The following is a 141324-nucleotide window of genomic DNA, read 5'->3' on the forward strand; positions in this document are numbered from 1 at the left end:
TGTTTGGCTTATTTCACTTAGCATAGTGTCTTCAAGGTTTATCCATGCTGTAGCGTGTGTCAGCATTTCCTTCCTTCGTAAGGCTGAATAAATACTCTATTGTATGTAAATACCACATTTTGTTTATTCATTCATCCACTGATGAACGTTTGGATTGTTTCTACCTTTTTGCTCTTGTGAATAATGCTGCTATGAACATGGGTGTGTAAATATCTCTTTAATATCCTGTTTCAGTTCTTTTGGATAAATACTCAGAAGTAGAATTGCTGGATCATACAGTAGTACTATTTTCAGTTTTTGGAGGAACTTCCATACTGTTTTCCACAGCGGCTGCGCCATTTTGCATTCCCACCAGCAATGCACAAAGGCCCCATTTCCTCTACATTCTTGCCAACATTGGTTAATTCTGTTTTTGTTTTTATATAATAGCCATCCTAATGGGTGTGAAGTGGGATCTCATTGTGCTTTTAATTTGCCTTTCCTCCTATAGCTTTTAATTTTTGAATTTTAATCCTACTTTATTTGACATATTAATATTATCTTCATTTAGTTTCTTTGTGGATTGTAACATTTAGCACTATGAAGTTCCCTTTTTAAAAATCTGATTTAGGGACTTCCATGGTATCGCAGTGGTTAAGAATCCGCCTGCCAATGCAGGGGACACGGGTTCGATCCCTGGTCTGGGAAGATCCCACATGCCGCGGAGCAACTAAGCCTGTGCGCCACGACTACTGAGCCTGCGCTCTAGAGCCTGCGAGCCACCAACTACTGAGCCCGTGCACCACAACTACTGAGCCCACGTGCTGCAACTACTGAAGCCCGTGCACCTAGAGCCCGTGCTCCACAACAAGAGAAGCCTGCGCACTGCAAAGAAGAGTAGCCCTGGCTTGCAGCAACTAGAGAAAGCCCATGCGCAGCAATGAAGACCCAACTATTAAAAAAAAAAAAAAAAATTAAAATATATGTGACTTAATGCCTTTTCTGTTAAGTTCAACCTTGTCCATTACTAATATTAAAAGTGTGCCTCTTCCATTTTGGTTTGCATATTTCTACTCGGTCTTTGCCAAGTCCTTTTGCATTTATCTTTCTGGCTCACTTTGTTTCAGAGAATTTTTGTATGTGATTGTATTAGCTTGGGTTCCTCAAAAGGCAGAGCCCGAGACAAAAATCTTCCTTGCCATTACTTAATGATGGAGTGCAATCCCAGGGAAGCCAGAGGAAAGAGCTGAGGAGCAGGGAAGGAGGAAGAGCAAATCTAAGGGTGCATTACTCACCTGGTCACCACTTGGAATTAAGAGGGAGTGCTTGTCTGGTCTTATGGGCCCATCTTCCAAGAAGCCCTTTCTTTCTTTCCTTTTTTTTTTTTGGGCCAAGCAGCATGTGGGATCTTAGTTCCCCAAGCAGGGGTCGAACCTGCGCCCCCTGCATTGGAAGGGCAGAGTCTTAACCACTGGACCACCAGGGAAGTCCTCCAAGAAGCCCTTTTAACTATATTTCATCACAGTCTGAACAGGGAGAGAAAGGAGGAAGAATTTATCTGCCAGCTTCTGTCCCCCATTGGTCAAAGGTTCTCTCCACAGGTGTTCACTCCTCTGCACTTAGGGTTGTACAAGCCCTGGTGCCCAGAGGGCCGTGGTGTCTCGTGCTTCAGCCTCAATAAGGACGCCCCAGGGCAAGAGGGGGAGACAAGTGACACAGGGACATCTGAGGCACTGTTGGGTTGTACCTACATGGAGTGAGTTGAAGCACACACGGTTTGTCATCACAGCAACAGCTAGAATGGAACAAGCGGCCAAAGGCCCCAGAGACAGGTGGGGCGAAAGGTCCAGCGCAAGCACCACCACTCAGATCTGCTTCAGCTGCCCCCACCCAACCTGACTGCTGTACTACAACATGTGACCTCCATTTTTGTGAGAAAAAGATTCCTTAGTCTCAGGATTCCCTTCAAGGTGGTGGCCAGCCACACATCTCTGAAAAGACTTTTATTTGAGAGTCTAGTTCCAAGGTAGTACCTACTTATCCTCTCCCATCAACCCCACGGGGCATCTCAAAGATACCGGTGGCCCTGTCCTTCCTCAGTGCCTCTGAGACTTCCTGCCCCTAGTCAGATGGTGGGTTCTCAGGTCTTACATAGTAAATCCCTCTTACATTCCACTCTCCCTGAGCCTTGTGATCACTTTCTCAACATTGTGTCAAGGAAGTTCTGGCATCTCCACCTCACTGTCATGTACAAGTTTCATGTACATGCACACACAGTTGAGACCAGCTCCAGGCATCCTTGCTAGAATATTGAAGGCCACGTCGCAGGTGAATGCCCCATGTCAATACATTCTCTCCAACTGAGGCTTATGTTCCACTCCCCCACCCCCGTCCCCGGTCGATCATCTCAGATCCACTGCCATGTGGCTTCCCTTTGTTCCAGGTGGCACGTATTGACCAGGTCCTGCAATTCCTTGGGTGTGTAAGCTGAGCCTCTGGGAGGAGGGACTGTACCCTCCTGCTCAGGTTGTGGTGAGTCCTGATTCTGATTATGGGCCTGGAGGCAATGAGTGGCAAAGGACGCAGATCTTAAGAAAAGCAAATGACATTTTGCAAGGCATCTGCTTCCGGTGAGGTCTTTGCACTGTCTCCACATTAGGGGAGGGGCTGCTTCTGCTGGCCAGGAGAGTTTAGGGGAATTTGGGGTTTAAGGGATCAAGGTTTTCATGTTCATCCGCCCAATGTCCCCATCCCAGGGTCCCATGCTATTTGGAGCAGGGTCCTGAGTTTGACAGGAGATTATCAAACCTGCACATTCAGCCTCCTTTGGCAGCTCTGTCACCCTTACAATCAGCTGCTGAGCCTGACTTTTAGCAGTTTGCCCTGAAGCTGCAGAAGATGAGAATCTCCTTAAAAACTGCCATAAAACTCCCCGTGGCTTTCATGTATCTTAAGTTGGCTGTTAGCTACTCTAAGCCTATCATTTTCTTTTCTGCAAGGTTTCTTATGCTGTTACTAAAAGCTAGCCTACTCTACATTTCTTATAATTATCATTGCCCTTATACAATCAAATGCTACATTCCATTTACCAGCTCAATTTCACCTTCTGCCTGCACCTCCCCCCAATTAGCCACAGATGAAAACCTTAGTCATTCTGATGCCACTCATGCCAAGAGTTATCACCACCCACTTACCACTAGCAATAGTGTCCCTACTGCTGTCAGAACAATATAGGTAATCCAATTTCACAATCCTATCCTGAAAGTTTTCTTTTAAGGACCACCCTTGGGACCAATTATCTTTGGGGGCAAGTGGTGCAGTGTGCTCTTGAGATGAGGTGTGGGGGATTGTTTCTGTGTGAAGTCAGTTGGAGCCCAAGAGGAGGTGGGTCACTACGGAGAGGCTAGGACAGGATAGGTCAAAGGCACTGGAGGCCAAGAGACTCAGATATGGCATTAAGAGATGTTTGCTACAAAGGCACATCACAGATTTTCTTTCCAAACTAGGTTTACCCCATTTGCATGTATTGATGTAATGTGACGGATAGGTTTAGTTCTCATTCTGGCATCATGTTTTATGTTATGCTTTCTCTCTTGAGTGCTTCCTTTGTTTTGCATCTTTTGCTCTGTGGTTTGTATGTGTGTTTTCTTCAGGCTATTTCACTGCATTGGTGGCAATTTAGCACACTATTTCTTCTGAAACCACCAAACTGTATCAGGACAAGATGTGTCAGATATGCTATACCATGATCTGATGCATAAAAGCTAAGAGTCCACATGCATGCTTGCTCCTGGTTTTTTACTGTTACGTATTCGTGCCCAACAGAAATCCTGATAATTCTATTTTGCTTTCCATCAAAAGAGAAAAAAAAGTTGGTGTGTTTATAATTACGTGCAGAGCTTTAGTGAGAACACTCCTGAAACTGCTTCCATTTTGACTAAGCATTTTTTTTTTTTTTTTTTGGTCGTGCGGCATGCAGGATCTTAGTTCCCCAACCAGAGATTGAACCCAGGCCCCTGGCAATGAAAGCATGGAGTCCTCACCACTGGACCGCCAGGGAATTCCCTTGACTAGAGTTAACGAGAACCAAATCCTCTGCTTACAGTTTTACCTGTCTGGTAAGCGGAAGAATTTTCTCCATAACAGCTTCCGGCTCCTTAGTTTCACACCTTGTTTCTCCTACACTCCCCACACAGTCCGGGCACTGGGCACTGCGCACTGCAGGGCACGTTTCTCCTGTGATGTGACCCCTTGCCATGCTCTTCTGTGTCACCCACTTTGTGCCCTACAACAGATAAGCCATCACAGAGGGTGGTAGGGCACTCCAACACCAGGACGGCTGGCGAAAACTGAATTATAGGTGGGAAGGACTACAGACCACATAAATCTATTCTGCGAGACCCAAACTAAATGTATCTCTTGTCAGCTTTCCTTTGCTCAGGTTCACTCCAACATCATCTAACATGAGGCAAAGGAGAATTTGGGCAAAGTAAGATAGTGGTCTTAACTGACTGCACCAAAACTGCCTTACCTATGAAAATTTTACAAAACCAAATGCCCACGTGAACACATTGTTAGGGACCTTCAACCCCATCCTTAAAAGGGACCATGGAACTGAGGAAGCTTTAACTGTCTCCATATTGTACCTCATGGTTTATAATTTAATGTAGAGACATCAATAATCTGCAAATAGGTGTAAGAAAGTCCAACAAGTTCTGTTTTTTTCCCCATGATGATTTATGCTTTTTTAGGAAACAAATATCAAAACCTTGAAAAAAAAAGTTTTCTTGTTCTTTTTAGTTGGCTGTCTTGCTGGTGCCTGGTCGGCCAATTGTGCTGATGGGGTGAAGTCACAGAGCCCAATAAGCAGATTACTCTTTTTAAGAAAGGATTTACAGCAGTGCAGTCTGATAGAACTTTCTGCAATGATGGAAAGGTTCGTCTCAGCACTGTCTAAACTGGTAGCCACTGGCCACATGTTGCTAGCTTTCGAGCTCTTGAAATGTGGCTAGTGAGACTTTAGAACTGAATTTAAAATTTTATTTAGGTTTAATTAATTAAAATTTAAATTTCAATAGCCACATATGGCTAGTGACTGCAATTAAAGGATGTGACGATTTGGAGCCATTTGAGGGGGAAGATGACACAGAATGGGGAAGGAGGAGGGGGGCATGCTGGCCATGAGGCTGTGACCAGCCTGGGGAGTATTTTGGCTTTTTTTGTTGTTGCTGTTGTTGTTTTTTAATAAATTTATTTATTTATTTACTTATTTATTTTTGGCTGCGTTGGGTCTTCATTGCTGTGCGCGGGCTTTTTCTAGTTGCAGCGAGTGGGGGTTACTCTTCGTTGTGGTGCACGGGCTTCTCATTGCGGTGGCTTCTCTTGTTGTGGAGCACGGGCTCTAGGCACGCGGGCTTCAATAGTTGTGGCACGTGGGCTCAGTAGTTGTGGCACACGGGCTTAGTTGCTCCTCGGCATGTGGGATCTTCCTGGACCAGGGCTCGAACCCATGTCCCCTGCATTGGCAGGAGGATTCTTAACCACTGCGCCACCAGGGAAGTCCCTGGCTTGTTTGTTTTTTAAACCATTTTATTCAGGTATGATTGACATACAAAAAGCTGTACATATTTTAAATTTATTTATTTATTTATTTATTTATTTAAGGCTGCGTTGGGTCTTCGTTGCTGCCCGTGTGCTTCCTCTAGTTGCAGTGAGCGGGGGCTACTCTTCATTGCGGTGTGCAGGCTTCTCATTGCAGTGGCTTCTCTTGTTGCAGAGCACGGGCTCTAGGCACGTGGCCTTCAGTAGCTGCAGCACGTGGGCTCTAGAGCGCAGCCTCAGTAGTTGTGACGCATGGGCTTAGCTGCTCCGTGGCATGTGGGAATCTTTCCGGACCAGGGCTCGAACCCATGTCCCCTGCATTGGCAGGTAGATTCTTAACCACTGCACCACCAGGAAAGTCCCAAAAAGCTGTACGTTTTTAGTGTATACAACTTGATGAGTTTGGAGATAAGTACACACCCATGAAACCATCACTACAATCTATGCTGTAAACAAATTTATCATTTCCAAAAGTTTCTTCAAGCCTTCTTTTTTTTTTTTTAGTACTTTATTTATTTCTTTGGTTGCTCTGGATCTTAGTTGTGGCAGGTGGGCTCCTTAGCTGCAGCACGTGAACTCTTAGTTGTGGCATGTGGGATCTAGTTCCCTGACCAGGGATCGAACCCGGTCCCCCTGCACTGGAAGTGCAGAGTCTTAAATGCTGTGCCACCAGGGAAGTCCCAAGCCTTCTTTCTTTCTTTATTATTATTGTGTGTGTGTGTGTGTGTGTGTGTGTGTTTGTGTAAGAACACAAGATCTATCCTCTTAGTAAATGTTTAAGTATATAATACAATATTGTTAGCTACAGGCACTCTGCTATACAGATGTCTAGGTCTTATTCATCTTGTACACCTGAAACTCTGTGCCCTTTGACTACTACCTGTGTATTTCTCCCTCCCCCCAGCCCCTGGCAGCCATTCTACTCTCTGCTTCTATGAGTTTGGCTATTTTAGATTCCTCATGTAAATGAGATCATGCAGAATTTGTCTTTTTGTGTCTGGCTTCTTTCACTTCCAGGTTCATCCATGTTGTTGCAGATTGGCAGGGTTTCCTTCTTTTTTTAAGCCTGAATAATATTCCATTCTATGCATATACCACATTTTCTTTTTCCATTCATCCATTGATGGACATTTAGTTTGCTTCTACATCTTGACTATTGTGAAAGGACCATGGGAGTGCAGATATCCCTTTGACATCCTGATTTCAATTCCCTTGGACATATACCCAGAAGTGAAATCGCTGGATCATTTGGTGGTTCTATTTTTAATTTCTTGAGAAACTTCCATAGTGTTTTTCATAGTGGCTGTACTAATTTACACTCCCATCAATGCTGTACAAGGGTTCCCTTTTCTCCATATCCCTGCTAACACTTATCTTTTGTTTTTTTGGTAATAGTCATTCTAACAGGTGTGAGGTTTTCCCTGATGATTAGTGATGCTGAGCAGCTTTTCATATACCTGTTGGCCATCTGTATGTCTTCTGTACTCTATTCAGTTCCTTTGCCCATTTTTTTTATCGTGTGTGGTTTTTTTTTTTTTTTTTTTTTTCTATTGAGTTATGAGAGTTCCTTATATCAGCCTGGGGAATTTTGAAGAGACAGAGCCAAAGGACAGTTCTGCCCAGAGGGTCTTCTACATCCTTCCTTCTTAGAATTTAGGGAGCAGCCAGGTAGGCCAGATAGGGGCGGGGCTGACTAATCCATTAGGCACGATGCCTAAGGCACAGGAAAATATATTAATTTCTTTTAAAATCAGAAGAAAAAAAAGAATTTTTAGGCCAAAGAAAATGTCTTAATATATATTAATATATTCATCTTTATGTCAACCCAGTCATAAAATACAATTTAAACACATTTTTTATGGAGGAGAGAGCCCTTGAAAACAAAAATGTCGAAACTCCACAAAAGTCATAATGTGAGGGGGGAGGGGGTGCTTCTTCTACCACTGGCAGCTCATCTTGGGCCCTCAGGTTTCTAACCTGGCCACCTCCCCTTTGAAGTCTCCCCCAGAGGCTACACTTCGATTCCATGAATGGGCCCACCTGCCCCAGGGCTTGCCACAAAGGAGTCAAACAAGAGAACCAAGGCTCTCAACAATCCTGGGGTCAAAACAGACCCCTGCACCCGGCTTGGGAAATGCATCCCTAGACTGTTACACACTTGGGCAAAGGGCAGTAGGGAGCTGGGAAGGGGTCCAAGAACTGTGCGGGAAGACGGCGAGGGGCAATGCTCCTTTCTAGAGTGAGTTTATTAAATCCTTACAACCCCTGTGATACTGACCCCGTTTTACAGAGGAGGAAGCACGGGCTCAGAGAGGTTGAGGAACTTGCCCAAGCTCACACAGCTGGGATTCCAACCTTGTTAGGTCGTAGATCTTGACACCCAAGACTAGGCTCCTTCGTTACAGATCCCTGGAACCCCTCCCTCAGCCACTGTGCGACCTAGCGCGCGGGCATGAAGAGCAGCTCTGTACTTAGCACCCCGCCGTCCTTGAGGGCTGTTCCCTTTTTCCCATTCCTGCTCTCTGGAAACTCATCCTTTCAGAGCTGATCCTATAGGCTCTCTGGGCCTCAATTTCCCCTTTGTGCGTGTGTCGGGCAGGGGTCTCCCTCTAGTAACAAGGAAGAGGGAGAGAAAGAGAAGGGAGTGGCTCCCTTCCCCACCCCCACCCCCGGGGCTAAGGTCCCAGCCGGGTCTTCAGGGAAGCCCACCTCCCGCCAAGCAAGTCCCGCGGGCAGGAAGGGGGCTCGGCCCCTTTAAATCCCGCGCGGAAACGCCCGGGGTTGGGCTGCGCCTGTCCCGGATCTGCAGCTGGGAATTGCTGGTCTCCGCGCGTCCTCCCGGCGCTTCCCCTCGCTATACCCCACCTCGCGGTGCCCCCAGCCCCGCGTGCAGGCTCCTTGCGCCAGGCCTCGAGGGCGCCGCGGCCGTGGGGAGAATGAGCCGCATCTATCACGACAGCGCCCTCCGGAACAAGGCGGTTCAGAGCGCGCGGCTGCCCGGGGCCTGGGACCCCGCCGCCCACCAGGGGTAGGCTCCGCCCGCGTCTCCCCACCGCCTCCCGGGCCCGGCCTCCGTTGGCTCCCGAGGCTCAGCTTTGAATCCGGGCTCCCTGGTTGGCAGGGGGAGGGGGTGCGCCAGCGGGCTCGGGTGCGGGTGGGAGGAAAGGCGGGGCTCGCCAAAGACCTCCCTGGCCTCCGGACCGCTCCTCTCTGCGCTCCCCTCGGAGCGCACCGCCCCCCCACCCCGAGACACTGATCGGCGTAAAGCTCACCGAGGGTCGGTCCCGACTCCCAAGCAGGGCTCAAAAGGCGGTGCTTACTTCACGTCAGCCTTTGTCTCAACCCCACCTCGGTGACTCTAAGATTCATCCCGCTGCCTTGCCTTCAGGCCTTTGCACAGGCTGCACCCCGCTCCGGAAGGGACAGTGTCCTGCTGGACGGCAACAGCGGGTGGGAGCTGGCCTGGCAGGGCTGGGGGAGGGGCAAGGCCTTTCTGGAGGGCGTGTTGGATCCGGAGGGCCAGGCCCTGCCATCACGGACGCCGAGGTCATGAGAACGAATGGACCATTCCATTTGCAATTACAAGCACTAAAGAATGAAGGGCGTAAGGGGCGGGGGGCGGTAGGGGCAAGTGAGGTCCAGGGAGTTTTCACTTTTTATCCCCATCCCTTCAGCTGCCCCCACCCCTCTCCCATTTCCGTGGTTCCAGAAAAGGAAGTCCCCAGGTTCTGCTTTTATGAAAACTAGAATTGGGAAGCGGGGGTCCAGTTCCTCTCAGTGAGGGACCCTGCGATCTTGGGCTCGTCATGAAACTTCTGAGTCTGGGTTTCTCCACTTCTAAAGTGGATACGAATGAGAACAGGAATATGAAAGTGCTTTAAAACAGGTGCAAAGGGAAGATACTTTATAGCAGCTTAGACCCCGCCCCCCCAACAAAAATTTGGTGAAATAAAAAACTAAAGTCCTCTGGTCAGAGTGGCCATCAACAAAAAATCTAAAAACAATAAATGCTGGAGAGGGTGTGGAGAAAAGCGAACCCTCTTGCACTGTTGGTGGGAATGTAAATTGATACAGCCACTATGGAGAACAGTAAGGAGGTTCCTTGAAAAACTAAAAAAAAAAAAAAAAAAAAAGAATTGCCATATGACCCAGCAATCCCACTACTGGGCATATACCCTGAGAAAACCATAATTCAAAAAGAGTCATGGGGCTTCCCTGGTGGCGCAGTGGTTAAGAATCCGCCTACCAATGCAGGGGACACAGGTTCGAGCCCTGGTCCAGGAAGATCCCACATGCTGCGGAGCAACTAAGCCCGTTTCTCCACAGCTACTGAGCCTGCGCTCTAGAGCCTCCGAGCCACAACTACTGAGCCCCGTGCCACGACTACTGAAGCCCGTGCTCTGCAACAAGAGAAGCCACCACAATCAGAAGACGGCGCACCACAACAAAGAGTAGCCCCTGCCCCCTGCAACTAGAGAAAGCCTGCGCGCAGCAACGAAGACCCAACACAGCCAAAAATAAATAAATAAATAAATGAAATAATTTAAAAAAAGAGTCATGTACCACAATGTTCATTGCAGCTACAATAGCCAGGTCATGGAAGCAACCTAAGTGTCCATCGACAGATGAATGGATAAAGAAGATGTGGCACATATATACAATGGAATATTACTCAGCCATAAAAAGAGACGAAAATGAGTTATTTGTAGTGAGGTGGATGGACCCAGAGTCTGTCATACAGAGTGAAGTAAGTCAGAGAGAGAAAAACATACCGTATGCTAACACATATATATGGAATCTAAAAAAAAAAAAAAATGGTTCTGATGAACCTAAGGGCAGGACAGGAATAAAGACACAGACATAAGGAATGGACTTGAGGACACGGGGAGGGGGAAGGGTAAGCTGGGACAAAGTGAGAGAGTAGCATTGACATATATACACTACCAAATGTATAACAGCTAGTGGGAAGCAGCTGGATAGCACAGGGAGATCAGCTTCGTGCTTTATGACCACCTAGAGGGGTGAGATAAGGAGGGTGGGAGGGAGGGGATATGGGGATATACGTATGCATATAGCTGATTCACTTTTTTATACAGCAGAAACTAACACAACAGTGTAAAGCAATTATACTCCAATAAAGGTTAAAAAAAAGTAAAGTCCTTTAGTAAACACTTAATAGTTTACAAAGCGCCTTCATATACATGATCGTATGTCATCGTCATAGAAGCAGAGTGAGGTGGATATTACTCTTCCATTTGGTGGATAAGAAGACTGAGGCTCTGGTTACAGTAACCCCCTGCAGGAGGGGCCATAGCTCGGTCTTGCAGCCTGTCAATGTTCCTTCCTACCCTCTGGATGGTGCCCCAGCCTTTGGGACCCTCAGAGGAGTGGAGGCCCAGTGTGGGAGCCCAGAGAAAGGGGCTGCATCATACTGGGCCTGCCCAGGGACCAGGTAAATGGGAGACACACCTGGGACTTGCTTCTGTCCTAGTGCAGACCCTGACCTGGGCCATCGCAATTGTGGTTCTTGCCTGAGGACTGACAGAACCAATTGAGCCCTCATTCTCTCTCATCCTTAGGGGGAATGGCGTCCTGCTGGAAGGAGAACTGGTCGATGTATCTCGGCACTGCATCTTGGATGCCCATGGCAGGAAGGTGAGGATGTTTCCCTGGGGGCACCCGCAGGGCACTGGCTTCAGGGTCCTCACCCACCAAAGCATCTCTCTGCTTGGCTCTGCCAGTGCCAAGACTTGGGGTCCAGTTCTTTCCTTGAGGGGCTCACAGGGCAGGTGGTGGGGGGGGTTGGTTGGGAGATTAGCAGCCAAAAGGAGTGACAGATGGAAGAGGTCAGTTAGGGCTGTGCTGGGTGCGATGGGAGGGCCTGGGTTCTTGCTGAGAAGACAGACCAGGCCCTAAACCCAAGGGGTGTGTTTGGGGCCAGGAATGGGAGGGCTGAGAGCAGGAAAGGGTGAGGTGAGTGGTTCAGGACTCAGGCTGTGGGTTCTGAGTGGGCTGGAAGGCCTGCCTTCTGAAGAGGTCCTCTCACCTTCTGATGGAACAAATTTAGAGTGCTGAGAAGCTTGCTGGGTAGGCAGGATGAGTGGCTCTTTATTCTGGGGCTGAAGGCCCAGCTCCTGTCCTCTGGCCTGGTGGTTCCCACTGCCTCTGGACCTGATGGACAAGGTCAGAGTGAAGTTATCTGCCTATGTGGGTGCAAGGTCAACAGTGACCTTCCCCTTTAGGGGTACCAGCTGGGAAGTCGTGTGTACTTTGAATTGTTTAAAATTGAATTACTTTAAATGCGCTGTTGGAGTTTGCTGTCAGAAGGCGCCTTGAAGTGACCGCATTTGCAGAGTGGTGAATGTCTTAGCATGGGTTTACGCATCTTGTTTTTTTTTTTTCTTTTCTTTTTGGCTGCACTGTGAGGCTTGAAGGATCTTAATTCCCTGACCAGGGATCGAACCCTGGCCCCCTGCAGTGGAAGCACGGAGTCCTAACCACGGGACTGCCAGGGAATTCCCTTGCACATCTTTTAATATCACTGTGTGGCTGGGTGTTTTGGAATGTTGGATTTTTATAAAGCAGGTCACTGGTGTGGACCTGGACCTCCACATGTGTAGGGGTGTGAGAGCGTTGAGGTGGGAGGAGGGTTGCTGAGTTCTGGGCCTTTGTTTCCAGCCTGAGTGTGAAGTCCACGTTGCTGATACCACCCGGGGCTTCGGTTCCCATGTCCATGACCTTCTCCTCTTGTCCTCTCAGCCTCCTGGGGTTATGCCCTTTATCACCCGCCCATCTCAGATGTCCATGGACACACCTGGCATTCTCCATCCTGTACTAGCCATTGTTTCTTTCCTGAGCACTAATTCTAAGTCTCCACCCCTCCCCCACCCCCAATAACCCCACCCAGATGTGCTGACCACCTTATCTCCTTGATCTGTAGAACGGGAGCTCATTAAATCCCTTCTTGAGGCAGGCCAGAGGCCTGGGGCTACACAGAGCTGGTTTCTCACCCACACCCCATATGAACAGCCTCGGCTCCTGCTCAGCGCTAGTTTCAGGTCAAGAGATGCTTTGCTGCACCCTCCCCTCCTTAGCACGCAGGTCAGCAGGCTGAGCACAGCAGTCTGGAACCCTAGCCAGCCTGCCCAGGAGAGCCCAGCAGTAGCTGATGTGGAGCTGGCCTGCCTCGGCCGTCCTCCACAGGCAGGGTGTTCTCCAGCCCCTCTCCAAACTTGCCTCCTCCAACTCCTTCTTTCCTAATGATAGTGCACTAGACGCCCCTGACCACCAGCCTGCAAACCTCCACTGTCTCCCCTCCCCCCTCCCCCAGGTGAGTAATGCCTAGTCCCGTAGGCCTCCTACCTTGACCATTTTCCCCTCCCCTCCCTTCCTCTTTCCATGTCTGCTCACCTCACATGGGCCCTCAGGAACTCAGCCTGTCCTGACTAAACCTTGCTCCCCCGCTCCTGCCTTCTGGCTGCACCCAGCACCCATTCCTGCCCTGCTGCCAGCTTGTCTCCTGAAAGACATCTCTCAGGGTCTCACTGCTGTTCAAAAACCTTTCAGGATTCCTTCTAGTCTACCACATAAAATGCAAACTCCAAATGCCAACTCAAGGCTGATCCCCCACTTGCTTCCCTAGCCTGGACTCCCATGAGACCTCTAAGGGTCCTGCATTGCTCAGACATCCACACAGGACCTTGACTTTTATTTTATGTACTTGTCCAGGCTCTTAATATTCTTCCTACACCCTTATCCCACAGTTGCAGGTTTCTCCCCACTCTGAGACCTTGCCTTCTCTGTTTCTCCCAGGAAGTGGTTTCCTTTTCTTTAATCTCCTGTTTTGTGTGTGTGTGTTTTATTATAATATTTATTTATTTAAAATTTTATTGATGTATAGTTGATCTACAATGTCGTCAGTCTCCTGTTTTGATTAGGATAGCTGGCAAAGAGCATTTACAGCACATTTCATGCTTTATACTGTGCTTGCTCCTTGAATCCTTACAACGTGCCTGAAAGTAGACATCACGTTGTCTCCAGGCAACAGGGGAAACTGAGGCTAGGGGTGATTTGCTCCAGGACTCACATCTGTTGGAAGAGGCACAGTGACTGTCCTCACTCAGAACTCCATTTCAGTGCCCTTTCCATGGCATCTTGGCTGCTTCCGCTCCTGCTTCATGGTATTTGGGCTCCTTGGTGCTCGGGTTATGGTTTTCTGTATACTCTTTCTGTCTCTGACATGTGGAGGCCTTGGGGTCAGGCTCTGAGCCTGCCCTCTCATGCACGTCTAGCCATGGTTCATTATGTGTGGCAAGTGCTCTACTAAACACATGAATGAATGAATGAATGAATGAATATTGGGAGTGGGAGCCTGTGGCCAGCTTGAATATCTTTTGGAGCTGGGGTGGGATTCTGGGGTAGAGAGTGAGGTTGGGGGGCTGCAACCGGAGCACGTGGGGAGTGTGTGTTGTGTTGGAGGCTGAAGGGAATGAAGCAGCCCCTCACTCTCTCTCTGCTTGGCCCCAGGAGCGCTACTACGTGCTGTATATCCGGCCTAGTCACATCCATTGCCGTAAGTTCGACCCCAAGGGAAATGAAATTGAGCCCAACTTCAGCGTCACCGGGAAGGTGAACACAGGCTTCCTCATGTCATCCTACAGTAGGTACCCTTCGCCCTTTCTCCCTCAGAGCCTTCGTACACTGTGGTCTTCCTTTGTCTCCAGAGGTCTCTTGGTCCCTAGAAAGTGTCTTCTCAGCATGGTTGGCCTTGAAGCCCACGTTTGGCCTGAGGGCCCCCTGGCTGGACTCTTCCTGCTCCCCATTCACTCAGAGGGTCCCCAGTGCCCCACCTCAGTGCTGAGGACCTGGTTGCCTTCCCAGCTCCTGCCATCTCCTGCAGTCTGGCAGAAGCGTCCATGAACCTGCCTTAGTGCAGAGCCCAGGCCAGGTGGCCTCCATTTTCCTGCCAAAATTCTCACTTGGTTCTTGGGCCCTTTGTGATCTTATTCCTCTTCCCAGTTTTGGCTGGAGAAGGACCTCCTTGCTGTCTGCCCTGTGTGAGAAGGTTTTGAGGTTGAGTGGGTACTCATCATCCCTCTATCATTTTATCCATTCATGCTTTCAGTTTCTCATTAAGTATCTGAACATTTAATGAGAATCCACCATGTGCCAGACCCTGAGCTGCATGCTGAGGGTTCAGGGACGAGCGAGACTCGGACTTGCCCGCAAGCCGTTCTCAGTCTGGTAGAGGAGATGGACAGGCCATGACTGGAGCCCTAGCGGGGGCTCTGAGCCCAGGCAGACGCGGTTGGGGGAGGTGCCCTGGAGGAGGGAATGCCAGTACTGGATCCTGAAAGACAAGCAGGTATCAGCAGGGTGCCAGGGCTTGGAAGGGTGTTTCAGAGAGGGAGCAGGGTGCCAAGGGCATTCTGGGAACTGAGGGCTCCCGCAGGGGAAGAGCAGCCCTGCAGAGAGGGCAGTCAGTCGAGGGTGCAGGGGAGCTCTGCATGAGTGGTTTTAAGTTAGGTGAGTGATGTGATTAGATTTGCTCTTTTTTTTAATAAATTTATTTATTTTTGGCTGCGTTGGGTCTTCGTTGCTGCATGCGGGCTTTCTCTAGGTGCAGTGAGCGGGGACTATTCTTTGTTGTGGTGCGTGGGCTTCTCATTGCAGTGGCTCCTCTTGTTGCGGAGCACAGGCTGTAGGCGCTCAGGCTTCAGTAGTTGTGGCACGCGGGCTCAGTTGCTCCTCGGCATGTGGGATCTTCCCGGACCAGGGCTCGAACCCGTGTCCCCTGCATTGGCAGGCGGATTCTTAACCACTGCGCCACCAGGGAAGTCCAGATTTGCTTTTTAAAATCCCTGGGGAGGGACTTCCCTGGTGGCGCAGTGGTTAAGAAGCCGCCTGCCAAGGCAGGGGACACGGGTTCGAGCCCTGATCCGGAAAGATCCCACATGCCGCAGAGCAACTGAGCCCGTGCGCCGCAACTACTGAGCCTGCGCTCTAGAGCCCTTGAGCCACAACTACTGAGCCTGCATGCCTAGAGCCCGTGCTCTGCAACAAGAGAAGCCGCCGCAATGAGAAGCCCGTGCACTGAAACGAAGAGTAGCCCCCGCTCACCGCAACTAGAGAAAGCCTGCACGCAGCAATGAAGACCCAACGCAGCCATAAATAAATAAATAATAAATTAATTTAAAAATCCCTGGGGAAGTGAAGAGACTGGAGACCAGGAGGCTGTTAGGAGGCCGTGATGGCATCTAGGAGGGGGATAAGAGGGCCAGGATTAAGGACTGGTTAGTGAGGATGGAGAGACTGGGCAGAGTCAAGATAGAGGAGGGACCATGGCCTCAGTGTCGTGGTGAGAACCCTGCCTGGTCACTGGGGTCTCAGTGGGAAGGCAGAATTGTGTGAACGGCTTGAATCCTGCCTCCTCCACTGACTAGCTGTGTAACCTTGGGCAAATTACTTAACCTGTCTAAGCCTTAGTTTTCTCATCTGTGAATAGGGATAGTAAAAACATTGACACTTGCTGAGTGCCAGGCCCCATACTAAGTGCTTTACGTGCATTCGATATTTCTTTCACACGTCACGTCAGTCCCATCAGGTAGGTACCTCTTTTATCGCTATTTGTCAGGCACAGAGAGAGGTTAAGTAACTTGCCTGTGGTCATACAGCATGTAAGCAGATTTGCACCAGCCAGCCTGGCTCCAGAGCCCGTAGCCATAACTCCTCTGTGATGCGTTCCTTGAGTACTGGCAGGATGGGAACTCAGAGCCCTACCCTCAGGTGGTTGTGAGCGTGTACAACACTGAGGCCTCACCTGGCTCCTAAAAAGCCCTCCTAGAGTGCTTGCTGTTACAGTGGTAATGACTGTCTCGTGCTGTGTGCCTGCAGAGGTGGAAGCCAAGGGGAACACCGACAGACTCACGCCTGAGGCGCTGAAGGGGCTGGTGAACAAGCCAGAGCTGCTTGCGCTGACGGAGAGCCTCACCCCCGATCAGACAGTGGCATTCTGGATGCCTGAGTCAGAGATGGAGGCTGTGGAGCTTGAGCTGGGGGCTGGGGTACGGCTGAAAACTCGAGGCGACGGCCCCTTCCTGGGTGAGCAGTGCAGCCCTCACTGTGGCCTGATGCTCCTGTATGGCCTGTGGGGGCTCCTGGCCTCCTGTCCGAGGCTTACCCACCCCTCCAGCTCCGAGCTCATGGAGCAGGCCACATCTGGCCTCCCCGTGGACAAGACCCCTTGAGATTTATTCCTAAGTCCCTGGGCAAGTGCCTTGGGGCCAATAGCCTGGACACTTTGGATCCTGGGGTGCTGCCCAATCCCATGGTTCCTGTGGGTGACCTCTCCTATCTATTGCCTTGGGGGTCCCATCCAGGGCCTCCCTGAGCACACTCAGGCCTAGGGGACCCCAGCAGAATGGGCCAGCCCCCACTGTGTTTCTGCCACACGGAGAGAGGCCTTCAACTTCTCCTTTCAGATTCATTAGCCAAATTCGAGGCTGGAACAGTGACCAAGTGTAATTTCGCTGGTGATGGGAAGATGGGGGCATCCTGGACAGACAACATCATGGCCCAAAAGTCTTCAGAGGGGGCTGCAGTGGAGACCCGAGAGCAGGGGGACGGCGCAGAGGACGAGGAGTGGGTAGGTCCAGGGAGATAACCGTGGACCTGGCGTTGGTGTGGTTCATCTCCTGGCAGGAGTTTTGTATGCACTGGTTGTGGTTGGGTGTAGGACAAAGAGACAGCAGCATAAACTTTACTCCCCAGCTTTGGTGGAATTCCTGAGAGTGTGTTAGCATCAGGAAAATTCCCTCAAGCTGTGAAGGGACCTTTCTTTTTGGTGGGTCTGGACTGTGCCAATCAACAAGAGAGCCCCAAAGATTTATGAAAGCAAGGGATGGAAAGAAGGGAGCGCAGAGGGGAACCAAGGAGACTTAATTCCATTAAGGCTCCAAACATTTCTACTTCAAGTGAATACATTAGCCATGTTGAGCAGCTGAATGAGCATTTTTCCCCCCTTTGTTCTGGGCTCCCTGCCCAGAGTGGCTGGAAAATGGCTGACCTGGTCCTTAATAGTTATTTTGGCCCAAAGTTCAGCCTCCTAGATGATCCTCAGCCTACTCACAGTTGATTTGGTATTTTGAGGTATATTTCACCTGAAGATTTGAATTGGTGTCAAAAGGCCCCAGATTGAACGTTTAAAACAAAGCCTCAGAAAAATGGGCTCTTTATCTAGGTGATGAAGATGATGATATTTGCCAGAGAAAGCAGGGGCAGATAGAGGGAGTGGATTCCCTTTTGTCTTAATAGAGTGAGTCTTGGACTAAAAAACAATTGGAGTTGCCAGTCTGGCTCCCTGGGCCAACAACAATGAGATGAGGCCAAGTCAGGTAGCCGCGGGCCCCACTGGTACCACTCCATCGAACCCTTGTTTGTCTGATGACGGTAGAAGACTTTTACGAAATGTGCTCTGTTCATATCTCTTTACTTTACCTCTAGGACGACTGAGGTCAGTGAGAGATGGGGTGCCTCCGGGGCCCGCTGTTGAGCATTTCTTCCATCAACTTTCACTCTGGAGCTCGAGAGAGCAGGTCCACCAAGCCTTACCTGGTTCTTCCCTACAGCCACTGTGGAATACCCTTTGAACAAGCTCTGCTAAAATCAAATGCAAGACCCTGATGTTAAGACGTGGGGCCCCAGCCTGTGGCTCATGGAGGGTTCCTCCCTGGATGTGAGTCTAGCCTTCCTAGACATTTTCATGGTGGCCCTCCCCCTGAGTGGCAGCCTTGTTTCTGGAGGCAGGCAGGGGGCAAGTCCCCCAGGGCAGTCAGAAGAACTGGACTTGGTTTTGGTGCAGAACTGGTGGGGAATCCCTCATCTGCATGCAGAGTGGCTCAGAGGAGAAGTTAGCGGGGCCTCCTTCTTCTGCCCTTGTTGTATTTCCTGCTTTTCTTCTGCAATTGCCCTCCTCCGCAGCACTCTGTGCTGTAGCCTCTGCCCTCCTGCTCAAGCCTCCTTGTCCCCTGTGCCCTTTTCAGTCCCCAGAGCTGCCAGTTCTTTATTCCTCCTCTGGTTCTCTGCCACCCTGGGGGTTCCTGTCTCCTGACCTCCTTTGGCTGCTTTCCTGGGGATGCTCTTTTCAGGGAGGCTGAGAGCGTTCACAGGTGTGGCCGGCTGGTCTCCATCTCTCTGACTCACTCTGCCAGGCCACATTTTGGACAACACCTTTTTTCTTGTTGTTTTGTACCTTGAGAACTTTTTACGAATGAGTAAATCTTCAGGAAGGATTCCTCTACACTGACTGTGTTATTATTAGGTATAAACTGAGCAACCTCCCTATAAGAAGAAAGCCGTATCTTTTTGGTCATGAACATTGCCTTGCTGGGTAGTATGCCCACACCCACATCTATGAAGGGATCTGGAGTTGAAATCTACACATCCTAAGAATGGGTAGGGACTTGGTGGAATGTGGATCCTGCTTCTCTCAGGGAAAAGAGGGGTGGTGGTAAACTAACAATTATGGAGTCCCCTAATGTGTCAAACACAGCACTAGATGCTTTCCATGATGATAATTATAGTCCCTGACTATTGAGTGCCTCTTGGTTCTATTACTTGTGCCAAGCTCTTCCAGTATCTTACTGAATTGTCACAACAATCCCAAGAGGCACATGTGATTATTATCTCCATTTTTTTTCATATGGTTTTCATGGTTGAGGTCCCAGCGTTTATTATCATGGTTCAAACTTTCATTTGCCTTCCTGCATATTTGAGCCTGGGCTCAACAATATGGCTGTGAGGCTTGGGGTTAACACTTCATGTAGGCCACCTGAAGTCACAGGTCACTGGACTGCCCTCGGGTCTCTTCTGTTCTTGTTGCCCTTTTCTTAGTTCACATCCTTGTTCTCTTACCTCGGCTACTATAGAAGCCGCCTCACTAGTGTCCTGTGTCTGAATGGGGCTGGCTCACTGTTGAGCATGCTGGGACCTCAACCATGTGGTGGCCAGGAGAGGGGTTAAACAGGAGGAGGACTGGGGACACTGACGTGGGCAGAGGCACCCAGTGAGGGCATCCTGTTGCCCAAAGCACTGTGGCCAAAGGGTATGGCAAGCTCATGTGGGCAGGCCACCATTCTAAACAAGGAGGCACAGCGTGTCAATGGGGGAGCCCCTGGGCAACAACTAGGCTTGGTGTCTCCAGGGGGTGGGGATGGGCTCCTCGAAGGAAAAGGCCATTGTGGCTGGAGCTTAGAGAGTGGTGGGAGGTCGGGCATGGCATCTTCAGCATGTTAAGTATTTTGGGACTTTATCCTTAATACCTTGGAAGCCAGTGATCCCAGGGAGAGTAATAAGATCTGATTTGTATATTTGTATATTATATAAGATCTGATTTGTGTCAAAGATCACTTGACTGCAGAGAAACTGAAGGCAATGAGCCCAACTAGGAGACTGCTGCAGTGGTGGGGGTGAGAGCCTAGAGTGATTTAGTCTATAGCAGTGGCAGAGGAGATGGAAAGAAATTCAGGTAGACAGGTGGAAAGGGACTTTCCAGCAAGAGAAGAGGACCTGCAAGGCCATGGAGGTGGGGGAGTGGCCTGATCTTGGAATATGCAATTTCTGTACATGGTCATTGCAACTTTATACCAACACATAAAATTTGATAATCCTTTTTCAATTGATGTTATATAACTACTTCCTATCAATATATCGCTAGTCTTCATGTCATTGTTTTTAAGATTGACTACCTTAATAGCTCTGTTATTTTCCAGAATTTGGGTAATTAATTGATCCCTATTTGGAGCTATCTGTGTTAAAAACTATTGTAAATTACATAGTTCCCTCAATCTCACCTGCCTCCCCCCGCCACTATATTTTGGTTTTGTTTTTTTTTTTTAAGATTTTTTGATGTGGACCATTTTTAAAGTCTTTATTGAATTTGTTACAATATTGCTTCTGTTTTATCTTTTGGTGTTTTTGGCGCGAGGCATGTGGGATCTTAGCTCCTGGACCAGGGATCAAACCCGTACCCCCTGTGTTGGAAGGTGAAGTCTTAACCGCTGGACCGCCAGGGAAGTCCCAGGGGTTATTTCTTTAGGGATGGATTCCTAGGAGTCAGACTACTGGGAATCTAGGAATTCTTTGTAAAGGTCTTGGGGTTTTTTGTTTGTTTGTTTGTTTTGTTTTGGTTTTTTTTGGCCATGCCATGTGGCATGTAGGATCTTCCCTGACCAGGGATTAAACCCATGCCCCCTGCATTGGGAGCTGTAAAGGTCTTGTTATATTGCCAAATTGCTTTCCAAAAGGGTTGTTCTAAATTATAATCTCACCAGCAAGGTAGGAGAGGACTATTTTCACGCTACCCTTGCTAGACTTGGGTATGATAATATTTTAAAAATTGATATTTGATAAGGTAAAAATAACACTTTAATTTTAAGTTAATACTTTAATTTTAATTAGCCTTTTCCCCCATTAATAGTGAGCTTAAGCATTTTTTTTCATGTTCATTTCCTAGATGTATTTCCTCATTTGTTACTCAGTTCCTTTGCCCATTTATTACTGAGGGGGGGAGGGTTTTTTTTGTTCATCAGTTATTTATATTTTAAATATAACCATTTGCCATATTTTAAAAACTTTTCCATTTAAAAAATTGACTTACAAACATAAAATTTTATATAGCTATATCTTGACTTTTTATGATTTTTATTGCTTCTAAGCTTATATACTCTTTTCAGATGTTAGATTCTCTATCATTTTCTTCCATTCTAGTTATTACTTGGTTTTGTATTTAACTCTGTAATCCACTCTGCCTTTAATTTGAGAGAGTATGAAGGGAGATAACTGAATTGCTTATTTTCAAATCGCTAACCAGTTATCCCAACACACTTACTGAATTCCTTCCCACTGTCAAGGTATGATGTCTTCCACATCACATATTAAAATCACTTATACTTAAATTATCCATTATATTTCAATAAGTCTCCCTTTAATGACAGTGTGAACTATCATAGTAGGTTTTAATAGTTGGTAGAGCTAGGTCTCACTTATTATTCTTCTGTTTCAGAATTTTTTTTGGTATTCCTCCTCAACATTTGAAATATTTTGTCAAGTTTCCGTGCATATTTATTGCCTTTGGATTCTTTTAAATGAAAAAAAACTCTGGCTACAAGAGTAATACATTTTATTTTAGACAATTTAAAATAAGAAAAAAATATAATTCCACCACCATTTTTAAAATCACTTATGTAGGGCTTCCCTGGTGGCGCAGTGGTTGAGAATCTGCCTGCTGATGCAGGGGACACGGGTTCGAGCCCTGGTCTGGGAAGATCCCACATGCCGCGGAGCAGCTGGGCCCGTGAGCCACAACTACTGAGCCTGCGCGTCTGGAGCCTGTGCTCCCAACAAGAGAGGCCGCGATAGTGAGAGGCCCGCGCACCGCGATGAAGAGTGGCCCCCGCTTGCCACAACTAGAGAAAGCCCTCGCACAGAAACGAAGACCCAACACAGCCAAAAAAAAAAAAAAAAAAAAAAATCACTTATGTAGTACTCAATTATATACCATGCATTGCTCTCAGTACTTACAAATATTAACTCTTTTTGTGCTAATAACAACTGTCTTAGGTAAGTAGAATTTTTTTTTCAAGTAGAAATAAACTAGTTTTACAGTAAAGGAAACTGATATTATGCCTGTTTTACAAATGATGACACTTGCCCAAGGTGCACAGGCCGTGGACAGAGCCAGGGTTTTGATCAGAGCAGTGTGGTTCCACCGGCCTGTGGTGAACACTATGATGCTGCCATTCCATCAGACACAATTATTACTCATATTTTGGTGTATATACTTCCAATCTTTTACAAAGTGGAGTGTCCCTCTACATACTTCGTGTAATCTTTTCACTTACAGATATGCCATGAACATTTCCCTATACCATAAATCTTTCACAACACGATTTTTTATAACTTTAATATTTCTCATATGCATGTGGATCAATGCATTTTACCAGTTTCTCATTTTGGAATAATTAGTTTGCTTCCCACTTTCCCCTGTAATAAGACTGCTGAGATGTACGTTCTTGAGGCTAAATCTTTTCACACACCCACATCGTTTTATTATAAATTCTAAAACTGGAAATGCTGGGTCTAATGTTCAATATATTTTAAAGGCTTTTGATAAATATTGTCAACTGTCCTTTGGGTAGGTGATTCCAATTTGCAGCTCTATCTGTGATATAAGGACGTGCTCCACCTCACCCGCACTAAGTCATTAAAAGAAAATACAGGCTTCCCTGGTGGCACAGTGGTTAAGAATCTGCCTGCCAATGCAGGGGACACAGGTTCGAGCCCTGGTCCAGGAAGATCCCACATGCTGCGGAGCAACTAAGCCCGTGCACCACAACTACTGAGCCTGCGCTCTAGAGCCCGCGTGCCACAACTACTGAAGCCCACGTGCCTAGAGCCTGTGCTCCACAACAAGAGAAGCCACCGCAATGAGAAACCAGCGCACTGTAATGAAGAGTAACCCCCGCTCTCTGCAACTAGAGGAAGCCCGTGCGTAGCAACGAAGACCCAACGCAGTCAAAAATAAATAAATAAATAAATTTATTTAAAAAAAAAAAAAAAAAAAAAAAAAAAAAAAAAGAAAATACAGGGGCTTCCCTGGTGGCGCAGTGGTTGAGAGTCTGCCTGCTAATGCAGGGGGCGCGGGTTCGAGCCCTGGTCTGGGAGGATCCCACGTGCCGCGGAGCGGCTGGGCCCGTGAGCCGCGACTGCTGAGCCTGCGCGTCTGGAGCCTGTGCCCCGCGACGGGAGGGGCCGCGATAGTGAAAGGCCCGCGCACCGCGATGAAGAGCGGTCCCCGCACCGCGATGAAGAGTGGCCCCCACTTGCTGTAACCGGAGAAAGCCCTCGCACGAACCGAAGACCCAACACAGCCAAAAATAAATAAATAAATAAATAAAAGTAGCTATAAAATTAAAAAAAAAAAAAAAAACAAACCAAAAAACAGCTTTAAAAAAAAAAAAAAAAAGAAAATACAAAAACTACTAATTTGGGGTCGCCGGTACCTTTTAAAAGGAATTGCATTAAAGATCCCTTAATTCCACCATTCGCTATCTACCGCAGAGAGAGAGCCCTTTTGCACGAGAAGGCACATATATAATTCACTACAGCATTGTATGTAATACTAAAAAATAAAAATGAACCTAACTTTCCCCAACCGGGGAATGGCTAAATTAACCTGCATCTCCACACCGCGCAACGTTCTGTAGTGTTAAGGCAAACGATGATAAAGGGAGACTCCCGCTGCGCTTCACCTGGGAGCGCAGCTGCTGTTAGGGTTTCTGCTTCTTGATCCGCTTTTCCGGTGTGCTCGGCTTTGCGCCAGGCCCGGGATTCTGCGGCCCCAGCCTCGGTGTCCGCATCAGCCTATCCCCGGAACCCGCCGCCCGTCCTGCAGCCTTCTCCAAGGCGTGCCGGGAAACCGGACTCTTGGTGGTCGGGCCCTTGGGCGCCGGGACATGCTTCCGGGAGCCACTCTCAGCAGCGCACCAACCGGAAGCGCCCGTGTTGTGGCGGAAGGAGATGCTCTCTGGAAGCAGCTGGTGTTGAAAGGAGCGTGGCGGGCAAAGATGATTCAGGCGATTCTGGTTTTCAATAACCACGGGAAGCCGCGGCTAGTCCGCTTCTACCAGCGTTTCGTGAGTGCGGCCGAGCTTCGTCACATCCTTACAGGGCACCTGCGCCCCCTTCTCTCTCTTTGTCCCGTACGGCGCACGCGGGCATCGCCTGCTGACCTCCTAGGGCTCCTGCCCCGTATATGTGACCTTCCCTGGACTGGGGCCAGTGTCAGGCCTTGTGTCCCACGCCCCGCTACCCCCACTCTTTCCCACCCCTTCCTGGACCCCGGCATTTTTGTGCCATTTTTGTGACGCTTCTTGTAGAGTCTCAGGGCACTATAACTGGTGTGTGTGTGGAGGGGGTGTGCCTCATTGACAACTTGAATGATTGAAATCAAATTAATCTTGTTGGTTGTTAAACGCAGTTTCACGAGGAGGAAGAAATATGCAGCTTTTTAATGATTTTGCTTTAGCTAACGGATTTGGAAAAGTGCTTTCTTGGAATTATTTTGCTTCAGTGTAGGCTGGGAGTGCCCAGGAACTAGATACCTTTCACGACGTAGAGTTGAAGAAAGTCCGTTTGAAAGTGGGAAATGTTGAGAAATTATACGTGATAATGTGAATTTGAATTTTCCAAAGACGTTACTCTGGAAAAAATAAACATCATTATTTGCCTTCTCCCCCCCGACGTTTTATTTCTTCGTGGCTAGGTTTCAAAATGTTAAATACGTAATTGTGAAACCGTAGAGGGGAAAGTGTCAGAAAACTTATGTTCAGGCCTCAGCAACACCTTATTTTACCCTTGTGTCAAGTTAACAAAAACCTCTTTCAGACTTCATTTCCTCTTTTGTCAAGTAGAAATGAAAAAAATTTTTTTTTACCTTTTTCATAGAAATTTTTAGGTAGGTTACATTTTATTATATCGATTTTATATTAACATTCAATAACACTATTCAATTTGTATTTGCATTTGTGTGTGAATTTTTCTCTCAGGTTTTTTAGTGTTATTGAGGTATGTTACATACCGTACAGTTCACCTTTTAAAAATACACAGTAGAATGGTTTTTAGTACTTAACAAAGTTATGCAACCATCACAACAATTTTAGAACATTTTCATTATCCCAAAGAGGAACCCCCTACCCATTAGCAATCATTCTGTGTTTCCCCCTCAACTCCCCCAGCCCTAGGCAACCACTAATCTACTTTCTGTCTCTCAATTTGCCTATTCTGGACATTTCATATAAAATGGAATCATACAATATGTGGTCTTTTATGACTGGCTTCTATTACTTAGTATAATGTTTTCAAGGTTCATCTATGTTGTAGTGTGTATCTGTTCTTTATTCCTTTTTATTGCCAAATTATATTCCATTTTGTGGATGCACACCACATTTTGATTGTCCATTCATCAGTTGATATTTCCACCTGTGGCTCTTGTGAAAAATGCTGCTGTGAACACTGATGTACAAGCTTTTGTGTGAGCATGTATTTTCATTTCTCTTGGGTATATATCTAGGAGTAGAATTGCTGAGTCACGTAGTAACTTTATGGTGATCATTCGGAGGAACTGCCAAACTGCTTTCCAAAGTGGCTGCACCATTTTACATTCCTATCAACAATATATAAGAATTCCAATTTTTCCACCTCCCTATCTACATTTTATATTATCTTTTTGATTAAAGACATTTTAGTAGGTGTAAAGTGGATTCTTGCGGTTTCAAAAATTTTTCTAATGACTAATAATGTTGAGCATCTTTTCATGTCTTTATCGACCATTTGTTTATCTTTGGAGAGCATAGAATTTTTATAAGACCTAAATTAGCTCCTAAGTGAAAGTTACCTTGAAAACTGCAGAGTACTAAAAGATATGAGGGATTATTAAAATGATTGAGAGATGCAAGCAATTGGTAGTCTGCTATTTTGTTTAATTAGAAATTAGGTAACCTCACCATTTCATAGTGCTTGCCTACTGACTATCACCACTTCCCTGTAGAGTCAGGCTTTGCAAGATGTTTTTGTCAGTTTAAAAAAGTGCTGATGCTTAGCATGTTTTGTATTTCTGGGTACACAGAGTTAATCCTTTACAGCATCCTGGCGTCTGTGAGCTTTCTGAACTCTTTAAATGGAAACCAGAAAATAGTGATTGATTTACTCAAGCTTACAGTGACCAGTTATTAGCAAGTTTTCATTTATCCATTTGGTAAATACAGAGAGCCACTGTATACCAGTGTAAGTCAAAGTTATGAAAAGTAATTTCTCCACAATGACATTTTCCCTGTTTTTTCCTGTTTCGTTTAAATAACTAACCATTTCAAGTCTAAATTCAATGCTGTAGAAAGAAAGGGGTTAATGTTACTTGAATCTATGTTCCGACTCTTAAGGGAAGTCCAATCTGAAGGTTTTCTTAAGCTTTGCTACTCAAAATGCTGTTCTCAGACCAGCAGCGTTGTTATCACCTGGAAACTTGTTAGAAATGCAGTCTCAGGACTTAGCCCAGACCTACTAAATTAAAATCTGCATTTTAACAACATTCCTGGGTGATTGATTATACATTGAGATTTTTTTTGGCCCTGCCACTTGGCTTGCAGGATCTTAGTTCCCCAACCAGGGATTGAAACTGTGCCCTTGGCAGTGAAAGCACAGAGTCCTAACCACTGGACCGCCAGGGAAATCCCATTATACATTGGGCACTGGTCTAGAGCTTTTAATTACTTTTGTCTTTTTTTTTTTGGCCATGCAGCATGTAGGATCTTAGTTCCCCGATTAGCGATGGAATCTGAATCCCCTGCATTGAAAGCGCCAAGTCTTAGCCACTAGACCTCCAGGGAATCCCTACTTTTGTCTTAATGACTGATTTCTCCCTCCCACTATCCTTTTTTAAAAACCATACTTATTATGAACTTCATATGTATAAATAGAAATCAAATGTGAGTTATCAAGAGATTCCATCACAGTTGAGCTTTCTGGAGTGTAGTAAGTGAAAAAAGGTGTTTATAGCTCTGCAATTGTTCAAGATTCTAATCTGTAAATAGAACATTTTCTGTCTTTCTCTGTAGTACTTTGTTGGTAACACAGCATCTTATATGTAATGTCTGTATTACCAGTACAAAAGATGGCAAATGCAGGTCTTTAAAGCACGTACACAATTACATCTTGACTTCCTTAAAGTGTTAGACCTATTAACGTTTGTTATTTGCCCTGGCATAGATGTTTTCTAGAGTAAGGCAAAATATTTCAGAACCAGGCCTTCTAGTTATTCTTTGATCTTGTATGAGAGTTTGTCAGTTCTCCTTTCCTTGGTTATTCACAGTAAAGAAATATCAGCTTACCTATCAGGATGATAATGGTTAGGGACTAGATATCTAGGTAGATATACCCTATTTTAATTCCTGTAACAGAGCCTTGTCCATTTTTCCATAGATTCCCCTTTTACTTTTTCTCTACTCAGCATTTTTATCTTTTCTGTAAACTGGTACCAAATGTTCAGATCATTCCTAGTTTGGAAGCCCTTGCCTTCCTGTCCATCCTCACTGATGGGTTGTAGTTTTTCAGACTTTCCCACTGATTCACTTTATTTCTTTTATTCCATAGCCAGAAGAAATTCAGCAGCAGATTATTCGAGAGACCTTCCATCTAGTTCTCAAGCGGGATGACAACATCTGTAACTTCTTGGAGGGTGGAAGGTAAATGATCAGTTTTCTCCCCATACATCCACTTTTGGGTGGCCTTCATCGTTACTGCTTCTTCAGGCAGTACTCAAGTGTCAGGTGAGTACCTGATGCAACTTGAGCTGAGCTGAGCTATATCTGCTCAGGGAGAGACCCAGTTCTGTTTTGGAAGCTGCTAAATGGTTGTGCTTCAGATATTTACAAGTTTGGTGTCTGGGAGGACAGGCAGAAGAAAAGGGGAGGTAAAATGGCTTTAGGCACCTCTGCCAAATTTGGTTGCCGTTCACCTGGTAGAAATGGCCTATTGTTTGGCCTGTCCTCCCCCTTTCTGTTGGGCCCCTTCTCCTCCCTTGGCACAGAGTTTCTCTTTGATATGTTCAGTTAAGATACAGGCATTTAAATGTTTCCCATCTTCCACAGTTTGATTGGTGGCTCTGACTACAAACTGATTTATCGGCATTATGCTACCCTCTATTTTGTATTTTGTGTGGATTCATCAGAGAGTGAACTTGGGATCTTGGACCTCATCCAGGTATGTGTAGCAGGTAATGATGGCAGCCACTTCAGAGAGTTTGCATGGGATTTTTGAGTAACCATCTGTAGATCCTTTTGTCAGTCTCTTTTTTGATACTTGGGGAAAGTTGCTAGATGTCCACCAGATGGTGCTATGAGAAAGCTCCTTAGCAACCCTTAAAAACTCTTAGAGCTTTTGGATTCTTCTTCTCCAGCTCTCTCACTCCCTTGGTTTTCTTATACGAGGCTGACACCAGTTCCAATGTGTGTACTCACCCCCACCCCAAGCTATTAACTCAGTTCTCCATGGACAGTAACCAGGTGTCCCACAAATTTGCTCAATTCTCACACTGTCTACCTGGAGATAGATACCAATCTCAAGTCCAGGTTGTCTGTCACCTGTGCTTCTGACTGACAGCCTATAGCTTGAAGATTCCCTTGATTTCCTCCTCAGGTTCAGTTTATTTGCTAGAGTGGCTCGCAGAGCTTTCTAGAGAAACATTTTACTTACTAGTTTACCAGCTTAATTTAAAAGGGTATAACTTAGGAACAGCCAGATGGAAGATGGGGAAAGGGCGTGGAGCTTCTATGCCCTCTTCAGGCACGCCACTCTCCTCGAATATCCACATGTTTGCTAACTTGGAAACTCTCCGAACCCTGTCCCTTTTGGGTTTTAAGGAGGCCTCTTTACATAGGCATGATTGATTAAATCATTGGCCATTGGTGACTGAGTTTGCAGCCCCTCTCCCCTCCCCAGAGGTCAGGAAGTAGGACTGAAAGTTCCCACAATCACATGGTTGGTTCCTCTGGCAACCAGTCCCCATTCCTGGGTGCTTTCCAAAAGTCACCTTATTAACAGAACAAAAGGCACCCTTACACTTAGGAAGTTCCAAGGTTTTTAGGAGCTCTGTGCCAGATACAAGGATGAATACCAAATATTTCTCATTATAAATTACAGTGTCACATCATGTTTTAAGATTTTTTTCAAGTATCAAACTAAATGACATTTAAAAATGCATACTTTGTATTTTCACATGTAATTCTAGCCTAAAGCAAAGAAACTTGATGTTTTATTTAGTCTGTGCAATCTTGACATAGGTAAACATGTTTTTTTAGGCTTTTTGAAAATTAGAAATGGCTTACAGATTTCTTTTCATTACCTTCATGGAAACTGCGATATGTAGGGACCCTATACTGGGAACTAGTAATTTAGTACAATTCCATCATTTTGTACATGATATTCTAGATAGGCTTTAAGTGACTTGAACAAGTCACTTAAGTTGAAAGCACTCAAAAGGAGCATGCATTAAAAGCTAACAACATCAATTATAGAAGACTCTAGCTATAAATTATAAACTTTACATGCTTACAACTATATTTGTTAAGATAAAATTAAAGAAGCTAAATTTAATATACCTTGGGACAAATAAATGGAAATTTTAAATGTGTATTTTTATTTCAGATATACTACACTCTTCCAAAAAGTTATATTCTTGGACATAGCAACTTTTAAATTTTATTATTTTCTTTTAAATTTTATTTATTTATTTTTATACAGCAGGTTCTTATTAGTTATCTATTTTGTACACATTAGTGTATGTATGTCAATCCCAATCTCCCAATTCATCCCACCCTCTTTCCCTCCTTAGTGTCCATACGTTTGTTCTCTACATCTGTGTCTCTATTTCTACTTTGCAAACCGGTTCATCTGTACCATTTTTCTAGATTCCACATATATGCGTTAATATACGATATTTGTTTTTCTCTTTCTGACTTACTTCACTCTGTATGACAGCCTCTAGGTCCATCCACATCTCTACAAGTGACCAAACTTTGTTCCTTTTTATGGCTGAGTAACATTCCATTGTGTATATGTACCACTTCTTCTTTATCCATTCGTCTGTCGATGGGCATTTAGGTTGCTCCCATGACCTGGCTATTGTAAATAGTGCTGCAATGAACATTCGGGTGCATGTGTCTTTTTGAATTATGGTTTTCTCTGGGTACATGCCCAGCAGTGGGATTGCTGGCTCATATGGTAATTCTGTTTTTAGTTTTTTAAGGATCCTCCATTCTGTTCTCCATAGTGGCTGTATCAGTTTACATTCCCACCAACAGTGCGAGAGGGTTCCCTTTTCTCCACACCCTCTCCAGCATTTGTTTGTAGATTTTCTTTCTTTCTTTTTTTTTATTAATTTATTTATTTTTGGCTGTGTTGGGTCTTCGTTGCTGTGCATGGGCTTTCTCTAGTTGCGACGAGCGGGGGCTACTCTGATGAGTGGGCTTCTCATTTCAGTGGCTTCTCTTGTTGCAGAGCACAGGCTCTAGGCACGCAGGCTTCAGTAGTTGCAGTGCACAGGCTTTAGTATTTGCAGCACACAGGCTCAGTAGTTGTGGCACGCAGGCCCTAGAGTGTGTGGGCTTCAGTAATTGTGGCACATGGGCTCAGTAGTTGTGGCGTATGGGCTCTAGTGCGCAGGCTCAGGAGTTGTGGCAGACGGGCTTAGCTGCTCCACGGCATGTGGGATCTTCCCGGACCAGGGATCGAACCCATGTCCCCTGCCTTGGCAGGCAGATTCTTAACCACTGCACCACCAGGGAAGTCCCTTTAAATGCTTTCTTAACACCTGAGTTCAATTGGACGTTGAGAGTCAATGTGGCATAACAGAAAGAGCTCAAGATCTAGAATCAGAAAACCTGGGTTTGAGTCATGGATCCACCATCTGATATAGAAATACTAGGTTGTAAATATGGAACAGACTTACAGGTACAGAGAACAAATGAGTGGTTGCCAGAGGGAAGGGGGATGGAGGTGGAGGGCAAAATAGGTGAAGGGGATTAAGAGGTACAAACCTCCAGTTATAAAATAAATAAGCCACAAAGATATAATATTATGGCTTAAGGAATATGGTCAATAATATTTTAATAGCTTTGTTTGGAAAGAGATGGTTGCTAGACTTGCCATGATGACTGTATCATAACGTATGCAAATGTCAAATCACTATGTAGTATATCTGAAACTAACATAATATTGTATGTCAACTGTATTTCAACTAAAAAAACCCGAAATACTAGGTTGTAGAATTCAATTGTGACAATGTACTTTATATTATTGTACACTGTAGAATGCTATAGGAATGTGCATGTAATAAGTGTATTAGAAAATAAAGGTAAAATATATAGTGATAATATATTTTTAAAATTGAGATGCAGTTATTAGAGGAGATGCACTTCAAGACAAAAGAGAAATGCATATTAACAAGGCAAAAACAAAAGTGTAACTTTATAATGTAGTGGACATTTATTGAATACTTAGCATGCATTGGATTTGGGAAGACAGATAAAGAAAAGGTAAAAATAATAGGAACTAAGAGTTTTCATCATTGAAAAGACAATAAAATCAGTAAATAGGTATCCTAATATAAAGAGGATAAAAGTCAGAAATAGAAACCATTAAAATGTTTTAGAGGATGATATACATAGTTATAATGCCAATATATTTGAAATAGCTGACCTCAAAAAATAAATATCCAAAGACACTGAATCCAATATCAGGATGAAATAAGAAAGGTAAAATGAAAAACTGACTCCCTAATAGACTCAGTAGGTTTTAGTACAGTAAGACCTCTATTATGTAAGTTATTTTTTAAACTCAGACTAAAAAATCATACTGCTTAAGTGTATTTTATGGAGTAAATTGGTTATGATCCAAAAGCTTCTCATAGAGAAAATGTTAGATACTGCATTTTTAAAAAAAAAATTATTTATTTTATTTATTTTATTTTTGGCTGCATTGGGTCTTCGCTGCTGCGTGCAGGCTTTCTCTAGTTGCGGAGAGTGGGGGCCACTCTTTGTTGCCGTGCTCAGGCTTCTCATTGCGGTGGCTTCTCTTGATGCGGGGCACAGGCTCTAGGTGCGCGGGCTTCGGTAGTTGCAGCACGTGGGCTCAGTAGTGGTGGCTCACGGGCTCTGGAGCGCAGGCTCAGTGGTTGTGGTGCATGGGCTTAGTTACTCTGCAGCATGTGGGATCTTCCTGGACCAGGGATTGAACCTGTGTACCCTGCATTGGCAGGCGGATTCTTAACCACTGCGCCACCAGGGAAGTCCCAGGTATTGCATATTTTTATTGGACAGAATTATTAAATAAAATCTTAGCCAATAATTGGTTGAACCAAGGAGTCATGAGACCTGGCTCTTGTTTTGGACTCTCCCGTTAGCAAGCAGCATGGTCTTAAATCATTTAAGTTTTGTTGGCGTTAGGGTTTTTGTTTTATGTTTTGGCTCTGTGTGTGTGTGTGTTTATTTGGATTTATAAATATACTAGGTGTTCTTTCTAGCTCTAAAATTCTTTCTCAGGAATACTGCATACTAGAAGAATTATTTATTATGTCCAAGTAGTCTTTATTCCAAGGATACAAGTCAGTTTAACAATAACATATGCTTAGAGTCTCTATTACAACAGTAAGAAAAATATAACTAATATAATTTCATCAGTAGATGCCGAGAGAAATGATTACCCAAGTTATATTTCTGAAATACTCTTAAATTGGAATTGGAAGCATTTTTACTTGATTATTTAGTGCATGTTTTCTTTATTCAGTATAAACTATTTATTGTTGAAGAAATAATGCACTTATGTGGTTCAAAATTCAAAAGGCATACCAAGAGTATACAGTGAAAAACATCTTTCTTCTCTTCTCCCCCAGTCACCCAGAAACAGCCAATTTTAGTTTTAAAACCAAGAGCCAGAGCCAGTGTTTTCTCAGGGGAGAAATCTACAGGCATTTATGAAAACAAGGTGTCTCTTACTGTTTACTCTAATTTGAGCAAACATTTGTAATGAGTGATTAAAAAAGAAATGAAGAAGTAACATAGTAAAGGAGGAGAGAGGTAAGTTATTACTGTAAGAGAGCCTGATTATGTACCTAGTAAACCTTAAAAAAAAATGGGGGGAGATTGTAGCAAATAATGAATGATACGAGCAAAATGGCAGAATATGAGATCAATTCGTCAAAATTGAATTTCCTATTTTTTGTGAAAACAGCTAGGAAATTCATAGTTAAAGAAATTTCACTTATGGTAGTGACAAAGGATATTTAGTGTTTGGAAATTAACTTAGTATGGAATACTTGATATTGATTCCAATAAAATTGTAAAATCTTTGTTTATTTATTTATTTATCTGGCTGCGCCGGGTCTTAGTCGGAGCATGCGGGATCTTTAGTTGCTGCATGTGGGATCTAGTTTCCTGACCAGGGATCGAACCCAGGCCCCCTGCATTGGGAGCATGGAGTCTTAGCCACTGGACCACCAGTGAAGTCCCTAAAATTGTAAAATTTTAAAGGAAAAACATAAAGGAATACTTGAAATCAGTGGAGCTACAAGCCCTCCCCTTACTGGGAAGAGTTGAGCAAAGATGACAGTAGTAATCAATAGATTAAATGGGGAACCAAGTATAAATCCAGAAGATCTTTTTTCTTTTTAATTTTTTTTTGGCCATGCCGCACGGCATGCAGGGTCTTAGTTCCCCAACCAGGGATCTAACCTGTGCCCCCTCCAGTGGAAGCGCGGAGTCTCAACCAGTGGACTGCCAGGGAAGTCCCAATCCAGGAGATCGTATAGAACTTGGTAAAGAGAAAGTTTATGAGGAAAAATGAATGGCCAAGAAATGCAGAAGTATGTTCTGAGGGAAGAAGGGCAGTAATGAGTGACTGGCTTCACTAGGCTTCAGAATATATAATGGTTGCAGATGAAATTATTATCTACCTAGAAAATCCAAAGCAATCAACTGGAAAACAATTAGAATTAGCAATATAGTTCAGTAAGGGACTGGATACAAGTTTAATGTATAAAAACTAATAGCTTTCCCTTAGCAATAATAAGTTAGAAAATATAATATTTAAAAGGGGCCCATTCACAGTAGGAAGACGTTCCTTAAGATACCCAAGAATAAATGTAAAAAATGTTAAGTTCTATATGAAGAAAACTTAAAATTCTACTGAAAATATGATAAAAGAGCGAAATAAATGAATAAAACATACCCTTTGCCTGTGGAAAAAACTTTTTAAACTGTCAGTACAGTTGACCCTTGAACAACACAGGGGTTAGAGGTGCTGACCCACCATGCTGTCGAAAATCCCTATATAATTTATGGTAGGCCCTCCTGTATACCCAGTTCCTCCGTATACACGGTTCCTCCATATCCGTGGTTCTGCATCTTCAGATTCAACCAACTGGGGATTGTATAGTACTATAGTGTTTACTATTGAAAAAAATCTGAGTGTAAGTGGACCCGCACTGTTCAAACCTGTGTTGTTCAAGTGTCAACTGTACTTCCAGCGTATAAATTACTGAAAACCCAATCAGAATCCCAATAAGATTATTGCTGTTTTTAAAATAATTTTTATTGTGAAACGTATATACAAAAACTACGGAAAACAAGCCTATACAGTTTGAGGAATGCCAATAAAATGAAACTCTCACCCAGATTAGGAAATAGTACATTGCTAGTACCTCAAAGCTCCCGTATGTCCCTCCTCAATTCTGTCCCCCTTGTTCATTGCATCCTTCTTCAGACTTTTTAAAAAATATTTATTTATTTGTTTTCCTTTTTTTCTTTTTCTTTTTTTTGGGCTGTGTTGGGTCTCCATTGCGGCTCATGGACTTCTCTCTAGTTGTGGTGTGTGGGTTTTCTCTCTCTAGTTGTGGCACGTGGGCTCCAGAGTGCGTGGGCTCTGTAGTTTTTGCAGCACATGGGTTCTCTCGTTGAGGCACTCGAGCTCAGTAGTTGTGACGCGTGGGTTTGGTTGCCCCATGGCATGTGGGATCTTAGTTCCCCAACCAAGGATCGAACCTGCGTGCCCTGCATTGCAAGGTGGATTCTTTACCACTGGACCACCAGGGAAGTCCCTTTCTTCAGACTTTCAAGTTGATCATTGCTTTGCTTCTCTTTATAGTTTTATCATGTGATGTATATTCCCTAAATGATACGTTGTTAGTTTGGAAAAACTGAGTGTAAGTAGTTGTGTAACGAAAGGATAATTTGCCACTACTAGATGAAAGCTCCCGCAAGAAGATAAGCTGAACAGTGTCACCGTCTGGCTTCAGTATCCCTGAGGGTTTACAAGAGGCCTTTCTGAGGAAGTCTGAGGGCAAGGTCATGTGAGTGATTCCAGGGAAACTTAGAGCTCACCGTAGTTGGGGCATTAGCCTCTGGCTGTCTTGGAGGAACATGACAGGAGGAATGGACCACTGCATTTTCTGCTTCTCACCTTTCATAACCTCTGTATTTCAAGAGTAAATCAAAGCAGAACATTTCAATGGGGGATGGGTAAAATGAGTGTTCTCAGCTGATCCAGGCAGCAGAGCAGTAGAACAGATACTAGATGGTTTGATTGTTTCCATTTTCCTTTTTTTTTTATTAGTTTGATTGTTTTCATTTTCCTTTTTTTTAATTAACCCAAATAGAACTACTGTAAGTCTTTATGCAAACTGTTGTGCCTGTTCACACCCCAATGAAATTCCTGGATCAAGGGATTAATATTTCTAATTATAATGCATGTTGCTAGATAGATATTTGGGAAGGTTATATTAATTTATAATGCTTCCAGAACTATATGAGTTTATGTTTCTTCCTAACTCCAGCATTGAAATACGTCATTTTAAATTTCTACTCGGAGGTGAGTGGTACCTCACAAATGTCTGAATTTTTATTTTTATTAATCATGCCAACTTTTCCCATGTGTGAATTTACAATGTTCTTTTTCATGTAAACCTTTTGTAATAGAAACATTTGTCCAGTTAAGTCTAGTTCCTGGTTTATAATATTATATTTCATCTATTGTAAGATACACATTTTTTCACACTTTAATAACTAACATGAGGATGTATATTACAGTAGATGACATCTTACAGTTACAATTGACAGCATTTTTTTCTTTGTTAGTACAAAAATAATGGTTTGTCTTACAGTCAATGAAAAAGTAATTCTTTGTATATTTTTGTTTATTTTAAAACTAACTTTTTTGTAAACGATTCTATTAAATGTAAATAATCCATTTATACCTCCCCTTGTTGAAGAAACCTTAATGTATAATATGTTAAGTTTAGAGTAAAATCCAAACTCCCTATCACAACCTGCAAGGCCTGACATGGTCTGGCTCCTTTGTCTCTCTCTGTCCGATCTCACCATATACACTGTCACCTTCACTCTAGCCATTCCAGCCTCCTTTCTGCTCCTCAGGTCCAAGTACATTTTTGCTTCAGGGCCTTTGCACCTGTTCTGTCCACTGGAGTGCTTTTTCCCAGGTTTTTCACTCTTCAGCTCTTCAAAAGACTGGCTTCTTCATTCGTGACTCAGCTCAAATGTTAATCCTCAGAGAGACTTTCTTGACACTGTTTGAAGTAACCCCCATCGCATCATCCTATTTACTTCCTTCAGAGCACTTGTGACAATGGAAAAGATCTTGTTTATCTGCCTCATTCTTCCCACACCCAGAACATAACCCAGACAAGAATGTGACTTGCTGACTGAGGTATCCCCAGAGTACACCCGTGTGTGCCTAGTACACAGTAATCACTCGCTATTTAGTGTTTACTCTTCACTTTGTTCCACTGAGTTATGTTTCTCTTTCTGTGTTAGTTTTGCACTGTTTTACTTGTTGTTAATGTAGGTTCAGGGCTTCCCTGGTGGCACAGTGGTTAAGAATCCGCCTGCCAATGCAGGGGACACGGGTTCGAGCCCTGGTCCGGGAAGATCCCACGTGCTGCGGAGCAACTAAGCCTGTGCGCCACAACTACTGAGCCTGCGCTCTAGAGCCCGTGAGCCACACCTACTGAAGCCCGTGTGCCGCAACTACTGAAGCCTGCGTGCCTAGAGCCCATGCTCTGCAACAAGAGAAGCCACCGCAATGAAAAGCCCGCGCACCACAACAAAGAGTAGGCCCCGCTCCCCGCAACTAGAGAAAGCCTGTGCGCAGCAACAAAGACCCAACGCAGCCAAAAATAAATAAAAATAAAAATAAATTTATTTAAAAAAAAAAAAAAAAAATATATATATATATATATATATATATATAGGTTCATATCCCTAGTAAGAGCAGTTATTCCCCTTGGGTGCGGTTCTTTTTCAGAATATTCTCCGATATTTATAACCATTTATTCATCCTTATACATTTTTGAATAATTTGTAAAGGTCCCAAAAGTCCCTGTTGGATTTTAATTAGAAGTGAATTTAAAGTAGCATTTCCTTGCATTTATTCATTCCTTCTTTCAAATCTTTCATTACAGTTTTGTTTTTCAAAAAAGGTCCTAATATCTCATGGTTTATTCTGGAGTTTTAGGATAGTAAGCTTTTATTCATCATTATATTCACAAATATTTCTTTACCATTATACAACCGTCCCTCTAATTCTTAGATTACGCTGTTCATTATTTGCACTTCAGCATAGTTGAAACTATCCACTTTTATGTTTATCTCCTCTACTTCTTCACTAGTCATAAGTTCATCTTCCAATTGGGACAAAATTCCAAATCATTTGTTTTCAGTTAAAAAATGTTTTAATAAGTTTTTAGCACAAAGATTATTTAAATCTTTTTAACACACACAAGATTTATTTCAGTATATTCTGAGATATGGAACTGAGTTTCTTTTTCTCTGTATCATGTTCCAGTTTCTTCAAATTATTCAGTCTCCCATTGTTTTGCTACTTCTAGTTTAACTTAAATTTCTGTATAAATGTAGGCCCCTTTGTGGAATTTCAAGTACATTGTTTGGGGTTTTTTAAATTATACAAGTAGTACCTGAATATATTCTTTTTTTTTTTTTTTTTTGAATATATTCTTTTTATTAAAAAAAAGTAAGGTTTTTTTTTAAACAGTTTTATTGGGATATAATTCACATACCATACAATTTATCCATTTGAAGTGTGTAATTTAGTGGATTTTAGTATATTCACAAAGTTGTATAGCCATCATCACAACCAATTTTAGAACATTTTCGTCACCCCAAAAAGAAACCTCTTACTCATTATAGTCACTTCCCATTTCCCTCCAACTGCCTCCTCACTCCAGCCCTAGGCAACCATTAATTTACTTCCTGTATCTATAGTTTTGCCTATTATGGACATTTCATAAAAATAGATTTGTATAATATGTGGTCCTTCTGGACCACAGAAGGACCACAGAAGACTGGCTTCTTTAGCATAATAGTTTCAATATCCATCCATTGTTGTAGCATGTATCAGTATTCCATTCCTTTTTTTTATTATTAATTTTTATTGGAGTATAGTTGATTTACAATGTTGTATTAGTTTCTGCTGTACAGCAAAGTGAATCAGTTATACATATACATATTATCTACTCTTTTTTAGATTCTTTTCCCATATAGGTCATTACAGAGTATAACAGTAAATTTATTAAGTATAATGGAGAAGTCCTCCCCTTTAGCATTCATTCCCCTCTCATATACCACTCCCCTTTCTAGAGGTAGTCGCTATTAAGTCTTTTAATGCATGTACACACACACACATGTGTCACATACATTATTTAATTTTTAAGTAAAAAGTAATCTCACTACATACATAGTTCTGCAACTTGCTTTTTTAATCACTTATAAGTCTTGGAGCTTTTTCCACTTCATATATGCTTTTTAGTGATGCATGATTTTCTACAATATTAATATATCATAGTCTTTTATTTATAATCTTTTATTCAATACCCTACCTGTGGGCATTCAGGTTTCTCCCAGTTTCTTCCTATTGCAAATTATTGTGCAATGATATCCTTGCACATGCATCTGTATGCACGTGTGTTAGTTTCTTTAGGATAGATTCCTAAAATTGGAATTGCTGCTTTAATTAAAGATGTGTGCTTTTTAAATTGTTAGATAGTGCCTGATTGCCTCTCCCTAAAGTCCTATTTCCCCATAACCTTACCAGTTTTAAATATTAAGGATATTTTCAAATGTTTGCCATCTTATGGGTGAAAAAATAGAAATTTGTTGTTTTCCCTAGCTTTCTTGAATACTAGTGAGGCCGCATATCTTTTTTTTTTTAATTAATTAATTTATTTTTGCTGTGTTGGGTCTTCGTTTCTGTGCGAGGTCTTTCTCTAGTTGTGGCAAGCGAGGGCCACTCTTCATCGTGATGCGCGGGCCTCTCATTATCGCGGCCTCTCTTGTTGTGGAGCACAGGCTCCAGACGCGCAGGCTCAGTAGTTGTGGCTCATGGGCCTAGTTGCTCCGCAGCATGTGGGATCTTCCCAGACCAGGGCTCGAACCCGTGTCCCCTGCATTAGCAGGCAGATTCTCAACCACTGCGCCACCAGGGAAGCCCGCCACATATCTTTTACTGTTTACCAGTCATTTTGTATTCGAAAATGTCTGACCATAGCATTTGTCCACTTTTCTAATGGCTCATTTGTTTTTTAAAATCTATTTATTTATTCATTTATTTTTAAATTTTTTGGCTGCGTTGGGTCTTTGTTGCTGCACGCGGCCTTTCTCTAGTTGGGGCGAGCAGGGGCTCCTCTTCGTTGTGGTGTGCGGGCTTCTCATTGAGGTGGCTTCTCTTGTTGTGGAGCATGGGCTCTAGGCACGTGGGCTTCAGTAGTTGTGGCATGTGGGCTCTAATTGTGACTCACAGGCTCTAGAGTGCAGGCTAAGTAGTTGTGGTGCACGGGCTTAGTTGCTCCACGGCATGTGGGATCTTCAGTTGTAGTGCATGGGCTTAGTTCCATGGCATGTGGGATCTTCCTGGACCAGGGCTCGAACCAGTATCCCCTGCATTGACAGGCGGATTCTTAACCACTGTGCCACCAGGGAAGTCCAGCTCATTTGTTTTATTCATTTGTAAGCGTTTGTTTTTTTCCTAGCTTTATGGATACTAATCCTTTTCTGTTATATTTATTGCAGATATTTTCTCCTAGTCCATTTGTCTTTTAACTTTATGTAGGTAGGTTTGCTTGTCTTTTTTCTTGTAGCTTGAAGGTATATAAAAATATTCTCCAGTATTGCCATTGCTTTTTTTTTCTTTTGAGATAACCATTTTTATTATCACCACCCAGCTTATTTGTGCTTGATTATGTAGCACATTGGCCAGATTGTCTAAAGAAATCTACATAACATTTCTTTCATTTTTCAAGAGATGAAAATAACTGTAAAAAGTTAACAAAAGTACACAAGACAGTGGACGCAAAAAAATCTGTGTGTGAGATTTTATCCCATCTGCAGCTTTTATATATTTGAAAAGTAGAATTCATGAGCTAAAAAATATTGTCCTATCAAAGTTTTTTTTTTTTTTTAACTTTATTTATTTTTGGCTGCGCTTTGTCTTCGTTGCTGCGCGTGGGCTTTCTCTAGTTGTGGTGAGCAGGGGCTACTCTTTGTTGTGGTGCGCGTGCTTCTCGTCGCGGAGCACGGGCTCTAGGTGTGCAGGATTCAGTAGTTGAAGCACGTGGGCTTGGTAGTTGTGGCATGTGGGCTCAGTAGTTGCGACATGTGGGCTCTAGGGCACGTGGGCTTCAGTAGTTGTGGTGCGCTGGCTCAGTAGTTGTGGCTTGCGGGCGCTAGAGCGCAGGCTCAGTAGCTGTGGTGCAAGGGCTTAGTTGCTCCGTGGCATGTGGGATCTTCCCGGACCAGAGATTGAACCCATGTCCCCTGCATTGGCAGGTGGATTCTTAACCGCTGCACCACCAGGGAAGTCCCCTCCTATCAAGTTTGATAGAAGTAGATTTAACCTGATTACAATATTAACACCAGTATCATTGATTTAATAGTTATAAAAAATGATGTTTTTCTTTTTTCCCCCAGGTTTATCAAGGTATAATTGATGTATAACACATAACATTGTGTAAAGTTAAGATGTATAGTGTATTGACTTGATAGACTTATATATTGCAAAATGATTACCAGCATATCAAACTAACATCTCTTATCATGTCACAAAATTATCATTTCTTTTTTGTGGTAAAAATCATATTTTTCAATATACTAAAGTCAGCATGACATCCATGCAAATTAGAATGCTGGCTGTTTGGTGCGCGAAGACCTGACTTCAGAACAAGAACTCTGTAAGTCCCATACTTTTTTTTTTTGTTTTTTTTGGCCATGCCTTGTAGTATGCGGGATCTTAGTTCCCCAACCAGGGATCAAACCCATGCCCCCTACAGTGGAAGCACGGAGTCTTAACCACTGGATCACCAGGGAAGTCCCTCCCATACTTTAAATGTGTGATCTTTTTCAACCTGTATCCATTCCTTGCATTGAAGATGTGAGACCCAATCCTACTCCTCTTTGTGTATGAGTTTATGATCTTTTCATACTGAGCATCTAGATTTCCACATACTACTTCCTGTTGCTTCAGAGTCTTGTAACTTTCTTCATCAGCTGAACTATATCCAGTGTTTTCCTTTTTATTTCTGTTCAGCCAATTTCATTGGAGTCACAGCTGCCGTGTTATAATAGCTAAATGTGGCTATTCTGATCTCTGCCAAAGGTTTAGCTTGTGGGGCTGCCCTTTGAGCCTCTGTAGCTACCTGGCTACCTGAGGAGTTACTTGTGTTCTTGATGGCAACAGGGCAGCAACATTGAGAACAGAATCTCCAGTAGCTGCAGCTATTTCTTCTTGTTTTTGTTTTTCCACCATTTCCTTTTCTTGTAATTTGTCTGCCCTTTCCAGCCTTGTAGGATCAAGACCTTTTCCATTCCTTGCTTCTACTAAGGTGATGCCTTTTTTTTTTTTTTTTTTAAAGATTTATTTATTTATTGATTGATTGATTGCTACGTTGGGTCTTCGTTTCTGTGCGAGGGCTTTCTCCAGTTGCGGCGAGCGGGGGCCACTCTTCATCGCGGTGCGCGGGCCTCTTCACTATCGCGGCCTCTCTTGTTGCGGAGCACAGGCTCCAGATGCGCAGGCTCAGTAGTTGTGGCTCACGGGCCCAGCCGCTCCGCGGCATGTGGGATCTTCCCAGACCAGGGCTCGAACCCGTGTCCCCCGCATCAGCAGGCAGACTCTCAACCACTGCGCCACCAGGGAAGCCCTAAGGTGATGCCTTTTATGAGACTTAGATCTTGAATGACTTTTGCCTCTTGATGACTTTCATTCTTTGCATTTGTGTCTGTTCTCACCATTTTCAGATGAATTTAGTTGCTCTTTTCCTTTGTGAAGAGAATGTTCTTTGTCATTTTATTCCTCAGATTTGTTTCTTAATTTAGTTTTAGATTCATGTCATATTATTTTGCCATCTGAGTCTGTAGCACCTTCATTTCAGTCCCTTCATGCATTAGCATGCTGTTTGCTTATTATGTTCTGGCTCCTGTGGTTTCTTCCTACATTATCTGACTTTTGTTTCCTTTCTCTTGACCTTGATTATGATCTTGAATAATGATGTTTTGAGAAAGCTTTAGGAGAAACAGATACATCTGACTGTTCATTTTGATCTCTATCTGGGGATGTCTTTTCTGGAGCTATTCCATCTTATTCTGGATCACTAGCCTACTGAGAACCCAATTGTTACGGACTAAATTGTGTCCCCCCAAAATTTGTATGTTGAAGCCTTTAACCCCCAATGTGACTGTATTTGGAGACGGGGCCTTTAAGGAAGTAAGTTAAACTAGGCCTAAGGGTGGGGTTCTGATCTCATGCAGCTGGTGTTCTTATAATTATGAAGAGGAAGAGACACCAGAGATCTCTTTCTTTCCACATGCACAAACCAAGGAGAGGCCATTCAAGGACACAGGGAGAAGGCAGCTGTCTGCAAGCCAGGAGGAGAAATTGCTCCTGCCAAACCTTGATCTAGGACTTCTAACCTCCAACACTGTGAGAAAATGTCTGTTGTTTAAGCCACACAGACTTAGTTACTACCATGTGGTATTTTGTTGTGGCAGCTGAAGCAGACTAATACACCAATCTTAATTTCATTAACCCTCTTTAGTGAAAACAGCCCCTTGGCACAGTGCTGCTGAGAATATGGGCTGCTTCTCCTCACGTGTCCTGGCGCTAGGCAGTGTCTCCACTTGCTGCTTTTAACAGTGTCAGCTAACCAGAAGCATCCCACAGAATGACTAAATCATTTCCAAGAGAGACCCAGATGGCATAAAATGTATCTGCCATTGCTTTGTTAGTTTTTTTTTTTTACATGTAGCTCAATATCTTTAAGGTATTTATATGTCTGTATTGAGATAGATACAATATTTTTTACCCCAAAGGATAGCCATTTGTCCCGACACTATTTATTGTCTAGGTCATCTTTTCCCATCAATTTAAAATACCACCTTTATCAAAAATTGTATTTTCTTGGCATGGGAGGCTCCATGCAAAATGAAGTGCCTCTACCCCCAGACCTACCAGGGCAGGACAAAGGAGGGGACATCTGCAATAGAGGGAGAGGAAGAGGATTTGGTGGTGCCAACCATTGGAGGCTACATGAATGCTGGCACCCGGTAGGGGAGCTACAGATATGGAGGCAACTTGGTGACAGCAGGCTATGGTGACTTTTTCACAGACTGCTACAGCTGTCATGATTCTGGGTCTTCTAGAGCATGTAAAAGTATTCCGCACAAAATCAACTTTCTACTTCAATTTTCTCAAACTTCAAAACCCAAAGTGTCTGTGCTGTGTCCCTGTGCTTCACTGCGTTTGTCAACTGTGACTTTTCACTGAAACGTATCTGAAATTCATAGCCTATAGAATTTAAGACAATGGCAGTTTTTAATCATGCCGTGTCTTTGAACTTGATCTATTGACATTCACAATAAGTGGAAAACAATTTTCAGAGAATGCATTTTTGTTCAGACTTGCACAGGATTCTAGAACCAGCATTATTCAACATTAAGGCAAAAGCCCACCTTTGCTTTTTATGGGAAATATTACTTTATTTAAGAGACAGATGATGCATTTTAATCTACATCATTTTAATCTACATACCTTAATTTACAGTAGGTTTTTTTAATGAACTTTGACCTTTTAATAAATTTCCAACACATGTTTATGCCTTTGATAGTAATGAAAATGATTTATCCCATCCAGAAAAAAAAATTGTTTTCTTACAAACATGTATATGTTTCAGTATTTTATATTCTGTCCCACTGATCCATAGTTTTATTTCTATCTTAGTATTACACTCCTTTAATTACCAAAGCTTTACAATGAATTTTGATACCTAGTAAGACCAGTCATTCCTTATTATCATTGTTTGTCCAAATGTTCTTGGTATTCTTTCACATTTTATTTTCTGTAAGAATTTTAGACTTTGTCAGTTTCATGTTTTAAAAAGTCCTCTTGGGAGCTCCCACACTTCTAAGTTCATTTTCTTCCTTTAAAACTATAGAACATGAATTTTAAAAGAACATGTATACCCACAAGGGCAGAGAGAACAGGAGAGAAGGCAATAGCAAGGAATATTTTGAAAGAAGGGAAGAATATGAATGCCTGGTATTGACTTGGCTGGTCCAAGGAAGTCACACCCCAGGCCAGCAGTAGAGAAAGCTGACAGCCAACCTGCTACACACCATGGAACCCTCAAAAGGCACAAAGCTAGCTGTACAGAGTCTCACTGTGCTGTGGGTGCGGAGTGGTCAAGGAAAGCTGAGAACCAGTTAGATCTCTAAGTCCTTTCTCCAATTCTAGACATAGTTGATGGTGCAAGTCAGGGGGATTAAGTGAACATATGCCTTGTGAATGTTGTATACTAACTTTCCAACCCTTTTCCTGCCACTTAGGTCCCCAATTTCTGGCAGCTAGTCTTTTACTCTTTAGGCAGGAGATTGTAAAATTCCTCTGGGAAATCTGATCAATGTAAGGAAAATGAAATTAAAAAGCCCAAGTAGGTCGAGGAGGGTAGGATTCCCAGCAAATAGCCATTATTACAGAGCTTCCAATCAGCCTTTAATTCTTATGAATAAAAAACAAGGATAATCAGACATCTGGGGGAAGGCTCTGACATGGAAAATGGAGACTAAAACAAACAGTAAAATTCAACTCATTTTAACAATAAAGCAAACAGCCCCCTATCTGTAAGCCACAGAGAAATAAATAAAGACAAACAAAAATGGGCTCATAAACAGGAAACACAGAGCAGAATGATCTCTTAAAAATTAAAAACATGAGAGGAAAATGAGACAGAAAAGATAAGAAAATGGGAGGTCTAATACCGCAATATAAACAGCTCCAAAAAAGAAAGGTGAGGAATATGGAAGGGAGGAAATTATTTGATGAAATTTCCTCAAACTGAAGGACTTGAGGAGTTGGCGGATTGTAAGGGCTCACTGCCCAGCACAGTGACTGAAAACCCATATTTATGTATGTTATCCTTACAGTGGATATTCAGTCATTGTTAAAAATGTATAGAGTTATAAATAATGCTATTATGAAATTATATGTGTTTTTTGGCATATGTTTGTATGCATTTCTTTTGAGTATGTACCTAGGAGTAGAATTGCTGGGTCATAGAGTATTAGTAAATAATGTCAAATAGTTTTCCAGAGTGGTTGGAAGTATAGTTTCCATTTATATCAATTTGTACCCAGTCAAAAACAAAAAATTCAAATGTCTATAGGAAATGGATAAATAAATTTAAGAATGAAATACTATACAGCAGTGAATATGTACAAGATTTTATGACATGCAACAACATGGAAGAATTCACAAACATTGTTGAGTGAAAGAAGCCAAACGAAAAGAATACATGATGTATGACGCCTTCTATGTAAATTCAAGGACAGGCAAAACTAAACTGTGATGGTAGGAGTCAGGGTGGTGGTTACCTTTGGAGAGGATACGGTCTGAGGGGGCATGAAGGGGGCTTCTAGGGAACTGGTAGTGCTCCATTTCAATATTTGGGTGGTGGTTATATGATATGCTCATTCTGAAAATTCATTAAGCTATACCCTTATAGCTTAATTATAAAGTGTTTATTTATAATATATAAATTATAAAGTGTTTACCCTTTAAACACCTTTCTGTTTAAATGTTATATTTAAAGTAAATTAAAATCGTAAGCATGTTAATTAAGTTGATTCATGGAAAAGTGTTTTGAAGATAATGTTCATTGAAATTAGCAGGACAGAGCTATGTTAACACCATGATAATGAAAAAATTTTTTTACATGTATATGTGGAGGCTTGGGGAAGGGACATAGTATTATAAGTAGCTGTTACTTCGTTATTCTTTTATATCAGCTGGCATGTTATAAAGGGGGAAAGAAAGCCACATGTGTCTGCTGGTTGTGTTGCTATACTGAAAACAAGATTGTCCTGTCCTCAATTGTCCCCTTCAAATTGGGATAAGTAGGGTGATCAACTAGTGCTGGGAGGTTTGCGGTGGGGTTTTTTTTTGGGGGGGGGGCGGGGGTTTGAGATTTATCATAAGGTAAATAGTATCTTGACTGCCCCCTTTACTTTCAGATGTGACATTTATGAAGATGTGACTTGTGTATCTATTTCTCCTTGTTTCCTAGGTTTTTGTGGAGACTCTGGATAAGTGTTTCGAAAATGTTTGTGAATTGGATTTGATCTTCCATATGGATAAGGTAACCTTCTCTTCCAAACCAGGGTTACTAGGAAACTAAGAACTTTGGACATCTCTAGCCATCTGTACACCTTCATGTTCTTTCTTTTGGTTTTTTTACTCTAGGGATAGTCCTAGAACCTAAGTTATTAAACTTAATAACTTAAGTTTAATAGTTTGGGGAGTATTTTGCTGAGATTTGTTACCAGTTTTAACACACACAGGATAATTACTGGGCCTATATTATGGTTCGTGTTTTCACAGACGGACTTCTTGGTTTAGGGCAATGATGGCTACCAGGCCAATGGTGAGATAAATAGTTTTATATTGATTTTTTTTTTTAATTATTCAAACCCTGATTTCTTTGTAGCTAAGACTCTCTTTCTTTCTTTTTTTTTTTTAAATTTATTTATTTATTTTTAACTGTGTTGGGTCTTCGTTTCTATGTGAGGGCTTTCTCTAGTTGCGGCGAGTGGGGGCCACTCTTTTTTTTTTTTTTTTTTTTTTTAATTTACAAAGACTCTACTGAGTCAGTTTTTTTTTATTTTTTTTAAATTTTTATTATTATTATTATTTTTTATGGCTGTGTTGGGTCTTCGTTTCTGTGCGAGGGCTTTCTCTAGTTGCGGCAAGTGGGGGCCACTCTTCATTGCGGTGCGCGGGCCTCTCATTATTGCGGCCTCCCTTGTTGCGGAGCACAGGCTCCAGACGCGCAGGTTCAGTAGTTATGGCTCACGGGCCCAGTCGCTCCGCGGCATGTGGGATCTTCCCAGACCAGGGCTCGGACCCGTGTCCCCTGCATTGGCAGGGAGATTCTCAACCACTGCGCCACCAGGGAAGCCCCTATATTGATTTTAAAATGAGTTTCCCAGGCATAGTCCAGTGACAGTGAAGCTTTGAAATAAACACAACATGGTTTTGAACTTAGCTAGTAAAATGTACCATTTTCCTAAAGAGTGATGTAGTGACTAAGACATCAGTAACATAGTTTGAGGTCAGGTGATACTCTGTAGGGAAGCCTGCCAGGCAGAACTGAAGTGGTCCGAAGTACACGTTCTCAGTTTTGTGTTGCTACCATAACTGTGACATGGCTTATGTCCTCATGTGCCAAATTAAATATGGGAGATAGCCAGCAAGGGGATAGGAGCTGCCACATTTATTTTATCCAACTGGGCACATGCTGTACCCAGTGCTGTTCATTGGTGGAGGTTGGTGCATCTTAGGTTTGCTTGGTCCTGGTTTTTCTTCCACTGATTATTGTCACTATGATCCATGGCCCTTAGAGGGAGATAATGATGTTTAGGAGACTATGACACATTGCTACGCCACGATCCTTTATTAATCTGTTTTCATCATGACGAGGTAGGTTATTTTTAGATCCATCATTGCCATTTAGAGCACTTTCATTTTCCAATAGGATCTTCAGTCTCAGTTAACTCTCCCAGGGTTCTCAGATAGCATTTTCTGGGCTAATGCAGTGGGTGTTGGAATGGAGTACAGTTTTCTCTCTCAACATGTGGGTTGGCTGTGTGGCTCCCTGAGCAGCTTGGTGCAAGAGAATCACAGAACCCCATTCCTTTTATAGATACTTGACTTGGGGCTCCCTGATAGCCTTACAAGGCTTCCGGGACTGACTGATACTTTTGAGGTGGTCACTCTCCCTTTTCATATGAAAGGACTTTAGAAACTTCAGAGACCTCTCAACCTCCTCTTTGCAGGCAATTAGAGTTGTTTTAGGCTTGTCAGTTGTTAAAGGTGCTGCTATCTGGTAATTTCTGTCAAGGAGAGCCATAGCTCTAGTTTCCTTCTGTACTAGTGGGGAAAAAAAGTTAAGACTTAAAGAAACTTGAGACTATGGAGGGAACAGAGGAATGCTTTCTATAGGCCTTATTATTATTTTAAAACAATTTTTTTTTAAATTGTGAAATACAAGGTGTTAACCTTGGGGTTACCACCTGGTTTCAAAGTAGATTCCTTTGGGGATGCCACCTGTTGCTTACCACGCCGGTCTCAGCTCATGGATTAAGGGATAGGCTTTGCTTGGGAATTCCCAAGCAAGAGAAGAGGAGGCACAGGTCTCCCATCCTCCCATTGTCCCCATGGCAAGGTGTGTCAGGGCCTGTCTCTGATAGAGTGGCTTCCCGCCCCCTTCTCCCAATGCCCTTTCTTTTTTTTTTTTTTTAAAGAAACTCTATATTCTTTTTTATTTAAAATTTTTTTTTTAATTTTTGGCTGCATCGGGTGTTCATTGCTGCACGTGGTCTTTCTCCAGTTAAGGCGAGCAGGGGCTACTCTTCGTTACGGTGTGGGGGCCTCTCATCACCGTGGCCTGTCCTGTTGAGGAGCACGGGCTCCATGCACATGGGCTTCAGTAGTTGTGGCGCACGGGCTTAGTTGCTCCGCGGCATGTGGGATCCTCCCAGACCAGGGCTTGAACCCGTGTCCCCTGCATTGGCAGGCAGACTCCCAACCACTGCGCCACCAGGGAGGCCTTGCCCTCTCTATTTATCAGACAACTGCAGGAGCAGACTTACCAGTGAGGGGATACACAAACTGCCTGATACTAGGCAGTCTGTATTTGGGTGCCAGCTGTCTCTAGAAGTTGTCTCAGAATGCCAGATGCCTAACACCTGAAAACTTGGGGGCCTATGGGATGATACAGCTGGAGGAGGCAGTTGTGGGTCTTATGGGAAGTTGAGCTTGGTCCTTTGCATTTTAGTGTGCAATTTAGGGTCAATTTGTAAGTTACACATGCGCGCGCATGCACACACACACACACACACACACACACACACACACAACTGTTGGGATTTTTATTGGAATTGCATTGAATCTATAAAACATTTGAGGAGAATTTACACTTTTACAATATCAGGTTTTATCCATGTTATGGTATAGCCATTTCTTCAGGTCTTCTTTGAGGTTTCTCAGTGAACTTTTGCAATTTTTCCCATAGAGGTTTTTCATATCTTTTATTAAATTTATTCCTAGATACCTGTTTTTTTATGTAATGATGTTTTAAATATTCATTTTTTGTTTATTGCTGCTATATAATATATACATCACTTTATTTCTGCAAGTTGATGTTGAATTCAGAGATTGTGTTAAACACTTACTAATTCTGATATTTTATCTGTAAACATCTTGCCCATTTCTTTTCAATCCTATAGCTTTCTGTCTGTTTCTTGCTTTACTCTACTGACTAGGAACTCCAGTGTAATGCTGAATAGAAGTGGTGATAGTGGGCATCTCATTTTGTTCATAATTTCAAAGTGAAGTCTTCATCTTGTCAGTATTTGCTGTATATATAGTATTTGAAGTATAGCAAGCTTTTGGGTAAATATTCTTTATCAAGTTAAAGGAAGTTTCTTCTCTTTCTAGTGGCTAAGAGTTTTTAGTCATGAAAGGGTGTTAAAATGTGTCAAAAGCTTTTTCTCCATCTCCTGAGGTAATCATGTTTTTGCCTTATCATTCTAATATTGTTCTTTAAATATTTGTGAGGATACCTGCTAAAGCAGTAAAGTAATTCCAGTCCCAACTGTTTTATTGCATGTGGCTTTTAAAGGAAATAAAAGGCCATAAAAATATTGTTCTTTCTCATATGTCGTATCTTCAGATGAGTTCTATGAAGTGTTTTGCTGCTGCTGCACATTTCTTTTACAGTTTATAAAACTTTATTTTTAGTTGCTCTATGACATCAGGAAATTGCTGTCCATATCTCCTAAGGTTTTTGAAAAGTGATGATGCAAGGACCGAATCTCACTGTACTCGTCTGTAGAATGTCTAAAGGTGTCTTCCAACAGGTGACTTTCAGTGGGATTTCAAGCTTACCTTTGCCCTCATGTAGAGCAGTTGGTAATTCAGGCATATCTTCTACTGATAGTAGAAAATGGTCTTTTACTCAGATAGGCAAAGGACCTGTCATAAGACAGGAGGAATGTCACTCTGAACGCAGTCCTTCTTAATTAGTCTCCACCTTAAGTCAGGAATTCTCATCAGGCGGTTACACTCTGCGTTGGGTTGTCATGGATAGCTGCCCCATTCCCCTAAGCAGTTGTGGCTGGAGTAGCAGGCCTGTGTAAGGACCAGAAATGACTGAATTCCTGCTGCCCTGGCAATTTGTTTTTTTCTAATCTTGAGATTTCTTTCTCAGCTTCTAAATTATTTTTGTCAGTGTCCTCTTTTTATTACTGCTGCTCTCTTCACCTCTTCACTCACCCTTTCTTCCTGTCTTAAAGGAAGGTTTATTCCATTCCATTTCTAGAACTAAGTCCTCTTCCTATCTCTCCCTAATATGCAGCATAATCTCGGTTCTTCAACTCGTCTCCAAGGTGTCTTTATTTGCTCCTTCTCCTATAACTACAAATTTCCCCAGGTTGTCCCAATCTCTTACAGAATACAGCTCTCCCCATGCTTCTAGTGCTCCTTTTAACTGTCGTTTCATTTCCATCATTTCATTTAAGGTAAACCTCTTCATGTGTGAGTGATTTATACCCAGTCTTGCATCTACTTCGTCTGTTCCTTTTCTGGAGCCTATAGCCTGGTTTTCACTTCTACCCCAAATTCACTGATTATTTCCTAATTCTGTTTGCCAATCTTCACCTTCTTTAATGTTTCTGCAGTATTTGATGCCGTTGATCATTCCATGAAGCACTGCCTTAATCCTTTTCCTACCTTTGTTTCTGTCACATAGAACCCTCCTGGTTCTCTTATTCTCTTCCCACCTTCTACCAGTAAATTATGATGTCAGTCATCTCTCACTTCACTGTTTTCCGTCTCCTACTTCTATCTTAGATCTTATCTGTTTCTCATACTTAAACTATTATCCACTTAGGTAGTTCGTAAATTGGTATTTCTAGTCCTGATGTGTGGCCTGAGTCTTATTTTTCCCAACTGCTCGAAGACATTTCTTTCTCATTTCATTCTAGTATCTTGTTTCTTCTTGCCACTTCTTATCCATAGCCAGATTCAGCACGTGTCTCCTGAAAACTGTTTCTTCCCTTAGCTTCCCTTTTCTGGTGGTGCTACCACTATTCTTTGTCATGTACAAGCAAAAACTTTCCTCCTTCTTCCTTGCCCCCAACAGCCAGTCAGTCACTAAAACCTGTGCTTCTTTCCTGTGCTTTCTTTCTTAGAGTCCTTCTTATATCTTGTTCTTAGATTCACTATTTATTGACATTGGTCACACTTGCTTTTATATCTTTCTAGATACATACTTTTTTCCTGAACCATTTGAGAGTTAGTTGCAGACATCATAACTTTTCAACCCTAAATACTTCAGCAGACCTCTCCTAAGAACAAGGACATTGTCTTATATAATATGTTGTGCATAATTCTCTAATATACTTTTTTACAGCATAATTAATTATTAACCACAACATAATTAACATTCAGGAAATTTAACATTAATATATACTGTTATCCAATATATAGTTCATATTTAATTTTCCCCGTTTGACCCAGTAATGTCCTTTATATATATATAAATTTTATAATCCTAGTTTCAATTTTGAGTCAGGGAGAGCCACTGTCTTTAGTTATGGTGTCTCTTGATTTCAGTTGTGTCTGTCGGGTTTTCTAACCTTGTTTTCTCTTCATTCTTGTTGATCCTGCACACTGGAATTAGATTCATTTTCCAAAGCACCTTTAGACTAGCTCCCTTGATCACAGACCTGTTTTGGTCCCCCATTATCAAGCTTTGACCCCCCTGGCCAGGCATTCAAGGCTATTCACAGTTTGTCCCTATTCTGTCTTGTCCTTACTTACCATTACTTCTAGCCAGATACCTTCTGCTCTAGCCAGAGTGGACCAGTCTTCATCGCTTTGTAATTCCTGCTTCAGAGCCTCTGCCTGAATTGCCATTCAACATCTCTTTGTAATCCAGCCTGTCATATAAGCTTAGCTCCAATCCTACCACCCTAAAGCTTGTCCTGGTTACCCTGGCCTGTCATCATCTCTGTGGACAATATGTAGTGCTATTTCTGACCTTATGTACCTTAGTTTATGTAAGTTTGTATGTTTTCCCTACTTGACTAGACTGTTCTTTTCTTTGTGTTTGCCCTTGTCTCCCTCACTGGATCTAGCATGGCCCCTTTTACTGAGTGAGGTGTCTACAGGTGAGTGTCACTAGAGAGTTCTCATGTCTCTAGCCTCATAAGCTTCTTCGTGATTCAAAATGCTGCAGGTGGAGTAAAGTTTGATTTCATAGTCTCTGGCATAGTCCTCAGCTCTCCAGACTGTGCCATTTAGAGCTCATCTTGCCTGGGGCAGTTGGTTCCCTTCTGCTTTCAGAAATCCCCCAAACACAGCTCAGTTTCATGGCTGAGGTGGGTATTGGTGTTGATTTTGGTGAATTGAGTTTTGTTCAAAGAAAGTCATGTGAGTAGCCTAACATTCTGTTCTACCAGTGCCTCAACAGCAAAGCTGGATTTGGAACTCAGTTGGGCTTTCAAGATTTGGTCATCAGAGTCATGGTTTAGTGCCTATGTCAAGGGAATTCATCCAGCCTTTTTATAGATTTCAGTCTGCAGTGGGCTGTCTCAGGAGATTTGGAACACATGCTTTGGGGCAGGTCTGAGCCCAAGAAACCTTGTAGTATGGAATTTAAATCTCTGCTAAGTATAAGCTGCTGAAATGGGAGAATGCTGAGGGCTCAAAATTGAAATGAACTGTTGAGACCTAAGATGAAAGGATCATAAATAAATGATGATGCTTGTTAAATGTCCCTTCTGGGAAGAGAGGTTGTGATAAGAAAGCTCATTAATGCCCTCCACACCCCAGTGATGTTTGAAGCAGATACCCTGATTTCTGTTTCAAAGAATGGAGGAAGAGTAAAGGACACACATTTTGTGTGTTTTTAGTGAGGAAAGAGGAGCTGTTTGGGCCTAAAAGAACAAGACGTTCTGTTTGAGTTTTAGTTCTTGTGAAAGGTGATAGTTGGCATGTCTAACCGTCTCTGGCTACCTGTGTTTCTCTCTCTGAATGTTCCCGAGAAAGTGGAGGGGAGCCGAGGCCTGCCTTTTGTCCCATCACATCCCAAGCCGTTCTCTGCTGAGGCTTGAGAGAGAAGAATTTTGTGGCAGAATATTTTTCAGAGGCCAGTATCTTATTCCCTCAGGACAGCTCAGAGATTAGCAATAATGATTTCTTAAATTTCTAACATTGCTATACTTTGTTTTAAAAAAAAGGAAAGAAAAGCTCAGACTGCTCCAAACTGCACTTAATATCTGCTACAGTACACACTCTCACTTTCCTTTGCGCTTGAACTCTGCACTGCCTCAGTGTACAGTCTCATTGATTGCCACTTGAAATTACAGAGAACCTTTTTGGTTTGTTTAATCGTTCCTTATTACTGGTTTAGAGTATTAGGATGATACTGTACACAAAACAGCAAAATTTGACCTTTAGAGCTGTTTGTTATCCGGCCTTTTCAATAAAACCTAGTGTTTGTCAAGACTGTAGGTACAGCAAAGCTTATTACCAATGATGTTACTTGGTTGTGTTGCAGATAAAACAAATTGTGTAATCACTTTGATTGCTGATGTGTAGGTGCCCTAAAAGGCTGGAATTGAGATTCAGTTCTACTGTTCTTGCTATTATTATCTATGATGCAAAAGAGGATTGGCCTGCTCTGAGATAAAAAACAGAATTTCTTGATCCCTAATCGAGAACCCTTTGCCAGACTTGGTGTTTGTATCAATCCGGGTAGACTAGGGAATAACATAACTTCAAACTTTCAGTAGCAGAAGGGTCAATTTCTCACTCAGGCTGTGTGGCCGTTGTGTGTCTCTGCTCACTATAGTCACTCGGGGGTCCAGGCTGATGGAAATCTTCATCAACGTGTACTTTTCCACCTGGGGCGCTTAAAGTGGGTTGGCTCTTAAAGTGACACATCCATTGCACTCACATTTCATTGGCCAAAAGCAAGTCACATACTCTCACTTAAAGGCCTAGGAAAGTGCAGTCCTACCATGTGCCCAAGATGGGGGAGAACCTGAAATAGTTTTGAATATTCCTAATGACTACCACAGTTTTGTTTTTTTTGTTTCATTTATTTTCTTAGAGGCAAAACAAAGCCGACGTTTGCTTCAGTATCAATTAATAGGTGGAAACTTAGAAATTTTAGTATCAGAAAAATAGAGGAACACTCTTGTAAAAAGGAAACATGATTGAATCTTAGGAAAAGGCATCTCATGTAGCAGCTTTTCAGTTTCTCTAATGAAATACTTGGCATTTATGTCTTATATACTTCGCATATGAATTTAACGTGACTTACAAAATTAAAATTCCCTGATAGAATAAATTGCTTCCATATCTGAGAGGCAGGTTCCTCTCTCCTTACAGAGGCTTTTTTCCAGTTATCTATCCTTACCTTGGTGGCTTTCTGACCTTGGTAAAGTACTGATGTTTGTTGAGAATGTTTTTGTCTTTTTTTCTCTGATTATCAAATAGCAAACATTTATTAATGAGGAGGCCACTGTGTTAGATATGGAGATACAAAGATGGAAAAGACAAATATTCTGTCCTCAAGAGGTTCATGGTGCAACTATAAAGATGGGTCACATAGAGACATTCCTGGGTCTTGGACTAAAGCAACATTTTTGGAGAAGGAGCCTTAAGTTGAATGTAATTTTTTAGGAGGCATGTTGTTATATGAGGGAGCTCTCATTTTGTACTACTTTTTATAGAAGTGATCACAAGCACTGCATTTAGTCAAATATATATAGTATATCTGCATATTGTACTTCATAAAACTAAAATGTATATACATTATTTATACAGAATAACATAGTACCTAATCATGAGCTCTTTTATTTAATGATATTTAATCAGAGGTAGAGAAAGAAGAATGGAACTTTAAAGAAATAGCTGTTTCTGGGGCTAGCCTCTGAAATGGAGGAGGGGCAGGATAGATGGTGGCCCATCTACAGCTTTTGCCTGAGAGCCTGAGGTCCTAGATATAGAGCATGTTGGGCAGCCTACTGACTGAGTGCAGTGGCCCGTGCTGGGTGTGGCAAGGCTGGACCAGCACCACAGACAGGTGTGATGGCCCCAAGTCAGGTAGCTGGAGAAAACCATTAGCAACTTGAGGTAGAAGATCACTGCCAAGTGAGAAGAGCAATGAGGTCTGTATGAATTCCTGAGTAGAATACAGTTAGCCCTCCGGATCTGAAGGTTCCACATCCGCAGATTCAGCAACCCTCAGACTGAAAATATTTGGGGGATAAAAACATTCCAGAAAGTTCTAAAAAGCAAAACTTGAATTTGCCATGCTGCCAACTATTTATATAGCATTTACATTGTATTTGTAACTATTTATGTAGCATTTACATTGTATTAAATATTATAAGTAATCTAGAGATGATTGAAAGTATGTGGGAAGATGTACGTAGGTTATATGCAAATACTGTGCCGTTTTATATAAGGGACTTGAGCATTCACGGGTTTTGGTATTTGGTGGCAGGGTCCTGGAATCAGCCCCCAACAGATACCATGGGTGGACTGTAATCATTCAAGGGGAGGGTAATCATAGAAAGGGAAATTAATGTTGATTGGGCAGCTGCCAAGTGCCGGGCATTGTGCTAGGTACTTTAAGCCCAATAATCTTTAATACTGTAGATAGTAACATCCCTGTGTAACAGATCAGCAAGCTGAGGCTTAAAGTGCCTAAAACTTAAACAAACAAACAAACCAAAAAAAAAACCATGTTCTTTCCACTATACTACAGAATTTGAGAATTTAAAAGCACGAATATTATAATAAATATGATTTGTAAAAATTTACAGAATTTGTTGATTTCTGATTCCAAAACCAGAATTCCAGGAGACCAAACAGTAGGAACAAAGGCTAAAGGTATGGCAGGGGGTGGGGAGGAGTGGGAACATTAGGGGTGAAGGCCACTGGAGATTGGGAACTTTGCATAAACTCCCGCTAGACAAAGGGTCTGCCAGCTGAGGCATTAGTGGCATTTTGGGCAGTGCAGTTGTTCATTGAACTGTGGATATCCCTGACCCCCTCTACTAAATGCCAGTAGGGCCTCTGCCTGATACATTTCCAAATGCCCTCTGGGGTGGGAGCAGTGCTATCCTAGATGAAGAGCACTGAGTCAGAGCAGGGTGTGTGTATGGGATTAGGCCGAGAGAAGTTTGAAGAAGTAGATGATGATCAGACTGTGGAGAGCCTTGTCCTATGTGTTTCTGAGTCCAATGTACACTCCCCAGTGCCCTTCTCACCAAGCAGTTTTGATACTTCCTCATTCTTAAAGCATTCTTTGTTTCTAGTTTCAGGTTTTATCTACCTTTCTGGCCATTTCATCTGGCATTTTGAGCTTCTTACCTCTTAAATGATCCCTCTTCTCTTTTCTTTTAGACACTCTCTTCTTAGGAAATCTCACACAATCCCATGACTTCAGTTATCTTTCTGCTGGTGATTCCTAAAGTACCATCCGAACTCACTTCACTTCAAACTCAGTTATGTCCAAAACTGAATCTCTATCCCCCTGTATTTCCAGACTGACAGTTCTGGAAAGGTTTTAGGAAAACTTTTCTTGGCATTCCCCTCGCTGCCCAGAGACTGAAATAGATACCTTGTTTCCCCCAAGCACCTTCAATTACTTTTGCCGTGACATTTAACACAGTGTGTTGTTTTTGCTTATTTGCCTGTTTAAGAGCACACACTCCAGAGCCTGCATGTCTGGGCTTGATTCCTGGCTCTGCCGCTTAAGAACCATATGGCCTGTGCCTTAGGAACTTATATGTGGTCAGGAAATCATGATAGCACCTAGCTTATATGGTGGATGTGAGCATTAAATATATGGAAAGTGCTTAGAATATAGTAAGTATTTATTTCATTCTTTTGTTTGTTTACCCCCACCACCTCCAGATACTGTTAAGGTAAGGATCAGACTGTCTCGCTCACTACTGTATTTCCAGATATTAGCACAATACTTGGCACATACTGGTTATTCATTGTTGAATTCATTTGTCCATCTACTACTAGGGAAATAGTTAATCAAAAATTCCTTTCTTCATGAATCTTATATCTACTAGAGGGAGACAAAATAAAATAAATGTTAGGTGGTAGTAAGTGCAGGAGAGAAAATAAAGCAGGCTGAGGGGTGGGTAGGTATGGCTTGATATTTTATATAGGGTGCTTAGGAAAGGCATCCCTGATAAGATGGCATTTGAGCAAAAACCAGAAGAAAGTAAGAGAAGAGAGAGATAGGTTCTTCCCTGGAGAAGAACATTCCAGGTAAATGGAACAAGTCCAAAGACCTTGGGGCCGGTATAGCTGAATGGAAGTGAGAAAGGGGGGGGGGGGGAAATAATAGGAGATGAGGTAGGGATGGGGAAAGAGGAGCGGATAAGTCATCACTGCCTCTGGAGAGGGGAGCTAGGTAAGTGTGGGGACTAACTTTTCAAAAATGTTGTACCATGTGCATATATAGCCTATTTATCACCCTGGGTCTTTTAGGCCCAGTGCACTGAAGAAAGAGTACAGTCCTCTCAATATAAGCTTTATACAGTAAACAGTTTAAATTGCTGTCTGCTGCTCTGAGGCAAAGTCTGAGCTTGAAGCTAGGTAAATTGTAGATTGTCTACACATTATCCCTTCACCTTAGCCTAGGAACTGTGATTAACTCCGGAGTACAAGTGGGAGGGCCAAGGGAGTGTGTGCACAGCAGTGGTAATGGCCCAGAGTACACCTCAGGACACATTTATGAGTCTGAAAGCACATCGATCTAGATTGGGGAAAACAATTTGCTACATTGACATCTTGGTCATTGATAAATCTTTGTGGCCTTATCTGCTTATGACCTCAAGAATTAAGGTCCACATTCTGTAGAGAACAAGTTGCTCGATCTGTTTCTGAAGTTAGCCAGGTCTGTACCATGAGACGTTTTTAGCAGGTTAGGGCAGAGGGATGCCCAGGCCCATCCCCCTGTGGTTGAACTCCCGATAGCACTGAAGGGAAGTCATCCTGTCAAAGCCTGGAGTTGAACACTTCCTGTTTTTTTACCCAGTCACTATACAAGTGCATCCCTTTAGATTTTCAGAATCCATATATCTGAATTTACTCTAGAAGAATCATGTTAATGTTGTTTAGAAACCTCAGGGAAGGAATGGAAGGTTCCTTGCTGACTGGGCCTGACCCCTTGGGCTTTAAGACTGCTCCTCCTTTTCCTACCTACAGAGTGAGAGAAATGGGCACATTCCACACAGGTCTGTCCCTGGCACCCTGCTGGCTTTCTCTTTATACATTCATCCTTGGGCACTCGTCTGCTTTGATACAGATGGGCGACAGATCTACATCTCATTCTGACCCAAGCTAAAGGCTTGTGTTTATGGGAGTGTACAGCACCTTTCCATCTGGATGACCTGCCATCACTTCCAACTTAGTGTACACCAATCCACTCATTTTCTCCTCCTTTCCTCACCTCCTCTCCTGCCTACCCCTCACCCACTTACCCACTCAGCCGTGGTCTTCTCTTCTTCACTTTCCTTATTCTGTCAGCGATATCATCTTTCTTCAAGGCATGAAATCTCAGGGATGTGTACTTTGCCTTCTGTTTCCAAGTGGTCACAAAATGGTATTGGTTCTTCTTTAAGGGTCCGCTTCAGGCCCACCTCTGCCTTTCCTTGTCTTTTCCTCTCCCCTTTCCTTTCCTTTTCCTTCCTGGGTAACTAATATGTCAGCTCTAGGTAACTACAGCAGCTACATCCAGTCTTTCTCCCAACCTTTTTCACTCAGTCTAATCTTCCATAGAAAACATTTCTCCCATTTTCCCTTCAGTCTACAGTCTTCCTTCTGGCTCAGAGGATCTCTGGATTGTGGATCCTCTTGTCCCTCAGGCTGTCTCTGCTTTGGAACAGAGACCCCTCAGGCCAATCAGACACGTCTTCCTCTGTTTTTCATACATACCTTGTCAATTCCCACCTCTTTGCTTTTGCCTATGCCTTGTCTCCACCCTGAAATACCCTCATCTTCTCCCTAACAAGCTTTCAAGGTTTCAGCACCCAGCTCAAGTTTTACATTTGATGAAGTCTTCTCTGAACTCCAGTATTGTAGGTCTCCAAGCTATTTGTCTTCTTACTCTTGCTTTAAAGTTTTTATTACTAATTGTTTCCAGTAGGTTTTAAACTCTTGGAATAGTGTTAATATGTGATAGTTTGTTGGTTATCTGAACAGTACAGGGCACTCAAATATAGTTGATAAGTTGATTGTTGCAGTTGATTGATTGTCCAAATTTTGTGTGGTTTTTAAATTTTTTTAATTTTCAAAGCACTTTTCAGAGATAATGTCTGATTAACACAGCTAGAGGCCTATTTTTAAAAACTAGATTCTAATTAGACCTCAACTTTCAAGGTTATGACCTGTGTACACCCACTAGTTTCAGGGCATACATCAGTCTATCACTTAGCTTTGCCTTTGCTCCCTTGGGAGATAACATCTGGGTGGACTCAGGAGGAGCCCTGTGTTCCTTGAGTGGGATTCTGCCTGAAGTGGCTTCATGGGTTCTGGCTCTACTAGATTCTAACTTTGTGACTTAGGCAAACCTCCTAAAGACCTCCTTGTGCCTCAGTTTCTTCAGTTGTAAAACAGGGATGATAACCATATTTAATCGATTCTTAGACTCCCTTTTTTGGTAGTATTTATAACTTTACATATCAAATCCAGATTTGTCTTACAATCAATGGCATTTCACAGTTTAATTAGCATTTCAACATTTTCCTTTTTAGTGATACATAAAATAATGGTGTGATTTATAATCAAAGAGTCTTGGCATCTACCATTCACGGTTATTTTGAGGATTGGAGTTAGTGGGTAACTGCTTAGCTCAATAAATGATGATTTTTGTCTTTATTTTTACTTTTTTCCTACAGTTCTCTCTGCCTTCAATATTACCCCCTTAACTTCATCCTTTACACACCTGCTTAATGACATATTAAAAGTGTATTTTTGACTAACTCCCTTGTTTGAATTTTTCAGTGGCTCTGTATCCCCCCATAGCAGTGATTCTTAAGGAGAAGGAGGACATGCCTCATTCCTTCCCCTGCCTTCCTCAAAACCCTTATGAATGCTAAATGACACTGGGTGATTGAGAGAAGTGTGTAATACAAGTGAATTTTTGTGAATGTAGAAAAAGAGGTGGGGACCACTGACAAAAGGATGGAGCTAAGGCCCTTTAACATAGACCTCCAAGATCTTTCCCAGCCTGCCTCTCTAGCCTTACCTCCTGCCATTTCCTCCTTTGAACTTTGTGTTCCAGCAACACCGGCTATTTATGTAACTTGTCTTTAAGGATGTTATAGCTTTGTAAATTTTTGCGCCAGCATGTAAAGGGCTAGAGAGGATGGGCAAGGTCCAGGGCCTTTTCCAGGAGCAGTGCTTTAGAAGGAACAGGAACTGTAGGGATGGAGATCATCTCCTTAGAAACAGGTTTGTGGATCTAAGCATGGCATTTGGAACTTTTTCTTGATAGTCAAATAAATTGCGCTTCACTTACCTGACTGCCTGCCATTTGTTCAGATTAAAGAGAATGGTAGAATCCCAGGGTAGAGGGCAGGGACTTATTCTTTGCTGCTCCAGAGGGCACAGGTATGGTCAGGAGATGGAAATGGTTCCATGCACATTGTAGCTCAGTACAGTTAAGAACTTTCTAACAGCTATTACTGTTCCACAGTAGATGGAGGAGTTTAGGAACAGTTGTGAGCTCTTTTCACCTCAGTGAAGGCTCTGTTGTGTCTCAAGAGCCAAAGAATAAATTCCTGCATTGGGAAGGAGGTAGGACAATTATAACCACTACTAGTATTCATCAAGTACTTAAGTGTGAGGCACAAGTGATTTAAATACAGTGCCTCATTTATTTCCTGCATCATTTTATTTTATCTTTAAATAGGTATGTCAGGTAAGAACTCTAGTTCTCCCCATTTTACAGATAGAGAAACTGAGCTTTAGAGCTAGGACGCCTCAGTTTCTCCAAAGTCACACAACTAGTAAGTGGCAGAGACAGAATTCAGACCCTGGACTCTGATTTCAGAGCCTGCACTCTCCACACAGCTATGCTCCCCTTAGTGTCCTCTCCTGCTTTAGCATCCTCAACGTGGTAAGAATGTATTAAGCTCATATTTTGTTAGCAGATAACCAGCCAGAGAGAGGATAAAATTCAAGAGAACAAAGCCTGGACCATTTTCTATACATAGTGTTGTGCTTAGCATTTGGGACCAATATTGCAAACAGGCAGGAAATGAGGGAGGATGAAACAGTAGACAAAAAAGAAAGTCCTGCTAGAACATTTTTAAAAAATTACTTCACAGAGAACTCTGACTCATTATAGGAATTTTTTTTTTTTTTTTAAGGAAGGAGTAAAATGCAATGAGTATACTCTGCTACAGTCAACAATACATACTCAAGAGCACAAAACAGGACTTCCCTGGTGGCGCAGTGGTTAAGAATCCACCTGCCAATGCAGAGGACACGGGTTCGAGCCCTGGTCTGGGAAGATCCCACATGCCGTGGAGCAACTAAGCCCGTGCGCCACAACTACTGAGCCTGTGCTCTAGAGCCCGTGAGCCACAACTACTGAGCCTGTGTGCCACAACTACTGAATCCTGCGCGCCTAGAGCCCGTGCTCCACAACAAGAGAAGCCACCACAATGAGAAGCCCGCACACCACAACGAAGAGTAGCCCCCGCTCGCCGCAACTAGAGAAAGCCCGCATGCAGCAACAAAGACCCAATGCAGCCAAAAATAAATAAATAAATTTATTTTAAAAAAGAGCACAAAACATAAACCAGCAAGTGAGTAATCCTTTTTAAAGAAGAATTATTAGGAGAGCATAAAGGATAGTTTTTTGTTTTGTTTTGTTTGGAGACTTTACCATGATTTTTTTCTTTTTTCTTTTTAAATTTTATTTATTTTTTGGCTGCGTTGGGTCTTCGTTGCTGCACACGGGCTTTCTCTAGTTGCAGCAAGTGGGGGCTACTCTTCATTGCAGTGCGTGGGCTTCTCATTACGGTGGCTTCTCTTGTTGCAGAGCATGGGCCCTAGGCACGTGGGCTTAAGTAGTTGCAGCGTGTGGGCTCAGTAGTTGCAGTGTGCGAGCTCTAGGGCACACAGGCTTCAGTAGTTGTGGCGAGCGGGCTCAGTAGTTGAGGCGTGTGGGCTCTAGAGCTCAGGCTTAGTAGTTGTGGCGCATGGCCTTAGTTGCTCCACAGCACGTGGGATCTGCTTGGACCAGGGATCAAACCCATGTCCCCTGCGTTGTCAGGCAGATTCTTAACCACTGCACCCCCAGGGAATTCCCTAAAGAATAGTTAACGAGTTACTGGGTGATTTGCCATTCCCCCTGCCTGGATAGCTTCTCTTCCATTTACTGGTTAGTTTAAGGCCCAGCCTCATCTAAACTTCCACAGCATTTTGTACTTGGGTCACAGTCTTCCTTTTATTATAGTTAATTCTATACATGTTTTATCTTCCCTCCTTGACTAAGCCCTTTGAGGCCAGGGTCCAAATCTTATCTTCATTTCTTCCTTCTGGCTTTTAACATTCTGTGATGTTAAGCATATTTAAAAACAGATATTGATGGGACTTTTCCTGGTAGTCCAGTGGTTATGACTCAGCACTTCCAGTGCAGGGGTCACAGGTTCTATCCCTGGTCGGGGAGCTAAAATCCCACATGCCGTGTGGTGCGGCTAAGAAAATATTTAAAAAATTAAAAATAAAATAAAAATAAAAATAGACATTGTTACAGATCACATTCTTTTAGTGAAAATGAGTGAATACTTGAACCTAATACATTATCTTGTGTGTGTGGGTACAGTGGGCTCACATATACATACTTAGTATATACAGATTCATCTGTAACCATTTGGCAAGAAGAAAGAGAAGTAAATTCTAAATACAGAATGATTCTGTCCACAATTCTACTCCCTTAGTCTGTGCCTGGAATGAGTGTGAGATGGAAGATTTGAATCCGCTCTTCTTTGCCTCTCCTCTCATGTGCCTGTCATGTGCCTCCCATGAGCATCTTACTGTGTTTAGAGTGATTTTAATGCTTAAAGATACAATACAGATTTTCAATCTGTGTCCCTAAACAAGCCAGCCACTTTATCTAGTACTTAACTGAGGACAAAAAAAAGTAATCAAGAGGAAAGACTAGCCAGGTTGGACTGCATTGGTGATTTAAGGGATTTTGGCTATGCATAGTCTCCATCTTACTTGGTGACTTTAGAACTTAAACCTTATATAAGATGAGATTCCACTATTTGCTCGTTTTTCTCATTTTTTCATTTTGTGATCATGTGGGTGAAAGAGAAGGACAGAAAATCAAGGGCTAGGGATTGGGTCTTATGGAATTTCATGACAAGACATCTGGAGAAAACTGTGGAAAATGTCTAGTCTAAAAACCAAGGAAGGTCATGAAAGTGGTTCAGGAGACACTAATAGCAAGGAAAAGAGAAAAACAGAACTTTACAAAGCAGGTTGCTTTCTTTGCCTGCTCTCTTTACTTTAGCAGAGCATACCAGGTTTCTGGAAGGCATTTTTATGTCCTCTTCCCCTTTTCATTTCTTTCTAAAATGGATAATATGGGAACTAGAGACTTAACTCTGGGCAAAATGACTCTCAGATGATTTTCTCTTCCCCTATCAGTACTGAGTCCACTTGGAGCATCCTCCTACCCTTTGGCCTATTAATAGCCACCACACCCCTAGCATAGACAAAGAGATGATGCATACCCCATCCTACCAAGAATCTCTTCCCTCCTTACTCTTTGGAGGCCTTTCCTAGGAACTGATGAAACCAACCAAGCTTTTTGACTTGGGGTAGAAAAAGTTATTAGCACTTAGATTTTATATAGTAGACTAGATATTTTATTAGTGATTAACAGTTCTTTTTTAAAACTTGAATGTTGCAATATTGGCATCCTCCTGTTCCAGTACAAGCACTGTGACCATGCTCTTTTGTATTTGATGAGCGTTTTATTGTCTTCTCTGTGGTAATAGTTGTTTTAAGAAAGATATGAGGGACTTCCCTGGTGGCGCAGTGGTTAAGAATCCACCTGCCAATGCAGGGGACACGGGTTCGAGCCCTGGTCCGGGAAGATCCCACATGCCATGGAGCAGTGAAGCCCACGTGCCACAAATTCTGAGCTTGCACTCTAGAGCCCACTAGCCGCAACTACTGAGCCCGTGTGCCACAACTGCTGAAGCCCACGTGCCTAGAGCCTGTGCTCCGCAACAAGAGAAGCCACCACAATGAGAAGCCCGCGCACTGCAACCAAAAGTAGCCCCCTCTCGCCACAACTAGAAAAAAAAAAAGCCCGTGCGCAGCAACGAAGACCCAACACAGCCAAATAAAAACAAAAAATAAAAATAAAAAAAGATATGAGAGTATGGATACTTAGTGGGGATGTGAGCCCTTGTCTTGTGTGATACAGCAGGCTTTCATCCTCCAATGTAGAATACCTGGAGAGGGATTGATCTAGTTTAGAGATTTCTGTGGATATGATTGAGCTTGGAGTGTGGTGAGTGTTGACATGTCACTACCCTTTCTGCCCGTGGAGTTCTGCTAGATGGGTTCCTGCCATCCCAATATAGAACTGCATTTTACTATAGAAACAGTACTATTCATGGTACTTAGTTGTAGATGCAGGGGTGCTTTATGGTATCACATTCTAGGTAACATTATGGATTTGAGTCAGCTTTTGTGTCCTGCTTGCATGAGAACCTTATTTATTATAACTATAGAAAAATACATTGTAAGTTTAATACTTAAACTTCTGGAACATGGCCAGCAATGTCTGGAGACTGTATTTTTACTGGAGGAAAAAGAGTGATGTTTGTTATCTTCAAGTTCCAGGTCAGTTTGCTTTTAGTGATTGCTGGAGGACAGAGGGAATGAAAAGTGCCCACTGCACTGAGAAGGTATCTTGAGACTGAAAGACAAGACAGGCAGCTCTATATAATCAATGGATCAGTTTATTATAGGGTAATTCACTCACAGGGTGGGATCGGGCAGTGATCTGGAAGCATTTGCAGCTACACTCCACGCTGCTGAGGGGCCCTTGGGACAGTTTCATAGTTAACCTAGTGTAGGGGGATATGTGCTTGGAAATGGGACATGCATTCCTAAGTCACGATTTATGAATGGGTTACTAGTCTTATGGGTAACCAGGTATATGTCAGCAAAGGTCTTCATCATTGCTTGGGAATTAACAGAGCATAGAGGCCACCTTGTCAGAATGATTATTAAACAATATCTATTACATACCAATCCCCTGACAACAGAGAAGTGATTACCTCACATTACAGTCCCGGGTAGGATCAGCAGAAGGACAGGAGGAACTGTATGTGCCCAAGATGGCATCAGTTATGCTAACAGCCATAGACAGTGATGGCTTCTGTTGACCTGGGATTGGATTCAGAGCTTTTTTGTCTTCAGTGAGAAACATAACCAAGGATGAACTTTTGAAGATCCTGGAATCCTCTATTCTTGGATAGGTTTGTTGAAACTGACTCATCTCCACCCCCTGTAGTTCCAGAGCTGTGTCCCTAAGGAGCACCTCTGTCCTTGAAGTGACACTTTTATTTTCCCTTTTAGACTGTATCAATCCTGACATGAAACGAGCAAGCTCATTTTAACCCACTTTTGTCTGTGGAGGTTAACTCTTGTGTCCCAGGAAGTAGAGTGTGCTTCTCAGTGCCAGAATGGGAAGCCAGGCCAACTCAAAAGGCCTGTGTCTCCTCAAAATCAGGGCTTGTGAACCAGATGAGCCTCTTTCATCCATTCAGCCAGATTTATGAAGTACCGCTGTTACGAAGCACAGTGCTTGGCACTGGAGACCCAGAGAAGAATATGACATAGATTCTGCCTTCAAGGAAAATCATGGTGGAGGAGAAGAACAGACAAGTGAAAAATATGACAGTGCACTGAATTGAGTGCCTCAGGAGAGATGCATACTGGGCACAGCAGTATCACTGAGAAGAGGGTGATTATCTCAGCCTAGAGAGGTCCTTAGTCTTTCTTGAATTTACTCGGCCCAAGTCTTAAGTATTCATCACCTCAAATCTTGGAAGAATGGTTTTGCAGTCTCTGATTTTTACAGAACTGCTTAACAGGATCAGCATGAAGAATGGTAGAAGGTAGTGAGGGTTAGTATTAGCAATTCTCAGCAGAGTCAGCAGCATTACAAGCCCTTGTTCAATTAGAGAAGTGCTTTCTTTCCATCAGGAAGTCCCAGCAGGTTAAACAGTCATTTAACTCTCCCTCGATGCTTCCCAGTGTTATTTTCCCCTTTCTGTGCATTTTCACAGTGGAACTGCTTACCAAGCCTTTGTTGGCACAGAACCTCTAATTCAAGCTCTTCAGAACAGGAGAGTCACACCTTCCAGGAGTCCCAAAGCTGTACCTAAGCACTGTTGAATGCTCAACATGCACCAGATTTATTCTTCTTATTTCATCTGTTAGTAAACTGGGTCACAGGAACACTTCCTGAGGGAGCCCAGGGTACAAACTCATAGGTCTCCATCCTGATCAGGACATTTCATATTGCCTCAAGGGAATGAGATGGGGAAGGTCTCAAACAGTTAGCTTATACTGACAGAAAAGAATAGAGGGGCCACATTGGATGCCCAGTGGATCCAGTTATAGAAGCAAGTACCCTCAACAGAGGGAGGATGATGTGACAGCTTCCTGGAAAAGAAAAATGAAGGAGACGGATGTCCAGATGTGTGGGGAGGAGAGAATAGAGTCTTGATAGCAGGTTAGATTGCATTCAGAGGAATAGAGATCTTGACTGGTAATCATTCCTACTTTTTGACTGTTTTGAGGGTTGTTGTGTTTCTCTTTAATTAATTTACTTTTTTTATTTTGGCTGCGCCAGGTCTTAGTTGCGGCATGTGGGATCTTTGTTGCGGCATTCGGACTTCTTAGTTGTGACATGCATGTGGGATCTAGTTCCCCGACCAGGGATCGAATCCAGGCCCCCTGCATTGGGAGCGCAGAGTTTTACCCACTGGACCACCAGGGAAGTCCCTTTGAGGGGTTTTAAGAGACAGAATTATAAACACCAACTTTCACTCATTAAAGTGTGGCCATAAATTTATGTTTCTTGATCTTGTAAAACACAGTTTCCAACCAGCATTTTACCTGTTAACATTTCAGATTCATCACCCAAAGTATTTCCTCTGTTGCCTTCCCCTCACATCAAGATAACCTATTTGTTTATTAGGGTTATCTTAATCTTTTTTATTCAGATTAAACTCTTCCCTGTTGTGATTACTCTTGGGTCAAATTACCAGGGGATTTGCCAGGAACTAAGAAATCAGTAGCACTTTTGTTTAAACACTTCTGAATGAATTTTGCTAGAGAGCTATGAATTACTATTACTTGATAATTGATATTTGTTCAGTGCACACTGCGTTAAGCTGGGTTTAGGGCTCTTGAGGACCTTTACCTCTTTGCTATCTTTTATTGTTGTGGTTTTTTTTGCCACCTACATGACTCTAGTTTCAGATTTCTTTTTCCCCCACCATAGTTGGTTTGTTGGTTTGTTGGTTTGATCCTTTAACCCTCAGTGTTCTCTGAGGTACTTACCTACATTTCTGCTAGCATCCTTAAGATCAGTCCGTCAGTCAGCTCCTGTCATTTAACAGAACCATTCTTTGTGATCTCTTTTTTCTAGTTTTTTAAGTACATGAGTTTGGTATTGATTCTTGGCTGCCTTCTTCCCACACTCATGCTTGGCAACCTCCAGCTTTCTCAAGGCCCCTCTATCTCCACTCAAAGAAATGTCACCCATCTTTCATGGTCCACTTCATAGTCAGTGGAAGGAAGTCTTCACTGACTTGTCAGGTTAACATGGGCAGCTGGTGAGCTAATCCCTAGTTGCTCATCCTTTGCTCATTTACACTGCACGAATCCCTGTGCTTACCAAAGGTTAGTTGTGATTGTTTCAGACCTGTTGATGCCAGTTATACTGGTATTGTAAATAAGTAATTTAATTAATAATATACAGATAAACCATGAGTGAGGAAAGAGACTTGTTCTATGAAAACTTAACTTGCTTTGGAAAGGCAAGTTACTTAAAAAAGGAAATGAAGTTGAATTAGGTTTGGACAGGATAACTATAGGAGACTAGAGGTGGAGGACTCCTAAAATCTAGAAAAATTCTGTGCTTCCTGTTTCACAGGAGTCTGAGTTCTCCCTCTCCTTTAGAGAAACTGGAAATTGTGGATGATACATTATGAGTGAATTTTATACAAGAAAAAAGGCATAGATCTCTAGCTAGCAGAAAAGATCTTTTGGGCTCTACATCAAAAATTTGATGGCTCTCAAAGTAGTGTTTATAGCAGATGATTGTGGGCTTGGACATTGGGGGGAAAGTCACAATAAAAGTCAAAATATCTTTATTACATGAGTTGTCAGTTTTAAATGCTATCCATTGAGGGTAAGGAAATCAGTGTCATTATTCTGCCTCCCTCTTTTTTTCCCCCGTCTTCCTAATTTTTTGCTAGCTGTAGCTTTCTACATTGTCAAAGCATATAGCATGGGCATTCTGTTGTCACTCTAATCCCATTTGTCTTAGTCCTACCATTAAGGGGATTCAGTGCTCACCGCCAGTCTTTCTGCCACAGTTTTTCCAGTCACCTCTTGGTTAGCAGAAGTGTTTTCTTCTGTAGATTCCTCAAAAAAAACTCCTGGGAACAATATTTCCTATTCTGTTACTCTTGATTGACAGTAAAATTCTTGGGTTACCCTTTGTCTCCTTGGGAATTTTTATAAGTATTGCTCCTTTTTCTGCTAGCATTGAATTTTACCGTTGAAATTTTCAAGATTTTTCCCTCTTTTAAGTGATCTGATCTTTTTGTCTGGTTGCAGAAGTTGAGAAATCTTACCTTCAAAGTCTATCTTGAACACTGACTGTTCTGGGTCAGTTTTTCCCTGGGATACAGTGTGCCCTTTCAAGAACATCTTGAATTATATTTTTACATCATCTTTCTGAACTGAGTCTTTACATATTTGTTCTGTTTCTATGTTACAGTTTTCTTTTATGCATATGTTGTATCTCCTTTACTGTCTTCTGTAACTCATTTTCTCCCTATTCCTTTTAATTCTTTTTTTCATTTCATTTTAGTTGCTTTTTAAAAATTTCTCCCCTTTTTGTTCCTCCCTATATTTTCAGCAGTCTCTCCTCCCTTTTGTTCCTTCCAGTTTCATCTTCATTTCTGTATGTTTTTTCCCTTCCACTTATGTCTTCTTGTCTCCCTGCCTCTCCCATAAACTCTTGCACTTCTGCTTTGAGCTCTTGCTTCATAGTTTTCTTTTTTCAATTTTGTAAAGTATTTTATTACATTTTATCCTCTCTATCACAGCGTTTTTCTGGTATGTAGTCTTAGTCTGCCCTTTGGGTTTCCTGTTTCTTTCCTAATTTTTTTCTTGTTGCATCTTTATATAGATACTGCGCAGATTTCATTTTTATAACTCCTCTTTAAATAGGTGAGTTTTTCAGGGACCAGCTATTTGCAGGATGCTTGTTTAGGGGAGGTCCCAAGTCTGTGTTCCAGGCTGGCTGCAGTTGTCCTCATGATTTCAGGTTCCGGGTGAGTTCCTTTACCCTTTATTTCTACCTAGCCAAGAGAGATGGGCGTCTGCAATTTTTCCACCTTGCAAAGGCTATCTTCTCCGCTGCCACAGAGACCGGCTCTGTGAGGCAAATAGACCTTGTTTGGGTGGTTTCTCATTTAGCCCCAACTCCAGGTCCAAGGAAGTTCCTGTCTTCCAAAAACAAGGAATCTGTTTGGTCCCAGAGGGTGTGTTCTTTACCTACAAAAAGTATATTTTTGCAGGTCTTCCTGAGCTCTCCAGCTCCTGTGTCCTCTCTCGGTAGCATCCTTTCTTCTTCTTCTCAAAAGGAAAAGAGCCCTTGCTTGAACTCCCTGCTTTTGACAGCTTTTACACCTGTTTTGGCGCCTGGGATTGTGGTTATCTTCTTTTTTTTTAAAATGTATTTATTTGTTTTTTTTAAATTTTTGGCTGTGTTAGGTCTTCGTTGCTGTGCGCAAGCTTTCTCTAGTTGCGGCAAGCGGGGGCTACTCTTCGTTGCAGTGTGCGGACTTCTCATTGTCGTGGCTTCTCTTATTGCAGAGCATGGGCTCTAGGCGCATGGGCTTCAGTAGTTGTGGCATGCGGGCTCAGTAGTTGTGGCTTGCGGGCTCTAGAGTGCAGGCTCAGTAGTTGTGGCGTATGGGCTTAGTTGCTCTGCGGCATGTGGGATCTTCCCGGACCAGAGCTCGAACCCGTTCCCCTGCATTGGCAAGCAGATTCTTAACCACTGCGCCACCAGGGAAGCCCTGTGGTTATCTTCTAATTTTGTTGAAAATGGAGTTTGCATTTTTATTTATTTCTCCTTTTTTGCACTTGAAACACATTTTGAATAGCATTTAAAAATTATGACTTCATGATGCAGTGTTCAAATCAGAAGTCTTAACTGACGTTATCTATTAACCAACCGCTGGTCCCCATGATATCCTCTGTTAGGCCTTTTACTACACCTTCTCCATAAAGCCTCCACCACCACACTGTCATCCATCTTTTAAGCACCTGAAGCCCAAGGAAGATGCTATTCAGACTTATGAAAAGCCTTTTATTCATTCAACATGCCTACTCCACACTGGGCATTGTTCTAGGTCTTGGGGATAAAGCATGGAAGACTTTCTACTAGACCTTTGACATACCCTGTTCAGATGAAGAGGGTGGAGGACTCAGTTTGGGATTTTGAGGGAGTATGGTGGAAAGGGTAGAACATGACCTCTGGAGTCAGACAGACCTAGATTCAGTGATCAGTTCTGCTACTAAATATTTGACATTGGGATAGTTTATTGACTTTTCCATGTATTGGTTTACCTCAGATGGATGTTATAAAATTAAAATAAGTTACATATAAAGTGCTCAGCACATAGTAGATGCTCAACAAATACTACTTCCCCCCATGAAGAAGGGGTTCATTAAACAAAAGGAATAAATACTAGGAGTACTGGTATAGAGACCTATTTTTTTTAATTGTGGTAACATTTACATAACAAAGTTTACTGTCTTCATTTTTAAATGTACTGTTCAGTAGTGTTAAATGTGTTCACATTTTTGTGCAGCCCATCTCCAGAGCTCTTCGTCTTGCAAAACTGAAACTCTATACCCATTAAACAACACTCCCTGTTCCCTCCTCCCCTCAGTCCCTGGCAACCACCATTCTACTTTCTACCTCTATGATTTTGACTACTAGGTACCTTATATAAATGGAGTTATACTATATTTGTCCTTTCATGTCTGGCTTATTTCACTTAGCATAATATCCTCAAGGTTCATCCATGTTGTAGCATGTTTCAGAATTTTCTTCCGTTGTAATGCTGAATAATATTCCATTGCATGTATATGCCACATTTTGTTTATCTCTTCATCCATTGATGGACACTTGGGTTGCTTCCTACTTTTGGCTATTGTGAATAATGCTGCTATGAAGATAGGTATACAAATATCTCTTTGAATCCTCCTTTTCACTTCTTTTGGGTATAAACCCAGAAGTAACATGGTAATTCTATTTTTAATTTTTTAGGGAAACACCATACTATTTTTGGAAGGCTGTTTCTTGATGTGGAAGTATAAACAGTGTAGTCCCCCAGGGCATAATTTTAAGACCAGTCTTGTTTAACATTTTGTAAATTACCTGTATATGAGAATTTCACTATTAAATCGCCATTACGTATAGATAATGAAATAGTTCATATTGTGTAAAATTTTAAAACACCTCATGTGAGTGTATATGTAGACATAAAAGTGGTTAATAAGGCTTAATTAATGTAGGCAAACATATTTTATTTGTATTTGAATGTATGCTTTATTACACTCCCTCCTCGAGGTCAGAAGAAATACCCTAGTTACATCTGTTAGTGTATTCCCCTCACTTATTATGGGCAAAATATGGAGACCTGATGTGTCAGAAAACTTCATGTGTCAAAAATACATATGCACAAACTTGCTGACATGTCTTTTTTCTTGACTGTCCATAGCCTGTGGAGTATATTGGCCCTCAAATCCTCCATAGTTTAGTCTGGACTCTACGCCAGTGGGGTCTCAACTGAAGATAGTTTTTTCCCCCGGAGACATTTGATCATGTGTGGAGACATTTTTGTTGTCACAGCTGAAGGAGTGCTACTGGAATCTAGTGAGCAGAGCCAGGGATACTGCTAAACATGCTGCGATGCATGGGACAGCTCCCCACAACAGAAAACCCTCCAGCCCCAGATGGCAGTAGTGCCCAAGTTGAGAGACCTTGCCTTAGACCCAAACTACCTTCTCATCATTGTCCTCGGCCTCTCTTTTGCATAAACCTGACCTTTTGGCCAGACCCGGGTGCTCCTCAGACCATACACCAGCTGAATTGCTTCCTCCAGTGCCTTTCACCTGAAATCCTCCTCCCTGCTTCTCTGATGGCAGACCCAGCTTCAGTTCTCTCACTGTCTCGGTAAAACTGGCTCTGGTCTCTCTAGCCACTGCTCTCTTCCTTCTCTGACCTCCTGTAAGACTATCCCACTAATCTGGCACTTGGTTAACAATACAAAGTGGTACTTGCTCTCTTTCCAACTTAATTGAAAGTGCTTTGAAGGCCATGTCGATAGGACTTGATTTGAAATATGAAGTACCACCCCTTACATACCCCAGTGGGCACCTTGACCCACCTGGGGCTTCCCATGGCAGCTTTCCTGCCACTGTGGGATTGAGTGGTTTAGTCAGCACAATACTTGGCTGTCACAGCAGTCTGAGACTCAGCTTTGTTGGGAGAAGTACTAGCTAGATGGAAGGCCCACGTGTGAGCCTCATGACCAGAAAAATACTCACCCTGAACATGGTTTCTTATCTAAAGCTGGAAGATATGGGATGAGGACGGGTGCCAAGAAATGGGCCTATTTTGCCTCCAGCGGAGCACAGACTGGAGGATCTTATGAAGCCTGGGGGATAACGTTTCACATGGAAATGTGTGTGGACAGGAATTGTTCTGTCATAGCTGGACTGACTTAATGCCAGTCGGTGTTTATGATGATAACACTAGTAATGAAAGGCATCATTATTTATTTAGAACCCAATGTGTGCCAGGCACAGGGTAGGTGCTTCACACAGGTCATCTCCTTCAGCCTTCACCACAATCCTGGAAGGAAGCTGAAGCACTGAAAGGATGATTTGCCCAAGGTCACCCAGCTAATAACAAAGAGCGGAGCTGAAATTTAAACACAGTCTGACTTCAAATGAAGCCTCTGCTCTCAGCCACCACCTTGAGCGTAGCCAGGCCCTTCTGCACTGCTTTTGGAAGAGATTTGTGTCTTGATATGCCGAGATATGGGGGAAATCCCCTGTGGTCTCTGAGGCATTTGTTGTGAATCAGGTGCCAGTGTCAAGTATGACCACCCTGCTGCTGCAGGAAAGCCCACGAGGTTTCCTTCGGGTCCACACCGTCACTCCCACAAAGGCCTCTAACCCTTCTTATTTTTGTTTCCCCTTCAGGTGCACTACATTCTTCAGGAGGTGGTGATGGGTGGGATGGTGTTGGAAACAAACATGAATGAAATCGTGGCTCAGATTGAAGCTCAGAACAGGCTGGAGAAATCCGAGGTGAGATGCAGCTGTAATTTTGCCCTGGCTGGTTAGAGAAGACGTGGGCAGAAGGAGGAATGGCTGATGTGTGGGTTTGGGTTGCTGTGGAACCTTAGCAGTGTTTTCTACTCATCCTCTTTCTTCCTTGAGTCCATCGAAACTCATTGGTTTGAAGGCCAGCCCTGAAGATTAAAAAGGTAAGAAAAAGGCTAAAAGTGTGAATGGAAAAGCCAGGTGGCACAGGAAGGCAAACAGCTTCTGGCTTGGGAGGTTATGGCCCATGTTTGTGGTTTCTAATTCCTCCTTCAAAGCCACGTGTTCCCTGGAGGGACCCAGAATCCCCTTCTCTGATTCCAGTGTGGTTTCCTAGTTTGTGTGCCTATGAGTCTGGTCTCCCAGCAGGCACTTCTTGTGGTTTCAGACCTCAGAGTTGCCAATTTCCTTATTTCCAGTTAGCCTTTTAAAAAGCTACAGTAGAGTTTGGGCTGGGTTTGAAAATAGCGTACCCCAGGTCCACCCCCACATAGTGCTGAGTTTGATACAAATGCTCACAGTAAATTCCCATCCTTTTCCCCTGAGGTCTCTCCATCGCCTTCGTCAGCCTTGCCAGGGAGTAGAGGTTACAGGCATACACCTTCACACGTGGCAGAACAAGCAGAACAAATTACCTCTTCAATTATCTAAGTGTCTTAAAGAGCTTCATTGCTTTGTGTAACGGAACTTGATCTTGCGAAACCAGGAATGCTTCCTGTGAGGACTGGCAGTCCTGCTGAAGAAGCTTTTCCAGACCGCAACTATTGTGGCAACTATAGTTCTCTTAGAAATGTAGGCTGGGAAGCTTCCAGAAATAGTAAGTGAGTCAGAGGCAAGGGGTTTCGAAACTAGAAGCAATGGAGACTTGCTGGGCGAGGGTGGGATTGGAGTCAGGATCCTGAAAGTAGTCAAGAAGGACGAAATGGTTTTGAGAACATCCTCATCGACTTCTCCCCTTCTCCGCACACCGGGGCCGAGCCTGGAGAGTGAGGGCTGACCGCAGGCACCTTTCCTCTCTGTTGTTCGCAGACCTTCTGTGTCTGTGGGTACACTCCACCTCCTACGTGTCCTTCCGTCTTGTGGCCACATGACATTTCCAAAGCCAGCTCTTGTCCATTTCATGGTATTAGTTGGCAAGCGGTTGTCCTAAGCTGTGACATTCCTTTTCCCTTTAAGAATTTCCCTGTGACTGCCCTCCTCTGTAAGAGTCTTCAGTCTCTTGAGGAAAGGGTTTTGTTTTATTTTGTTTCATAACCCTGTTGCTGAATATGACTTGGTTAAACTTCCTTGGTTATTTCAACAGGCATCTATTGAACACCTACTGTGTGCCAGGCACTGTTGGCACTGGGGCTATAAAACTGCATAAGACACAGCCCACCTTTAGGAGTGCAGTTTGGGTCCCTGTACTATGGAACCCACTAACCTAAAGATTGTTGTGTTGGCCACCTTTGAGGCATAAGGAGGGAAAAATCAAAATGTGCATTGCATGTGCTCGGTTTGGACATTTTCTAGCCCTCTTTCACTTGTTTTTATTTAAGCCTTAAGCAGATGACACTGAGGGTTTCTCTCATACCCACCTTCACGTCTCCTCAGGGTGGCCTTTCAGCAGCACCCGCCCGGGCCGTGTCCGCTGTGAAAAACATCAACCTGCCAGAGATGCCTCGGAATATCAACATCGGCGATCTCAACATCAAAGTCCCCAACCTGTCCCAGTTTGTCTGAGAGTGGAAGATGGCTGAACTGAGTCCTTGGAACCAGCAAAGCCGAGCCAGTCCTGCAGCAAAACCCGCTCTGCGCCCTAGAGGAGTCCAGCCTCAGGCCGTGGCCCCTGCTGTCCCGAAGCAGGAAGGAGTCCTGTGTCCACTGGCAGCCTGTGCTTGCTTCTCACATGTGCGGCCTTGCCCATCTCTTGTACACACAGCCACTGCAGATGTGAGGGGCCCTGGCTTCCTCAGTGGGGGTCAGGTGCCCAAGCCACTCGCCCCCTTTACCTGCCACGTGCAGCCACTCCCAGGGATTGCAGACTGTAGTGAGAGGCCCCCCTGCTCCCAGAACCCCACCACGAGGATGTTCTGTGGCGCGAGTCTTCAACCTTAGCACCACGAGGCTCCCTGAGGTCCTGTAGCTTTGACTTTCCTGGTGAGGTGCCATAGCGAGAAAAGGGCTGACCCTCTAGATTTGGGGGTGTGGTGAGTGGCAAACAAGGGCAGGATGCTATGAGAGCCAGAGTTGCCTACTGACTCTACTAGAGTTGGCACACCCAGAATCCTTTTGTATAGCCATGCTGTCTCATCACCACCTCCTGCGGCATACACTCCCCATTGCCACAGTCCTGGCCCTGCTCTCCCAGGTGTTTATGTGCAGGACACAATCCAAATCATAAGCCTGTTGTTTGCCTGCCCCCCACATTTCTGCCAATAGGGAGGGCACCCCCACACAGCCAGAGGGGTCCCCCTCAAAGGGGAGGGGCCCTGTGTCTGTAGAAAGCAAAGCTGACAACATGTGGAACATCTAAGAATTATGACTCTTCTAGGTTTAAAATACATTCTCCTTCCGAGGAGCAGACGGGTCAGTTGCTGTGTTATGAATGATGAGTCTTCTTTGTACAGGAAACCCAGTGCTGTCTACACCAGCTTCTGAAGCATGAGAGCCTGAGCTGGGGTCATGTGTTCTGGACCTGGCACAGGGGAAGGCTGGGGATACGGGCAGCCTGCTGGCTGAGACCAGTGGCAGTGCAGCATCTTCTCCCCAGTGTGCGAGGGGTCCCTGCGTGGGCTCACTCTGGGCACGCCCTGTTCCCCTCAGATGACAGTCCTCTAGAGCTAGCTGTGGAAACCTGTAAGTGTTTACGTTCGGTAAGAGCCTTTCTTCCTGTGGTTAACTTAGAGCTGAAGCTGCTCCCCGAAGTAGTGCCTCTTACTCCTGCGCTGCCTCGGGGCCAGGTCTCAGATATGATGTTGAGCTGCCTTGAGATTAGGGAGCTCGCTGCACCATCATGGTAAAGCCTCCCGGCCTGGGGACTTCTCGTGCCTGCCGGCCGGTGGCCCAAACTATTTCCTCAGGCCTCCTGATGCTGTCGCAGAGTCCGTCTGAGATGGTGCCCAACAGGACCATGGTCAGGACCATGTCTTTTCCCGCTTTGAACAGTGCTTCCTGTGGTTGGTGCCCTTTGCTCCCTGTAGCCTCTTAGCCTCAGTCTTCTGGAACATCTCTGATAACCTCAGAGATGGGTAGTGTTGATCAGAATGTAGGCCCTCTTATGTTGGAAGAGGGAAATGTAGGTTTATATATCTATCTGATGTTAAAACCTCTCATATTCTTTTAAAGAGTTTAATTTTTATTTTTAACAGACATTTCAGTATATTCACATCCCTCTCACATTTGCTGAAAGTGATATAGGAACAAAGAAGGAAAACGATATTTATTTTGCACCTCCTGTAAGGTGGCATGAGCGAGATCCTTCCACAATCCTTACAACAGACACTGTTATCTCCATTTTGCAAGTCAAGAAAGTAAGACTCAGAGAGGTCAAGTAACCTGCTTTAGTTCACATGGGCTAAGAATTGAGACTGTCTGTCTGCCTAAATCCACAGTTCATTATTTTTCACTGCTCAAGATGGCTTCTCCCAATTTTATTTTCTTTCTTATGGGTAAGGAAACCTCAAAAAGTTTAGGTAGCTTCTCAGAAACTGTGGTAAAAACCGGCTTGGTAGCCAGTGACAGCATCAAAGAGTGTGAGCTGGGGGGTCCTCCACATGCCTCCATTGAACTGGTGAGGAAGCAGAAGCCCAGAGTGTTTAGTGTTGTGTCAAGGGTCACAGAGCTAGAACCAAGTCAGTTTTCTTTTTTCTTTTTTTTAAATTTTTATTGGAGTAGAGTTGATTTACAATGTTGTGTTAGTTTCAGGTGTGCAGCAAAGTGAATCAGTTATACATATACATATCAAGTTGTTTTTCTTGAGTTCGTTTCATGGCTTATCGCATTGCTGCCACATGTCCTGGATTTTCTGGAATAGTCTTTGAATGTTTTGCCTGCCAGAAACCAATGATTCCCAAAAGCCACTGACCGGTCCTAGAGACTCCAGCAGTGGGCATCCCAACATCATCCCTCATACTGCTTCTAAAAATGACATAAAACTTGAGCCTGGTCTTTTGTTTGGAACACTTGATCCCTTTGGATGAGCCACAGTAATTGTTCATTAACTACTTGAGGTTGCCTGCAAATCCAGCTACCTTTCTTGCTTGTTATCAGCAAAGCCATAAACTTTTTTGAAAAATAAGAGGAAATCCTCATTGGCCTTTTTTTGGAGAGGGATACAAATACTGCTGCTGAGAGATGTTGGTTATGAAAATAGGGGCCAGGTTTGAATTTGGGAGCCCTTGGCCCTGGATGGTTTACAATGAGGATTTCCTGAAGTGGTACAGAATACTGGGTTTTCAGTGTTCACTGCCACTGACAAAAATCTAATATTTCTCCATTATGCAATTTCTCAGTGCTTGGTGGATGCCAGGCTCAGTTCTGGGCACTGAAGGTTGTGAGCAGTGAGGCCCTGCCTCCTGCAGCTGTCTCTGCTGCGCATCTCTGAGTGCTCAGGTCGCATCTGACTGGCAGCCTGAATTTGTGGAGACTAGAGTCAGTGACTTTGTGTTTTATGGAATATTTAAAGGACAGTAACCCGTTTCCCAACCCCAGCTGACCCCATCATGCTCTGCTGTCTATGCTCCAAACAGCCTGTCTTCAAGCTGCTAGAACAAAAATACCATAGACTGGGTGGCTTAAATAACAAACATTTCTCACAGTTCTGCAGGCTGGTCAAGATCAATGTGCCAGCAGATTTGGTGCCTAGTGTGGGCCTACTTCCTGTTTCACAGAGGGCCATATTCTTGCTGTGTCCTGAAATAATGAAGAGAAAGCTCTGGGCTCTTCATCCCCTTATAAGGGTGTCAATCCCACCATGGGGTCTCCACCCCTGTGACCTCATCCAAACCTAATTACCTCTCAAAGGTCCCATCTCCAAATACCATCACATTGGGGATTGGATGTCAACATATGAATTTGGGACACAAACATTCAGTCCATACGTACCCACCTTTCTGCTAGGCCTGGTCATGGCCCTGTGCTTGTCACATTAAGGATTAAGTCAGCTATCTCGAGTCTTCTCAAGTCCCTGTTATTCAGGCCTCTGCCACTTACAGAGCCAGCCTTTCCTCCCCACCACCTCCACCTCCATGGAGCCAACCTAGGGAAGACCTCTCGGGCCCCAGCTTCACCAGGAAAGAAACCAGGGGAGTATGGCTGAAACCAGGCTGCTGGCTAAGTCCTGTCTCGTGGACCAGTCTTTAGTAGGGGATTTCCTTAGTGTGGTCCATGGGTTTCCAAATAGGATGCAACAGTGATCAGTGCCTGAAGATAAAGATCAAGAGAGAGTGTGATAGCCAGGACAAGAGCCAATGAGGTATGGGAGTCACCTGGGGTGGGGTGGGGATGTCGTCTCCTAGCAAACATCCTGGTCTTCAGCTTCCCGAGTCTCCTGCCCTACCCATCTCCTTGTGGTCATCGGGAGCCTGGTGTCCACATACCTGTGTGTACCAGAACGTGGCCAGTGCCCGCAGGTGGACAAATGGCTGATCTCATGGTTAAAATGTTGCCCACTGGGGAGCACTGGAGGATGCTACATCTGCGATGTCTGGCAGCAGTTGGCAGGTAGACGGGCCTCCTATAAGGCAGTAGTTCCATGGAAATGATTAATCTTTTCCAGAAGACTGTTCAAGTTCTTTCCTATTTCAATGAATTAATGTTCTGAAAAGGAAATTCACGTGGTTCAAAATTTAAGGTAACAAAAGGCTGTTCAGCCAGACTCTCACCCTGTTCCCCCAAACCACGGAGCACCCACCCCCATCCCTGGAAGCAACAAGTGTTTCCAATTTAAAAGATTAAGAAACAAAGCCCCTGGATTTTTATTACTGAAACTGAGAGAGTGTACTTTCCTCAAAGAGTTCTGTTCCATTTGACCTTGGTGGTTGACCTCAGTCCACTACAATCCTGCCGTCCTCTGTAGAGAGAGAGGCCTCCCAGACCACCCCGTCCTTGCTCTGCCTCTCTGTTTTCCATGGCACTCTGATGTCCTGTGTGTTTGAGTTGTAGTTTTTATCTCCCCTACTAGGATGTACGCCCCTCAAAGGCAGGGATTTGTCTCTCCTGTTCAGTGCTGTGTCCCAGCTGCTATGACCAGTGCCTGGTATGTACTGCTCAATAAATAACTATTGAATGAGTGAATAGTTGAGACAAATGGTAACTCATTCTAACAGCAACTTGTAGCTTATGCTCTCCAGGGCCCTATACTCAGTCAGCATTTGGGGAAAGAACCTGGGTAATGGCATTGGGAACAGCCTATAGGGAGGGACCAGGTGATGGCCTGTGGAGGATGAGGGAGAGGAGAAAGGCAAAGCTGATGACAGTGGAGCCCACGTGACCAGAGGACCAGCGAGGGAGAAAGACCAGAGGTTGGGTGTGGACATGTGACACGAGTTGCCTGAGAGTATCTGGGGCACATGTCCACCAGCCAGCTGGGAACCTGGGAGTGGGCAGAGAGGAAATGAATGTCCATCCCAGAGAGATGGTGGTTGAAGCCATGTGGGCGAGCTATGTGGCCAAGAGGACTCAGCCTGTGGGCAGAGAAAGGGAGATGAGAGTCTAGACAGAGGGGCAACTTCAAGTCGCCGGAGGACTTTCAGTGGGAAGGGCCCCTGCTGAGAGGCCAAGGGGTGGGACTTAGAAGAGATGACCTTTCTTGGTCTTGCCATTGCTCCTCCACCCCAAGCCCTCTAAGTGAGGCAGCGAAATGAGGGAACTTGGAAGGGGTGGTTCTAGCCTAGTGGTGGGGTGGGTCTCACCCACAAGGTGGTTGTATAAGAGTGTGTGTCACAAGCTAGCTCTGATGTACAGAGCCTTCGGAAGGTCAGTGACCACATCCATAAAGGGGTACCAATAGCTCCTGCCTTAGGGCACTGTTTGAGGGTTAACAGAATTGATGAAGACCACAAGGGACTCCATAAACACTGGCTGCTGTCATCATTGGGATTTTTGCAGAGGGAATGGGAGCTGAAGTAGATGCAGTTAGCTGGGAGAGGTTTGGTGGTGCTGGGAAGGAGAGACGGACGTCTGTAGTGCTCAAGTCCTGGCAGAAGGCCTCAAAGGTGGGGCTGCAGAGGGATGATGGGGACAGTGGATGCTGGCCTGGCCCCACCAGTGGCCCATATCTAGAGGCCACTGGTGGATAAAGCTGTAGGGGAAGTGGTGGAATTTCTGGAAAGTGAAGCTTCCCTTACAGTGAGGAGGTTGAAGACATAGAAGAGCGAGCTTGGGATTGGTAGGACCGGAAGCGTGGGGGACAGAGCCTAGAACTCCCTTCCCCCAGAGTCAGGGGGAAACGGAGAGGTCCCAAAGACACAGTGGGAGGAGTCAGCATTTGGCCAGGACAGGGGTGAGGGCCTCTGGCCAAGCAGGCCTGGCCGAGGGTTGGGTTCCTATAGGGACTCCACGCTTCCTGTGAGAAATGGGATCTTTAGGCTTTCTCAAGACCAAACCTTACATTTTTTTTCAACTCTGATATCAGCCTGGCCTGAGGGCACTTGGGTATAGGGGTGCCCTCCCCTCCCGCCTAGGATTGGACCACACTTTCAAGAGGGCAGGTTGGGGGTTATTTTCTGTATTGGTGATGATGAATGCCCTTTACAAACCCATGGGATAAAGGCACAGCTGAAATGACAGAAAAGAGGAGGTACAGGTAAATATTTATTCATTTATTATTTTAAGAGTTCAGCTATTGAACATGTTACAAAAGAGGTTCAGTCAAAAAGCCCAAAGCCCGTGTCATCATCAGACTCCTCAGAGTCTTCTTTCTTTGCTGCCACTGTCTTTTCAGCTGGGGCAGCAGTGGTGGAGGCGGCAGGACCTCCTGCTGGTGCCGCCCCAGCTGATAGGCAGGCCCACCAGCCCCTGCCTTGCAGATGAGGCACCCGATGTTGGCACTGGCCAGAGCCTTTGCACACAATCCTGGCCAGAAAAGGTCAACATTTACACCAGCTGTTTAATGAGGGCGTTGATCCTCCGTGACTATCACCTCATAGTTGTGCAAGATGAGGGCCGAGTAGAGGCAGGTGAGCTCCGAGACGGAGGCCATGGTACAAGCGAATGAGAGGCGTTGTGTGGTGCTAGTCGCCGGATTAAGTGAGGGCCTCACCCCAATGCAACCCAAGCTTCCTCGGAGGGACTGAGCACCCTAGCGGCAGCTGAGGAGAGGCAGCCAGGTGAATTTTTCAAAGACTGGGATCCATTGACTCCCCAGGCTCAGGTGACATTCAAAATATTTACCAACAGGTCTGTCTCAGGCACCGACAACTGGAGGTACCAGATGGGGGCTTGGGGATGTTACTGGTGGTCCATGATGCTTCTGCCACCAGGCCCTACCTCTCCTGTGGTAACAGAGAGGAGAACCCAGGAGGTTGCCACACCTGCAGCTGCTGCAGTTTGCTCCTGTGCTGGCCTGGGTAGGACCCTGTCGATGGCAACTGCGGCTTGGTGAGTCAGTGTGCCTCTTCCCGCTGGGGCCCTGAGGTGGGAGGGGCAAGGAGCCTCCTCGTACCCCATCCCTAGACCCTTACAAGCTGAAAGTGAAACTGGAGGCCAAGAGACACAAGCCCAGGGCATGCCCACCGCAGAAGATCACCGCCTTTGCCCTGGGCAGCCTGGCACTGAAGCTTTCCTCCAACCTCCCAGTTCTGAGCCCTTGGCACTGGTCGCCCTTCCCTTGACCCCTCTCCAAGCCTCCGAGTGGCTCCCCAGCTGGCCGCGGGCCACACGAATCTTACTCTGGCGGGCAGGCCTGAGGTCGCTGCATGCCAAAGATGGCAATATGTACAGCCTGGAAGGTAATCCTCTCTTGCTAGGAAAGTGCTTCTCTAACTGAGGCAAGCTAGGATTTGAACTGCTAACTGCTAAGCCAGCTTTTCTGGAACTCCTTTTGTGTGTCTGGGAGGTACAGCTAGCTGGTCCACGAGGAGGTGGCTCCCGTTCAGATGCTGGACTGTGCACTCTGGGGTGTTTTCTGCTGAAATTCCCTCTCGTTTTTTGATGAGTTTCCCAGCCTCTACCTGCCTCTTCTCCACCAACTGGGGCCTACCTGGGCCCTATGAAGTGCCAACCAACCCATCAGCTGTTTATTGTGCACGATGATGTTACAAGATTGGAAGGAAATCCCTGGGTCCAAGGTCTGTGCCAAACAGGCAAGTGATACAGTGATGCTACCTGGCATTGCGCTGTGCCTGGCACAGGTTGGTGGCCCGCAGCGGGCCGTCCTTTCAGGCCTCTCCCTGAGCCGCAGTGCTCAGGGTTACAACCCTTTCCTATCAGGTCACCCACTCCCAGCTCCAGCCCAGACCTGGTGAGCTGCTCTTGGCTCCCGTGGCCCCAGAAAGGCCTCAGACTCCAGGCCGGGCCGGGCCTTGGCCCTGGCCATCCCCTCTGCCTGTCTTCAGGTCTTTCTCACTCGCTCGCTTCAGGAGAGTCTCTGCACAAATGTCGCTGTCAGAGGACTTCCCTGCCCTTTACTATTTCTCATGGCACTTATCACCTGACGTGATAGTGTTTGTAATGTCAAACTCTGTTCTTTTCACTATTTTTTGCTGCTGTTTTGCTGTGCCTAGCACAGTGCCTGACCCACTTTAGCTGTCAGGTAAATAAATGATTGTTCATGAATGAATGAATGAATGAACAATTCTACTGTTCCCCTCTCAACATGCATGGAGCTCCACACCTACTCCAGGCTTGAGGGCAGGAAGCTCTGTGGGGTGGGAGTCATGGGGCCTGGCTTCTCAATTCACTGCATGAGCCTGAGTGAGTCATGTAGCTGCCTACTTCTAGTTGTAGGAATAGTGTATGAGAACGCACTTATCATAGAGACATAAAGCCCTGAATGGGATATAAACTTGGTTTGAATCCTGGCTCCACCACCTGCTAGCTGTGTGGCCTTGGGCAACATCCCTAACCTCTCTGTGCTTCTGTTTCCTCATCTGTGAAATGGGAGTAAAACAGCTTCCTTGAATCAGTCAAGGTTCTTGGTTGCAAACAATAGCACCAACCCAGAAGCTTACTAAAGGGCCATAGGGAAGCTCTCACGCTCAATGGAAAGGTGGAAAGCCCAAAACAAAGCTGTGCATGACACAAGGAAAAATATTCTCTGGAGCACGACACCAGCTCTGCCAACACTGGACCCCAGGGCCACAGACCCTGCTGGCCTTCCCTGAATAGATAGACTCCTAGGCAGTGCCTCTGATTGGTGAAGCTCAGGTTCAGGGGCCAGGGCAGCAAGTAGAGGAGGCTGGCCCCAGCATCACACAGTGAGGAGCTTGCCAAGCAGGAAAGAGACGCCTGTCCACCACATCACATGCAGAGGGTTGTCCTGAGGATTAGAGTTAATCCAGAACCTCGAACACAGCTAGTGGGAAGCCTGGTGGAATCCGCTGGAGTTAGTACATGCTTATCCTATGACTCAGTGATGTCAAACTAGTGTGCGTGTCTGGAAGACGGGGACAAAAATGTTAACAGCAGCTCTATGTGTAATCACCAAAAACTGGGAACAGCCAGATGCCCATCAAGAATGGAACACATGAATAAATAAGTACCCTGGACTACTACACAGCCACGAGAAAGAGCAAACTACAACTACATGTAACAATGTGGAAAAATCTAACAAACAACAACACCAGGCATAAGAAGCCAGGCAGAAAACCATGTAGGTTGTATGGTTTCATTTATTTGCACTTCAAACACAGGCAAAGTGAATGCATGATTTTAGAAGCTGGGATAGTGGGTGTCCTCCTAGAACGACAGAGAAGAAGGGGCAGGAGTGGGGCTCCTTGTGCTGAGAAAGCTCACTTTCTTGATCTGGGTGCTGGTTTCACAGTGTGTTCACTTTGTGAACCTTCATTGAGTTCTTCATTTATGATTTTGTATTTTTCTCTAGGCTTGTTATACTTCAATTAAAAAATCACTTACGGGTTTAAGAAAAAAGAAAGAAAGAATTTGTCTCTTGGAAGCACTGGGGATAGTGCCCATGGTATGAGGTGAATAAATGTTAGGTCGTTGTTACCGTCGTCCTTGTCACTGGTTGGTCTCTCTCCCACCCCACACACCCCATCCTCACACACCGTCCTTCCAGGCTGGAAGAGACCCCTGTGTTCTCAGCCCTCAAATGCATTCAGTAGGCAGAGCTGGTGCTGCACGCACGGGGTTTCTGAGCTCATTTGTGAGTGGTGGGGAAGACCTCCTGGCTCAGCACAACCCATTCACTCATCAAGGAATTAGCCACTTCCTGCAGGGGCTGGGAGGCCAGAGAGAGTGAGAACTGGGCAAACAAAGGGCCTGCAAGTAGCTGAGGACAGGCGTGGAGACAGATCAGGGAGGTGATGGAGAGCTGGGGCCTTGGAGTCAGGGAATGTGTTGGAGCCCATCCTGAGGACAATAGGAAGCCAGGGAAGGAGTGGTCTGTGTGTGCATGTGTTGGGCATGGGGGAGGTGTATGTGTCCAGTTTTGCTCTGGCTTTAGTGAGGAGAATGGATGAAAAGGGAGAAAAAAACATTCCAGGAGTCCAATTAGGAAGGCTTTGGTGGTGACCAGGTCAGGGTGAGACCATGGAGGTGGAGAGAATTGGAGGATTCATGGGGCATTCTAGGATTAGAACTGATAGGACTTGGGGATCGTCATCCAGTGTGGAGGGAAGCATGGGGATGGGTGAGGCAGGCGATGACCAGGGGCTTGAGTAGCCCCACAGATGATAGGCCTTGCTCTGTCTGGCACCATGGAGGAGCTGGATTTGGGGTGAGTGTAAGTTAGATTTGGGGAGCAGAGTCAGAAGAGACTGAGACGCAGTGGGCAATGCCTGTGGAGGGTGGGCTTGTGGGAGGGAAGGGAAGCCGTGTGCATAGAGAACCCCTGGCTTACAGGGACACTGCCCAGTTTAGGCAGCCAGCTCAGAGGAGAGGCCCAGATTGGGAGAGTGCGGGCCATGGAACCAGGGTTTCTGGGGCTCAGTGAGAAGGGGGGGTAGGGCTGACAGGGGGATGGGATGGGTGCACAGAGTGAGCTGGGGCCAAGGATGACAGAGATGTGGGGCCTGGTGGGCTTAGCTAGTCTCTAAATTTCCAAATCAATGAGGTGGGCACTGGTGAATGGGAGGACCCTGACCCTTGAGAAGGAGAGCACCCAGCCCAGGGTGGTGGTGCTTCAGGGGACATCAGGCTAGATCGCGTGTGTGGAGCCTCTGCATGATCTCCAACTAGAACAATATCAACGATAATAGTGAAAGTGGCTCTGGTAGACATTATTACCGTTCAAAATATCTATTGCCTCTCCTTGGGGGAGCATGACACTTCCCATACCTTTGACATCAGGCTTGGCTACCTGACTTGCTTTGGTCAATAACCTGAGCATGAGTGAGGTGTGCCACTTCTAAAAAGAAACTTCAGGAGTCATGGTGCTGCCACGTTCATTCTTATCTCTGCCAGGAGACCTGCAGTGTCCCAGATAAGGGCTGTTCCTTCAACCTGGGTCTTGGAGTGGAGCTGACTTTGTGCAGAGCTGCATGACAGACATGTAATGTGAGTCAGAAATAAACCTTGTTGTAAGATGCTAAAATCTGGGGGCTGTTTGTTGCTGCAGTATAGCATAGCCTCAGCTGACTGCTACAGCAGCTCGTGGATTTGGAGTGTGTACTCTGCACCAGGCACAAATGATTCCATTTGTATAAAATTCTAGAAAACATAAACTCATCTATAGTGACAAAAAGCAGATCAGTGGCTGCCTGGGAACCACTGGGTGGGAAAGAGGGGGGCAAGAGGGAGGGATTACAAAGGGCATGAGAAAACTTTTGAGGTGACAGATATGTTCATTATCTTAAGTGTGGAGATGGTTACATGACTGTATATACGTGTCAGATCTTACAGACTTTAAATATGTACAGTTTATTGTATGTCCAGTATACCTCAATAAACAGTTTTTATAGAAAACTCAACTCTGTTAGACTAGAATTCTAATAAAATTCTTATCCTTATTTTACAGATGAGGAAAATGAACCTCTTTGGGATAAAATTACTTGCTGAGGGTCACTCAGTTCTTAAAGGCTGGATCCAGAATCTGAACCAGGTGTGCCTGAATTCAAAACCTGTGCCTTTTAACCCCAAAGGAGTTTGAGTGGCAGGCCAAGGGTCCAGGGGTGAGGGCCCGCAGGCATGAATATGGGCTACATATGGAACCCCAGAGACAGCACCTGCTTAAACACAGTGTTCCCCAAGAGTCACCTTGTTGGGGGAGAGGAGGTGGGCAGATGCCAGGCCCCACGGTTTTCAGAGCAGCCCCACGTCTCCTGGAAGAGTAGGCACAGCATGGCAGCAGTGGGGTTCTGGAGCCAGCTGGTACCCACATGGGAGAGCCGGCTGTTAAAATTTCAGGAATTTCACGAATCAGTTGTTAAACATAGCCATTATTAAAAATTAAATCATATATGCTTACCATTAAACAAAATATGTAAAAAACAAAGATTATAATACTCAAAACTCATGGCCTCCTAATTACGTTCCCACTTCTGACTGGTATTTATGCTCTTGTGGTTCTGCACACCATTGTGTCTATTAAGGGGAGATGGTCTCTTCCCAGCTCCTCCTCCTGTGGTAGCTTGAATTCAGACTGGTGGGATTATTTACACCAGGGAGATGGGAAAAATGCTAAATCAGTGCTAACCCCTCAAGCCCACCCCCTGCGGATTGTTAAACATTTAATCAGCACATCACTGAGCCCTAGGGTCTTGGGCAGGAGGCTCAGGTCTGGGGCTGAAGGGAGAGGCAAGTACAGACAGAGGCTGGAGGCCCGGGGCTGCCTATAATGACGGTGATAAAATGGCTAGCCTGATTCGACCCTAGCTGCCTGACAAGTTTTTTGTGAATTCCCTCCCTTAATCCTCACCACAACCCTGAGAGGTAAAGTGCTATTACTACCTGCAGATGAGGAAGCCGAGAAGATATAATACTTGCCCAGAGTTGCTCAGCTAGTAAGCGTCACAGGCAGGATTACAAAGCCTGACCCTTAACTGCTACTGTCCACACACCCCCGCCCCCTGAAAGTAGCAGTGTTGGACTCAGGGTCTGGTCTAACCTTTTCCTGAAACCTCCAGCCAGGCACAGGCTCCAGGTCCCTAGGAGCCTGGAGTAGGCTTCAGTGACCACTGGGCCCATGGTCCCAGTTCTCCTGTGGGCAGCCTGTCTTGGGGGCCACGTTTTGTGCAGAACTGAGTACCAGGGAGAGGACTGACCCGTTTCCCATGACCGAGGCCAAGGGCAGGCTGACCCCTTTCCAGAACAGTTTGCGCCTCTCAGGGGCCCTGGAGCACTAGGGGACAAGCTGGGCTGGTGGAAGCCCTGAAGCCTCCTGAGGGCTCTGAAGAGGAGAAATTCCAGAATGCCGCAGCCTGAGGGGCCTCTCAGATCCTCCTCTCAGATCTTCCTCTTCATATGTGAGGAAAGTGAAGGCTTGGGAGTGCAAATGTCCCTGAGACTGAGAGGGGCTGACTGTCCAGAGTCTGGAGTTTCAGAGAAGAGAGTTTTGGAAAAGGTCTCAGGCTGCCAGAGCAAGAGGAGGAAGCCCTGGGAGGCCAGAAGGTTGGAGCAGGTCTCCCAGGTGCCGTGAAGGCGGTGCCCCGAGGGCCGGTGGGAAGGATGCCTGTGATTTTCTTTCTGATGCTGGAGGTGAAGGAGGCTGCAGTGCAGGGTTGGGGGTGACAGGTGGGTGTGCTTCAGGTGAGCCACATGGCGAGTGGACCAAGGCTGGCCTGGAAGAGATTGGGGAAGCTGAGGAGGGCCCCAGGGCCCTGCTGAGTGTAGTGGGTTGAATGGTGTCCCCCAAAAAGACATGTCCAAGTTCTAACCTCTGGAACCTGTGAATGTGACCTTATTTGGAAAAAGGGTGTTTGATGTAATTAAGTTAGGGCTCTGGAGATTAGATCATCTTGGATTATTCAGGTGAGCCCTAAATCCAATGACAAGTGTCCGTATAGGAGATACACAGAGACGAAGGCCACGTGACCCCAGGCAGAGATTGGAGTGATGCAGCCACAAGCCAAGGACCACCTGGAGCCACCAGAGGCTGGAAAAGCCACTGAAGCATCCTCCCCAGCACCTTTGGAGGGAGTACGGCCCTGCTGACACTGTGATTTCAGACTGGTGACTCTCCATACCAGTGTGAGAATACGTTTCTGTTGTTTTTGGCCACCCAGTTTGTGGAAGCCCTAGGAAACCCATCAGTGGGGGTGAAAACGGGCATGTTACAGAGATTCCTCCACTGCATGGGGCAGTGCCAGGCGGGAAAGGAGGCTCACAGGCTGGCAGGTGGAGTGCGGTGAGCTCAGGCTGGGTGGGCAGAAGGAAGGCCTGCAGAGGGGGACGGATGCAAAAGACTATGGGTGGGAGGTGGGGAGAAGCTTGGAGCTCTCAGGGGGATGGGAGAGCCAGGGTCCAGGAGGGGGCTCAGGCAAAGGGCACTTTCAGGAGATGGCAGGTCCTGCGAAGAGATGCGGGAGGGGTGGCCGAGAAGGCAGATGGGGAAACCCCCAGAGCTGAGACTTTCTAGACAAAGAGGCTGACATGCCCAGGGAGAGGCATGGCCAGAGGAGGCATGGGCTATGCCAAGTGGGTCAAAGACAAGCACTGCACCCATATCATCCGCGAAGGAATCATTACTGAGGGCTCCTGTGGGCCGGACATTGGTAAACGCCATGCACAACCTTTCTCGAGTAACTCTCACAACAGCTCGACTAGGGGTTTTTCCCATTTTACAGACGAGGAAGGCGAAGGCTGTGGGTAAGGTAGTTGCGCAGCTTGTAAGTGTCAGACCCTGACTGGAAGCCACGTGTCTGCCTGCAAAGCTGGCCTCCTTCTGAGCATCCTGCCCTGCCCTCGGGAGGCTCCCGGGGGCAGCCTGTGGCCAGTGCGTGGTTGGGTGGGGTGTGGAGGGAGCACTAGGATGGGAGCCGGCCCAGGGGAGTGGCGCTCACCCTGCCTTCCTGCCCCGCCTGGCCTGTCCCTCCCTCTCACCCCACCTCAGGGACCGCTGTCCCTCCCACTAGGCTCCCAGTCCATTCTGTTCCTTCCACGCCTGGGACCCCGCTGGGCTCAACTTCGCAACAACAACAGGCTCTTTCCCACTTCCGGCCTTGCCAAGAGAGTCAGCTCTAAAAGCTGCTCTTTGTCCTTTTTTTTTTTTTTTTTTCAAAAAATGTGTTTTCGATCAATTTTATAATAAAACCCAAACTGAATTCTTGAAAACAACAGCAATGAGAAATAATAAAAGAAAAAACTCTCAGCTCCAGGAAGTGCTGACTCTAGCACCATCCTCTCCAGCCCAAGCTGCAGCACTGGTTCCCTTCCCTCTCTCCCCCAAAACCCTACCTCCACCCACCCATGCACAATTCCTGGTACCAAGCCTCCTAAATATCCCCTAGTCCCTTGGTCTCTGCCTGCTGCTGAGATCCTTCACCTCTGGAGAGGCTCTACGCCTCCCAACTGCTCTTCCAGCCTCCAGTCTGATTCCCCTCCATGCTGGTCCCCTCCATGCATGCTCTCCCCAGAGGCTCACTCTGAAAGACAAATCTGACTCCATCAGTGTCCTTTACTCAAAGTTCATCGAGTCTTAACTCCTTACCACGGCATTCAAGGCTCCAATGTCCAGTCCCTGCTCGCCCCAGCTTCATACCCAGCAGGCACCTGACCCCCTGCCTTTGCATATGCTGGTCCCTCTCTCTGCTTGGGACACCCTTCTTCCACCTGTCCATCAGGATAATTCAACTCAATCCTCAAGACTCAACCCAATTAGTTCCCTCTTTTGATGGCCCTCTCCTGCCCTCCCCAGGCAACAGAGTGGCCCTCCTCCCCACTGTCATGACAACTGGGTGGAACCTGGCTCATTCATCTGATATGTGTCCATTCCCATGCTAGGCACTGGGGCACAGCAGAGAATAGTACTGGCCCAGCCTCTGCCCCAGTGGACATTACTATCCCTGCTGCTGTTGCCCAGGTAGACCGTGAGTCCCCCAGGACAGGTGCCACCTGCCTGCACAGAGACGAGCTTGGTGCCCACAGGCAGTGGGTGCTCCTTAAATGTTTGTTGACTGAATGACCAACCGGATGAGTGAGTGAATAACCTTAACCCCTTCCAGCTCCCCCTTCCCCAAAGCTTTTCTATCTCCTTTTCTTTTTTAAGTAGTATTTTAATGGTTTTGGTGGTGGTTGCTCCAAAAATAGTACAGATGTATGTTTGTTCTAACAATTCAAAGAATGCACAGGTGTACAAGGAAAAAATGGTAGTCTCTCCCGGCCCTGCTCCCCCCAGCCCCTTGCATCAATTCGACCTCACTGAGGCCGATGAGATTCATCATTTGGCAGGTGCATTTCCACCACCCCAACACTCATGACTCTACACAAGTCTACATGCACCAAGAAAGTTCTTATGAAGATGAGTAATAGTAAATATATTACTTTGGCTCTTGCTTTTTTAACTTAAAAATATGCTAGGGGCATCATTCCAAGGTCATATAAACAGAATTAACTTGATCTCTCCAACTGCTGTGTAATGTTCCCTGTGGATGTTTAATACTTTGTTTAAATGGTACTCTATGGACACTTTGCCCTTTTTTTTTTTTTTTTTTTTCCCCTGTAACAAGGAATGCTGCAATAAGCCTCCTCCTACACATCTTTGAGTTCTAGTTGGGTTTCTTCAGGGTTTAAGATAAAGCCCCCAAAGCAGAGTCACTGGGTCAAAGGGGATATGCATGTGAATTTTTAATAGGTCTTGCCATTTTACTTTCTCAAACAGAGCAATTCACAAGAGCTCCAGGAGTGTATGAAAACGTGAGTTCCCCATACCCTGGCCAGTTCTAGATGTTATCAATAGTCTAAACCTTTGCCCGTATCATGGGCAAAAAACGACATCTCATTGTTTTGAAACTGCATTTCCTGAATACGACTAAGGTGGAACATCTTTTCATGTGATGGTTGGCCTTTTTTATTTCCTCTTCTGTGAGTTTTTGCCAGTTTTCAATTAAAAAATCACCTTGAGGGAACTTTTTAAACATTATCGATATTAATTCTTTGTTGTATGTGTTGCAAATATTATAATCCCATGTAATAATCATCTTTTGCCATACAGAAGTTTGTATATGCTTAAATGATTTTTAACTCCTTATTACAGGAATTTGAAAACATACTCAAAAGTAATGAGAACGATATAAGGAACTCCCAGTGTACCTACCTCTGAGCTCCAACAGTGATGACGATAAGGCTAATTTTCCCCCAGTGTGAAGTTTCCCTATTGACGTTGCTTGTGGTGGTTTTTTTGCAGAGAAAAAAATTTTTTTTTGTAGTCAAATTTATCAGTCTTTTCTTTTGAGGCTTCAGGTTTTGTATAATATTTATAAAGGACTTCCCCACTCTGGGATTTAAAAAAATTCTCCCATGGTTTCATTCAGTAGTTATAAAACATGATTTGTTTTTCATGGTGGGATAGTATTTCATTATATGGGAAGACCATAATTTACTCAACCAATCACCTATAGCTGCATATTTGGGCTATTTCTGATTTTTCCTGAATTATAAATAATACAAGGCAGTAAAAGCCTTGTCCATAAATATTCTAGTTCATCAGGCTAAATTCCTGAAAGTGACCTTCATTTCCATCCCCAAACTGCCCTCCAGAAAGTCAGGCTGCATTTCTGCCACAGTGGCTTGTGTATTACTCTCAAAATGCCCTCAGAGCCTAAAGCAGAAAGTCAGGGACCCAGAATGGAAGATTCTCTCCTGGCCTGATTGAGCCTTTCTTTGGCTTGTCAGCCATAGAGAGGATTATGTCAAATATGCTAGAGGAGGGGGCCAGGCAGCATGAGACTAGAGGCCCAGAGTAGCTGCTAAGGTATCACTCAGAGCCAACTTTTACTTTACATACAATTCTATACTCCAATAAACTTGTGACCTGGCTTTTAAGAGCACAGGAACCAATGAGAAAGGGGAAGCAAGGCTGCTACTAAGAGCACCCTAGCCCACTTGTGCTGTTTCTAAAGGAAGAGCAAGTGCAAGTCAGTCAAAAAGCAACCACTTTGGACCATGGTGATGCAGTGCTAAACTGTCCCACAGATCCCAGTAATGGATGAGGGAGAGTCAGTTAGACTGGGTGATCTCTAAATTTGCTTCTAAACCTGAGATTCTGGAAGGTATCTTGAACTTTGTGGTATGCAGAGTAATGCCCCCTCCCTGAAGATTCCCTTGACCTAATCCCTGGATTCTGTGAATATGCTTTGCTATGTGGCAAAGAGTAATTAAAATTGCTATCAGCTAACCTTAAAATAGGGAGATTATCTTGGATTATCAGGGTGGACACAATGTAATCACAAGGATCCTTAAAAGCAGATGCAGGAGGCCAAAGAAGAGTTAACACCAGAGTGACACAATGTCAGAAAGACTGGATGGGCCACTGCTGGCTTTGAAAATGGCAGGGGACCACAAGCCAAGGAATGTAGGCAGCCAGAAAAGGCAAAGAAATGGATGTTCTGTAGAGCCTCCAGAAGGAAGCCCTGTGGACACCCTTGAATATAGCCTAGTGAGATCCATCTTGGACTTGACTTACAAAACTGTAAGATAATAAGCGCGTTGTTTTAAGTTTGTGTTAATTTGTTACAGCAGTCATAGGAACGGAATACAAATATCATCTGGTACTGCCCAGTAAAAAAGATACCCAGAGAAGAGGAGTGCCCTGCCGCTGGCCGCACAGCCGCTGGAAGCAACATACTCCTGGCTCTGGTCTTTTTTTTTTTTTTTTAAACCACCTTGTTAGTGTTAAACCAACACTAACAAGTGCTTTTTTTTTTTTTTAATTTATTTATTTATTTATATTTATTTTTTGGCTGTGTTGGGTCTTCGTTTCTGTGCGAGGGCTTTCTCTAGTTGCGGCGAGCGGGGGCCACTCTTCATCGCGGTGCGCGGGCCTCTCACTGTCGCGGCCTCTCTTGTTGCGGAGCACAGGCTCCAGACGCGCAGGCTCAGTGGTTGTGGCGCACGGGCTTAGTCGCTCCGCGGCATGTGGGATCTTCCCAGACCAGGGCTCGAACCCGTGTCCCCTGCATCGGCAGGCAGATTCTCAACCACTGCGCCACCAGGGAAGCCCTGGTCTCTTTTTTTTTTTTTTTTTTTTTTTTTTTTGCTAGGTCCTGCTGCTTCTCTGCCTTCTTAATGACGAGCCCCAGGTATCACGAAAGTTAAATTCTGTGCTGCCGACATTCATTTATCTGGAACAGCCATCTCCGGGGGATGCCCAGTTTATTTTTTTGAATGAGTGGGGCTCCCCCCACCCCCGGCGCCCCAACTCGAAGGGCGAGGTTTTGTGTCCCTCCCCCAAGGGCAGATGCTGTCCAGATTGGGGGGGCGGGGCCCTGGGGCTCCGGCCACAGCGGGGCTGGGGGGCGTAGCGGGGTAGGGTGTGGAAGCGGGAGAACTGGAACCGAAGAGCAATTCCAGGGCCTGCGGGCCGGCCGTCGTTGGAGCGGCTCCCCATCGGGGGTACTCCAGGGAGGCTGCGGGCAGGCGGGGGAGGAGTCCGGGCGGAGCTGCGGGGGGGCAGAGGTTACCCGGGAGGAGTAGTGGTCGGGTCAGGTTACTTCCCTTTAAAAAGAAGGGGAAAGGAGGAGTCAGGTCCTGGTGGGCAGTGTCCGTGGCCGTTCCGGCTCATCGTTCGGGAGAGGAGGCTCCGAGCAGGTCAGGGTCGGGCGCCCTGGCGGCCACAGGCAAGTGGAGCGCGGTGGAGAGGGGCTGCGGGGCGCGGAGGGGCTGCGGGGCAGCTGCGAGGCGGCAGCCACAGGGAGGAAGGGACATCAACGCAAGCGCGCGCAGAGCCCCCGACGTCCCCGCCGACGCCCCCTTCTCAGACCGGTACACTGAGGTCCAAGGAGAGCGAAGAATTCTTTTGGCTGAGATCCCGCTATGATCTCGGGGCCGAGTTGGTTCCGCAGCGGGCCTATCAGCCGGGCAGGGGGCCGCCCACCTGGAGAGGTGGTCCCCAGGGCGGGGAGGGCGGCTGCCGGCGCCTCTGGGGGAGGACAGATGGAGAGACCCCGCTGGTGCAGCGGACTCTACCCTGCTGAGGTCTGAGGCAGGGTGGTGTGGGGACAGAGGTGCGAGCGTGGTGACTATGAGGCACAGCAGCTCAGACTCGTAGTGGGTGGGGCGGAGCCAAAGATGAACGGAATCCCCGCCAGCCCTTGGGGTCTATACAGCCCCCAGAGGAGGAGGGGGGGGGCAGGGTCAAGGCCGCAGCAGGAGTCCCCCTTAGCTAACCTTGGACGTTTTGCCTTTGTCCAAAGCCCTCCCCCCGACCGCTTAAAGGGAATTCCTATTTTTAAACACCCATTGAACAATCGTCGTCTCCCTTGCTCCTTACAACCCCATAGTTTGCGGGTTTTCCTGAGGCGGGAACAGAGTGCCTGCTCCAGCACTCCCTGGCAGCCGAGATGATCAATGCTCCTACTGCAACCCGCACTTGTTCTGGGGAGGGGTCCTCCAGATGGAGCCAGTGGGGTCCTAACTCTGCACCTCCAAACCCCCAGCAGTGCAGTGGGCACGGGTGCCCCAGTTGGGTCATGCCTTGGGTTTTGTAACTGGAATCCGCCTCCTCCCTCCAACCCAGCCCAGGGACTGCACCAACCAGGCAGTGTGGTTGAATGGTCAGAGCACTGTTCTCAGTCAGGCCTAAGGTATGATTGTGGCTTAGTCTCTGAGTCTCTAACTGACCTGGACCTCTCTGGGCCTTGCCTTATTCGCCTGTAAAAGCAGAATCTTGGACTAGATGGGCCCTCCCGTTGGTTGTCTGTGTTTGTGGAGCTGGCTGTAAATATGTGAGGTGGGGGAGGGGAGAAATGAGGGCATGGTCACATGGAAGTGGCAATGGGCCTCCAATCCACCAAAGATCCCTTTTGGACACATTGGGGGCAGGGGAGGTGGGGAAGGCAGGGTGCCTCGCCCCTCTCTGGCAGTGGGCTGGCATCCTCCACTAGACCACCTCCCTAAAGAGCCCTAGTGTAAGGCTAGACTATCAGTGGAAGAAAGCTTACCCCAGAGAGCTGCTCCCGCTTCGCAGATGGAGAAACAGGCTCAACTGCGTGAGGCAGACTGGCCACCTACCCTGTGATTCCCCCAGAGCCTTCTAGGGAGTGGGGCATCAGCTCCTTCCCACTTCCACAACCCTTAAGCCAAGTCCTCCAGCCCCTTTGCTTCAAGAGTTTTATTGCTAAGCATTCTGAGAAGACAGGTGGGGGTCCCCACGTGGGAAGGCATCAATCAGGATATTGGAATGGGGCCTAGTTCCTGGGCTTCTGGCTCTGGTGGAAAATCCAGAACCCCATGCTGGGGGCTATTCGAGAGTCTGGGAGGGATGGCAGGGACAGTAGGCCAGCTGTTCACACTGAGTCCCCTGGGTGCCTTCCTTCACACAGGCCAACAGCCATCACCTCCAGCCTGGGCCCAACCCTGGGTGTCCGTCATTGGAGACGCTACAGTGGTTCAGCTGCACCCTTGAAGGCAAGCCAGGGTCCTCCACAGAGACCTGTGTCTGGTAGCACAGCGCTCCCCCTCTGATAAGAAGTTCCACTTCCTAGAACCAGCCCCCGCTCCCGGTCCTGGTCTGGGGGCAGGGAGTTCATGGCCCCTTTGTAGAGACCCCAAGCTGACTTCCACCAGGTTCCCAGTCTCTCAGCTATTCCTTGCAGCAGCCACTCCTGCCCCATGTCCCTTAGTATGCCTCTAAAATTCAGAAGAAGGGACATACAGTCCCCCTAAAAGATGATCAGGTCTTTCATCCTGCCCAGATTGGCCTTCCTTAACTTGTTGTCATGTGTTGTTATGCTAAAAGGTGTGTGTCTCCTCCTGTGGTCTTTTAACCCTCCTGGGCACTGCATAGTAGGAAATGTGGGGAGCTGTATGAGAGGATGCTTTGGGAGGCATATATAGTTAAGCAATAGAACCTGCCACTAACTAGCTGTGTGACCTTGGGCAAGTCACTTAACTTCTCTGTGCCTTGGTTTTCTCAACAGCCAAATGGTGGTGATTATCCTGATGGTGATTATCTGTTCAGTTACACAGATGGGAGTTTCCAGACAGGATCCACAGCCCAGAATGGCCCTTCCAAGGCTGGTGTACTTCCCCCACTCCAAGAGAGCCCCTTCTGCTCCTTCGCTCCTGAGTGCCCTTGCATTGGGCTCCAGAGGCCAAAACAGGAGCTGACTTCCCATTAGGGCCTTCTGCGGCTCTCACAGGATGGACAATGTCCAAGGCTCCCAGAGGAAGCACCCTGGGGGCTGGCCCAGGCCCAGCCTCATGCAGCTGTGGGTGGAGACCTCAGAAGTCTGGGAGGAGGCCAGGGGCCGGAGGGGCCAGAGGGACCAGAATGTGCCCTGCACTCGGGCCCCAGCCTCATCCCTGCTCCTAACTCGCTGCTCCTTCAGAGCAGACAGATGGGCTTCAGGTTGTTCCATAGCTCCCAGCCTGCCCAGCCCTGCAGCTGAGGAGGATAGGGCCGCGAGGTGTTGAGTGAGCATGAGCAGTAGCTTACCCCAAGACCCAGTGATCAGTGAGGGAGCCTGGATTACACAGTTGTTTGCCTGACTGCTGGTCCTAGCTCTCCCCACTACAGCCTCTCCCAGGCTCCTGGCGTTGTCATGTTTGAATACAAGGCAACTTGTACCCCCATATCTGAGATAAAGCTGACTTTTCCCATTCAATTAATGTCTTCTACACGAGTGGCTATGCCTCAAATATTCTCTAACATGATTGTTGTCAACCTTAATTTTTTTTTTTTTTAAATTTAGAACTTTTGTTCCTGGACCAAAACATAGGCAGGGCAGAAATATATAAACCCATAGATAGGAAGGCTGCTTTGGTTGAGACCGGAGCTGGGTACTCAGCTTCTCCCCCATCAATAAATGAATGGTAAAAGGAATGCACACATTCTGCTCACCTGCAGAAATCTTCCACTCCAAAGACAGTCTGCTGGTGATGCCACCCCAGAATCATACAGGGTGGAGCAGTGATTCCCCAAGTGAGTGCAGCTAAACAAGGTGATTTCGGTGGCTACCTAGATGAATAGTTTTACAATCAATAGTCATAAATTGAAATGTGTATCAGAAAAAATATAACGTAATACATCCAACCATGACTTCACGGTCGTTATTGCTCAGAAGGAGAGTAAGTAGTGAATTATTTAAAGAAAAATGTTAACTAAATAATGTACAGGAGGATCACAGATATGGCAAAACTCACAAAAGTGGTTTGTATGCACAATCTAGGAGCCCAAGAAGGAACGTGAGGCATAGAGGGGAAATCTGTGCTGAGGATCCAGGGTCTGAATTAACGCCGAGTTCGGTCTTTAACCACTGCCTCTCGTTTTCCTATTGCTGCTCCATTTCACAAGCATGTGTTACCTGCCTGCTGTGTACTAGGTGCTTGCCTGGTATAGAGGATAACATCCTCATGGTGCTGAGTCTTGGGGGTGCTGGGAGGGCTGCCCTGGGATAGCATCGCTGAAGTGAGCTTCCGGGATGAGTGGGTGGTATGTGAGGGAAAGACAGAAGCTGTCCAGGCCCAAAGAGAAGCTTGGGGTGAGGGTGAGGGTGAGGGTGGAGTGGGGGTGGAGGAAGGAAGAGATGGTGGGCTTGAGAAACCAAAAGAGGCCATTGGGGCAGAGCAACAGGGGGAGAAGGCTTGAGATGAGACCAGAGTATCATTGGAGGCTAGGTCACACTGGACCTATAAGCCAAGGCAAGGATTGTGGACACTGTCATTCATTTAGCCAGCGTTGAGCTTCTGCCCTGTGCTAGGCATGGAGGGGTGTACAAAGTCACAGAGGCTTCCCTTGAGGTGCCTAGGTCTAGTGAGAAGCTTTTGAACACATAGATGGCCTTAAGTGCTGTGATAGAGGTGTGAACCAGAGGCCAGGGAAGCACCCAGGGGAAAGGGGCTGCCTGTTCATGAGAAGGCAGTGACGTTTGAGCTGGGTTTTGAAAGATGAGTAGGAGTTTGACAGGAGGGAGAGGAAAGGCATTCCTGGCAGTGGAAACAGGATGGGTAAAGGCACAGAGGTATGAAGAAGTCCAGGGAGTTTGGGGAAATACCCACAACTGGAGCCACATCGGGCATGGGAGAGAGGAGAGGCCAGAGGGTCAAGTCCACAGAAGGTTTTCAGGCTCAAGCCAGAGCTGAGGTTTCATTCTACAAGCAGTGTGGAGCCAGAGACCAGGTTCAAGCAGGAGAGGACGATCCCTCTGCCAAGGTGTGTGGGCAGGTTGGGTGGCAGGGGAGAAGAGCACGGTTACGGCTACCCAGTGGGGTGTGGAGATGGCCATGCCTGGGCCTTGGCAGGGGGCTGGAAGAGGGGTTCCTTTTTATTATCAGAGGAGGTGGGGGCTGTGGAGCATGCCACTCTATGTGCCCCCAGCCTGGGCTGGCACAGTGCCCAGAACAGTGACCTCTCCTTACAGGACAATGGGCTGCCTGCTGTGCCAGCTTTGAAGACCAGAGGCCCTTTCCAAAAGGGTAAAGATCCCAGCCAGCTGGGCCCACGGGCTGTGTCCAAAGCAAACAGGAAAAGGCCAAGGTGGGCCAGGCAGGGCCTCTTTCTTTGTTTGGAGTAGAGATTAGGCCAAGGAGGCTTATGTGTCTTTCTGCTGCAAAGGTGGGAGAGGGCTGCAGGTCCTACAGAGTGAAACTTGTTGCAAGGGGATGCATGACCCCTGGGTGCCAGCCTTCAGGGGTACAACAGAGATGGCTTCCCTTGGCAAATTCTAGCCCTGATGGAGGGAGACTGGAAGCACATACTTCTCACTCTCAGTCACCCTCAGGGGCTGCTGCTCCCTCTGTCACCATGCCCAAGTTGGAGCCCCCCCTCGGTACTTGGCTTCCCACTCTTGCCCCTTGGCCATCAGCCCAGGCCTAATAGGGGTGGCTGTAGGTCACTGCAATGGGAAGTCCACACTGTCTAGACCAAGGCCCTGGGGGGCAGGTCTCTAGAGAGAAGGAGGGAAGTGCTGACGGCTCAGAGCACCCTTGAGCCCAAAGATGGGCACCCAGGATTCCCCTGAAGACCCTGTACAGGGATGCCTGAATGAATTAACCTATGAATACTTACAATCCATGCATGCATTTGTTTACCAAGCCTCCAGGCAGGCTCACGGGTCGCTGGCCCAAGCCAGGGCAGGGAGTGGCCAATGAATGAGGAGCTGACAGACAAGCTGAGGGAGGAGACAAGCGTGGGCCCTGAGATGCATTTGGCCCTAGCAAGAGTCTTGCCTGTCTGCCATGGTTGGAGGAGGGCTCAGAGAAGGGGGTAGACAATTCTCCCAGGGCTAAGTGGGAGTGGAGACAGGGGTGGAGATGGGCTGCAAAGACTCCAATAAGGAGTGACTCCTGAATTGACTCACTCATTCATCCATGCACCCATTCACACCTGTGTGCATTCACTCGGCAAATATGTATTGAGCAACTACTATGTGCCGGGCACTGTGCCTCGTGCCAGTGAGCAGAAGCAGCCAAGGACCTGCTCTCATGGGGCCTGCCGTTGGTGGGGGAGACAGGCAACCTTCAAGTCATCACCACACAGATCAAATGGAAAATTGTGCTGAGTTACAGGGCTTTGAAGAAGAGGTTTGTGGTTCTAAGGGGCCTGCCCTAGTCACGGAAGTCAGGGTGTCTTCTCTGAGAAAGACTTGAAGGATAAATAGGAAGTAACCAGGGCAAGAAGGGGGAGAAGATGATCCAAGCAGAGGGAACTGCACATGCAAAGGTCCTGTGGTGGAGGGTCTGGGTGAAGGCCAGAGTGGCTGGAGTTCCGCAACAGAGGGGAGTGTGGTGAGAATGAGGTTGGGAAGTGGGCCAGCTGATAGCACTTGAACTTGTGGGTGTCTTTAGAAGATTTGGTCTGAATTCCAAGAGCAAAGGGAAGGTTTTAAGCAGTGGTGCAAAATGATCCAATTTGTGTAGCAAACTAGTTTGAGGGGGCCCAAGTGGAAGTGAGGAGTCCATGAGGGTCCAGCAGTGCCCACATAAACAATGAGAGTGGCTTTGACCAAGGACATGGTGAGATTGGGGGGCAGGGTGAGTTGGATGTTGGGGTGAGGGTCAGGCGATGTTGAGGTCTGAGGAACTGGGCTGGCGGATGGGAAGGGTGACAATGAACATCATATTCCTGTAAGAACATATTATATTGAGCATGATAAGTAATATCTTCCTTTCTACCAAGGATAGAATGGTTGACCTCTGAGTAAGAAAGAAGGGAAGAATTTTCAGGTTCTACTATATGGTATTTAATATGTTTTCTCATTAAATCTGTTCAACAAATCTGAGAAGTAAATACTATTATTTATGTATGAGGAAAGGGGTCTTAGAAAGGTAAAATTACCTGCCCAAGGTCATGGCTGGGAAGAGGTTAAGCCTCCACCAGCCTCCTCTATTAAAAAAAAAAAAAAAAAGGCAAAACAACTTATTTCATTCTTCTCAGTGAGCTGATAATTGAGGAAAAAGTTTTTGGCAGAAGGGAAAGGGAGGGGAACCTGGAAGAACTTCCTGCTCTGAAAGAATGCAAGGGAGGCTGGGGCCATGTCACTGAGGAGCCCTGGGCATCCATCCAACCACAGGGGTGAACCAATGTGTTCTTGACCTGAGCCAGAAACCAACTCTCCATTTCTCTTCAGCTCCCACCTCCCTGCTCCTGGGAAGTCCTTCTAACCTCCTGGACCTAACCTCAATCCTGTTCCTGTGCCCATTGTCTCAGCTTGCAGGCAGATCCAAGACAGCTGGCCGCTCCCTCTCCCCGCTGGGCACGAAGCCTGACACCTGCCCTTCAGCCCTCGGTGGGCTCCCAGGAAGCCTGCAGCCTGTAACCGGACAGTTTGCTCCCCGCAGGTACCCCTGAGCTGTACTACGCACACTGTTCCTGGATCTCCTCTCCGAAACCTGGGCAGGGTGTGTTCCCACCCAGTCCAGTGACCTTCGCTTGTCTGAGCCCTGGTTAATTTTTGCCCAGTCTGCAAGCTGTGGGGCTCCTCCCCTTCAGGGATATAAGCCTGGCCCAAGGCTGCCCTGTTCCCCACCTGTCCTGAGCCTCCCCAAGCTCCCTCCGCACCCTCACCATGGCCAAAGGATTCTACATATCCAAGGCCCTGGGCATCCTGGGCATCCTCCTGGGCATGGCGGCCATAGCCACCATCATCGCTCTGTCTGTGGTGTATGCCCAGGAGAAGAACAAGAATGCCGCCGTGGACCCCACGAGCCCCGCGACCACCACCATCACCGCGGCCACCACCTTGGACCAGAGCAAGCCGTGGAACCGATACCGCCTACCCACGACACTGTTGCCCGACTCCTACAAGGTGACACTGAGGCCCTACCTCACTCCCGATGAGAATGGCCTGTATATCTTCAAGGGCACAAGCATCGTCCGCTTCATCTGCAAGGACCCCACTGACGTCATCATCATCCATAGCAAGAAGCTCAACTACACCACAACCCAGGGGCACATGGTGGCCCTGCGGGGCGTGGGGGCCTTCTCGGTCCCCAACATCGACAGGACCGAGCTGGTAGAGCCCACGGAGTATCTGGTGGTGCACCTCAAGGGCTTGCTGGAGGCAGGCAGAATGTACGAGATGGAGAGTAAATTTCAGGGGGAGCTGGCCGACGACCTGGCAGGCTTCTACCGCAGCGAGTACATGGAAGGCAATGACAAAAAGTAAGTCAGAGCCAGGTCTGCTGGGTGGGGGCAGATCCTAGGTGCTGAGGCAGAGCTGGACCCTGGGAGCCAAGGAAGGGCTTGGGTTCGGGGCTTTTGAACCTTCGGGAGCCCTTGGCTGGCCCATCACTCCATCTGCAGCTCTGGTAGAGCAGCTACCAAGACAATCGACCCTTTCCCGGAGGGCTCCCCTATACTTTATTAGGGAGTCAGGGATGAGAGATGAAAGTGCCCCTTGGATAGATAGGAAAACAGGCTCTGAGGAAAGAAATTTGCCAAGGTTTCCCAGCCAATCCAGGGATGGAGCCTGCCAGGACTTTGACCCTGAGTCCAGAAGGAGCTCTGCTCTCCCATGTCAGCTGGCCTGTCGGCCTGGAGGCGGCCTGGGGGAGGTGGGGAGGGCAGGGATTAGGCCAGGCAGCATCTGTGCACCCCATCCCTGCACACCCAGCAACACCCTACAGCCCCAGCCCCACACACCCACACGGGCACAGGCATGAAGCTGGCACACCCTCTAACCCCCGCTTCGGGCAGGGTGCTGGCCACGACACAGATGCAGTCTGCAGATGCCCGGAAATCCTTCCCGTGCTTTGACGAGCCGGCCATGAAGGCCACATTTAACATCACCCTCATCTACCCCAAGGAGCTCACGGCCCTGTCCAACATGCCGCCCAAAGGTGAGCAGGTCTGGCTGGGACCACACATCCTCGGAAAGCAGACCCCCGGGGCTGGGGCACAGGGCAGGGAGAGGGCGCAACCCCACATCCCTGCTTGCTCCCTGTCCAGGTCCCAGTGTCCCGCTTGCAGAAGACCCCAAATGGAAGGTCACTGAGTTCCAAACCACGCCTGTAATGTCCACATACCTTCTGGCCTACATCGTGAGCGAGTTCACGAGTGTGGAGACAAGTGCACCCAACAGCGTCCAGGTATGGAGCTGAGGCCACCTATCCTTCCTCGGGATTGGTCCTGGCCTGGGAGATATTCCTATTTATCCTCATCCTTGTCCCAGCCCCTGAGTTGCTAGGCAGTGTTTGAATCCCAGTTCTGAGTGATCTTGGGCAAATGCCTTAGGTTCTCTGACCCTCCGTCTCTGCATCTGAAAAGTGAGACCCTGCTCACGAAGGGAGTTCCCAACTCCTGGGTGCCAGACAGATGGTGGCTATGGCTATTGTTATTCCCCAAAGGCCCCTGCCTGTGACTCAAGGCTCTAAAGAGACACCCCCGCCCTCTCCTCCGCTGACCAAGCCTCCCAGTTTAACCTAGTTGGTCCCCCAGCCTGCCAGGCTTTGGGACTCGGCCCATCTGCACCAGGACCCAAGAAGGGCCCCTGACCTACCTCTGTCTTCTTTGCAGGTCCGGATCTGGGCTCGGCCTAATGCAACTGCACAGAACCATGGCATTTATGCCCTGAATGTGACAGGTCCCATCCTAAACTTCTTTGCCCATCATTTTGATACACCCTACCCACTCCCAAAATCTGGTGAGTGAGGTGCCTCACACTGGGGGGAAGCGGATGGGTTTCCCCCCATAGCCCGAGGCCATCCCACCAACAGCCTGGACTCCCCAGACCAGATTGCCTTGCCTGACTTCAATGCCGGTGCCATGGAGAACTGGGGGCTGGTGACCTACCGAGAGAACTCGCTGCTGTTTGACCCACAGGCCTCCTCCAGCAGCAACAAAGAGCGGGTTGTCACTGTGATTGCTCATGAGCTGGCCCACCAGGTAGCCCCCCAGTCATGGGGAGTGCAGACAGAGAACGAGGGGGGCTCTGGGAGGAGACGGCACAAGTTGTGGCTCCGTCCTTGGCAGCTGAGAAGGGAAGAGTTCCACCTGGCAGGGTGTCAGGGAGGAGTCATGATGATGTCGGTGAAGCCTCGAGCTCAAGACTGGCACACTGGGAGCACTCAGTGAAGCGTAGCTCTGGGTACCGTTAGTGACCGCAAGGCCCGAGTGGCTTGCCGGGCTGACCTCCCCTCCCCCACAGTGGTTTGGGAACTTGGTGACCCTGGCCTGGTGGAATGATCTTTGGCTGAACGAGGGCTTTGCCTCCTACGTGGAGTACCTGGGTGCTGACTATGCAGAGCCCACCTGGAATCTGGTGAGCCTGCTGCCCAGGGACTGCTAGGGTCTGGGTTGGGGGACTGGGTCACCCCCTCCCAGGCCAGTCTCCTGATGGCTGCTGGGGATTTGCAGAAAGACCTCATGGTGCCGAACGATTTGTACCATGTGATGGCTGTGGATGCACTGGCCTCCTCCCACCCCCTGACCACCCCTGCCGAGGAGGTCAACACACCCGCCCAGATCAGCGAGATGTTTGACTCCATCTCCTACAGCAAGGTGCTGCCCAGCCCCCGTGCTGGTCCTGAGACAGTAGGGGTCATGGGAAGGGAGGTGGGGACTCGGCCCACAGGGGCCCACTGAAGCCGGGGCTCCGGGAGCACCTGTCCTAGCCTGATGGGGACACAGGGTCTCCTGCTGGCTCGGCGCAGCCTTCTGAGCCCCCTCTCCTCCACCAGGGAGCCTCGGTCATCAGGATGCTTTCTGAGTTCCTGACTGAGGACCTGTTCAGGAAGGGCCTGGCGGTGAGTACCCTTGGCCAGCCATAGGGTGGGAGGTGTTTCCTCCAAGCCCCGGCCTACCACAGAGGCTGAGTGGTAGAGCCTGGGGCAGCAGCTTTACCCTCACCGTGCCGTCTTTCCACAGTCCTACTTGCATGCCTTTGCCTATCAGAACACCACCTACCTGGACCTGTGGGAACACCTGCAGATGGTCAGTAACAACCAGCCCCCCTGAAGCCATTCTGTGGGGGTCCTGAGATGCTGAAAGTCCCTGGGGGCAGCACACGTGTAAGAGAATGTGCCCAGCTCCACTGCTTACCCTCCCAGGCAGGCCATCTGGAGGCTTGGTTGCTCATCTGTAAAATGGGCGCAATGATGGCTCCTTGAAGGAGGTGTTATGAGAGCCTGGGTCATGAGCCCTGGCAGGCAGCCCCCCTCACGCTACAGTGAGCTCTGTGAGGGCAGCTGAGGAGTGCCGTCATCTGAGTAGCGAGGAAACGGGCTCTTGTGGTTCCCAAGCCCAAGCCTTCCTCTCCCTGGAACTTTGGAGCCAGTCATTCACCTACTCAGCACTCCTGGCTGCCCTGCGCCCCGGCCAGCCCCTCCCAGACATGACTTTGCACATACCAGCACCCTCAGCGTGCTCTCTGACCCTCCCATCCAGCCTCACCTTGCATTCCTGTCCATTCAGACCCTGAGTGGCCCCTGTCTTTGAGCAAACCCTCTGACCACTCCCACCCTCCCGCCTGCCCCTCCCCGCCTCTCCTGAGACTCTCCCCATCATTTCCCCATCATGTCCTCTCCTTCACAGTGGCCCCCACCCCTTCTCTGTGGCCCTGGTCAGCCCTACTGACCCCCCCATATGCCTGTGCTCCATGACCAGCCTGACCAGGGAGGCGAGACCCAGGGCCTTGTCACAGAGTCACAGCTGGGCTCCAGGGCCCTCCTGGCCAGTCTGCAGCCCGACATCCATCTGCCATGGGGCCGGTCCACCTCCCCCACCTCCCACAGCGTCAGTCCCTCCCCTCCGCTTCCACTGTCTTCCTTGCCCAGCCTCAGTTTCCAGCGCCTTCCTTTCTTCCGAAGCCAAGCCCTCCTCCGCACCAGCACCCCTCCAGCTCCATCTGCCCCTCCCTCTTTCCCTGAGCCCCTTCTCTCTGCAGCCCCCCTAGAGATCCCCTCCCCCTCAGCTTGTAACTTCCGACAGGGTCTTCTGCCCTCTATTTATGCTGTTCTTAGTTTTTTATTTTCTCAGTTATTAACAGATGTGGTTGGTTTTTTGTTACCATTATGAAAGCAATGCACACACATGGAAAAAGATGAAAAAAGATTTAAGACAATAACAACCACCCTAAGCCCATCCCCAGACCCTCATCCGGGTGCGTTTCCTTCACATTGCCACGACCCTCTCCTTCGCGCTGCCTGTGACATGGGGACACTGGTTTTCCTTCCTCTCTGTCTCCTCTCCCTGCCCGTCCTCCCGGGTTTGTTCAGGCTGAGCCATGGGCATCCTGGGTGCCCCTCCCTGACACACACCCACCTCAGGTTGGATCACAGAATGGGAAGCCACATGGATTTGCTTAATCGAAGTGGAATGAACCGGAGGCTGGGAAGCTCTTGGCTTGTCCAGCACTGGGCAGCCGAGGAGACAGAGAGCCGGGCTGGGACCCCAGCTCCTGCCTCTCAGCCCAGTGCTCCTCCACTGCCTCCCAGCAAAGTGGTGCCACTAAGGGGAGGCCAAGGGTGAAAGGGGAGAGTGGGTGGGTGGGAGAATGGCAGTCGCTGAAGGCCGCACCATATCCCTCTGCCCAAGGCTGTAAACAATCAGTCGGCCATCAAGCTGCCAGGCACCGTGCGTGACATCATGGACCGCTGGACCCTGCAGATGGGCTTCCCTGTCATCACCGTGGACACCAAGACAGGGAGCATCTCCCAGAAGCACTTCCTGCTTGACCCCGAGTCCACCGTCACCCGCCCCTCAGCGTTCAAGTGAGCAGATGAGGTCACTGAGACAGGCGTCCTAGTGAGGGTTCTGAGGGGCAGTTGCTCTGGGACCCTCTGACCATAGCAGGGCCTGGCCCGCTGTGGCCCCTGCCATAGTGGCTGTAGACAGTCTACCCCCTGGGCCAGGAGGATGGGGGTGTTTAGTGCCAGAGTTGGGCAGAAACTGGAAGTCTGGGCACGGCTGTTCTTTGCTGGCAGTGCCCAAGAGCTGCAGTTTCTCACACCTGGCCTCTGGATCTCTTGTTGCAGCTACCTGTGGATTGTTCCCATCTCATCTATCAGAAGTGGCAAACTGCAGGACCACTACTGGCTGCAGGGCAACGCAGCAAGTAATCCAGCCCTGCCCTAGTGGACAGCAGCCCCATCCCATACTCCCAGCTCCTGGCCCATGTTCTGGGGTTATGGCAGGCCTCAGCCAGGGCTTCCTTCATCGTTTCATTCAACAAATGGAGCCAGCTTCTTTGGTTCTAATTTCTACGCTGTGTGACCCTGGTCAAGTTACCATCTCTCTCTGGTCTCCATTTCCCCATCTATACAATGGGGCTGGGAACAATATCTACCCCATTGAGTTTTGTGAAGGTTAAAGAAGAGGATTCCCATGAAATGTTTAAAACAGTGCCTGGCACATAGTATGAGCAGTCCTACTCTGCCAGGCACTGAGGAAACCAAGGTCAAGGCAAGTCATCCTCTGCCTAAGCCAAGGCTGCAGATGAAGGGAAGGAAGACAAGCAGTTCAAATGTTCCAGAGCTGTGCTGAGTGCTTTAACAGAGGCATATGTGGCCTCTGGGGTACTGGGGCAGGTGGGCAGGGAGCCGGGAATAAGGAGCTTCAACTTCATGGAGAGGTCAGGAAATGCTTCCTGGAGGAGGTGATCTGAGTCAGAGGAAGAGTAGGAGTTCACCAGGCTAATGGCAGCAGAGAGAAGCAGTCCAGGCAGAGTCAATAGCAAGTGCAAGGCTTGAGGTAGGAGAGAACTCGGAGACTGAGTGTGGCTCGGGCAGAGGTGTGCCCTCGGTGAAGCGGGTCCCTGCCGGCTGCAGGAGACAATGGCTATGTCCTCGGGCCAGGAGGAGCCGGGACAGGTGGGAAGTGGGAAAGCCATTGGGTCTGACCTGCAGGTATGGAAGGATCCCCTCTGGCTGCCAGGAGAAAAGGTGGAGGGAGAGCCGTGAGGAGGAGGCATGGAGCCCCCAGGAAGAGATGAGCAGTGCTGGGGGCCTAACTGGATGGGAAGTGCTGCCTGGGTTTGATGGCGCTGTTACAAGCGGAGAGGTGGGAGGAGGAGGGGGTGGAGGAGGAGCGGCCGCCTGGGGAGTTGAGTCTGAGGGGCCGGGGGTGTGCCGATGGAGTTGTCTCGGTGGATGCCACTGGCCCGGCCACCCAGAGCCTGTGGGAGGCAGGGCGGCCACTGAGGTTCAGAGATGGCAACTGGTCTGTCCAAGGTCCCCGGCCAGAGTTGGGCCCCGGCAGCCAGTCCTACCCCTCTTCTCCGCCCCTCTCCTTGGCGTTGGCCCAGCGGCGTGAGGGCCGGCTGCTGCCAGGCTGCAGGGGAGGCTGCTCTGCTGAGGCCTGGGTCAGGTCAGCCTGTGGCCTTCTGAGCAGCCCTGCCCCAGCTCTGGTCTCTCCCCACAGCCCAGAATGATCTGTTCAAAACCCAAGCGGATGAGTGGGTCCTGCTAAACGTCAACGTGACGGGCTATTACCAGGTGAACTACGATGAGAACAACTGGAGGAAGATTCAGAATCAGCTGCAGATAAAACCATTGGTGGGTACCTGCCGCCCCACCCATCCCCTGCCCGAGGCCCAGCCCCAGGATGGGGCCCCAGACTGCAGGGCCTGCCCGCACCGCCAGCCCGAGGTCACACGCTCTGTTACCCCTTCTAGACCATCCCTGTCATCAATCGGGCGCAGGTCATCTACGACAGCTTCAACCTGGCCAGGTGAGTGCTCAGCCATGGAAGCCTGGAGACTTGGCAAGTGCGGTTCCATAGGGAGAGCCAGTGCTGCCTCCCGCCGTCCTCACCGTGTGCCAGGCTCAGCACCGTGGGCTCCCTGTGCTTCTGGACACCCCTCCCTTGGCCACACGTCCCCGGAGATTGTCGGTGTCACAGCCCATACTTCCCAGAGAAGGAATCTGAGATTCAGAGCTTGAGTACCCTGCCTGAGGTCACACAGTAGCCCATGACAGCCAGACGTAGTCCTGTCCAACTCCAAAACCACAGTGCACTCCACGGCACCAAGGTTTTCCGGAGGGCTACCTGTGGCCCAGGCCACCATGCTCAGTGCTAAGAAAAATCCGGGAAGGACAGGATAGACGAGATGCAGCATGGATAAACAGATATTTATTGAGCAGCTGCTGTGTTCATGAGCACCAACAGGTGCCAAGTTCTTTGACATAAGTGATGTCACCCATAGACATGGACCTTTATGAACCAAATATGCACATATGGCCTGAGGAGGTGGAGGGAGGAAAGACCAGAGGGCCAAGCAAATCAGAGAAGAGGTGGGCAGAGTATAGAGCACAGGTTTCTTGTCTTTTTGAATCTCTGATCTGTCTCCTATGGGCTGTGTGGCCTTAGGCAAGGCACTTTATCTCTCTGAGCCTCAGTTTCCTCATCTGTAAAATGGGGATAATGAGCAAGGAAATGTGACTGGCAGTGGTTGAGGGCCAGGCCTGGGCTGGCCTCGTTTGTGGCACCACCCAGCATCCACATCCCTCACCCCTACCCCCAGCCCCACCCCTGGTGAATGCTGGAGCTGGCTCAGTTGGGCCTCTGGGACCTCAGGCTCTAGGAGGAGGCTGGGGTTCCCACAGTGAGGCTGGACTGGGTGGGGATGCTTACTTGAGCCCCTCTGTCTGCTCCCAGTGCCCATATAGTCCCTGTCACCCTGGCGCTGAACAACACCCTCTTCCTGATCAACGAGAAAGAGTACATGCCCTGGCAGGCCGCCCTGAGCAGCCTGAGGTACTTCAAGCTCATGTTCGACCGATCCGAGGTCTACGGCCCCATGAAGGTACAGAGGGGCATGGCAGGGTTCAAGGACCAATTCCCCAGTGCCTGAAATTACGCCATAAGGAAGTGAATAGAAATATTGCCTGGAATGGTGAAACACACCAGGTCCTTGGCAGTGGTGAGAGAGCAGGAGGGATGTAGGGTGAAGGGAGCAGGGATTGAGAAGGTGAGCAGGTTGGGCACAGCAAAGAAAGGACACAGACTTCTAGCAAAGTTTGCTAGATTTGGAAATTAGCAAATCCTTCTTTCAGAAGGCAACAGAAAAAGCCACAGTACAGGAAGGGGGTGGGAGTGGGGGAGAAGGCCTTTTACCAGCTGTGTGGACTCAGGCAACCCTCTTCAGACCCAGAGAACCCCTCTGTGAAAGGAGCGGGCCTGTGCCTGCCTAGCCTGCCCTAAGGGGCTGGAGGGGGATGCCGCTGTTAACAGTTTTGAAGCTTGGGGGCGCGGGCAGGGAGGATCAGAGGGAAACTGCTTGCTCTGGATGCATAGCTGAACCCATAAGGATGTTCATTGCAGTGTGGTTTATAAAAGACAAGAAAACCAAAAATACTCAAATGTCCAACAGTTGGAGTTGGTTAAGTAAACTAGAATATCCATTTGATGGAATATTATGTAGTCATTAAAAATGTTTTTCACATGATTAACTAACTGTTATGGTAAATGAGGTTTTAACTCACTTTAAACTCATTAACCTACTTACACCTTGGATTCATCCCATCCTCCTAATGTAGTAAAATCACAATATTTGGTCAAATCAGTATTCAGCATTTACTTTATGTGATTATTTAAATATCATTCTCTGCTGAGCCACATAAAGTACCATGTTTGTGTCTCCTTTTTTATACATCTTATACAAATGTATCAGATAATACATTAGTTTTGCTTTTTCCTGGAGGCATCCCTCCTGGAGCCCTCTGTCGGCCTGCTCACTTCTAGAACTGCTACTCAGCTCCCACGCTGGGAGGCTCTCCATTGTTGCATCTCTTGTTTCCTGAACCCATGGATTCTTCCTTGAGTTTTCTCTCTATCAGGGGAACACATCTTCCAGTTTTGGAGAAAGGGTTCATAAGAGGTGGATTTTTTCAGGTAGATTGTCTGAAATGTCTTTATTCCACCTTCACACTGCATTGAGAGTTTGCTTGAGTTTAGAAGTTTCTAGGTTGAGGGACTTACCTGGCGGTCCAGTGGTTAGGACTCTGTGCTTCTACTGTAGGGGGCATGGGTTCAATCCCTGATCAGGGAACTAAGATCCCACATGCCTCGCAGCATGGCCAAAAAAATTTAAAAAAAAAAAGTAGTTTCTATTTTGGAAATTATTCCTCAGGAAATTTCAGGTCTTGCTCCATTGACATCAAACCTCTCATGTTTCTGTTGAGAAGCCCAGGGCCTTTCTTATTTCCAGTTCTTTGAATGTGGCCAGGTTCCCCTTCTGGAAGCTGTGGGCTCTTCTCTCCATGCTGGTGGTCCTTCATGCAGGTCTTTCTCATCCTTCTACGTTTTCAACCTGGACAACTTTGCATTGCTCCTTTAAACTTTCTTCCTCTCCTTTTTTCCCCCGGTTCTCCCTTTCTGGGACCCTTGTTAATCCAATTCACTGCCCTTACATTGGTCCTCTAGTTTTCTTCTCTCCTATTTTCCAGCTTGGTGACTTTTTGTTCTGCCCTCTGGGATATGCCCTCAGTTTAGCACACCACCTCTCCTCATTTTTTCTATCATGTATTTAAGCTTCCAAGTGCTATTCCTTGCTCCAGCGCCCTATGCAATATCTTCTCTGAACTCTTGGAGGATATTTATCACAGGCTTCTATGAAGTTTTCTTTTTCTTTCACTGACTTGTTTCCTCCAAGTCATCTGTTTGTTTTGATCTCCTCTTTCAAGTTGGAAACTGAGCTGCCCCTTTGAATTTGAGAGTGAGGCAGTGGTTGAAAGCTCCACGGGGAGGTGGAGTTTGTCACCTGCAGTCTTGTTATGGGGTGACTGGGTGGCCAAGTAACTCCTCGTGGGGACCCTAAAAAATTAATATCTATGACTGTGTTCTCTTGACACCATTCAGTCTCCAGAGAGTGATCCTCTGTCTTATGCAGTTGAGGCTCACTTTCTGGGATCAGGGTGGGGAAGGAAACTGGGGGTACCTCCATTTAGGCTGTAAACTTTCACCTCTGGCCCTCTCTGCAATTCAGCAACCCTCCCACTGTGTCTGGGGACCCTAGTTCTGAGCCCCTCTGATTCAGCCTTGCTCATGGGGGAGGGAGGGGTGTTGCTTGAGGCAGGGAGGGAAGTGGGCACTCGAGGGTTTAATTAGTCCCTCTACAGATTTTGGCTCCATTGCCCTGTTCACAGCCCGGCCTCACTCCTGTCCCCTGCACACCCATCCCTCTAATCCTGAGCCTCGTCACAGCAAGTCTCCTTGCTTCTGTCTCCATCTCCCCCATGGCAGGTGCTCTGCTGCAGACCCCCGCCTCGGCCAAGCCTGTTCCATCTCCCTCTCTCCACCTCCCAGCTCCTACACTGTGTGGACGTCTCATCCACTGTTGTTTCCTTTCCAATCCTCTTTGCGCTTGGGGGTTTATTCCTTTTACATTTGGATGCGGATTCTGGTTGACACACATGATAATCTACTGTATTGAACCAGCGTCTGCAAAGGATTTTAATAACATGGGTTGGGCCTTACACGACAATGCCAGCTAAAAGAACAGCATGCAGAATTGTAGATATGCTGGGCAGAAAAGAGAAAGGAAGGGGCAAACTCACCAATTTGGAAGTCATGGATTCGGTAAGTTCTGGGGTGGTTAGTATTTTCTGCCTATGCTTTACAGTGTTTTCTAAATTCCCCACAGTAAAGGCAGAATACTTATGATCAGGTGGTGGGGGATGGTAGGCCCTAAAACTATATTAGGAAATGGTGATACTTAGACATAGAGTGTCAGAACTGGTTGAGGGAAAGAACCCCAGATCAGTCATCTGAGACCTGGACTAGCGCCGGCTCCTTTGACCACTGTCTGGCCTTGGGCGAAGCTCTTAGCCTCTGGCCTCTTGCTTCTGTAGCCATTAGCCCTTGCTACACTTGCCTACCCACATCAGAGGCTCCGTGGGGCTCCAGGTGGGTCAGGCATGAGTCTCCTCTTTGAGGCTATTCATGTTTTCTTTTTCCCAGAATTACCTCAGGAATCAGGTTGAACCCCTCTTCCTGTATTTTGAAAATCGCACCAAAAACTGGACTGTGCGACCAGAAAGCCTGATGGACCAGTGAGTATGACCTCTCTTGGGTCTGGAGATCACAGGTGGCCCAGGCACCCTGACCTGGGAAGTCCAGAGCAAGTCCCAGCAGCATTCTCCTCTGAAGTTCCCAACTCCTGGCCGGACCAGGGCCACGAGTCAGGGAGAGACTCCCCCCCCCACCTCAACTAGGAATAAGGAGCCCTGCCCTGAGGCTCTATGTGGCCTCTTTGTACAAAGGACCAAACTGAAATTTCAAGGTCCCCTCACCAGCATTGTTATTCAGATTCTAGTGGTTGAAGGTGGGGCTGGAGTCTGTGCCCACCCTCCCTGGGCTGCCCAAGGCAAGAAGCAAAGAGGGGGACCCAAAGGGCGGGTGGGCTGCAACCTTAGAGCCCCAGCCCTGCTGCCCTGCCTGGAGCTGTGTGTCAGCAGGGGAGTCTTTGCCAGAGTCAGAGCCAGGCATGCTGACAGAGTGTCACCCCTGGGGCAGGTACAATGAGATTAATGCCATCAGCACTGCCTGCTCCAATGGGCTGCCTAAGTGTGAGGAGCTGGCCAAGAACCTTTACAACCAGTGGATGGAGAACCCCCAAAATAACCCGTGAGTGTGTCCCCTGCTTGTCTCCTGATCTTTATGTGTCCCTCAAGCTCACAGCCCTGTCCTCATCAGACCCTCGTCCCGCCCTCCCTGCTGCTGCTCTACCCCTGACACCCTGACCCCACACCAGGATCCACCCCAACCTGCGATCCACCATCTACTGCAACGCCATCGCCCAGGGCGACCAGAAAGAGTGGGACTTCGCCTGGAGGCAGTTACAACAAGTCCAACTGGTTAATGAAGCTGACAAACTCCGCTCAGCGCTGGCCTGCACCAACGAGGTCTGGCTCCTGAACAGGTGAGGACCAGAGCTGGACGGGGCTGGGTGAGTTCCCCTCCTCGCCGGGGACCAGGGTCCCAATGTGGGGGAGAAAGAACCAGCCAGGCGTCCACACTCTCCTCCGTGGGATCCTCGCAAACCTGCACAGTGGAGCAGTGCGTTTCCCAGTTTTACAGATGAGGACACGGAGGCTCAAAGAAGCAAAACAACTTGCCCAAAGGCTAGAAGCTTTACTCAGTGAAAAAACAAGATTTGAATGTGGATCTGGGTCCACATCCTGTGCTTTTAACTGCTGCAGTCTCCTAGCCTTTACCTCTCTGTCAAGGGCTGTGGTGCATCTGGACCTGAGTCCTTCTGGACATCCAGCTGGGCACCCCCCAAACCCTTGGATGAGGGCTCCTGGCTCCCACTGTGTGCCTCATATGCCATCTTCTGTACTTCAGTAAAGAAGAGCTACCCTCAATGTCAAAGACAGGAGTGGCCACCCTGCCTGGTGCAGGGCTTACCCCTTCCTTCATTCATTCATCGTCAGATATTTATCAAGCACTTGGTCTATGTCAGTATGATACCTGGCATAGCCAGTGACCCTGCTTAGGGGACTCAGTGTCCCATCTACAGGAGGGCGGTAGGACCAAGGAGTCTTCAACCCGCAGCATGCTGAAGGGATGTTGAGAGGTTGCAGGAGAGGTGTGTGGGGTGGAGGGCAGGGTCCTTTTACTTATTACGCAGCATGCTGTCCTCACAGGTACCTGAGTTACACCCTGAAGCCAGACCTCATCCGGAAGCAGGATGCCACCTCCACCATTAACAGCATTGCCAGCAACGTCCTCGGGCAATCTCTGGCCTGGGACTTTGTCCAGAGCAACTGGAAGAAACTCTTTCAGGAGTGAGTCTGCCGAGAGCATGTTAGGGGAAGCGCACACCAAGGCTGAGTCCCCTGGGGGTGGGCTGTGTGCACCAGACCCTGCAGGGTCGGGAGTGGAGGGTAGACACTGCATCGGAGTGGTCCAAAAGGAACCCAGCTTGAGGTCGGGAAGGGACAGGAATTGAAAGACGTGGCAGCGGGGCACAGCTGTCCCTTTTCCCACTTGGGGGAAAGAAAGTCTGGCTGGTGGGAGTGTTCTCTGAAGAGATGGGAGCAAGGACACTGCAATCAAACCTGTGTTCAAGTCCCTAGTGGTGTCTCCTTGGACATGTCATTTCATCACATCTGCGAGATGGGGACAGTCACAGGGTCCTGTGTCGCCTGCCAGTCACCGAACATTGGTTCCTGGCCCCCCTCACGGTTCCTCTCTCTCCCTGCCCTGCAGTTATGGCGGTGGTTCCTTCTCCTTCTCCAACCTCATCCAGGCTGTGACCCGAAGATTCTCCACTGAGTTCGAGCTGCAGCAGGTAAGAAGCCCCGGACCTTGGGGCAGCACCCAGAGGCCCATCCCCAGTCTCAAGGGACAGCCGCCACTCAGCTCCCACCGCATGTGTTCACAAGGCAGCGGGGCTCCATGTGGTCAGGCCTTCCTCATGTAGAGGGGAAGCTGGGTATCCAGACTTTCTAAATATCACAATTCAATCACAGATATTCATCTTGAAATTTTTGTATAGGCAAAAGGTAAAGAGAATAATATAATGAACCTCCATGTACCCGTTACTCAGATTGAACAATTATTAACATTTGGTGACATTTTTTTGGGGCGGACAGTTTTCAAGCTAATCACTGATATTATATAATTTTACCTATAAACACTTTAGTCGTATCTAAAATAAAGAATTTTAAAAACATAATCTATCATTAGCAAATACAAGAAAATTAACAATGCCTTACTATCATCTTATACCCAGGCCATTTTCAAATTTTCTGTCTTTTTTTGGCCGTGCCACAGCCGCTTGTGGGATCTTAGTTCCCCGACCAGCGATTGAACCTGTGCCCCCTGCATTGGGAGCGCAGAGTCTTAACCACTGGACCACCAGGGAAGTCCCCTACGTTCACATTTTTGAGTGAACCTCTGTTTTTACTTCTCTTGGGTGTACACCTAGGAGTGGAATTGCTAGGTCATTTGGTAACTGTGTTTAACTTTTTGAGAAACTGCCAAACTGTTTTCCAAAGCAACTGCACCAACTTACATTCCCACCAGCAATGTATGAAGGTTCCAATTTCTTTATGTTTTGGGGAAAATTGTTATTTTCCTTTTTGAAAAAATTATAGCCATCCTACTGGGTGCAAAGTGGTATCTCATTGTGGTTATGAGTTGCATTTCTCTGATGACTAATGATGTTGAGCATCTTTTCATGTGCTTCTTGGCCATTTGTATATCTTCTTTGGAAAAATGTCTATTCAAATCCTTCACTCATTTCTTTTAAAAATAAATTTACTTATTTATTTTTGGCTGCTTTGGGTCTTCATTGCTGCATGCGGGCTTTCTCTAGTCGCGGCGAGTGGGGGCTGCTCTTTGTTGCGGTGTGCGGGCTTCTCATTGAGGTGGCTTCTCTTGTTGCGGAGCATGGGGCTCTAGGCGCGCGGGCTTCAGTAGGTGTGGCTCGCAGGCTCAGTAGTTGTGGCTCGCAGGCTCTAGAGTGCAGGCTCAGTAGTTGTGGCACACAGGCTTAGTTGCTCCGCGGCATGTGGGATCTTCCCGGACCAGGGCTCTAACCCGTGTCTCCTGCATTGGCAGGCGGATTCTTAACCACTGTGCCACCAGGGAAGCCCCCTTCACTCAGTTTTTAATTGGTATATTTGTCTTTTTATTGTTGAGTTATAAGAGTTCTTTATATAATCTGGATACTAGGCCCTTCTTAGACACATATTAGGCAAATATTTTCTCCCATTTTGTGGATTGTCTTTTCAGTTTCTTGATAGTGTCTTTGATACGCAAAGTTTTCAATTAAAAAAAAATTATTTATTTATTTATTTATGGCTGCATTGGGTCTTCATTGCTGCGTGTGGGCTTTCTCTAGTTGCAGCGAGCTGGGGCTACTCTTTGTTGTGGTGCGTGGGCTTCTCGCTGCAGTGGCTTCTCTTGTTGTGGAGCACGGGCTCTAGGCACGAGGGCTTCAGTGGTTGTGGCACGTGGGCTCAGTAGTCGTGGCTCGCAGGCTCTAGAGCACAAGCTCAGTAGTCGTGGCGCAGGGGCTTAGTTGCTCCGCGGCATGTGGGATCTTCCCGACCCAGGGATCAAACCCATGTCCCCTGCATTGGCACGCGGATTCTTTACCACTGAGCCATCAGGGAAGTCCAAAAGTTTTTTATTTTGATGAAGTCTAACCTTCTATTTTTCTTTTGTTGCTTGTGCTTTATGTGTCATATATAAGAAACAGTGACCTAATCCAAGGTCACAAAGATTTACACCTATGCTTTTTACTAAGATTCTTATCATTTTAGCTCTTACATTTAGGAGTGATCAATTTTGACTTAATTTTTGTACATGGTGTAAGGCAAAGGTCCAACTTCATCCCTTTGCATGTGGCTATCCAGTTGTCCCAGTACCATTCATTAAAAGGACTATTCTTTTTTTTGTAATATCATTAATTTATTAAAAAATTTTATTGGAGTATAGTTGATTTACAATGTTGTGTCAGTTTCAGGTGTACAGCAAAGTGATTCAGTTATACATATACATATATTCATTCTTTTTCAGATTCTTTTCTCATATAGCTTTATCACAGAATATTGAGTAACGCTCCCTGTGCTATACAGTAGGTCCTTGCTGGTTATTATAGTGGTGTGTGTATATTAATCCCAAGGTCCTGATTTATCCCTCCCCGCCCCCATGTTTCCCCTTTGGTAACCATAAGTTTCTTTTCGATATCTGTAAGTCTGTTTCTGTCTTGTAAATAAGTTCATTTGTATCATTTAAAAAAAATAGATTCCACATATAAATGATATCATATGATATTTGTCTTTCTCTGTCTGACTTACTTCATTTAGTATGATAATCTCTAGGTCCATTCATGTTGCTGCAAATGGCATTATTTCATTCTTTTTTATGGCTGAGTAATATTCCATTGTAGATATGTACCACATCTTCTTTATCCATTCCTCTGTTGATAAAAGGACTATTCTTTCACCCATTGAATGATCTTGGCACCTTTGTTGAAAATCAATTGACTGTAAATTTTAGGGTCTATTTCTGGACTCTCAATTCTATTTCATTGATCTGTCTGTCTTTATGCTAGTACACATTGTCTTAATTATCATAGATTTGTAGTGAGTTTTGAAATCGGGATTGTGGGCCCTCCAACTTTGTTCTTTTTCAAGATCATTTGGCTATTCTGAATCTTTGCATTTCTTTATGAATTTTAGGATCAGCTTGCCAATTTCTGCAAAAAAATACAGTTGGAATTTTGATAGGGGTTGTACTGAATCTGTAGATCAATTTGGGGAGTATGTCCATGTTAGTAATATTAAATCTACCAATCCATTAGCACAGATTTGTCATTTTTTTTCCTTTTATTTAGGTCTTCTTAATTTTTCTCAACAATATTTTATAGTTTTCAGCATACTGGTCTTGCACTTCTTTTGTCAAATTTATTCCTAAGTATTTTATTCTTTTTGATGCTATTGTAAATGGAACTGTTTTCTTAATTTCATTTTCAGATTTTTCACAGCTAGTGTATAGAAATAGAAATGATCTTTGCATATTGCTCTTATATCCTGCAAACTTGTTGAACTCATAAGTTTTAATAGTTGTGCTTTTTTATTTTTCGATTCCTTGGGACTTTCTGTATACAAAATCATGTCATCTGCAAATAGAGATAATTTACTTCTTCCTTTCTGGATGCTTTTAATTTCATTTTCTTGCCTAATTGCCCCCGCTACAACCTCCAGTACTAATACATCTTTTAATCTATAGCATCTCTTTAAAAGAAAAACAACAACAACATTTATTTGCTCAAGCAACTGGGCCATTTGTACTATAGAAATGGCCACATTTTGAATTTGGCTGGTTGCTTCCTTGTGGTGTCTGTTTAATTTGTCCCTCTCTCCTCCCTTGATTGGATTGAGATTGTAATTCATTTAAAAACTGAGAATCAACTCAATAAGGACCTCACAGTGAAGGTCAAATACATGTAGGAGCCAAGCTGAACCTTGGGGCGGTCATTTTTTTTAAAAATAAATTTATTTATTTATTTATTTTTGGCTGTGTTGGGTCTTTGTTGCTGCATGCAGGCTTTCTCTAGTTGCAGCAAGCAGGGGCTACTCTTAGTTGTGGTGCGTGGGCTTCTCACTGCAGTGGCTTCTCTTGTTGCAGAGCGCAGGCTCTCGGCGTGCAGGCTTGCTTCAGTAGTTGTGGCTCGCGGGCTCTGGAGTGGAGGCTCAGTAGTTGTGGCGCATGGGCTTAGTTACTCTGAGGCATGTGGGATCTTCCCGGACAAGGGCTTGAACCCGTGTCCCCTTGCATTGGGAGGCGGATTCTTAACCACTGCACCATTAGGGAAGCCCAGGGCTGTCATTTTTGACCTCTGCCAGGGAGAGGGAAGGACTGGCCCTCCCTGTCCTGGAGAACAGGCTGTGGTCCCCATCCCCAGGGGCCCTAACATGGAGGGGGAGGACAGAGGACCTGGCAGCCCTCTCCTCAGGGCTGTGTTAGAGACCTAACCTGGGGCTCAGAATTATCCTTTTCCTCGCAGCTGGAGCAGTTCAAGAAGAACAACATGGATGTAGGCTTCGGCTCAGGCACCCGGGCTCTGGAGCAAGCCCTGGAGAAGACCAAAGCCAACATCAAGTGGGTGAAGGAGAACAAGGAGGTGGTGTTAAACTGGTTCACAAAACACAGCCAAATAGTCCCTGGTCCTTACAGTCACCTGGCCCCCATGTGAGATGCCCACGTGTGTATATCCAAGTGGCTCACGGTAGGGCCCCCATTCCTGAAGCCTGAGGCACCCGTGTCCTCCCCTTAGGAACAGTCTCTGGCCCATGTTCTCTCCACTCTGCCCAGGGGGCCAATCCAGTTTCTGATGGCCAGACTGTCCAAGTGCCTCCCAGCCCCTGCCCCTCATGCCAACCCCACCCCAGGCCTGGCATCGCTCCTGTCACCCAGGGCCCTGGGGCTGATCTCAGGGAAGTCCAGCTTCAGGGCCAGATGAGCAGAGGCCCTTGATGGATGATGGACTGCCTTGGGGGGCTGCCCTGTGCCCTCTCTCACACTCCCATAAAGACCCTGAACCTGAGGAGTTAACAGAGCACCAGATCTGTATATTTTTTTCTAAGATAAAATGTAAATAAAGGATTTCTAGATGAGCTTCCAGACTCATTACTAAACTAGAGCAGGAGTGGGTCTGCACAACAGCTAGAGAACCTGGGACGCATGGGGGCCTTGGACCCCCAGGAAACATAGGAAGGAAGAAGTACCCAGCCTGCTGGTCCTTCCTAGAACACCTGTGTGGCAGTGTCTGCCTGCAGTGTTCATTTCATCGGCAGGATTGAGACTCTGGGTGCTGGGGAGCCACTGGAGGTGGAAGGAATGGGGACACAGCGGTCCCCAAGGTGGAGTGGGGCTTGGTGCCAGACACAGAGCAGGTCCTGACAGTGGAGGGAGTGCTTTTCCAGAAAGCAGGAGTTTCCACGGTTTCAGAAGCAAGGATTTGCACCTGAACTAGCGTGAGGCAAGGGAGCAGGGTGCTGGCTGGGCCCCTGTTCCTGCACTGCAGCCAGCACACCTGGGAGAGTGAGAGAAAAGGGCTCGCGTAAGGGCAGCAAGCCCTGGATCCAGGCCTGGTGTGACCACTCACTGGCCAAGGGCATGTCCTGCCACCTCTCCAGGATCCCTGGGTGGCATATCAGTTTGTAAAGTTGTTGTTTTCAAGAGTAGCATACAGAAAAAGGCAGGTGCTCTCCAGATCACCTGGGGCAGCCAGTGATCAGGGCCAACTCTGAGGAGAAGGTCTGGGACCCGCAGGGCTCCACGGCCCACATCAGCCTTGGTGGAAATTTCTTGGCAAAGGAGGCCCAGCTGAGCACCCAAGGCTGGTGGGAGGGAAAGAGGGAGGTAACAGATAGCCCAGGCTCCTCAGGGGTCACCTCCAGTTGACCCCACCTGTGAGCTGCTCCAGCTGGAGTCTTGAAGTCCAGCCTGTTTCTTGACCCCTGGGCTTTGGTTTCCTCATCTGCACGATAAAGACGATCTATCATAGGGTTGGTGTGTGGATCTAAGGAGATTCACGTACTTAGCACACAGTCTGACACTTAAGGAGAGCAGGGTGTTACTATCATCCTTAGCCCTGTCTCCTGCTCAAGGCCCCATCCATCCTTTTTCCTCCCAGCCTCTTCCTCCTTGTGAGAAGTGTGCCAGCAGGCCTGGGGCCAGGAAGGCTCCTCCATGCTCCACTACCTTCCGCATATCAAAGGCTGGGGCGGGCCAAGGGGTGGGACCAGCCTTGGGTATGGGTCCCTCCACCAACCAGGAGGCTCCCCCCGGCCCAGCCTCTCCGGACCAGCCCTTCCTGTCGCCAGGGCCCAGCTGCCAGGCGGCTGGCACTTGACCTTCGGGGGACCAGAGGGCAGGTGGCCCCCTCAGGTGGTCCCCGCTGGGGGAAGGACCAGCACCGCCATCTAGGGTCCCTGGGGGAGAGCTGGCCTCCAGGTAGGAGAGTCAGCAGGGACCCTAGTCTCCGTGCCTGGCACTGGGCTAAGTGTTTATGTGCATTATCTCATTTGGTTTTCAACAGTCCCAGGAGATACGGACTGTCTTTATCTCAGTTTTGCAGATAAGGAAACCGAGGCGCAGGGAGGTTAAGACCCCGCCTCTAATGCCCGTGCATGAGTGGAAGCTGGCCCTGCATTTGGGGCTACGGTAGTTAGGCACTCATCACCTGACAGCTCACAGCGCAGGCATTCATGACTGCCTGTGGGGCTGGAGGAAATCGGTACCGAGGATGCAGCGAGGACATGCAAAGCCAGAGAACTTCTTGCAGAACCTAGCTCAAGGTCGGATGCAGAACAGGAGCTGCCTAGAACCCCGACTGCTCATTCCCTATCCAGCGCTCCGTCTACAGGTGGGTTGACTTCTCATGGCCAGTGGGGGGCCCTGAGGATCAGCCAGAAGCAGCGGGGGTGGGTGGGTGGCCTCTCCCACCTCCCTCCCCTCCAGGAGACTCCTCAGGAGGCACATCCTCTGCACCGCAGGGTCATTGAGAAGCCCCGGGTGAGGTACTCGGTGAATGTCCAGTCTCTTATGGATAGTGATTGGGTCCCCAGGAAGGTGTAGATGGATCAGTCATCCCAGGCAGGGCACCAGCATCAGCCCCTCTCCCGCCCCTGCCAGGCACTTAGCACAGAGGTGCAGCCAAGAGCAGCCTGTCTGGGATGGAGCCACACGTGAGGGTGAGGGGCTGCTGCTCCTGAGAGGCAGGGCTGAGCCTGCCCTCCCAGAGGGTGAGGACAGGGGTCGGGGATTAGCCCAAGCCCCCGGCCCTGCTCCCTGCCCAACGCCAGCAGCATTTAGGAAGTGTCCCAGGCAACTCCAGCTGGGGTGATAGCAGCCTTTTGCCTCTGCCTTTGCATCTCCCAGAGGAGCTGGGAGAAGAAGGCTGCCAAATTCCAGAAGATGCTCAGCTCTGGCTGGCCCTTGCCGTGGCCATCAGTGACTGGACCAAGGACTGAGCCCAGATAGGTGGGAGCCAAAGGAAGGAGATGGGCAGCTGTTCAGTTCTGCCTTGGCTGCAGGTGCCATGAGACTGTGGAGCCAAGTCCTTGCATCTTCTTGAGAAGGAGAGAGCACTGGACAGGGAGTCAGGGGCTTGATGTTCCAACCTAGCTGGAGGGCTAGAGAAAGCTGCTCCCCTCCCTGGGCCGGTTTCCTCAGCTGTAAAATGAAGGAGCAAAAAATAGCCATTGCTCCCACACCTGGTTGGCCCTCGGCTCCAGGTTCCCAGGTCCTGGCCCAATGCACTGAATCGCACTCTCAGGGTGGGACCCTGGAACCAGAGGGCTCAACACGCAGTCAGGTGAGGGAACCACCGGACTGGATCATCTCTAAGGTCGTGTGATTCTATTCAGCTATTATGTATTAAGCAATTACTATGTGCCAAGCCTAAGAACCCTGAGAGGTAGGGTCTATTATTGTTGCCACTTCACATCTGAGGAGATTGAGAGTCAGGGAGGTTTTGTTCGTTTTTTGTTAATTTTCTGGCTGCGCTGTGCGGCATGTGGGATCTTAGTTCCCCAACCAGCGACTGAACCTGCACTCCCTGCATTGGAAGCTTGGAGTCTTAACCACTGGACTGACAGGGAAGTCCCCAGGGAGGTTTTGAAGCTTGCTCACGGTTACACAGAGAGTAGGAGCTGAATGAATGTGCAACCAGGGCAGCTGTGCCCTGTATCTGTGTCCCTGCTGCATGTAACCTTGTGTGAGCTTTTCTCAAACTCCGCTGTGGCATGCAGCCCCTACAGAGGGTCCTGGGGTAGGAACCAGAACCCACTTCTGAAAGGTTGGGGGAAGAAGGCACTGCAGTGGTCACCTAATCCAGCTCCTCTTTAAGAGATGGGGAAACTGAGGCACAGAGATGGAGTGACTTGCCTGGTGTCAAAGGGCATGTCAGCAGGCAGTGGGTCAGATGGGAGGCCCTGCATGTGGCAGCTCATGCTCTGGTCTTCCTCCTGCCTCTGCTCTCGCCCTGCACCGTTAACAGCGGACCCCTGCCAGGCTCCACTTCTACAAGGCAGCCCAAAAGACCAAGAGTGGTTCTGACCAGCCCACTCCCTACCCCCCACCTTCACTGCCCCCTCCACCCAGGACACAGAGGCCAGATGCCTCCTCCTGCTGTCATGTGGGGCTCCCCACAACCCCGCCTCCCAGCTCCTTTTCCAACTCAATTTGTCACTTTTCCCCATCAGTCCTGGACTTTAACCACCTGTTTCAACTTGGCTCATGCTGTTTCTTCTGCCTACTCCTCCTGGCAAACTCCACACATCCTTCAATACTTAGTTCCAACATCCTGCAACTCTCCCCTCTCCGAGTCAGAAACAGAATGAAGTCACCACCACTGCTGGCTCCCAAGCCCATGGCAGCCTTTGCTAATGGATCATGGCGCCCTTTCCCCAAGATCCTGGAGGTGCCTCTTAGTCTTGCTCAAGGCCACATAAATCAACGCAGCAGGACTAATGGATCAGGTAACTCAAGAACGCAACAGCACTGTCAACCCCATCTCCCACCAGGCTGGCATATCCTCTCTGGTCCCAAAGTACCTTGTATAAACCCCCATCTTGACCTGGGCTCTAATCATTTCCTTCCCTGTTATTTACCCCATTAGTCAGGGCATGTTTTCTCCGGCACCTAGTACTGGGTGTTGTGAGCTGAACTGTGTTCCCCCAAAACTCTTGGTGCAGTTCTAACCCCCAGTATCTCAGAATGTGAATGTACTTGAAGACAGAGCCTGTAAAGAGGTACTTAAGGTAAAATGACTTCATGTGGGTGGGCCCAAATCCAATATACTGGTGTCCTTGTAAGAAGAGAAGATTAAGACACAGACACAGAGACTGGACCATGGGATAACAATGTGAGGACACAGCAAGAAGGCGGCCATCTGCAAGCCAAGGAGAGAGGCCTCAGAAGAAACCAAACCTGCTGACCCCTTGGTCTTGGACTTCCAGTCTCCAGAACTGTGAGATAATCAATTTCTGTTGTTTAAGCCACCCAATTTGTGGTATTGTCTTACGGCAGCCCTAGTAAACTAATACACTGGGCCTAGCACATGGGAGCCACTCACAAGCACCCTTTGGAAACAACTTCACATAACTGTGAAAGAGCCCTACAGGTCAGCAGGAATGCACCCAGGAGAATGCAAAAGGGCAATGGTGACGGGCTTCAGGCAAGTGAACAGGCCCGAGCGTTAACTCACCTGTGTCGCCTGCACAGCAGGCCAGGTGGAGCCCCTGCGCAATAATTACTGTCAAATTGGCAAGTGAGGGCCTGGATTCCAGGAGGGGAAAAGCAGCATGATTTGTTCCCTGCAGGACAGGAACATTTTTCCTTTTCCAGAAGCAATAAAAACCCAGGTGGATAGAAGAAAAACAGACCAAACCAAATTTGGGGGTTTCTTTTTGGGTTTTTTTTAAGAAGTACAAAATCTAAGCATATACTTTTCTTCCCACTCCCATCCCCACCCCGCCAAGCCCACTCCCCCACCAGTCCCAGCCTGTCCAACCATTGTGGTCAAACAACCCATGTTACTGCAGCTCAGGCTGTGCTCTGCAGAGCACTGGTCATTCTGTGGGGCGTCTAGGAGTGGAGGGACTGCCCCAGCCCCGACTTCAGCCAGGGAGGCCACCCTTAGCTGTTTCAAACACTGCTTCCATGAAAGACATCATTTGGAAAAGGCTAAAACAAAGACTGAATACTAGTGAAGTAGCAGATGAGGAGGACACCCCACGCTACAGGCCTGATTCCTGGCTGGAAAGGGGGCAGCCAAGGCCATTAGTAGAAGACGCCCAGCTGAGTCCCCTCCAAATCTTCTTGCCAAAATTCAGGGCAGCCACTGAGCTGTACGCCTGAGCTCTGGGGAGGGCTTTCATCACTGAGCTGGAAGGCGGGGCCTGGTCCCTGGTCCTCCGAGCTGGGCAGCACCTCTGCACAGTGGCTCCACCATCCCCACTGGGTCTCAGGCTGGAGCCTCTGGCATGCTGGGCGGGGCAGGACAGGAGGGGTTTCTGGCAACACACAGGACTCCGGAGACATAGAGATACCCTGAGAGAGAGAAGAGTAGCGGGTTAGTGGGTCACTGCCTCACGCCCTGAGATCCTGAACCTGGATGTTCCCCATAGTGTGGCTGGCAGCTGCTGAACTGCCCTGGTGCCATGGATCCAGTGAAGCAAAGTGGTTTAGAGTACAAGCTCTGGAGATATACTGCCAGGGTTCAAAACCCAGCTCTGCCACTCAGTAGCTATGAGAACTCAGATAACCTCTTTTAGTCTCAGTTTTCTCGTCTATTACATGGTGATGATGAAATAAAACCTACTTCACAGGGTTGCTGGAGAGCTGATGAGTTAGTTAATTCATGTAAAATACCAAGAATCGTGTTGGGCACACAGTAAGCATTCAATAAATTTTGGTTATTAATATGCTCTTTTATGGAAGCTTGAGGAAAGCATGAAGGTCACCTGCTCCAAGCCCATCTACTTAGGAAGCCCCTACCCCTGGGGCAGCCAGACCTCCCTCCCCCTCAAACCTTGATGGAGCACTTGCAAGGAATTTCCTGAATTACCTGAAGGCCCCTGCTACCTTCCACCCTGGACTCTGAAATCAAGTCTGAAGATTCCCCCCTCTTCCACATGACTGTGAAAGCTTCTAGGTAGAGGTGGTGGTGGCCTTAACTTCCCAGAGCCCCATCTCTTTCCCCAAGGAGGTTAGGGTCCTCTTCATCCTCCCTTCAGCTTCTTTCCATCCCTAACCAGGGTTGGATTAGGTAACCCGGGATCTAAGAAGCATAAGATTCTCTGCAAGCTAGAGCTTACTCACCCCCTCCGTTTCCAATCAAAGCCTGGGGACCACTCCGAGGGAAGCGGAGAGAGCCTGGGCGCGTACCTGGTACACTGCAGCCAGCTCCATCGCGGGGGGCGAGGTCCAGGGCGTGGCCTGGTTCCGGGGCTCTGGGGGTGTCTGCGTTCCGGAACAGGCTTGGGGCGGCGTCCAACGGGCCGCTTCAGGGGCTCTCCCTTGGGACAGCTGCAGGGGCGACTGCATCCCCGGGCAGTAAGGGGGTGTCACCCAGGGACCCATATCGGGGACCCTGCTCCCCAGGCGCTCGGGCGCCGCTAGGGCTCCGGGATAGACGGGCGGGGACCCCCAGGACACCGCGGAGCTAGCGGCTGAGCCAGGGCCGCACCCTTGCGTCTGCGTCTGCACCTGCGCGGGGCCGCCATCGGGGCACAGCGGGCAGCCTCGAGGGAGCGCCGCGTCGCTGTGGCGCCGGCGCCGGCGCTGCAGGCTCTCCTCGCTGAGGCCCAGCACGGCCGACAGGTGGCCGATGTAGCGGATGGCCAGGCGCAGTGTCTCGATCTTGGTCAGGCTCTGGCCGGCGGGCGCCACGGACGGCGGCAGAAAGCGGCGCAGCTCGTGCAGGGCGCGGGCGAGCGTGCGCATGCGCAGCTTCTCGCGCTCGCTGGCGCTCTGCCGCTGCCCGCCTGCCGGCCGGGTCCGCGCACGTCCGGGTGCCGTCGAGGCGGCCTCTGAGGCGCTGGGGGCTGGGGGCGCCGGCTGCGAGGGGCCGCGGGCACGGTCGCAGGGGCACGAGCCCGACGAATCCGAGGAGGAGGCCGGGGACGTGGAGTCCGAGTGGCCGGTCCAGCCCCAACCGTGGGGGAAGATCCAGTGGTCGTGGCCGAGGAGGCCCTGCAGAGGAGGGGACTGGGCCATGGCCGGGGCTGCGGGCTCTGGGAGGCTGGGCCGGCCACCTCCAGGACTGAGCTTTTATCTGGACCAAAGGTGCGAGGTGGACCCCCGCCACGTTACAGAGAGGTGTCAAAACCCACAGAGCCCAGGGAAGGTCTGGGCAGGGGGCGCCCTGGGAAAGCGGGCCCATTTGCGGAGGTGTGGATTCTGACTCCTCGGGGGCTCTAATGGAGGCCCCTGCAGCCCGGGAAGCGTGGGAGGGACAATTCGCATCTGGATGGAGCTGCTAAACTTCTCACTGTGTTCCCACCCACTCCGCCTCATCCACTGCTCCGGTGAGTGCCCGGGACCCTGACAGTGGTGGGCAGTGCCATCGTCTGGGGGCGGCCAGGCTGTCCCTCCAGTGACTCAAGGACCCCCGTAAAGAGTGGCCGCCTCCCTCATCACCACCCTCCGGGAGGCTGTACCCAGTAACTCTCACCCAGTGCCTACAAGTGTGCTGGATAAGGTGTCAAGACAAACCCCGAGGGACTTGCTCACAGTGATGGCGGGAGAGGGGTTGGGGAAGGAGGGGACATACAGGTGGACCGTTCCTGGGTTCCCAGAGCCCGCACTTGCTGCTTTGCTGAGTGACACCGAGAAAGTCATCTCACGTCCACAGTTAGTTTCTTTCCCTGAGAAATAGTACAGAGCAGCCTGAAGAAGAGGCATGGAGTGTAGTGAGTGATGAAAATGGGGGCATGTGGGCCCCCAGGCAGGCCTGAGTCAGACCCTCTTTATTTGCTGTGTGACCTTGGGCAGTTCACTTAACTCCTCTGAGGCTCAAGTTGCCTCATCCCTGTGGCAGTAACAATATAAAATACCCACCACCTAGGATGGTTGCTGGTACTAAGTGGAACCATCCATGGGACCACTTAGTATGAGCCTGGCAAGTGGGCTAAATGTTTGCTGCTACCATTTTATTAAGAAAGTACTTACATTTCAAGATGCTTGTAGGCATTATTCATTTAATACATATTTATTTAGCAACTGGTAAATGTCAGGCACACCAGAGTGAACAAGATAGTTGTGGTCTGTGCTCTCATGGGATTTCAGTCTTGTGAGAGAGAGAAGTAAACGTTATGTAATTAGTAGCTCCACCACTAGCTAGCTGTATGCCCTTGGGCGGCTCTGAGCCTGAACTACAGCTCTTAAAACCGGAGTAGTAATTATAGTATCTGCTCACAAGACTGTTGTTATAGTCTTATAATATAACCTTTGACACAGTGAAGTTTAAAAGTAAAAGCTCCCACCCCTCAGCAATAATTACAATTTAAAGGAGGCATCAGTGTTCTTCGTAATCTTCAGAGAAAAGGCTGAACTCAGAGGGACTGTCACAGTCTGGCCACAGAGGCGGAGAGGTCACAGCTGGGCCTTTAACAATGGGTAGGACTTGGGTAGGGAGAGAAGCAGGTGGAGAGCATTCTGAATGTGGGAACTGCATAAGCAAAGGCCTGGCAGTGGGACTTCCCCGTGTGCTTCAGGAACGGTGTGCAAGGGGGCGTGATGTGGAGAGCAGGAGCTCACCTTGGCTGGGGCCAGGCTGAGAAGTTGTATTTTACTGCCAAGGCAATGGGAAGCCAAATGGACTTTTCAGCAGAAGTGTGACATTAAAAAAAAAAAATCAGTAATCAGTAACTGAAGGTTAACATGATGATTCAGGAATAGATTAGCCCTCACCTGCCTGAAGTAATAAATGGCCTTGTAGTATTTTTGTGACTGTTATAAAAAAATTAACTTTTAGGGACTTCCCTGGTGGCGTAGTGTGGTTAAGAATCCGCCTGCCAATGCAGGGGACACGGGTTCGAGCCCTGGTCTGGGAAGATCCCACATGCCGCGGAGCAACTAAGCCTGTGCGCCACAACTACTGAGCCCACGTGCCACAACTACTGAAGCCCGCGCGCCTAGAGCCCGTGCTCCGCAACAAGAGAAGCCACCGCAATGAGAAGCCCACGCACCTCAACGAAGAGTAGCCCCTGCTGGCTGCAACTAGAGAAAGCCCGCGCGCAACAACAAAGACCCAATGCAGCCAAAATTAATAAGTAGATAGATAAATTTATTTTAAAAAATTAACTTTGTTACACATTACATAACTAATACGTTCTCTTTATAAGAAATGGAAACCTGACAGATAAAGCTGGAGTCCCTATAACCCCTCCCCAAAGGTCATGTGTCCTTCCAGACTTGGTCCCTGTGCGCTCACATAAACATATGTATCCTTAGAAAACACATAGTATAAATGAGGTAACATTATGGCAATTTGCCTGTAAATTGCTTTTTTTTCATTCAACAGCATATCTGAGAGCATTCCATGTCAGGATGTGTTTAGCTGACTCATAGTTGGTCTTAGTTGATTTAAATGTTCATCAATTTAAATCATAGTGTATAATTTTAACTAGAAAAAAAATTAAATGGCAGGAGGTGCAGATAAACCTTCAATAATGAAATTACATCACTTTCTCCTTAGAACTTATTTTTTTAAATATTGGAGAAAATATGCCCAAGTTACTACTCTAACGTTATGATGAAGTAATAATTGACATTGAATAAGGTTGGTCAGGGCAACTGTTTTTAGTTTATTCTAGCTGCTGTGACTGAGGAGGGGACATATTTAATTTGTCCATCACACAAAAAGAAGGTGGAATCAACAATGGCCTTGATTTCAAACCGGAAAGAATCAATTAGTTATGCAATATTTCATGATCTGAAAGGGTTTAAACCAAGGTTAAAAAAATAATAATCCTTTTTCCTAAGGGGAGGGAGACTTAGAAAACAGTCAATCCTACACTTTTTAGGATTAAAATAATGGCAAATCATTATTTGTCCAAGGCTGCACAGTACTATAAAGATCTTGACGTATTGTACTATCAGGAAATTTATATGTATGTAATTGACAGTTGTAAACAAGATTCATCAGTTTTCATGTATATTTCTTTTTAAAAAAATTTTATTTATTTATTTGGCTGTGCTGTGTCTTAGTTGTGGCATGCAGGATCTAGTTCCCTGACCAGGGTTGAAACCTGGGCCCCCTGCATTGGGAGCACGGAGTTTTAACCACTGGACCACCAGGGAAGTCCCTCATGTATATTTCTTCATCTGCATTCTGAAGTGTCAGATCGCTGTGCTGTTGATACTCAGTGTTCCAACTCACCCCTTTTCACTGCAGTATAATATTCCATGGAGTGCTCACACCATAGTCCCTTATTGATGTACCTTTAGCATGGTTTTAGTTTTTGCCAAAGAGTGCTGCCTTGTGCACAGGCAGCTAGATATGGAGTGGTGGGATGGCGTTGTGATTCCCAGCAAGGTTCTGAACATCCAGAATCATTCCTCCTCTCCTCCCACCCCCTACTCATTAGAGCAAGCCTGGAGGGATTTCCTGTGAAAGGATTTGGTGAGTTATGAGAATTCACCGTCAGCAGAGCTCTGCATACTATCCTTTCTTCTCTAAGATAGCCTGGCCTCCTTCTGTCTTAGTTTCGGCTAGCCCTGGTGCCCAGGCCTCAGGCTGACTGTGGGATGGCAGAGCATAAGTTCTGGGAGGTGAGGCCCTGGAGCTGGTTTGCTGTGGCCCCTGGCTCTTCACTGGGCCCCTCAGCCAGGCTCCGGGAGCACAGGGGCACACTGTCACCAGCCCCACTCACTTAGCACAGGGAGACAGTATGGCTTAATGGTTAGGAGGCTGGGCTATGGAATCAGACAGATCTGGATTTAGAGTCCCAGCTTCATCCCTTCCAAGCTCTCAGAACTTGGGCAACTTAACCTCAGTTTTCTCATCTATGAAGTGGGGATTCTGATTTCCAGGGCAACCGTTGGGACAAAGTAAGATAATGCATGTTGTAGAGCTTAGAATAGAGCCTATAAGTCTTGCTTATAGTAAGTTCAGGGGCAGCAGAATGAAGTGGGTAAAGGACTAGATTGGATTTTGGGTAAGAGGGCCGACATCTTTAGCCTTGGCCCTACAAGATGATTCCTTCCTTCCTCACTCTACCACCAGGCCTCAGGCATCCTGCCCTACCCCCTCCTCCATCTTCAGCCCTTCTTCTCTGGGACCCAGCATGGGGGGTCCTCCTCAGCAGGGCACTTCAGCTCCTGGTCTGTGGCAGGGGTCACCAGAGCTGCAGTGCAGAGGCAATGGAAGAGCTCCAGGTGCCTGGAGCTGGAGCCGCAGCCGACTGGCCCAACCAAGGCTAGGAAGTGGAAGATCTGAACCAGCTTCTCCTGGTGGGCTGGGTCCTGGCCCAGGTGCTTTTCCAGCTTGTCTCTGGCCCTGGGACCCTCAAGCATTCCTCCCTGTGTGCTCAAACCAGCCCCAGGTGCCGCGCGAACAAGCTAGGTCTGGGCCCAGGCCGCAGGGGCTTCCACTTGAGCAGTCTCCACTTCTCTTTCATCTGACTCGCCTGGTAGAAGGAGGGATATTTATGGCTGTGTGCTGTTAGATAAGGTGATTAACTTCTGAGCCTCAGCCTGATAGTGACACCAGGTTTACCCCCCTCCTTCCCATGATAGGAGGAGGTGGAAGCTAGATCAGGGAAACATGGTCAGTAGAATATTCACTAGTGTGGCAGACACTTCTGGTTGCCCACACAGCATCTGTTACAGCCTCTATTCTTCTTTCTCCCTTAATAACAGGGCTCTGTATTATCATGGGTGGTGATATGCCCAGCTGAAAAACTATATTTCCCAGCCTCTCTTGCAGATGGAATGGCCAATGAGATTTATTAGAATATTGTTTGGGGCTTCTAGGAAAGCTCTTTAAAGCAGAGAGGTACACTCCTGTGGCTCTACTCCCTTATATTGTCATCCTGGAAAACATGATGGCTGGTGCTTCAGCAACCATTTTGTGACCCTCAGGCAATCTCAAGGACAGAAGTCACACCTAAGGATGGTGGAGTAGAAGGAAGCCTGAGGCACTGATAACAACATGGAAGTGCCATACTGGCCCAGAACAGTCTAACTCTAAATTTCTTTAATGTGAGAGATAATAAATTACCATCTTGTTTAAGTCATTGTCAGTTTGGGTGTGTGCTATGAGCAGCCAAACATAATTCCTGTCCACATAGTAAAGAAGTTCAGGGCTTCCTTGGTGGTGCAGTGGTTAAGAATCCACCTGCCAGTGCAGGGGACACGGGTTTGAGCCCTGGTCCGGGAAGATCCCAACTGCTGCTGAGTAACTAAGCACGTGCACCACAGCTACTGAGCCTGCACTCTAGAGCCCGTGAGCCACAACTACTGAGCCTGTGTGCCACAACTACTGAAGCCCATGCGCCTAGAGCCCATTAATTAAATAAATAAATTTGTTTTTTAAAAAGTTATAAAAAAAAGTTCCTAGATTATCCTTGTCGACAAATGGGGCCATGTGAGCTTAAGTTAAGTGAATTCATAACAGATTCAATGTTACCACAGTTGAATGGATGGATGTTCACCTAGAGGAAGGTCTCTAGTGATGTGCCACCAACTCTATTCCCAGCCTCGTCATGGGCAGCATTATGATCTTTTTAATTTATTTATTTTTTATTATTTTTAAAAATTTATTTTATTTTTTTATTTTTGGCTGTGTTGGGTCTTCATTGCTGTGCGTGGGCTTTTCTCTAGTTGCGGCCAGCGGGGCCTACTCTTTGTTGAGGTGTGCAGGCTTCTCATTGCAGTGGCTTCTCTTGTTGCGGAGCACGGGCTCTAGGTGCACAGGCTTCAGTAGTTGTGGCTCGCGGGCTCTAAAGTGCAGGCTCAGTAGTTGTGGCGCACGGGCTTAGCTGCTCCGCAGCATGTGGGATCTTCCTGGACCAGGGCTCGAACCCATGTCCCCTGCATTGGCAGGCGGATTCTTAACAACTGCGCCACAAGGGAAGCCCCAGCATTATGATATTGAATGAAGATATGAACTGATCTAATTGGGGGTAAGATCCAAACCCAAGAAGTTAACTGGGTAACAGCCAGGATCTAAAGAGATTCTGGCAGGCTGGAACAACTGATCGGATCTAATTACTAATCAGGTAGAATCAACAGAGCCCTATGTACCCTCCCTCTAAGTTGAGGGTTAGGAGACGTCATGTAACCAGCAGCAACTGTGGAAAGGGCATGGTAGTCGTTGCCTTCTAGGCACCAAGGGCATGAAAATCAAATGTGATCCCATTCACGTTTGCAAGAAACAGGGAATCTTCAATCAAGGAGGCAGTGGTCTCTTATTGCCTATGCGGGGTAAGTGGTCAAATCTGGAGGCCACAGTTTATGAGGGCAGGGGATAAACCCTAGCTCAGGAGAGGGAGGTTAGTGAGGGGCTTGAAGCCGGGTCACCAGAGAAATAGCTGAAGGACTTGGGAATGTTTCATCCAAAAAGGAAAAGACATAGGGGATGTGAGAGTTGTCTCCAGATGCTTGGAGGGGGTACTCCAGGGAGAGTCTGAAGGACTTTCTAAGATCACAGGGGCTGTCTTGTGAGGGGGTGAGTGGCCTGTACATGGAGGGGGTCGAGTAGGAGCCGGATGAGTACATGCAGGAGCTGGAGGGGATGGCTGCTGTTGTCTCTGCCAACACTGACAAGTACCATAAAATGAGGCGTTTGGACCTGATGATCCCTGAGGTACTTTCAGAGCTGAGGCCAAGAATCAGGGAGAGGACAGGAGCTGCCCCCTGGGGAGTCTCAGGGCAAGGGAGCCACAGGAGACCTTGGCTTCAGGACATGTTGGGCGGGGGGAGGGCAGAATAAGACCTCACATGTGCTTCAGCGCTCATGACGCTCCCACCCCTGTTCTTCCCTGTGCCGGCAGCTCGGGCTCAGCTGGGCCTCCTCTCAGGGCCGGAACCACAGGGCCACGTGATCTTTGGCTCAGCTTGCTGGTGTGGCACCAGTCAGCTTGGCAGTGCGAGGCAGGCAGTGTCCACATCAGTATGCCTATTATACAAGTGAAGGAACGGGGGCCCCCGTCCCATCAGCCCCTGATCGACTTCCCAGGACTTTGCCCCAGACCCCCAGTCAGGTGGGAAGGGCAGAGGCCCAGGTTGGAGTCAGAATGTGCTCCTGAGCCCCGGCCCTGCGAGGAGCTGCGGAGGGCACTGCCTCTGTTCAGCCTGCTCTCGGTGGCTTAGCGCAGGCCTCACCTGTGTTTGTTTACCCCCAGCCCTGCTCCAGGAAGTTCTCCACCCGCTCTTTCTCCCTGGGCAGGTGGTGCAGGGCCCTCGGGAACAGGCCCAAGGACGTGGAGCCAGCTTAAGGGCTGGCCTCTGCCCTGTAGTTCTTCTTTCCCTTCCTTCCCTTTGGGTCCCTGCCAGGCCCTGGGGGTGGTCAGGCTGTGGGAACATGGGAGGGAAGGGGGCTGCATGCAGGGGCCGTGTGGTATTCTCATTACCAGCCAGCGGGCGAGGGCCAGCCCAGCCTCCCCCTTGGCCACTGTGGCTGCCTTCACACCTCCCGTCTGCCTGTTGACACAAGGCCGCCTCCCCCAGAGCCGAAGGTGTCGACTTGGGAACAAGGGTGTGCAGGGGCCTCCAAAACAGACCGGCAGCAGGTCCCCTCAGAAACCCTGGAAAGCCCTTCTGGGGTGGGGGTGGGAGGCTGCAGGTTCCCATCCTGGGAGGCCCAAGGAAAAGGCAGACCCTGTGTCCCTGGAACAGGGAGCGGGGTGCAGGGGGGCCTGCATGGGCCCCTCGCTCCGGGAACCCTGAGTCAGCCTGCGGGGATACTCCCCTCCCCTGGCCCCAGGGGCTGGTGCGTGACTCTGGGCACAGCCAGGGAAGCCCGATGACCAGGCCCTGCCAGGCAGGCACCATCAGTGTCACCAGAGGCTGACAGCCACCAGGCAAGGTCGCAGAGCAGCCCCTGGAGCTGAATTCACCCTGACCGGGCCTCAGACTACTGGGCTCCGAGCATTTCCACACCGCATGGCACCCAGCGCGGTGCCTGCAGCGGCCTGTTCAGTGCTCGAACCCCAGGCCTGACAGCCTGCTCTTCCCCGCTTGCTGAGCTAGGGAAACCGGGCCCAGAGGGGCCACTTCCTTTGCTTTAGGTCCCCCAGAACCAGAATTCAAACCCACAAAGGCCATGTACCCCATCATTGGGAAACACTGTTCCGAACCAGGGGGCTGAGGCTCCAGGGAGGGAGGAGTCTCTGCTGCCCTCTGGGAGCTGAGAGTTGGAGGAGGAGAAAGACAAATTGGCTCTGAGTCTGTGGGGCCCTGGTGTGCGGGGAGCCCATGGGCGACAGAGCGGAGCCACCTGGCCAGGTGATCAGTGCGGGTCCCAGGAGGAAGGGAGGGACCTGAAATTGTGGATTTTCTCCAAGTGGAGGTGGGGCATTCCTGGCCGAGGGGAAAGGTGTGAGCCCAAGTCTGGAAGCAGGGAAGCCCAGGGCTAATTTGGGTGATGCCAAGCGGTCTGGAGCCCTGGGTTGGAGGTGGGGAGGGTGGGAGGGGTATGGACAAGCAAGTGGGAGCCGGATGGGGTTGGAAAGTCCTGCTGAATGAGGAGTTTGGACTCTTAGGGAGACAGTGAGACCCACAGAAATTCTGAGGAGGGAGAGGGGCTGGGAGGTAAAGAGCTGGAGGCAGGAAACCAGTCAGGAGACTGCAGTCACATCATGGCAAGGGCTGACTAGATTGGAGCACGGGCAGGGGCGCTGGGAGTGGGCAGAGGATCCGATAGGAGGGAACGTGGGAAAAAGTGGGAAGGACGTGGCCACTAGTGGCTGGGGCCACAGGCATCCGGAGAGCTGCCCAGCAGGCCGGGGGCATGGAGGTGGACTCGCCAAGGAGGCTGGTGTGGAAGGGCCTGCAGAGGCCCCAGGGCTGCCTGGTCCATCTCCTTGGGCGACAAGGCGCAGTAGAGGTGGCTGAGGCCTAGGGCCATCCGTGCCTGGGCTCAGTCCCCATCTGAGCCTCAGTCTCCTCATCTATGAAATGGGTGTCCTTGCCAGGAGGATTAGATGCAGCATCAGGTGTTCAGCATATGGGACTACATGAGTATTGCCTGCCTGCCCTGCTGGAGAGGAGTGACCATCTGTGGTCCTGCAGCTCTAGGGAGGGACAAAGGAGGAGAATGAGTGGTGCTCACTCCTGCAGGCTCTGCGAGGGAAGACCCAGCCTCCCCAGCCTGATCTCCAAAAGCTATAAGGGAGCTTGGGTCCACCAGCTCTACTACTGGAATGCAAACAAGGGAGGGAAGGGGGGCTACAAAGTCTTTTCCTTCCTCCCTCCCTTCCTTCCTTTTCTTTCTTTTTTAATTTATAAAAGCAATGCATAATCATTACAAAGAAGTGAGAAAATACAGACAATCAAAAAGAAGGGAATTTTAAAGCCCCCACTTCCATCCACCCAGAGAGAACCAGGTTAACACGTTGGTCCATATCTCTGCATCGTAACCTTTTCTGAGCATCCCTACAAGTACAGAGTATGGAGACAGAGTCATTGAGGGAGCATGTTGAGTTCTTCTTCCCACTTTCTGAAGCTTCTGGTAATATATATTCTCTTTTTTATAACAGCTTTATTGAGATATACTTCACATACCATAATTCACCTGTTTGAAGTGTACAGTCCAATATTTTTTATATTTTACATTTAAAATTCCTTTAAATTGTGGTAAAATATATATAACATAAAATTTGCCATCTTAACCATTGTTAAATGTGCAATTCAGTGGCATTAATTACATTTGCAATGTTGTGCAACCATCACCACTTCTATTTCCAAAACTTTTTCATCATCTCAAGTAGAAACTCTGTACCCATTAAGCAAAAACTCCCCTTTGCCCCCAGCCCCCAGCCCCTGGTAGCTTCTCATCTGCTTCCTGTCTATGAATTTGCCTATTTTAGGTACCTCTCATATAAGCCTAATCATACAGTATTTGTCCTTTGGTGTCTGGCTTATTTCATGTCATCAAGGTTCATTCACAGTGTAGAATGTGCCCAAACTTCATTCCTTCTTATGGTTGAATAATATTCCATTGTACATTTATACCACATTTTGTTTATCCATTCATCAGTTGATAGACATTTGGGTTGTTTCCACTTTTTAGCTATTATGAATAGTGTTGCTATGAATGTTGGCGGACAAATATTTGTTCTAGCCCCTGCTTTCAATTCTTTGGATATATAAAGAGCATGTTGTTTTGTGACCTTTTCTCACTAATGTATGAATAACTTTTCCATATCAGTAACTGTATTTATTTCTGCAATGAGATTTTTTAAGGCATGCCTAGTACTCCATGGTGTGGCAGTAACAGTTTAGGTAACAAATTCTCTAGCATATACTGAGATGCCTTAAAGTTTTCCACATAGGTGTATCCTTATACCCATATTTTTAAAGTTATTATTATTTTTTTACATTTATTTATTTTATTTATCTTATTTTTGGCTGGTTTGGGTCTTTGCTGCTGCGCTGGGCTTTTCTCCGGTTGGGGTGAGCAGGGGCCACTCCTGTTACAGTGCGCGGGCCTCTCACTGCTATGGCCTCTCCTGCTGTGGAGCACGGGCTCTAGGTGCATGGGCTTCAATAGTTGTGGCACGCGGGCTCAGTAGCTGTGTCTCGTGAGCTCTAGAGCTCAGGCTCAGTAGCTGTGGCGCACGGGCTTAGTTGCTCTGCGGCATGTGGGATCCTTCCAGGTCAGGGCTCGAACCCGTGTCCCCTGCATTGGCAGGCGGATTCCCAACCACTGCACCACCAGGGAAGCCCCTTCAAAGTTATTTTTAAATTGCACATGTCATGTATGAATGCAAACTCCTTGTAAAATTTTTAGACATTACAGATATGATCAAAGTCTCCCTTTATCACCCCTCACAACCTGCCCTTCTTCCACCCCACACCAAATAAGTCCTGGTACATTATCACAGACTTGGTGAGTATGCATTTACGCACATACATACCGTAGAGCCTTACAAAATGCATGGTATCATTTGATGCCTTTCGGTGTAGGGGTTGGTTTTTAGATTTTTGTTTTCTTTTGCTTTTCCTTATATCAATCGAGTCATACTGAAGGGATTTTTCTGCAGTTTGGTTCTGTCACTCAACAGTACGTCTTCACTTGCACCTTTAATTTTTTCTTATCAGGATGAATTCCCCATCAGGGAACCCGCTGGGCAAAGGGCATGCTGAGGCTGTTCTGAAGCCTCAGGCCAGCCTTGGGGAGCCCTGGGGGCGGGTTGTTGAGGCCAACCTGGTTGTGAGCAGCCAGCGGCACATGTCGGCACTCCCAGGGGCCTCAGCCAGCCTGGCCACCTGTGCGGGGCGCTGACCTTGAACTCCCAGGGCCTGGGGTGGTGCGTAATCTCCTAGGGTGAAGGAAACTTCCTCGGCTCAGCCAAGGGCTGGATCTTGGATTTCTCTTGGTGGGGAAACCTCTAGAACCAAGGACTGAGTTCATCCTATCCTTAGTCTTCGGCACATAATCAGTACTGACCATCTAAGACCCTTCTTCTGTTTGATTTATTATCTGGTCATCTTAAGCGTTATCCTTGCCCCCAACATGTTCCCCACTCTGTCCAGGGATGTCACTGTCCCCCAGCCTCTGGCAAAGGATCCTATGCCCAGAGGCTGTTCACTCTCCCAGGTCCTGCCTAGGCATTCCAGCTCAGTCCTAGACCCACTCTGCTTCTTATTGGGTCTGAAGACAGATACCTCGGGGGAGGGGAGGCAGAGGTGCGCTCCTTCCCCTGACCTTGGGAAGGACGACCTGGAGCTGGCTGAGAGCCTGAGCCACCCAGTGACTTGGCAGGAGCCTCATCATTGTCCTGGCCCCTCACTGTTCTGCTGTGCAGTCAGCCAGGGCAGGGGTGGGGTTAGAAGGAGCCTGAAACCTGTGTGTCCTGCCTGTTGGGAGCTCCATCCGGTGCTTTCAGCAGGTGCTGGTGTTGGATGCGCCCCAAGTTGGCAGCTGAGCTGGGCCTGCAAATCCCCACTGGGGAGCTGGCGAGCCTAGAGTTTCGGTCAACTTGTGGTCTGATTGTTTTCAACCTCTGCTTCCAGAGGTGTGTAGGGAAGGTAGGGAGACCTGAGCCCTGTTTGGCCCCTGCCCTCCTGAGCCCGTCCCCCTCTCCTCATTCCTCTGGGCTCCACCTTGCTCTGCCTTTCTGCATACAGGTGTATGTTTTTCCCAGTGGACAGATGAACAAATTGGGGTCCAGAGAGGGCAAGTGGCCTGTCTGGGGTCACACGGCCCATCACACTGGCACTAAGCCGGCTTCACCTATTTCTTAAGCCAGCCCCAGCATCTCTGCCACACCTGCTTAGTTCCCAGTGCCCACCACCCCCAACCCGCACTGGCCCTGGCCCCAGAAAAAAAAAGGCCTCTGACCGGTTGGCAGGAGGTCTGCCCAGCTCAGATCCCAAGATCCTAGGTGGTTGGGTAGCACCCTCTGCTGTCTGTGGCTGGGATCGCAAGGACACTGGACACCCAGGGGCAGCCCTCTGGCCTGAGACGGTGCCTTGCAATCAAGGCATGCAGTCTCCCAGGACAGCTCAGCAGGCAGTTGGGAGTCCCTGCTCCATTTTACAGCCATAGAAACTGAGGAGCCGTGTGACAAGCTTCCCTACATTCACCTGTCTACATCTTTGCTCTGGGCTGGTTCAACTACTTAACCCCTTTATGCCTCAGTTTCCCCATGTTTCACTATAAGGCTTAGACCCTCCTCCACTTACCCAGACGAAGTGAAGGAGCATAAATGTGACACCCCTAAGGAGAAAGGCACAATCTACTTACCCTGCATTCTCAGCCCAGCTCCCAGAACAGGGGAGTTTCTGGCACTTCCTCTTGAGCCTTTCCCGGAATCTGACAAATCTCTCTCCTTTCCTCCCACCCCCTCCCTCCTCGTCACCCCTCTGCCTCCTGTGACTTCCACTGGCTGCGCATCCAGCTGATCCATGACCAAGATAATCAGATTATCATGGGTCCA

At 47.2% G+C, this 141324-nt stretch overlaps 4 protein-coding genes and 1 pseudogene across 5 annotated transcripts; 3 read left to right on the forward strand and 2 right to left on the reverse strand.

Moving 5' to 3' along the window:
- The first annotated feature begins 8364 nt into the window (after window positions 1–8364).
- ARPIN (actin related protein 2/3 complex inhibitor) lies at window positions 8365–20254 on the forward strand. The gene is made up of 6 exons (XM_007194340.3): window positions 8365–8608; window positions 11160–11235; window positions 14107–14239; window positions 16474–16680; window positions 17061–17224; window positions 18082–20254. Exons 1-6 carry the CDS (start codon window positions 8517–8519, stop codon window positions 18088–18090), a joined length of 681 nt encoding a protein of 226 aa, XP_007194402.2. The 5' UTR covers window positions 8365–8516; the 3' UTR covers window positions 18091–20254.
- Window positions 20255–24132: 3878 nt separating this feature from the next.
- Window positions 24133–84317, forward strand: AP3S2 (adaptor related protein complex 3 subunit sigma 2). 2 transcript variants are annotated; one of them, XR_003621685.2, is made up of 7 exons: window positions 24133–24272; window positions 27784–27875; window positions 28281–28392; window positions 46826–46897; window positions 74431–74538; window positions 76147–80791; window positions 82933–84317. XR_003621685.2 is itself a non-coding variant. In XM_007194341.3 (6 exons), exons 1-6 carry the CDS (start codon window positions 24204–24206, stop codon window positions 76273–76275), a joined length of 582 nt encoding a protein of 193 aa, XP_007194403.1. In that variant the 5' UTR covers window positions 24133–24203; the 3' UTR covers window positions 76276–84317. The 2 variants fall into 2 exon arrangements, 1 of the variants encoding a protein (XP_007194403.1); XM_007194341.3 differs by having other exon boundaries at window positions 76147–84317.
- LOC103004490 (60S acidic ribosomal protein P1-like) lies at window positions 82401–82735 on the reverse strand (annotated as a pseudogene).
- An 18143-nt stretch (window positions 84318–102460) lies between the features above and the next one.
- On the forward strand, window positions 102461–121320 carry ANPEP (alanyl aminopeptidase, membrane). Its single transcript, XM_028162010.2, has 20 exons — window positions 102461–103411; window positions 103946–104088; window positions 104198–104337; window positions 104765–104891; window positions 104979–105133; window positions 105396–105509; window positions 105605–105748; window positions 105928–105993; window positions 106115–106180; window positions 107783–107958; window positions 108223–108302; window positions 109607–109740; window positions 109860–109915; window positions 110843–110990; window positions 114146–114237; window positions 114701–114811; window positions 114939–115106; window positions 115834–115974; window positions 116399–116480; window positions 120711–121320. Exons 1-20 carry the CDS (start codon window positions 102816–102818, stop codon window positions 120897–120899), a joined length of 2928 nt encoding a protein of 975 aa, XP_028017811.2. The 5' UTR covers window positions 102461–102815; the 3' UTR covers window positions 120900–121320.
- A 4893-nt stretch (window positions 121321–126213) lies between these two features.
- MESP2 (mesoderm posterior bHLH transcription factor 2) lies at window positions 126214–128431 on the reverse strand. Its single transcript, XM_007194343.1, has 2 exons — window positions 127601–128431; window positions 126214–126763 (listed from the first exon to the last, which is right to left on the reverse strand). The coding sequence occupies exons 1-2, from the start codon at window positions 128429–128431 to the stop codon at window positions 126494–126496; spliced, it is 1101 nt and encodes a 366-aa protein (XP_007194405.1). The 3' UTR covers window positions 126214–126493.
- Between the last annotated feature and the right edge of the window lie 12893 nt (window positions 128432–141324).

The sequence above is a fragment of the Balaenoptera acutorostrata genome, chromosome 3 (genome assembly GCF_949987535.1).
Source record: "Balaenoptera acutorostrata chromosome 3, mBalAcu1.1, whole genome shotgun sequence".
NCBI classification, from domain to species: Eukaryota; Metazoa; Chordata; class Mammalia; order Artiodactyla; family Balaenopteridae; genus Balaenoptera; species Balaenoptera acutorostrata.

What these genes read in the sequence shown, in the direction of transcription:
- ANPEP (XM_028162010.2), top strand. Translation starts at nt 102,816, where the DNA reads ATGGCCAAAGGATTCTACATATCCAAGGCCCTGGGCATCCTGGGCATC. An exon ending in GTCCAACATGCCGCCCAAAG is followed by an intron (nt 104,089 to 104,197) that starts GTGAGCAGGTCT and finishes CTCCCTGTCCAG; the next exon opens with GTCCCAGTGTCCCGCTTGCA. An exon ending in GAGAACCCCCAAAATAACCC is followed by an intron (nt 114,812 to 114,938) that starts GTGAGTGTGTCC and finishes ACCCCACACCAG; the next exon opens with GATCCACCCCAACCTGCGAT.
- AP3S2 (XM_007194341.3), top strand. Translation starts at nt 24,204, where the DNA reads ATGATTCAGGCGATTCTGGTTTTCAATAACCACGGGAAGCCGCGGCTA. An exon ending in TCCGCTTCTACCAGCGTTTC is followed by an intron (nt 24,273 to 27,783) that starts GTGAGTGCGGCC and finishes TTTATTCCATAG; the next exon opens with CCAGAAGAAATTCAGCAGCA. An exon ending in AACTTCTTGGAGGGTGGAAG is followed by an intron (nt 27,876 to 28,280) that starts GTAAATGATCAG and finishes CATCTTCCACAG; the next exon opens with TTTGATTGGTGGCTCTGACT.
- MESP2 (XM_007194343.1), bottom strand. Translation starts at nt 128,431, where the DNA reads ATGGCCCAGTCCCCTCCTCTGCAGGGCCTCCTCGGCCACGACCACTGG. An exon ending in AGCTGGCTGCAGTGTACCAG is followed by an intron (nt 126,764 to 127,600) that starts GTACGCGCCCAG and finishes TCTCTCTCTCAG; the next exon opens with GGTATCTCTATGTCTCCGGA.
- ARPIN (XM_007194340.3), top strand. Translation starts at nt 8,517, where the DNA reads ATGAGCCGCATCTATCACGACAGCGCCCTCCGGAACAAGGCGGTTCAG. An exon ending in GACCCCGCCGCCCACCAGGG is followed by an intron (nt 8,609 to 11,159) that starts GTAGGCTCCGCC and finishes TCTCATCCTTAG; the next exon opens with GGGGAATGGCGTCCTGCTGG. An exon ending in CTTCCTCATGTCATCCTACA is followed by an intron (nt 14,240 to 16,473) that starts GTAGGTACCCTT and finishes GTGTGCCTGCAG; the next exon opens with AGGTGGAAGCCAAGGGGAAC.